The sequence below is a fragment of the Camellia sinensis genome, chromosome 11 (assembly GCF_055761805.1).
Source record: "Camellia sinensis isolate YWXY chromosome 11, ASM5576180v1, whole genome shotgun sequence".
In the NCBI taxonomy this organism is placed as follows: domain Eukaryota; kingdom Viridiplantae; phylum Streptophyta; class Magnoliopsida; order Ericales; family Theaceae; genus Camellia; species Camellia sinensis.
The window spans coordinates 177,480,323-177,600,767 of record NC_138971.1 but is presented as its reverse complement, the minus strand read 5'-3'; the positions used below and the strand labels follow the sequence as shown (position 1 = coordinate 177,600,767).

Below are 120,445 nucleotides of genomic sequence, written 5' to 3'. Positions count from 1 at the left end.
AAGAAATGATCAAATACATGAATTTCAAACAAAATTCATCATGGATTACACACTTTGTGCTCAATTATGGAAATTCATAGTGATTTCCTACATGCATGCATCTATGGATTTTAAATTCAACAAACACAATTCAATCCATAGTCTAACTCACTAATTAATCTTCGATCCCCAAAATTACAAATCAAACTCATGAGTCAAAAGGTTGATTACTCACCTAGAAGCTCAATCTCCCCAATGTATGCTTAATTCTTGAGTTCAACCTTCCAATTTTTCAAACTTGAGCCAAACACATAATTTTCCCCCTTGCTCCTTCTCTAGTCGACCCTCTCACTTTCTTAGAGTTTATAATCAACCAAAATGAAGATAAAAGGGAGAAATTGAGTGTATAGTGCCTTTATTAAAAGCCCCTTTGGTCACATTATTTTAATATCAGATAATGGGGCACTAATTCGCTAATTAAATCAATTTAATCTGATCCGAATCAATTTCTAATTAAATTTCACCGTAGGCTCTAAAAATTACGCTAATCATAATGGCGCAATCAATTTCAGGTTCTGTGGCCGATAAGACCTTCGATTTAATTTCCAAAGCAGATAATCAAACAGATATTCCTACGATAAACAGATAGAAGTTCAAAACCACATATTTTCACATAGTGGCACACAAAATCATATCAAAACACATAATCACATTTGTATTAAGGACCAATTAGCATAATAATGGACAGGGTTATCACACTACATCCACTCCTCAAGCTTCACTTGAGATTTTTCATTATCTTATAGCTTCACAGGGGTGCTAGCAACCTCTTTACAAATGGAGCAATCCTTCACGGATTTTACACAGACTTCACAAGCCCAAACCCTTGCAAATCTTAAGTGATTCACAATCACTCTCAAGATTTCAAGAACACAGTGTTTGTAAAACTTTTACAAGATGAAATGGTATTTTTGCTTTCAAAGAAAGCTTACAATAAATATCTCTAAAAGATAGATATATAAAATGAAATTTTGATTTTTCTGTAAATCTCACACGGGAATGATGGGCTTAAAGCTATAAGGTTCAGTGTATAATTTCTGAGAATAGATGTGAGTGATTATAGATCAAAAAATATTTTCAAGTTTTTTGTAACTTGTTTACATTAGAGACTTTGTTATATATAATGAAAATTATAGCCGTTTATAGCCGTTATATTCATTTGAATTTATAGCCATTTATAGCCGTTGTAGCCATTTGAATTTATAGCCATTTATAGCCGTTGTACTTCCATCATTACCAATTTGAATATCTTTCACTCCATCATTACAAATTTGAATATCTTACACTTCAACCTTTTGAACCTTTTGGCCTTTTGAACCTTTATAGCCATTTATAGCCGTTATACTTTCTTCATTACTAATTTGAATATCTTCCACTTGAACCTTTTGGCCTGTTGTTGTGCTAGGCTGTTTGAACCTTTGTTTTGGGCTGTTTGAACTTCTGATTTAATCAAATATTAAATACTGTAGACACCCCATTTTTGACCGACCTTGAGACTCAGACGTCACCAGTTGAGCGCTCGGTGATATTGCATATAGTGCTCGTTCAGAAGTTTCAGAGTCTCGACTGCGAGCCTTGCCTCCGAACTTCCGAACTCTTTCATGTTTTGCCTCGGTTTGCGAACCAAGCTCTGTTTTCTCTATTTTCTCTTCTCGAAGGGAGGGAGAGGTCTCGTAGATCATCTCTCAGTGGCCGTAGGCTACGTTTCGTGGTCGTAGGCCATTTTGCCCGTTTAGAGTCCGGTTTCCGGTTTTTCGAAGCCGTTGGCCGTGTGCCTCGGTCGGGACCGCTTAATCACCTCCGTTTGCTCCGGTTTTTGGCATGCATCTTATTTGCTCCCTTTTGAGGGACACTGTGGCTCGAGAGACCAACTTCGTGGTTGAACACCACTTCCGGTGCCTAACAGTCAGTTTTCGGGGCCTCGGGCTGCGCGTTCCGGCTCCCGAACCTTCATTTTGCATCGGTTTGGGTTCATTTTTGGCAGGGACCTCTGTTTCATTGTTAGGAAGGTCGTAGAAGGGTGGGAGGCCAGTAATTGTTCTGACAACCAGTTTTATTCCTCCATCACCCTCTGTCGCCCATTTTTCTCACTTGAAAGCCAATGTTGACCACTCTAAGGCCACTTTTTTCAGCCCTAAACCACATATTTGTGTTGTACACACCTGGGAGGCCACCAATATCACATTGCCGGCCAGTAATTGTGTGTGACCCTTTTGAACCCCTCCTAAAAGTGGCCTTTTCTCTCTCCTGGTTTACTTTCTCCAGTTTTTGACCACATGGTTGTGTTGTGCACACATGGGAGGCCACCAATCTGGGGTGACCAGCCACTAATACTTCTTGAGCCTTTTGACCCTTGGCCAGCCGGCAATGGAGAGGGCCGGCCGGCCACCTGCAACTTAGATACTAGGCCGGCCTTGCTCCCCTTCTCTGGTACATTACAAATATGTATTCTGTTTCTCCCCAGATTGCGTATCCGGGGGACTGCACTTTTGGGGGGAAATTTGAAATCCATTTCCCCCCCCTTTTTTCCCACACTTTTGCCTATATATCTAGGCCCCCCAGCTGTGTTTTGGAGGTTACAAAAATTGGATCTAAGCCTCTTGCATTCAATCCCTCTTCCCTTCTATTCCAAACATCAAAACCCTTTTGTTCTTGGACCATTCCTACACCCTTTACTCTACAACCCATAGCACCCCTCCTCCTCACTTCATTCCAGCAACTTGAAGGCCATTTCTAGAGCTTAAGAGTCCCCAAACTTGGTCCAAAGGCTGTCAAAGATTGGTTCTTCAAGGGTAAGTCTTCTTTTCCTCTTTTCTTGCTTTATTTTGATCTATATTCTACCCCCTTGTGCTCGCATATTTGGGCTTCGACCCTAACTGAAAATAGTCTTATTTTAATCTCTATTTCATGTTTTATTAAGGGCTTCTCCCTATTTGAGGCTTCTTTTTTACACTTTGTGTTAAAAACCTCTTTTAGGCCTCTTTCTTGCATAGTATTTTAGGCCTATTTGTAAACTGTTTTGAGCTTTGATATAAACTATGAGTTGCCTTATTTTGAGCCTCTATTCAACTTTGTTGAAGGGCTCTTCACTGTTTGGGACTTCCCTCTATCACTTGCCTCTTTATCCCTCTTTTGGCCCCTTTGTTTGCATGTTTTTTTAGCTCCTTGTGCTTCTATTTTTGGGCTCCGACCCGAACTGAAAAGAGTCATATTTTGACTCCCTCTTCATGTTTGATCAAGGGTCCTTTACTGTTTGAGGTTCCCTTTTTGCTCTTTGTGTTTAAACCTTCTTTTAGGCCTATTTTTGCATAGTGTCTTAAGCTTACTTGTGCACTATTTTGGACTCGGTCATAAACTGTAAAGTGCATTATTTTGATCCTCTATTCAACTTTGTTGAAGGGCTCTTCTTTGTTTGGGGCCATCTTCTGTCCCTTTGTGTTTAATCTCTATTTTAGGCCTTTTCTTGCATGATAGATTAGCCCTATTTGCATTCGTTTTTGGGACTTGTTATAAACTGGAAATATGCATGTTTTGGGACTATCTTGCTTCTGTCTTCATACTTCATGATCAAATAATGCATTTTTTGTATAGCTATAAGCCAATGTATATGCCTAGTTTTGTGTTTCGGGTTCATTCCATGCATCGGGTGCCATGTTTCCATATTTCGGGGCTGTTTTGCATCACATTTCAGCACTGAAATTTGCATGTTTTCATACCATGTTTCATGCCTTGCCATGCCTTGTTAGTGTTGCATGCTATGCCTTGGGTTCGGTCCTCGGTTTGCGTGCATGTGTGCACGCATTTCGAGTGTCTCATTTTTCATCTCATGGCCTCCTATGTGAGTGTGGCTGAGGTCCACTCATGTTGGTGTAAGTCCCTTGTGCATTGTGTATGCCATTTCATTTCATAGCATTGTGTATGCTAGGTTGTATGTTAGCGCATTGCGTATGCCTTGTTACATCGTGCATTGTGTATGCCATCTCATAGCATTGTGCATGCTAGGTTGTATATTAGTTGCATTCATGCATGTCATGCATATTGCATTGTGCTTGGCATAGGAGTTAGCCCGAGCACGGGAAACGAGGGACGTTTCGTACTTCGAGTGACGGAACGTGTCTCAATTCCCAGTCACCGACACTTCGGATTATCCATGATGGAGTTTAGGTTTTGTTGTGTTTATATGTGCATTCATTTCATATTGAGTCGTGCAATTCGACTCCTCGGCCATCATGCATCGATATGCGTGATTGGTGGCACGAGGACCGAGGACTACACTCCCTGAAGAGTAGTCATGCATACATATGTGAAAATACTTTGCCATGCCCCTTTGTTGCTCTCTGTTGCAGCAAATCAGAAATCGACAACCTTCCGGAGCTTGGCACGCATTCCAAGAACAATTACAAACAGAGGCAAACCGGGGCATCGCGAGAGATTCTTCGCACAAGGCAACCCGAGCATGCATCATTCATCCCCCGGAGCAGATTTGAGGCAGTCCCTGGCTTGCATGCCAATTTATTGCTTTCCTAATTTAATTTGTTAATTAATTAGGGTTTTGTACATATTTGGACTGTAATTATTCATTTGGGACTGTATATTATTTATTCGGACCCTCCGCGCGAGGGCAATATTGTAATAAGTGTGCGTGTGTGTGATGTATGTCTTCCAACCCCACGTCTTTCTCCCTTTTATTTACCAGCTTATGATGGTTAGATTAGGGAATGTTTCAATTAGCATACAGTATGATAGCATGTTTGCATTCATTCATCTGTTTTGCATGCACCAGGCTCGGCGCATCATACTAACTGCATTGTATTTTCAATTCCAAGTTGAATACATGTTAGCTGTAGCATTTCATATGCCATGTCTAGAATAGCCGAGCCTACTATAGTTGCACTTTTGCATGTGTTGCATTAGGCATTTCTGTATAATTAAGATCATGCATGGATTTCTAATTAGCATTTGTTTTGGCTTGGAGTACTCAGTAAGTTTTATGCTTTAGCATCCTTGCATGCGTGTGAGTGACTGCCATGATAGCATGCTTACTATGAGGCTAATTGCTTATGTGATATAACTGCCTGAATGCCTGTGGGTGAAGGTTGGGTTATTTGAATTGGAACAATTCATCAACTGTGAGTTTTAAACCCACTAGATAGTGGCAAAATCATGTTTTTCTAAGCCCACCCGAGGGTGGCAAATCCACGTCTTAGCTTACTTGCGGGTAGCACCATCAAACCACTTTAAAAAATAAACATGAAATGTTTTGTTCCAATTCAGACGACCCAGTCTATACTTGTATGCTGTGCGCATCACATAGTAAATCTAGGCTAATAACGGGAATAAGAACACATAATGTTTTCAAAAATAGATATCATGGTTAGTAGAGGCCGATCTTTGATCGGGCGAGCGGGGGTGCTCACGAAGTGACCTTCCCCAATCGTACCCAAGTTCCCGAGCCGAGGCAGCTTTGGTGATGACGGACACGTGGCCTTAGGCAACGAGTTAGGGTTTCCTAAATTTCTCCCAAAATAAAATATTTAGGTGGCGACTCTGTATCTGGCAAAGCAGTCCATGTTTGGCACTTCTTTCAAAATCTGTTTTCTCAAAACGATTTGCCGGATTTGGACTCTTTGATTCAGATTTAGAACCGTGACAATTTGAGAGTCCGAGCTATAGTAACCCCAATACGAACGGAACGTGACTCATCCCTCCCGGGGCGTTCAGGGACGTCTATAGTTTTTGGCGACTCCGCTGGGGATTTAGAGAACTTGACTCGAACTCATGATATCTTGTTTTGATTACACTTATGTGTTTCTTTGCATTGCATTTGTATTGGTGTGCCTAGGACACCGTGTTTGCCATCTGCTATTCCTGAACGGTTTGCCGGAGGCTTGTCTTGTCAAGACATGACCATAAGGCTGACCGATTGTGGGCTCTGCCAGTATGGGAACACAAACCCCGGTTTTACCGGGGCACCCTTTTGACCATTTGACCTAGTGCATATTCGGAATCCATAGTGACCATTCCAAGCTAGGACAGGTTGCTTACCCGATTGTAGGTTGTTTGAAACCGCTGCGTGCGTAGTGAAGCCCTAGCTCCTGACAAAATAGGACAGGAAAACCCTACCCCTCCATAGGGGTGTTTTGGCTCTCAATTATCTGTTATGTGCTTTTAGAGTGCGTCTCTACAGGAATGCATGTATCAGTTTGCAAGTTTGGGCATTAGGCCTGCGGGCACCAGTTCAGTATTTTGGGATTCAGTTTATCTGAGGGTATCAGATTTGAGGCTGAATTTTGAGGGCAGAATTCAGTAGAGGGCACAGTCATCCTGCTACACTCGTATCTGTTTTGGTGAAGTTGAGCTGAGGTGCTGTTTGTTTTCTCTTTTGCTAGGGGTAGTCCTGAAACCATAGCTTCAAAAGGCTCCGATATCCCCCGAGGTTCATCGAACTTGTGCTGATAGACTTTGTCAGGTCAGAGATTCAGTTCAAGGGCAATTAGTGTTCCTTTGCCAGAGGCAGGGTAAAAGGGCCAGTCAGGCACAAATCACCAGTTCAGCAGTTACCAGATCAGTGGCCCTTATCCACCCCACCAGTGAATAACCAGGCTGAGGCCTCAGTTTTTATCAGTTTTTAGTCACCCCACCAGTCAGTTAGTCGGAACAGCAGAACATGGCAGGAATGGAGGAAATGATGCGTCAACTCCAAGAGAGCATGAAAACCATGCAGCAAGAGGCTGCTCGTCAAGCAGAATTTGCCAAACAGCAGGCTGAGATCATGGCTCAACAGGCAGACTTAATTGCCCGGCTGCAACAGCAAAACGGAGCATCTGCTTCGAATCAAGCTCCTCCCCCACCAGGAGTTCCAGCACTCGAGGAGGCACCAAATGTCCAGGGAGATATGAACATTCCGACAGGACCGGCTCCGCCCCCAATCTTACCCCAACTGTCTAAAGCACCGATCAACCTACCGGATTCACCCTTTGAGTTCGAGTTAGACCCTACAGCGCTGAAGGTGAGCAAGCTAGAAAAGATGTTCAAAAAATCCCAGGGGGTAAAGTCCATCCCGGACATTGAAGACGGGTACACTGACGCAGCTGTGACACTGCCGGACAGGTTCAAGATGCCTCACATCGACCGTTTTGACGGGTCAGGAGATCCCATGGTCCATCTGAGTTTGTTTTCAGATGTTCTGCGCCCGATGGGCTTGACAAGATTACAGAAGCTTTCCCTTTTTGGCAGGACCCTGTCGGGTATTGCGGCCATTTGGTACGCCAAATTGGAGGATTCAGTGAAACGAAGCTGGGAGGAGATGGCCGAGGCTTTCGTCGCACAATATTCATACAATACCCAAATCGAGATTACGACCCGTGATCTTGAGACGACGAGGCAGGAGCCTAAGGAGAGCTTCTCAGAATTCGTGGCCCGCTGGAGGGCCAAGGCCTCAATGATGACCATTAGGCCAACGGATAAGGATCAAATACGGATGGTTGTGCGCAACCTCCAGCCCAAACTAATGCAGAAAATGATCGTGCTCCCCTTCCCTACCTTTTCAGATTTGCATGAGATGGGAGTATAGATCGAGGATGCTATGAAGCAGGGCCTCATTGACCAGGAGAAGGAGCAGCCTAGGAGGGCCTTTACCCGCAGTTCGAATGCAACCACCAGAGGTGACGCAGCTGCAAGATCTTCGAGCTATAGAGGATGAGTTGTCTACTTTGTAGAAAACTAGTACTTGGGAGTTGGTTCCTTTGCCTACTGGTAAGAATCTGGTTAGTTAGAAATTGGTCTACAAAGTCAAGACTCATTTCGATAGTTCTCTTGAGGACTACAAGGCTCGTCTGGTTGCCAAGGGTTTTTCACAAGAGCATGGTATTAATTATGAGAAGACCTTTGCCCCTGTTGTCAAGATGACTATTATCCATATTTTGATATCTATCGCAGCTGTTCACCATTGGCCTCTTTATCAAATGGATGTTAAGAATGCTTTTTCTTAATAGTCATCTCGCTGAGGAGGTTTACACGCATCCTCTCCCTAGCCTTCACTGTTCCTCTAGATAGGTTTGTCGTCTTCGGCGTGCTCTGTATTTGTTTGAAGCAATCTCCTCAGGCTTGGTATGACGCTTTCAGACTGCTGTTACTAAACTTGGGTTTCATCCTTCTGCTTCCAACTCTGCTTTGTTTCTAAGACGTACCTTGGCTGGTTTTGTTACTCTCTTACTCTATGTGGATGATATGATTATCACTGGCTCTGACTCTTCTACTATCTTTGAGGTCAAACAGCATCTCTTCCGCAACTTTGAAATGAAAGATCTGGGTCCATTACGGTATTTTTTTGGTATTGTGGTTGCTTCTTCTCCAAATGGCTATTTTCTGTCTCAGGCTAAGTATGCTAATAAAGTCATTCACCGTGCTGGTCTTACTGATACTAAGGTTTCTGATACACCTATTGAGCTTAATGTGAACCTCAACTCTACTGATGGTGTCCCTCTAGATAATCCCACTTTATATTGCGAGCTTGTGGGTTGTTTAGTTCATTTGACAGTTACTCGTCCTGATCTTGCCTATACTGTTCGGTAAACCAGTTTGTTTCTGCTCCTCGCTCCATACATTGGGCTACATTGGTTCGGATTCTCCACTATCTTCGAGGTACTATATTTTACTATTATCCTCTATTTCCTCTCTGGATTTGGTGGCCTATGTTAATTCTGATTGGGCTGGTGATGTTACTGATCGTAAGTCCACATTTGGTTTCTGTACGTTTCTTGGCGATTCCTTGATATCTTTCAAAAGTAAGAAACAAACTGTTGTTGCTCGCTCTACTGCCGAATCTGAGTACCGTGCTACGACTCCTACTACTGTTGAGATTGTTTAGCTTCGTTGTCTTCTATCTGATTTGGGTGTCCCTCAGTCTTCTCCAACCTTTGTCTATTGCGACAACCGCAGTGCTATTCAGATTGCCCATAACACTATCTTCCATGAGCGGATGAAGCATATTGAGATTGATTGTTACTTTGTCTATTAGCATCTATAGTCTAACTCTATTTCACTTCCTTTCGTCTCTTCGGCTCTACAACTTGCTGATTTCTTCACCAAGACTCACACCACTGCTCGGTTTCAATTTCTTCTTGGCAAACTCTCAGTATTTTCTATTAAAACACCCTGAGTTTGAGCGGAGGTATGAGAATATATTAGGAATTTATGTATATATAGTAGTATATATATTTTGTATATTAAAATAAGTCGTATTTCCTTTTTCGTTCTAGGATTAGATTGTTTTATAAACTAATATATTCTTGTGTAACAATTAAAATTGAATAGACAGAAATCTTACAGATCAATCTCCGTCCAAGCAGTACAATCTTGTATAATAATCAAATGGTATTGGTTCACAATTGCCCAAACTCTTTACAAGATTTAGTTTCAACTTGCACAAAAAATTTCTGAGGGCGTTTAGGTATTGTTGGGCTTCAAACCAATCAACTAGCACTAGCACTAGCACTAGCACTAGCAGTGATGATCAAGTACAAATGATAATATGAATTACAACATTGAAAGTGCTTTCTATGAATCTTTTACCAGCTCACAAAGACAATTAAAATATCACTTCACTTAAAAGTGAGATATTTAGCATCCATTAAAGTTGGTCAAGTAATTGATCGAGTTTTAAAAGTCCAAATCAAGAGTGACCAAAATGAAACATCATATTCCACAACAAACCATCTCAAAGCCAACTTGACCAATTATCACTTTGATTAATTCGTTTCATCATTTGCCCTAATCCTACAAATTAATGATTTGTTACCTTTTTTTTCCCTCTCAACGATTGGTTTTCTTTCGTTGAGTTGTGTGGCACCAACCATTTAATACACTAAATTATGTAAAAGAACAAACGTACTGTAATAGATAGGGATATTTGCCCAAGTGGCATACTAAATGCATTCAAAGTGTAACATAATTAAATCATTGAACAACCCTTTAATCTTTTTTTTATTATATTAGGAACCAATTATATTTGTTACACTTGTTTTTGTTTTCCAAAATGACAGAAGATCGCAATGCCCTCTGAAGCTATAATTTGTTCTAAGAAAGAAACAAACATAGGTGTCAAACTTCTCAAAATCACACAACATGCTGAGATGAAAAATTAGATTTGTGTTCAAATTTCATATAGTCCAGAGCCATACTTTTCTAGCATTTCAGAGTCACCTTTTGGTCAAAATCCAAATGTTACTGAAAGTTGCGTAATACATCTTTGCACAGCAGAAAAAATCCTAAAAGCAGTCAAATAGAAAATGGAGTCAAACAATTTTTTTTTTTTTTTTTTTCAAAAAATTCAAAGAATCAATTTTAACAAGTTGAGTAAATATATATATACCTTCCAATGCCACCCTAACCTACTAATGACTCATTATACCAACAGCTATAAATAAAATCATCTGCCTGGCCTTTGATTTCGACTAAAAAAAAAATTTATAAATTTTTCTTATCAATTGATATGTCATATAATAAATAAATTTTAAAATTTAAAACAAAATTCAATTTAATATAGTGATGTCAATTACTAACCTAACCTCCTAGTAATGTGCAAGAGGTCAATCAGACTAATTCCATTAGTTTAACATTACTCCTATTGAAAAGTTAAAACTCAAGGTAGGCTAGTACATGAAATTCTTGACCCCCAAGCTAGAAAATTTTCATATTGAATTGCTATCTCATTTGTATTTATGTATACGTTTGCACGTGTGTACATATATATATATATATTCCATGAACCTTCCTGAAAGGCATCCAAGGTTCCAAAGAAGTAGAATAGGATATGCATTATTTAAACATGTTTCACGAAGTTGATTAGCATGCTCACATCAAATTACTCACCCCACAAGACCAATAAGCAAAAAAGTTAAGGTAATTGATCCCCTTCATGCACTCATTTATAATATATGCTAAATCTTGAGAAATTATTCAATATTCTTGAAACAAGTACATATGGTGCTCCAAATTAATAGTAATTAATCTAAAATCTAAATAATGAAAGCCATCATTTTTGCATTAGTATTTTAGGAAACAAAATGAAATGTATCAATTAGTAAGTGAAATGAAACATTACTCCCTAGTTATTTTTCAAGGTTTCTAGCCCTGGTGACATCAAAACTTCTTTTTCGATTTTTATCTGTGCCTCCACCCAATAATAAATATTGTTTTAAAGTACTAATTATCTAGATCACTACATTAAGATATTTGATCCACAATCAATGGCTCCCATGATCCTTTCCGGAGCACCCAAAAAAATAAAAAAAAAAACACACGCACACACAAAAAAAAAAAAAATAATAAATAAATAAATAATTTGTTACATATAGCAAAATTGATGCATACGCCTCTTTTGTCGAAGTACAAAGTTTAGCGAAATGTGGTTGATATAAAATGAAATTCCAAATCCCAAAAGATTGGCTTAGCGGATACACTTTGGAACTCGAGTGTGTTCCCTTTAAATTTTAGGCTCAACTCTTATTAAATACTATCAACTCCTTGGAACCACACTTGCAAAATTTTGCCTGAGATTTTTTCGATCCATGTGAAAAAAACGCTTTACATGAATCTCGAAATTAGTGAAGGTGCACGTAAATTGGTTCGAACACTCATCCATAAAAAAAATAAAATTCCAAGCACTATAACTCCTTCGGGGCCATGGCTGCAAATTTTGCTGAAAATTTGCCCAATCTACGTGAAGGGGAAGCTTTGCGTGAGTCTCGAAATTAGTCGAGGTACGCATAAAATGACCCGGGCAACCATTCATAAAAAAAAAAAAAAAAAAATGAAATTCCAAGCACCAAAATATGCAGTTTGAAATATCTTGAGGTGATATGTATTTTTTAAAATAAAAAATGACTCGAAATGTATTTATCATATGTATTTATAATTTACATGTACTAAATTCAAAACAAAACTATTCAAATTGACAAATTAAAATCGTAAACATAATTTTAAAATGGGTGGGTCCATTTTGTATCAGCATGAGTGAGCATCAAAGGATACACATGAATCTTGTTTAGGTCTCCTTTGTTAATTATAAATTACGTTTCATTTGTCAATTATATATTACGTCAAAAAGTCATTATAAATTATCACATCATTTTTTTTTATTTTTTTCACATATTTTCAAAAAAAGTTAAAAAGTTATTAAAATAATCTATTTTCAAACGAGTCCTAAGGCACGAAAGATTTTTTTTTTATTTTAAAAATTGTATAAAAATGAGCGAAAAGAAATAGCTCCTATTTATTTTAGATATATAATGGAATGAGACACAAAATAAATTAGAATATATATATATTTTTTATGAGTAATATTATACTAATTATAAATCTTACGAATTTTTTACTCATTAATATTGCATCTATAACATTATTAAAATGCGTTTTGTTTTGGATTCTCAATTTTTTTTATTCCATAACATATTAATTACTGTAGAATATTTAAAATTTTTATTAATTTACATAGTCTTTTCTTTTTTATATATACATTTTTATAATTATTTTTTAGAGCACGCATCATTATTTTACATCTATCTATCTTTCTATTATATGTAATGTGTCAACAATGATGTGGCGGAGACATTTTATATACATTTTTTTTAGAGCACGCATCATTATATATACATTTTTTTTTTTTTTTATAGTTAAGTCCTTCTTAACTTTTTTTTTTTTTTTTTTTTTTTCGTGAAAAAAAAAAATCGTGAGGCCGAGAGGTTGGTTGTATGGATGCGAGTAGCAGTAGTAGGGGTAATTTGTACTTTCCGAATCTCTCTCGATGCATGCCATTTTCCTGTACCTTTAATTTCATGTTGTTAATGAAATTTTTACTTTGCCGATCCAAAAAAAAAAAAAAAAAAAAAAAAATGATGTGGCGGAGACACCTCTAGCCTAACCGAACCAACATCCATTGGTACGTGCTTTAGTAGCATCGTCCCATTCCCATATCACATCCGCAATCACAAAAATAAAACAAAATCCTATGTCAATGAATGTAATAGGCTTGTTGAGTTATTATAATTTATCTAACCTCATAAATCTCATATCACATCCGCGACCACAAAAATAAAATAAAATCTCATGTCAATGAATAGCTTGCTGAGTTATTACAATTTATCTAGCCCCATAAATCATGGTATCAAAAATAAAATGTATTCGGAATAATTCAAAGTTAAAAAGGCATTTGATTGGGACAGTGCAAGAAACAATCAAATTGATCAGTCGCCGTTCACGCACACTGCCAAATAATTTATGTTGGGTTACCAAATAGCTTTGGGAAAGCAGAATTTGTCTCTTGCTCAGCCCCACCCCACACCAATGATTCCAAAAAAAAAAAAAGGTAAAGACATGGCTGTTATGTATATCTATTTCTTTTTTCTTTTCTTGTTTTGATTATTGAATATTTGGGCCACCATATTTTTAGGACCTCGGCTAATCTTGGGATCTCAAACCGATCGACCAGGTAAAAACACAGTGACTCATGAGTAAATGGGTTGAGAGTGGGAATTGAACTCAAGACGTTCAAGATTTACCGCGCGTCCCAAAATTTTTCTTTCCCAACCAACTGAACTATCCTTCTAGGTTATGTATATTTATTTCTTCATTAATATTACAATGATATCTCTTAATAATTATTAGAATAATTATACAAATATCTTCCTTTTAAAAGGTAAAAATTATGTACTTTTGATTGTACAATTTTTAAATTAAAAGAGTAAAATAGTTATAATAAATATATCTATGTGATTAATTAAGTTTTTTTAATCTTCTACGCCAACTCATATGATAAACTTTGCACTTAAATATAAAGCTTATGTGATAATATTATTATTTAATTTATAAAAAAAAAAAATCATAAGAGAAATTATATGACCAAGTTAATAGAAATTTGTTTAGTCTTAATTCAAATAATTTCTTAATTAATTACCTCACTAAAATAACGTCACTACCCTTTCATTTAATATTTGCTCAAAAAGTATCCAAGTGGGTTGCTCCAAACAATGACACGTAACCATCACTATTATGTCCCAAATTGCCACTTGTAAACATCACACCCCACGTTCGCTTCGTCTTCTCCTCCTTTGCACGATGAGTCTGTGACCACACCCATCTCGGTGAGTACGCGACTCACTTTTTGAATCAACGTTATTCATACAATTACCCATCTCGGTGAGTACGCGACTCACTTTTTGAATGAACGTCATTCATACAATTATCAAGTTGTATACAAAACATAAAAATTTAAGTTATAAAATTACGAAGATGTAAGAAAATTTAACAATAATATAATAATTGATTTTTTTTTATATATACTGGTATAAATTTTAATCCCCCTAAAAAAAAAACTTTAATTTGGGTTAAGTATTTTAAATTTATAAGAACACTACACCACCAAAATATTTAATTAAAAACTTTCATTACGTATATAATTTTTCATTTGACATGATAAGTCTCATTATTTTCAAGAGTAAGGTCATGCCAACAAAATTTTCAAAAAGAATTATATGACTTTTTTTTTTTTTTTGTAGGACTTTCATTTTCAACCAAAATATCATCCATTATTTTCATAATTTTAAAAAAGAAAATATTATAAACACATCATTCTAAATTTATTTTTTATAAATTTTATATTGGAAAATTATTTTTATTTTTTAATCGGGATGAATTCTACCGACATAATATTTTATACTAGTATAAAAGTACCTAAAATGTAAAATAAAATGATAAAATAATTCAATAGTAAAAAAAACATTTCTAAATTTCTCTCTCCCCCTTCTCCGTCTATATGTACAAACATACCACGTCATAGTATTACCCAAAAAGGGTAAACAAACAGTACCGTCAAGATATTGTCAGAGCTCAAACCTTTTCCGCCATGGAAACACGTACTACAGAGAGTATGTGGGTTTTGTTCCTCACTTCGAAATCCAAATCTTTATCTCCTGAAAACATAACTTTTATACTAGTTGCTCTATTTTGTTTTTGGCTGATCATGACTTTGCTCTACTGGGCACACCCTGGTGGCCCAGCTTGGGGAAAGCAAGGCTGGAAGAGAGGAACTAAAGCTCATGGCCCAATCATACCAGGGCCTCGGGGAGTACCAGTGCTCGGAAGCATGTCCCTCATGGCTAGCCTTGCTCACCGCCGGCTCGCAGCCACGGCCGAGCTCTTCGGAGCAAAGCGGCTCATGGCTTTCAGCCTGGGCGAGACCCGGGTTATCATCACCTCCAACCCCGACGTAGCTAAAGAGATATTAACTAGCCCGGTCTTCGCCGATCGCCCGGTGAAACAGTCAGCTTATAGCTTAATGTTCAACAGAGCAATTGGGTTTGCTCCTTATGGAGTGTACTGGCGAACCCTAAGAAGAATCGCTTCGACCCATCTCTTCTGCCCTCAGCAAATCAGTAACTCAGAAGCCCAGAGGTTCGAAATCGCGAACCAGATGATTACAGTGATTGCGGGACTCAAAGGAGAATTCAGTGTTCGAGACATACTGAAACGGGCCTCTTTGAACAACATGATGTGCTCTGTGTTTGGACGTGAATACCAACTGGGTAGTGATGAAAGCGATGAGCTAAGCAGGCTTGTGGAAGAAGGGTATGAGCTGTTAGGGAAACTCAACTGGGGTGATTACCTTCCTTGGCTCGCAGGGCTTGACCTGCAAAAAGTAGGGTCTAGATGTTCCAAACTTGTGCCCAAAGTGAACCGGTTTGTGAACCGGATTATCTCTGAACATAGAGATAGAGCCCAAGCTCTCGCGAACCAAGATTTTGTTGACGTTCTACTTTCTCTGCATGGCCCCGACAAGTTATCTGATCCTGATATGGTCGCTGTACTTTGGGTTAGTAATATTCATTTCACCCTAACTTGTTATATATATATATTATTTATTTTTTGATCAGTTGTTATTTGATAGGGAAATTTTTTTTTGATAATTGAATGACTGGACTAACTTAAATACACCTTGATTAATTTTTGAGATCCATAAATAAACGATTAGACAAATCTCTATTGACCTAAGGGTAGTCAACCAAACATTTCTTTTACTTTTTAAGGCTATCAACTTACTATGTTGTTAGAATATTTCATTTAATCTATCATAGTTTTGAACAACACTAATACATATTGGTATTAGTGATAATCATATCTGATAATAATTATTGATATATTGGTAAATAGTAATAATCCTATCAAATATCCCAAATCATGATACCTATCAATAGATACCATACATATCGATATTTACCGCTCTTTTTTTGGGTCATATTAGATTTAATTATTATTTTTAAATATAATTAATCTTACATGTACATATACAACTATCATATAAATATATATATATATATATATATAAAGTGAAATAAATATATAAAAAGATCCGACACCAAATATCATTTTATCTTATTTTTCTTGTCAAAAAAGTTAAAATTATAATATTTCGAAATTGTCAGTATTTATGTATGTTTGTAAAATCATTCACTCAATATATAGTTTTAATAGCATGGTTCTTAATTAGTATTGCTGTTTGCATGCACGTCCAAAAGTTAATTTTAAGAGTGAATCCTTCTATATATCGTGACATTAATTCGTTAAAAAAAAACAAACTTATGTGATTTTTCAAATGATTTAATATGAATATTTTGATAAATATGTCATTACACTTTACATAGTATTTTTGTATATGTACTAAATACACAAAATATATACTTAAATTTTTTTAAAAAAAAAATTGTTGCACCATATAGGTACCTAGTATATCTTCAAATTGTACCTTAGTTGGAATAGTAATTTTTTCTACACAAATGTAAAGTTAGTTTTTTTTTTTCCTTTATTTTTTGTATGCTTTACATGATTTTAAAATTAAACTTTAATTTATAAATTATTTAATATAATGATATTTAATTTTGTTTTATACCGTACTTTTAGCATTAAATATAAAGTGTTGGTTAGATTTTAACTAACTAAATTTTATATTATTTTAAATTAAAAATAATATTTTTTTCAAATGTATATATCCATCTATACTCATACCTTATTTTTTAAATATTTTATCGTATCCACCAAGGTTTTAAAAACTAGACCAGACCGGCCGATTCGATTGATTGAACTATCGACTGGTCGGAGTTTCGGTCTAAATATATCAAAGCCAAAAACCGGCCTATTTAAAGAGAACTAAAAAAACCGACGGTTAAACCGCCGAATCTGTCGATCAGAGGACAATTCGCCGAGTCAATTAAATTGAAAATTTTGAACTTTTTTTTTTGATATTTTCTAGCTTTTTTTTTATTCTTTCTCTTATTTTTCTTTCTTATTATATATATAAGAAAATTTTAATTGAAAACTCTCTTTCAATGGTCTTCTATTGTGAGGAATCTCATTAAGAATTTGAAATTATGGTAAAAGTCTCTATCTATTTATAAGAAAAAAATTCTTCCAAAAAAACTTAAAAAATCCATGTGAGATTCAATCAAATTTATTAGAAGAAGACTTGAAATTTTGACATTCCTCCAAAATTTTGTTCTTTCAATCAAATTATTTGAATTAAAATCATATAAAGAAAATATTAGATGTTTGATTTCCTCTTCTAAAATTAAAATTAATAATATTTTAAAATATATTATCATATTTTTTAGTAAAAAAAAATATTAGGAGAAATATTTAAGATAATTTAATTTTTTTAATTTATAATTTTATTACTTATATTTTTATTTAAATATAATTTTAATATATTTATTACGTCATGATTCGATTCCGATTGAGCCTGACGATTGAACCAATATGCCTTTTCCGATTCGCTCACCGATCCGGTTTGCTTGATTCCATTTTTTCAAAAATACTTTTCAGAAAATTTTACCTTTTTATTTTCCGTGTTTTTTTGTTTTATTGAATTTTTTTAATATTTTAAGCAACTTTTTTACTTTTTAGACACACCTAACATAAATACACTTGAAAAGTAAAAAAATTGTAATTTTTTTTTAAAAATTCACTAAATACCAAAAATACAAAAAAAATACAAGAATTGAGTACATTTTTTATATTTCTATGTATTTATTAAATTTTTAAAATATTTTTTCACAATTTTTTTATTTTTTAGATACATCTAAGTAAGGTGCATCTAAAAAAATAGAAATAAATGTTTAAAATTTTAAAAATATTCACTAAAAACAAAAAAATACAAAAATCAAAAAACTCAATTTTAAAAAAATTTAATTCAAAAAACTCAAACCAAACACATTCAGCTTGCTTGTACTCTCTTTTCAGAAAACACATTTCAAAAAATTCTACTCACTTATTTTTCGTGTTCTTTTTTTTATTGAATTTTTTAAAATATTTTAAGCAATTTTTTTACTTTTTAGACACACTTAACATAAATACACCTAAAAAATAAAAAAATGTAAAAAAATCTTTTAAAAATTTACTAAATACCAAAAATACAAAAAAAATACAAGAATTCAATACATTTTTTGTATTTCTATGTATTTATTAATTTTTTAAAATATTTTTTCATAAATTTTTTACTTTTTAAATATATCTAATTAAGGTGCATCTAAAAAAGTAAAAAAATGTTTAAAATTTAAAAAATATACACTAAAAACAAAAGAATAAGAAAATCAAAAAATTCAATTTTCAAAAAATTTAATCTAAAAAATTCAAACCAAACACACTGATTGGTATCCATGTAGTTATATCATATTTGTAAAAATGATTCATAGGATATGATGATGTTTTCCATTATTTTTGAAATATAATAAATTGAATATATATGAAATTTATTACAGTGATACATTTAAGGAGGAGTAAATGTAAATGATATATTTTCCAGCAATGCTAGGTATCATGAAAAGTCTTTCATGAAAATGATCATGAAAGATTTGTAACCTTTAGATTACACTTATAATAAAGCACCACACACTAATTAAAGTAATCTAAGGGTCATAAATTTTTCATGATCATTTTCATGAAATTTTTTTCATCATCCCTAACATTTCTCTATATTTTTAAGTGAGGAGAAGAATAGTAATTTAAAGCGTAATGATTTGATACAACAGGAAATGATATTTAGAGGAACAGATACAGTGGCGGTTTTGATAGAGTGGATCCTGGCGAGGATGGTACTCCACCCAGATGTCCAATCAAAGGTGCAAGAGGAGGTGGATAGGGTCGTGGGAAAATCAGGAGCGGTAACAGAATCCGATATTCCATCAATGGTTTACTTGCAGGCAGTGGTAAAGGAAGTACTTAGGCTTCACCCACCTGGACCACTTCTATCGTGGGCCCGTTTAGCAATCACAGACACTTGGGTTGATGGATACAACGTGCCTGCGGGGACCACAGCAATGGTTAACATGTGGGCCATCACCAGGGACCCACACCTCTGGTTGGACCCACTCAAGTTCCTCCCAGAGAGGTTCGTGACCAAGCATGATGACGTGGTGGTAGCGGAGAACTTCACGGTGATGGGGTCGGATCTGAGGCTGGCACCATTCGGGTCGGGTCGGAGGTCTTGTCCAGGGAAGTCATTGGGCTTGACCACGGTCAACTTCTGGGTGGCGTCTCTGTTGAAGGAGTACGAGTGGGGTCCATGGGATCACAACAACGACTCCGTGGATTTGTCGGAGGTGCTAAGGCTTTCTTGCGAAATGGCTAACCCTCTTACAGTTCAAGTTCGTCCCCGCCGGATGTACACCTAGCTACCAATCTTTATATTTTATATATATATATATATATAAATGAAAAATGCTTGAGACATTTTTTTTAGATTTTCACAATTTTTTTTGAATCTTAATCATTGATGTAGGTGTAGAACTCACACCATCAATAGTTGAGGTCTAAAAAAAAATTGTGAAGATCCCAAAAAAAAAAAACCTCAATCATTATTTTATATATATATATATATATATATGTCTGTTTGTGAGTGTTTAAAAACACAATAAATCTTTGCATAATAGAACATGGGAGAAATATTCCATCTACATACTACATCAAAAAGAAGTTGGGTTTGATTTTATAATAGTAGACTAATGTGTAAATAAAATAATTAGTCATGGTTTTAGTTTTTTGAATTCAGTATTTTATAAATCAAAATTTTCATTTTTTTGTTGTTAATGAATATTTTTAAAACTTCAAGTAATTTTCTTACTTTTTCGATAAACTTTGCTCAAATGTATCTAAATAGTAAAAAAAAAATTTTAAAAATATATTAAAAAATTAATAAATACAAAAAAATATAAAAAAAATATACTGAATTTTTATTTATTTATTTATTTATTTCGTATTTTTGATATTTAGTGAATTTTTTAAATATTTTTTTCACAAATATTATACTTTTTAAGTATATTTATGTTAAGTGTGTCTAAAATTTTTAAAAAATGCTTAAAATATTTTAAAAATTCAATGAAAACAAAAAAAAAATTACGAAAAACAAAAAAGTAAAATTTTTTGAAAAGTAAATTCTAAAAATTAAAATCAAACAAAGTGACTATAATTATATAAATGTTTGTATATATATATATACACAGTACAAGCCAGGTGGCAACTAGCACCCTTGTATTTTTGGCTTCAGTAAATAGAAAATTGTTTAAGAGCTCTAAAACAATGAGCTCTAATAGCTCTAAATACACTATAGCTCTAATTGATTTGATGTTTTACTTTTTGTTTTTTGTTATTTTTTATTTCTTGCACTGTCAGCTCATTAAAACTGACTTAGTGCTATCTTTTAGTGGTATGTATCACCACTGCTATAAATATTGTCAAGTATAACTTCAAGAGATTTGGTTTAAAAAGTAAGAGAGATAATCAAATGACTTATAATTTAAGCAGTCTGGAGGTCGAATATCAAAAAACTCAAATATTTAAAATTTTAGATTCTCTAAAAATTTGTCTAATCGTTAATTTCAAAACCGTGATATAGTTATTAAAAAAATTTGTCAAGTGATAATAGCAAGCAGCAACAAAAGTTAATTTTACACGTTACAATGTTTCACATTTTGCTAAATTGTTCTTCATAATTTATAACATAAAAAAATAAAAAAACATAAAATTACTCAAAATTTCTAATTTAAAACCGGATGTCACTACTACAAATATAGATAAAGATCACACTTTTTTGGTGTGATGTATGTTTTTTAATCACACCTTTTAAGTTTTATTAAAGTGTGGTCTTTAGGAGTGTGATTAAAAATGGTCATTTTTAATCACACTTTTTAAGTGTCATTAAAAAATGCTTTCATCACACCTTTTAAGTGTGATTAATAATATTTAGATCACACCTTTTAAGTGTGGTTAAAAACATTTAGATCACACCTTTTAAATGTGATTAAAAATATTTAGATCACACCTTTTAAGTGTGGTTAAAAATATTTAGATCACACCTTTTAAGTGTGATTAAAAACTTTAGTTCACACCTTTTAAGTGTGATTAAAAACTTTAGATCACACCTTTTAAGTGTAATTAAAAATATTTTTGATCACACCTTTTAAGTGTGATCTTTGGAAGTGTGATTAAAAAAGATCATTTTTAATCACACTTTTTAAGTGTGATTAATAACATTTAGATCACACCTTTTAAGTGTGATTAAAAATATTTACATCACATCTTTTAAGTGTGATTAATAACATTTAGATCACATCTTTTAAGTGTGATTAATAACTAATAAAATCTGTGATAAAAAAAAGATGCTACATATTTGAAAAATAATTAATATTATTTTTGTATGCACATTTGAATAATGTAATACACACTATATACTATATTTTGAATCATAACCACATATTGAATAGAATAACGTCATATATTTCATAAATGGAAATTAAATATTCAAAACTATATACAAAGGAATTAAATAAAAAAAATTATCTGTGCTTACATATATTAAAAAATGAAAAAACTTAAAAAACTTATAAAACCCCTTTAAATACAATATGACAATACAAAATCATAAAAATAATAATATTCAGTGTGCTCTCCAAATTCTCTGAAAATAACTTCATCCACAGCTCTCTTCAGCTTCATCAAGTCATCAATCATCTTCACCAAAATGATGATTATATAACTGAATCATCCAATTCCATTAACACAACTTCATTAAACTTGAATGGTTGAAAAATCTATCATAGTGCGACCATATATAAAAATTAGTTTGTGTCAATCATTGTACCATTCACGGATGCCTCTGAAAGGATATCAGAATTCAAGCTAGAGAGAGCTGTTAGCACCAATGGGTGAGAAGCAAGTGTAGAAGCAGGGATCCTAAAACAAACAGATATTCAAACCAGTTATGAGAGTTCTATCATGTAAACTAGGGTGGGGAAGTTGTGCAAAATGGATATCATAATCACATAAGAATTTAGAACATCCACATGAACAGCCAAAAATACCCAATCACAAAGCTTTCAGTTTCCCAAGAGTAACACAGGCATATGCATAGAGAGAGAGAGAGAGAGAGAGAGAGAGAGAGAATAAAATAATTTGGAATATAATGATAAAAAAATATATATATAAATTTATGCCTATTCTCATCCTTCAGACTTTGAAAATTAGTGTTGCATTGCATTTTGTTGTAAAAAAATAATTAAATATTCATAATACATAACATATAATAATTGCTTACACTATATATAATATATAATAAATATTCAAATCTATATATTTTTGTGTGTCATCCACGTGTCATGTCCGACATTGTCTGATAATATTCCTGTCGACACATCTGTGTAGTGTTTATGCCGTGCTTCTTAGCCTATGAAGCATGGACACCGCTATGGCGGTCACGATGCCGGACACTTGTTAGACATGAACATGCCCTGAACACATGTCGGATAAGCTAGAGGAATTGGACACATTAGACGTGGGGACACAAAAAAAACATCTTAACATGAAACATCATAGGTATTAAATTTGTTTCAAAGACAGTTTGAAATGCACATATGCATCAGCATTGCCAAACTTCTCATTTACACAATTTCCTAACTTGAAGTTTATTTTGTTCCAAAATGAGTTCTTTAAGCCACAGTCAAATCCCCAAGATAAGTAGTAGCACCCAATAACATATCTACCTAAGGCCCAATGACGCCATCCCTTTTATGATCTCATCGACAGACAAAGCTTGATTTCAAATTAAATATTTCCTCTGAACAGAATTGAGTATACCTCAGGCAAAACTCTTAGTAGCTCGAGGAAGCTTGGTATGCATTCGGGGTGAGAATTCATCTCATCTCTAAGCCAATTTACAATGCCACCATCACCCCAATCTTTAGCAGGAACATGAACAGCCAATGCAGCCACAGCAAGGCTAATCTAAAAGGTGACAAATTTTAGCTAGACATATCTTTGTATTTACATTCCAAGTTGTGTGTGCGCGCACAAGAGTGTAAGTGGTTGTACAGAGAAAACAACAATACCTGGGTTCTAACTTTAGGGGGGGCCTTTGTGAAATGTTTTCAATAAGCTCTGCATTTACAACCATGTGAAAGCTGGTAATCAGTCAAAGAAACTCTTTTGCATCACAAACATGAATCAACATATGCACACAATTGCAAGAAAACAAGTTTACATGCACTAAACAGAAACAGCAGCATATAGACAAAACTTATTTACACTACGAACAGTGGAAAATTAGGGAAAGAAACAGTGAGGGAAAGGGGGCACTAGGTACACCAACGTTGGCGTATTTTTCAGATTGCAGGATCTTGTTCAAGATATTAGGATTCAAAATACAAAGTTACAAACTGCCCATCTGCAATCCTCACACGTCTTTATAGTGTATAAGAAAGAACACTGTTGCAGATTTATCAAGAAAGAAAATGATGGAAGAACAAGCTAAGCTTATAAAGAATCTATGTAAAGCATAACTTTCAGTTCCCACTAACTATGGTATAGCATTTGCCCCTTTCAATTAGCAAACATGTAGATCCCAAGGCTCCCCCAGTAAACAATGAAATTATAGATAGAAATGGCACTACCAACAAATCATATGATAACTCATGCCAAATTCTGAATGAGAACCTCATAAAAGTGTAAAACCTATAAATATTCTTACATTTAATAAATCCCGTAACGGGCGAAAAGCTTCAGAAGGCAGCTCTTCAAAATCTCGTTGTACCTGTCCATCACAAGCAAAATGCACTATGATATGTGAAAAGAAAGGCTGCCTTGATATACCAAAACCTATAATAAATGCAAATCAAAAGACATATTCACAGGTGAATAGCATTATATAGCAGTAACCTTTGGTACAAATCACAAATGCACAGATAATGAATAGCAGGAGAATCAGATTACCTTGCTTCTGAGGGTTTGAGAACAAAAGATTAAAGTTTCTTGATTGCTACTAGCATCATGAAGTAAATTATTGGAGACCTAAACAAGCAATAACATATTAGTAAATCTCAACAATTAAAAAAAATGAGATCCAACCAACACATGATAAGAACAGAATCAAGTACTACAATGAATATGTATCATGTTAGCGCATCCGAGGAATAAATCTCAACAATTGATGTGCTTTTTTTTCCGTCGGCTAGAGAAACCCCAGTGATGGCAGATGCACCACATATTTTACACATCACTAATTATAATAATATTTAATGAAATTTATTCATCAATGTACATGATACACCATGTGTAACGTTGGCATATACGAGCAACAAGTAACGCCCAATTGATACCACCAAGAAACCTTGAAACCTGATTGTGACAGAGAATCACACAGCATATGTAGTCAGAAATGAGACACAGCAGCAAGAACAAAGAAACATTAAGAATGAAAGAGCATCCTCACATTTGAATAAACCCCACGTCGCTTTGCCCAGAGTGTCACACATCTCAGTGTAGTACGAAAGCTCTGACCATGATAAAAATAAACACAATCAGCAACACATACAAAAAGCCAAATTTATGAACAAAAATATTCAATAACAACCTGAATATTTGGGACCAAACGCAAAATTTGATCAGTCACTCTGCATCCATTGAGACTATGAACTGTCTGCTCATCTACATTCTGCAGTATTGAATCTGGTGAAATATTCAAGTCCAGTAACAGACAAACATATTTAGAGATGAACCTTGGGCTAATATATAGCTTTGCCCTTGATACTACACTAATTCAAGGCGGTGTGGCGTGCCCGTGAGGGCAGTGGTGGCTCTGCATTCTAAACCTGGGCTAATATAGCCTTGTACTTTGTTACTAAGTTCATTCATGGGGTGCTTGATCCTGAGAGAGTTGAGAAATTTTTCTAGATGAGGAGAGCATTTGAACCTGGTCTATATATATCCCATGAGGGGACATTGGTGACTACTTTGAAGCCCGACCAGAGCTTCTAGGCACGTTGACACCCAGATTTTGGCATTACCATGCTGCTTTGGCCACAACCTGCTGGCATCGACAACCTGTGGGCAAGGCAAGTCCATTTTCCCAAACCATCACATAGAGAAAGAGTATGGTTTTGAAAATATTTGTCAACTTAAACATGATTATGCGGGTATCATGTACGTTATTCTGTAGTACTATGCTTCCTTGCAAATAAATTAATTAGTAAACAGCTCTAGACATGGACATTTTGCACATACCATGTCAGCATGGCCCATGGCCATACCCATACCCAAGCCATAGCGGTCCATCAGGGGTGGCATACCGTACATCCTGCCTAAAACAAACAAAAATAACAATAAATAAAAACACAACCTCATAAATGCTACACCAAAACAAAAGCCAAATGCAAATCAAAAAAAAAAAAGAAAGAAAAAAAAGAGACCAAATGGGCATCAGCTGAAGATACTGAATAAGTAAGACTGTAGAATGCACCAGCCTTCAAGAATCATAAGCCGATTATCATATCTTTATATGCTCAATAAACCGTAAAAAATTTCTAATACTACAAATCACCTTTTTCTCACGTATGTGGGTGGATGGGTATAGGGGTGCAGGTTTTTCTAAATAAAATAAACTACATTAAAAATCTCTATTTACCAAAAAGCATACATAACTAATCACAGGCCTACACCAATACAGAGCTCTCCTATGAAGCCTATAAAAAGAGATAAAGATTCACAAAAGTTACCTCTAAGGAAAAAAGTAGAGTAGATAAAGGGATGCATAATGACAGAATAGTTAACCAGTAAGGGGAATAAAAAAGGTAATTAGAAACTGATACAACGAAAACAGGCTTTATAGAATTTTTTTTTTTTTTTTTTTAAATCATGCAACCAATAAGAAGCACAAGAGAAACACATACCATTTCCTATCATAGATCCACTAGAATAAGGTGTTGGACAAGCTATATGCAGGGGTCTATACGGGCTGCCTCCAGAAAGGCGGCTGCCGTAGTTGTAAGGATAGGCAGAACCCCCAGAAAATGGAACATCATAAGGAGACATAGATGATCCATTGAAGAGAGAAGATCCATAAGGTGGCACACCCATATACATCGAGGAGGGTGCACCAAAGCCTATATAGGGAGCTGAGGATGAGTAGACATGCATGGGTTGTATGGGTTTTGCAGCAGATTTCTGAAAGATAAGAAGAAAAAAAAAATTGGTTTAAAGAATTCAATAATATAGTAGACAGAAAAAATAAATTAGCTGCAAAACACCACCAAACCATGAAACATGTTGATCAACCATGATAAAGCAAAATGAAGATGGCAAGCAAGGATGATGTGATGAAAGTACATACAGACTAAAGAGCTGATAAAATGAAAACTTCGAGCAGACAGGACATTAATGAGAATTAAAGCAACCAACAAGCCAGATATAACTAAAAGACCTCATAAATACGTTCAGGGTAATGTTCACACATATAATTAAAATGTCTACCATTGTGACTTAAAAGAGAACTTTTAATCTTACAAAGACCACTGTGAAAGCATTAAGTTGCCTATTAAATAACAGATCTGGATAAATATGCAAAATTAAAGTACTTATCAAAAATGACACATGCATATTATAACATGAATCTCTACACAACTCCTATAAGGAACTTTAAGTGAGTTAACTGATTCATGGGTGGTTAATATCACATCGAATTTCAGATCTTACTGAGTTGTAATCTGCTGGCCTCGATTGAGTACGGTTGTGCATATTGCAAGTCGTCCTAAATGAAAATTTGACATTTCCACAGCTAGGGCAGGTCCAGTCATCTTCCTTGCGACTGCCTACAAACATAAAGGAATTAACAAATGGGTCGCAATCATAACTTCTGAAATGAGATATATCAGAGCCAATTATTGATATAAGGAGTAAAAAAAAATTGATAATTATTCCATCTTTCAGGAGTCAATTTCACAAAGCATGATAACAAGCACCACATGGACCTAAGCAAAAAACATGAAAAGATTATGTGCACAAACAAAGCTTTTACTTGCGTTTGGATCAGCATCAAAACATCAATTAGAACACATCAATTGTTTTGTTAATAAAACAATTAAAAGCTACAATTATTCACTAATTTCCAACACCAAATCACATCATGTCTTAATAGATTTAGAAACGTGAGAAATTAAAAATTAGTGAACAAATTCATTACCTCTTGGCATATCTCTGCCCACTATCCAAAATTCTTGAAACAAATTCCCCCAACCCCCCCTCCAAAAAGAGAAATTATATCAACTTAGCAGTACAAAGGGGAGAACACATATATCTATACATCATTTAGCACATATGGATACATATATGCATACAAAGGGGAGAACACATAATTTATTTGTTAATTTTTATAAGGCTGAACCCATAAGTGGTGGTTATAAGAGCAATGTTTTGTGTATTTTCGTACTAAACATGTATTTAATGTCAACATATATAACCTCTTTGTCTCTGCTGAAAGAGCAGCAACAAACTGTCAACTCTGCTTCCAGGCACCTTGATAGGATTTCCACATCAATGCAGCATGCTTCATCTGAAATAAAAAATTAAAAAAAAAATAAATAAATAAACAACTTAAAAAGACAATCAATGGATTCAACTGCATAAAATCAAAGTGGTATTCAGTCTACACATGATTCTGTGTCTACACATGATTCTAACTACATTTTTGAACAAAAAGGGGGAATAATAATAATAGGACCACCCATGTGTAGCAGCTTGAAAAACAAGGAAACTCAGAAAACATACCAAGATGCAAGTTCATCAATTTACATGGGAACTACACCAAAATGATTATTAGAAGAGTTAGAAAGCAAGAAATGCCAAAATGAGATTTCAAAAAAAGGCAAAATAATGGACTAGAGAGAGACAAAGCAGATCTGATATTACCATGTTAGCAGATTGTAGAGAGAGAGAGAGAGAGAGAGAGAGAGAGAACAGATCTGATCGAAGAGAGAGCAGATCTGCATCTCTTCATCGTTGAGCTTCTACTCACTGTTTCCAATGATCCACATGCTAATTCAACATAATGTGGTACTTACACGTATCATACTGACTGCACAAGAAACATGATTCTGCATTTTCACCTGAGTATCACTCAGATGATCTGGTAAAAAGCATCCTGACCATTGCCATCCAGGTTTGTTGAAACGAATTGAAACTAGTAATTCCCTATGACCTGTTAAACCACAAGAAACCAAGTAAGAAAAATAATAGAAAAGAAAACATTATTATAAGAAAAGGCTTCCATATCTCTGTAAATTTTAAAGAAAAAAGAAATTTGCTAAAGATAAACATTTTTCATCTACCTAATTGAGAGCTAAAAGAAGTGACAATATGAACATTTATGATATAGTCAGCCAAGCAGACAAAGTTGAATTTGACCATGAAATTTCATCTTTAGACCTTCCTCACTCACTCTGTTTTACAACCACCACATGCTTATGAAGTGGTTTTTAGGTCTGGAGCTTAAGCATTTTTCCAACAATCCCCACCTATTTATTAATGCAAAGCTTTAAAAAAAGAAAGAATAGAGAACTTGAAAAAAGAGAATGTATCAAGTGGTTACAAATACACAGGCTGACTTCATGGAGAATAACATTAGATAATGAGGAGAAAGGACACTATTAGCTAAGTCCAGGCAAATGGATTTGAGTTTCATTGCTAAACTTTTTAATAGATCAGAGATGTAGAGCAAGTAAATATTGTTAAATGTACATATCTTCCCTTTCAAGAATACTTGTGATATAGGTTTTAGTTTTATCCAAAACAACCGTCCCATTAAGGTATAACCAAAGTGTGTCTGTACCAATTTATTTTTTTAAATGGAGCTACAACAATCAATCAATGGCAATAATCTAAATCCCTAATTGTCCAAGTCCAAATGAAAATAAGAAACATAATAATTTCACAACAAAAATAATAATTTGAGAGATAGAGATTTGTGAAGAAAATTAGTAGCAAATAAATTATGTACTCATAAGCAAGAACTATTGAAGCAGAATTTTCAACTAACATGCATTAACCACTTAAGCTAATTTTTCAACTCGCTGCAAATTAAAATGAACTTAAACCAAAGAAAAAAAAAATTAATTCAAGAAACTAATTTTTATACAATCACATGCTTTCAAAATTAGTTCAAGAACTTGGAATTCCCTTAGGGTTCTCTAATTTTAGATTCAATAATTTTTTTTTTATAAATTTTTTTTATACAATCACAACTAAGTTAAAGTATCCTAATTTTTGTAACAGAACATCAATTGTTTTAGAATAACAAATTTAAAAAAAAATAAAAAAAAATTTGTGTTCAACCCATTAAAGAACCCAATTTCACAATAAGCAATTGACATTGAAGATATTTTTCCCAACTCAGATTCAAGAAGTTTATAAAAAAAGAGAAAAATTCACAATCTAAAACAATATAATCACATGCTTTCAGAATTAATTCAAGAAACAAGAGTTCCTTAAGGTTCACTAATTTTACATAATTTTGGAATTGTTCAATCAAAACCTTGATTTTTTAGTGAAAATCCCCAAATCAAAACCCTAGTTTGAATCTACAAACCTGGTTGAAGGGTGGAAGTGTTCTTTGCGTGCATTCGTCTCTTCCGTCTCCTTTCGGCCATCTTCTCTCTCCGTCGTTACTTCTCTTTCTTTGTTCTTTTCTTCTGGTTCAGAGCTCTGTCTGTGTGTATTTTCTTTGTCCATCTTCTCCTTCTCACTCATTGTTATGCCGGTTGGGGTTTGGGTTTGGGATTTGGGGTCTAAAGAAGAGAGAGTGAGGGCTTTGAAGAGTTTTTGCAAAAGAAAGAGAGGAGGGTTTGGGATTTGGCGTCTGATGCAGAGAGAGGGTAGGGGTTTGAAGAGTTTTTGCAGAGACCTGAGAGAGAGAGAGAGAGAGAGAGAGAGGAGATGGTACGATGGAGAGAAAGTGAAAGGGTTTGGGGAATTATATATTTTATATAAAAATTAAATTGAAATATTTTATACAACCATACTTATTTAGGGAGTGTGATTAAAAAGTAATAGTATATATATATAATCACATTTTAATTAAAATGTGTAATTAAAAAATATATAAATAATCACACTTTAATTAAAATGTGCGATTAAAACATATATATATAATCACACTTATTTAAAAAGTGTAATTAAAAAGTAGTAGTATATATAATCACACTTTAATTACATTATGTGATTAAAAAATATATAAATAATTACACTTTAATTAGAATGTGTGATTAAAAAATATATAAATAATCACACTTAGTTAAAAAGTGTGATTAAAAAGTAATAGTGTATATATAATCACACTTTAATTAGAATGTGTGATTAAAAATATATATAAACAATCACACTTTAATTAGAATGTGTGATTAAAAAAAATATATATAATCACACTTATTTAAAAAGTGTGATTAAAAAGTAGTAGTGTATATATAATCACACTTTAATTAGGAAGTGTGATTAAAAAATATATAAATAATCACACTTTAATTAGAATGTGTGATTAAAAAATATATATATAATCACACTTGTTTAAAAAGTGTGATTAAAAAGTAGTAGTGTATATATAATCACACTTTAATTAGAAGGTGTGATTAAAAATATATATATATAATCACACTTAATTGAAAAGTGACATAAAAAATAAATATTATCACACTCAATCAAATAAAGTGTGATTAAAATATCAATCTAATTTTTTTTATCACACTTCCAATAAAAGTGAGATCTTTTTTTTTTGTTAAAGTGTGATCTTTAACTATTTTTGTAGTAGTGTGTATCAATTATGTAATCTCATAACAAAAAGCTTGAATATGATTAGACTTACGAATTTTTTAGCATTTTCTTTTTGTTATTTTTTCCTAGGTGAATTGAATTTCTATTTGACACATTGATGTAAGGGATCCAATTTCTGTCCAAAGCATAATTTTATGATGAATATAGTTATCAAAGATATTCATTAAAAAAATTATTTTAAAATTAAAAATGATTGAGAAAAGTTTTGAAATTTATAATGACGTGATTATACATAATTACTTTTGAAATTTGAAGATGTGGGACAGATTTAGGATTTGAGTTTTGAGTGAGCAAAAACACATGTAACTTTTCATTAAAAATAATTATTATAAATTTTTAAATTTTGATTTATACCAGCACAAAAAATTAATAATATTACTATTAATCAGACATTCTTTGCCAACATAATTGAGAACAAAAATATAATTGGACATTTTTTTTTTGTCTGCATTAACTTAACAAAATATTAACTATCTCCATCTACTAAAGTTAATTATTTAAAATTGTTGTAATAGTCAATTTTTATAATATATATATAAACATCTATAATAAGCTCGACATCAAAACTTTAATTAATATCTTTCTCTATAAATATGTTCAAGTAATTTGTTACAAAATCATCTTCTATCTTATTATGGAGTTTTGTTTTTAAAAAAAAATTTATAATTGAAAATGTATACTTTTATGAGTATAATGATAATCCGTTTCAATAAGCGATATTATTTTATGAACTTATTTTAATAATGTCATGTTAAAGTAGACAATATTTTTATTTCCAAGCAATATTCCTATTTTAACAAATAAGAATGAATGCAAAATAAGATACATAAATGACATATGAGTAGAAAAGAATATAAAAGCAAATAAAAGAATATAAGTAACTCTAAACCATATATAAATATAAATATAAAAAATAATACAGATAATAAATAGAATAGATCAATATTTTATAAAACTCAATTTATAAACAATTTTTAAAATTTTATAATGTAAATAATCTGGAGGGTGTAAACTACTGAAATTTTGAGAGTGCAAAATAATTCAATTTAAAATTATCTTTTTAATTATTAATATAACATATATAATTTTTTAAAATTTTGAGGGTGCGACGGCTCTTGCCGCATCTCCTTAGATCCATATGAATTTTTTTTTTTTAAAAAAAAAAATTCCGTTGTACTTATGAAATGACAAGAAACATGCCTAATTTGGCACGTGAATCATTTTCAAATTCTTGTTAATGTGTCTTGTATACGTGTACGTAAAGCAATCAATTTTTGTCCTTGAGAGAGTTTAGTCTTATTTGGGAACAAGCATATAAGTTAGGTCCGTTTGTTTTCAGAGATAGAATGGAAGGGATTCATAATAAAGAGATTGATAGTGAAGAATTGTTAAATTATTTTTATATAAAATAATAAAATAAATAAAAAAATATAAAAAATTAAACATTATGTTTAAAAAAAATTCTCAATATATAAAAAATAAAAAATAAAAAAAAAATTTCTAATCCCCTTACTATTTTTTTAATATCATCTTTACCTCCTCCTTACCAATCTCTTTTCCTCCTCCTTACTAATACCAAGGGATTACTAATCCTCTCCCTATCTCTCAAAACAAACACCTCATTCTCAATCCTCTCATCACTACCAAACTCAATCCCCTCCCTATAACCCCAAACAAACGGGGTCTTAGTTTATTGACTTATTAGCTTAAGTCACATTACTTTGATATTTTTTTTGTATATTTTTTTTGGTAATAAATCAAAGAGCCAACTTATAAGCCTATTCCCAAAACAACCGTTGAAATATAAGAAATAATTAAACAGGATTCAATAATATTGCAAAATTTGGTATATATTTTATTTTTTCCCAAGAAATCATCTGATTATTCATAAATAAGACCCGAAACAAAATACTAACAAGAATCTATAGTTAAATTAAAGGCACTTTTGAATGAAGAATTTTTTGAAAGAGTGGAGGTAATTATAGTTTCATGACAAGCAAATAATGTGTAGATAACACAGCATCAATATTGATGGAAGCAAATTTGGGTGAATAGCTGCATACGGCTGGGCTCAGTGCTGGTCCTTATCAAGTTGGTCTCGCCAAGAAGATTACAAAGAACAAAATTTGGAGTTTCTCATAAAAGAATTGCTATCATCTTTTACGCGTATCATTTAAATTTTCAAAATCTGTAGGGATAATTACATTCCAAGAACAACCAAACAGATGGCACGTGAAAGATAGCATGGACTGAAAAAGAAACTAATGATAACTCCCATCTTCGACAATACATACCATTACAAATTATTTTGTCCACTACCCTAAAACAAAAAAGGCACCATACACTTGTGTTTGTGATATCTATTTTAGAGGTATTAATATTATCTACATTCATTTAAGCCAACGTACAATCGAGGGAAATCGTTCAAGAAAAGGAAAAGTCCATCGATGCTTCTTTTTCTCTAAATCATTGTCTGTGGTTTTGCTTTGATATGTTTCACTCAAATGTCTGCATTGCAACAGCCAAGAAACAAAGGAGCCATTAATAATTTGTATATACGTGTATGTAAGGTTAAAGCTAACAAGATCGGATAAGATTTGAGTGAAAAACCTTTTACTAGATCCTTCCAACAAATCGAGATATTCGTGTACATCTGAGTACTCTGTCTCTATCGACACCTATGAAGTATGGGTATTTGACAAACATGTCGTATTCGTACCGGATACTTACCGGCGTATGATACTTCTGCATACGTATCGGATACATGAAACATGTATCCAAATTTTTTCTTCTTAATTTTTAATGAACGTACATAGTATATATCCAAGCCGTACCGTACCCAAGCCGTACCATTTCACTCCTAGGAGTAGAATCCAAGACCTCTCTCTTAAGAGAGACCTGGTGGCCAAAAGATTAGCCAAGTAGGTTAGAATCCATTTTTGCAGTGGAGATGGATGCAAGAAAAGGGAAAGGAAGCTAGATTTCAGTGATCCGTCAGAGGAAAGGTGGTGGAGCACACAATTACGGGAGGACTAGTAATGGGTTGGTTAATGTCTTCGTGGATAGTGTTTCATTTTTAATGGATGCAAAAGCTTTGTACAAACTTTTTATGAAGTTTGGAGTTGTAAAGGATGTGTTCATTCCATTCAAAAGGAGCTCGGGCAACAAATTCAAGGTTTGGATTTGTTAGGTATGATTGTGAAGTTACAGCAAACATAGTAGTCCAGAAAGCCAACAGATTGTGGGTTGATGATAGGAGTTTACAAGTGAATATTGCTGCTTATGATAGAGGCACAAAGAAGGAACTAACGAGGAGGCGACCTCAATTCGATGCATTGTTACCTGAGGTTCAGAGAATTAATGGCCGAGGGGCAGAGCTCGGGCAGAGATTGTTTGCAGAGGTGCTAAAAAGTAATATAAACATGGCAGTGGGGAAGACAAAACTGTCAATAAATGTGAATGCAGATGGACATGGGTGGTTATTTGGAAGTGTGATTATGAGACTGAAGACTGAGTGCTCAGCCCAAAGCATTCAAAAGGTGCTGAACGATAAAAGATTAGATCAGACAATGGTAAGGTGTGGAGGTGGTAGGGATGTTGTGTTAACTTTCCAGTCTCAAGAGACCATGAAGGAAAACTTTGGGCTCATTAAAGAATGGTTTGATGAATGGTGTAAGTCGATTGTTGTCTGGAAACCAAGTTTGTTTATTGAGCAAGAGAGATGTGTTTGGCTTAGGTGCTTTGGTGTTCCTTTGCATTTATGGAATAGATCAACATTTCATCGTGTTGGGGAAATATTGGGAAATGTTCTTGGATTAGAGGATGATATTTGTCAACCTTATTCATTTTGTTAGGGGAAGGTTTGTGTTGCTACAAGATGTATGGAGCAAATTAATACTACAATTAATCTTCAATGCAAAGGTAGTTGTTACCCAATTTTGGTGCGTGAGGAACAAGTAGTTGATAAAGTACTTAACAGCAGCATGAGTCGTTTAGGGTACATGGACGACTTCTGCTCTAAGGAGGTTGTTAGCATGGAGTCAAATGATGGATGCATAGGTAAGGAGGATGGTGTATTAGAGAAGGTAGGGAACAATGTAGAGGATAACGATGGAGATAAGAGTAAGGTGGAAGTAGAGCCAGCAAAGGACAACAGCAAAGTGGAAGAAGATGCTGATCTGGCAGTAGTACAGAACAGGTGTGATGGTGAGTCAGTAGAGTCAAAGAAGGTGGCAAGTATTCAATTAGCAAGTGTTAATAACTTGATTAATAAGGTTGACACAGTTGTTAAGAAGACAAACCATGGCATGGGAAATAGTAATGATAAGGCAACTGGAGTGCAGGAATCAATTATAAAGGGGGCGGCTGAGTTAGTCTCTCCATATTTCAATAATAATGATCTGAAGCAGGTTCTAGATGATGATATAATCACGCCGAGTTTGTTGAATAGTCTTAGTAGATCAGAAGTGAATAGGCCAGGAGTTAATCTGGTGGTGCGTATTGGAGAGGCTCATGTGGGTGGGCCATCAAACAGGCCCATTATTTCTAATTTTGGAGAAATGACTGGTTTGGGTCCTATAGGTGTTGCAGCCCAAAGTCTTATTGGAAATGGATCAGGTCCACTATCTGGTTTAGTGGGTAATATAGATGTTGAGGGGAGTGATATATATCAGAGCAAAAGGAGAAGAATATGTAGAAGAAGAAGAAAGACGGTTGCAGATTCAAGATGGGTTCGAAGGATGGTAAGAGGTACTGGGCTAGTGAGAAAGAATGGATCAATCCCTATGGGAAGTTGGAATAGAGGAGCGGTTTTCAAAGATGCAATTGTAGCGTTGTCATCATCTATGTCGAGTGGTCGTTCTCAGAATAGGGCATGTATAATGCATACGGAGGCAAAAGCGACAATTCAGGTTGACCAAGCACTAGGTACGCCGTGCGAGGGACAAGAAGAGGATTTGTTACTTAAATGTGTGGAATTAGAGAAGAATGATGCAGAAAGGGCTGTTCAGAGGGTGGGGCTCGCTCGGCCCTAGCCAGCTCAAGGTGGAGATTTCGGTGGTCAAATTGGTATGTAATGATTTTGATCACTTGGAATATTCGAGGGCTTTGGAGGGCTGGAAAACAGAGAAAAATAAATGAGGTGCTCAAGGAAAAGAAAGTGGATATGGTGTTTATTCAAGATATGAAGAAAGCAGAAGTTTCGGAGGCGTTAGTGCATTCATTATGGCCAGGGGTGGAAATAGAATTCATGGCAGTGGATTCGGAGGAGTCAGCGGGTGGACTTTTGTGTATATGGAATCCTTCTGTATTTGCATTGTCTAGCTGCTGCTGCAACCGGAACGTCATCTTGTGTGCGCTGATAAATCTATATGCACCACATGAGGTTTCTATGAGGGGATTAGTATGGGAATCCATCATTAGGTTGAAGTCCTTTTTCCAATATCCTTGGTGTCTGGGGAGGGGGATTTTAACGAAATTAGAAATTTTGGGGAATAGAAAGGTTGTTCTAGGAGGGAGAGGGGTATGAAGAACTTCAACGATTTCATTGATCTGATGGAGGTTACAAAGTTAGATATGCTTGGGAGAAAGTACACTTGGTGTAATACGACGGAGAGAGAGAAGTGGAGTAAAATTGATAAGTTTTTGTTGTCCCCTGGGTGGCTGTTAATGTTTAAGTTCAAAGTATGGGGGCTGCCTCAAGTAGTTTCTGATCATTTCGCAGTGGTTTTAATGGAGGATACAAGAGATTGGGGTCCAATACCATTTCAGTTCATTAATGCTTGGGTTTTGCATCCTCAGTTTCTATCTTGTAAAGAAAGCCTGGGAGGAAATAGTGGTGTCAGGTTGGGCTGGTTATAGAATTTTTGCCGAACTGAAAGCAATCAAGGTATCATTGTGAAGCAATGGAATCTGGAAGTATTTGGTAATGTTAATCATAAGCTTAAAGCATCTGGATTTGGTTACTGAAGTTCGAGATCTTGATGATGGTGAGGTGGTAAGAAGAAAAGAGCTTCGATGGGAGGTGCTTAAGTGGAGTAAGAAAAAGGAATGGTTGTGGCTTCAAAAATCAAGATTGTTTTGGACATTGAAAGGTGATAAGAACACCTAGTTCTTTTATTCCATTGCATCTTGTAGTCGTAATAACAACTTGTTAAATTCGTTGACTAAAAATGGAGTTGTGATTGAGGATCTGGTGAAAATTAAGGAAGAAGTTTTTAGGCATTTCAGTTGTTTATTTGTAGAATCTTGGAAGGTCAGGCCTAAGCTTGGTAGAGTCTTTAAAACAATTGGGAGCAATGATACTGAGGTTGAGCTAGAATCTTCTTTTTCTGAAGGTGAAATCTGGGCAGCTGTTAAGGAGTGCAATGGTAATAAAGCACCTGGGCCTGATGGGTTTAACCTGTCTTGTTTTCAAAATGTTGGAAGGTGTTTACGGTGAAGATGGTTCATTTTTTCAATGACTTCCATTGCATTGGTAGATTGACTAAGTTTCTTACTAGTTCTTTTGTAACTTTAATTCCAAAGAAAGATTGTCCATATGGTCTTACTGATTTTAGGCCAATAAGTCTAATTGGGGTAGTTTACAAGATTTTATCTAAAGTTCTTGCTAACAGATTGAAACGTGTAATTCCTATGGTGGTTAGTAAGGTACAATCTGCTTTTTTGCAAGGGAGGAATATTTTTGATGGGGTATTGATTGCGAATGAAATTGTGGATTAGTGGAAGTGTTCTCATAAGAAATGGATGATTCAAAAATTGGATTTTGAAAAAGCGTATGATTCGGTCAATTGGAACTTTTTATTCTCTATGCTTGGGAATTTTGGTTTTGGCTAGATAAAAAAGTGTGTAACTGCAGCACGAGTTTTAATCCTTGTTAATGGGTCTCCATCTTCAGAATTTTGTCCAAAGAAGAGGCTGAGACAAGGTGATCCCCTTTCACCTTTACTATTTAATATTGTTGTTGAAGGACTTAATGTCCTGCTAACTAGAGCGAGTTGGGATTAATTAGAGGGGTGAAGGTTGGGGTCAATGATGATTGTATATCTCATTTGCAATTTGCTAACGACACCATCATCTTCTGTGAGGCAAATTGGGTTGAAATTCTTACCATAAAGAGAATTCTAAGATTCTTTGAGTTGATGTCTGGTCTAAAAATAAATTTCCATAAAAGTTGTGTCTATGGGGTAGGCGTGGAAGAGGAGCTCATTGGTGATTTTGTAGCTCGACTACATTGTCAGTCTAGCAAATTACCTTTCAAGTACTAAGGTTTTCCATTGGGGGCTAGTCCAAGGAGATTGAAGACTTGGAAACTTGTTGTTGAAAAGTTCAAGTCCAGATTAGCAGGGTGGAAAAGGCAGTTGCTATCATTTGGTGGTAGACTGACTCTCACTAAATCAGTGCTATCAAGTCTGCCTGTGTATTACTTGTCTTTGTTTAAAATGTTGGAAGGTGTGGCAAAGATTATTGATAAGGTTCAAGCTGCTTTTCTTTGGGGAGGTTCAGATTTAAAAAGGAAATTACATTTGGTGAAATGGGAAGACGTTACTAAAAGTAAGAACCAAGGCAGGCTGGGCGTAAAGAGGATTAAGGATGTTAATGAATGTATGCTATCTCAGTGGTGGAGGAGGTTTGCAAATGAAGATAAGGCCTTATAGAAAAAGGTAATATGTTCCAAATACCTGATGCCTGGTGGTAAATGGTTCCCGTTTCTAGATAACTCAATCAGAGTATCAAGGGTTTGGGGGGACATTCTTCATGTAGCAGCTTCCAATCCCCAGCTCAAGCAATTTTATTTTTCAAATGTGGAATTTTCTATTGGTGATATGACTAGAATCGGGTTTTGGGTTGATAAGTGGATGGGTAATCAATGTGTCAAAGAGTCTTACCCAAGGTTGTTTCATTTGGTTACAAACAAAGATGTTTCATTGCGAGGGATGTTAGATCAAAGGGGAAACTATGTGGAGTGGAGTTTTTAGCTTAGAGGGCCTTTAAGGGAATGGGAGATGGCTGAGGTGGGTGAACTTATTGCACACTTAAACACAACTCAAATTGTTGTGTTGAATGTTGATGATTGCCTTAAATGGAAAGCACTGCCTTCAGGTCAGTTTAGCGTGGCTTCAGGATACAATCGGCAGAAGATTGGAGCTGTCAATGAACCTTTGTGTATTATTTGGAAAAAAATTTCTCCTCTGAAAGCACAATTTTTTGGATGGCTAGCATGGAAGGGTAGAATTAAATCATCAGATTTTTTTACAAAGAATTGGTGTGATTCGTGAGGATACTAGTACTCTCTGTGTGTTTTGTAACTCTGAAGGAGAGTCTTTGAATCATGTGATGCTATGGTGCCCAACGGTGTGGAGATTATGGTCAAATATTGTAATTTGGTGGGGCTTCCAGTGGGCAATGCCTAGTTCAGTTGAGGGGTTGCTGTGTTGGTGAGCTGGGTTTCGGTTTAAGAAATTTTATTGGATGATGTGGAAATCTATTCCTAATGCCATTATGTGTTTCTTATGGAAAACAAGAAATGAATGTGTATTTGATGGGGTTCAGCCCCATCTAGATGAGCTATATGAGCTACTTAAAGTTAGGTTGGTCTTATGCAGTGGCGGAGTCAGGAAATTGAGTTAGAGGGGGCACTATTAATTATAATTTTTTGTTTTAAAAAAATCATGATGAACATTAAGATAATAATAATTTTATGAGCTAAATTTAAGCCTAAAAAATTACATATTCATTATTATAAATAGAAACAAATTAAAATTCTATAATAGTGTAAAATAGCTCGGTGCGGGAAGGTGATGTAAGTTTGTAATTTTAACACAAAATTATAGATTAAAATTTTTAATTTTAGAAAATAAAAACACATCGTTTATAGCACAAATTATTATAAAATCTATTTAATTTTTATTTGATAGAAAAATATTAAAGATATGACATTGCTTATAAATGATGTGTTTCGAATGAAAATTATTAAACAGTCTTAGAACACCATATAACATTGCCTACGTAATGCTCAAAGTATGAGAAATCACAAATCACACTAAGCAGTTTGTCAGTTGATTGAAAATAATGAGTTCATTATATCAAATCTATAAGATTTTTCGCAATACTATTGGTTTAAACTATTACATAAATAATACCAGATAGTGCTTTCAAAGTATCAAATAATTACTTGTCGTGAACAATACAATAAATCCTTAACCAAAAAACATGTAAAGAAAAATATATATACATTTTATATATGACAACAAGACACATACACCCAAAAATAAAAAAAGTAAATCTCAAAACTAAGGGGGGCACGTGACCCCCCTCGTCCTTCCTTTCCTCGACCCCTGGTCTTATGGTCGAGATCTCACTACTTTAAGCGTGAGTATTCAGTTCTTGACCTTGTTAACAATCTGCAGCAAATCAGGGGTCCTGTTTTCTGCTGAGATGCTGTTGTTGTTTTGTTGGTAAGATGTTGTTGTTCTTGTTACTGAGATGCTGCTGTGATGTTGCTGCTGGTGCTCAGATGCTGCTGTGATATTGCTGATACTGTTGTGATATTGTTGCTGTGTTGCTGTTTGATGGTTACCAGTGTTGTTGCTGTTTGTTAGGGTGCCGAACTTATGTCCATCCTGTAACAAATCAGATATTAATGGGACGTGTCACTAAATGCAAATTTAGGCAGCTGTTGGGGTTTTGGCTGTAAGGGTATGGAGGGGGTATTCTATTGTATTGCTCATCTGATAGAGTGCATAGGGCAGCAGGGGGCAGTTTATCTGGTTTGTTTTTGCAGGTAGTCAACTTGGTCCTGCTGCAATATTGATGATGTATTTGTAGTATGTTTTATGTTCGGATGCATAGCTCCGTTTCTTATAGTTGATGCTACTGCTGATGGTGCAATTTTTGGTGTTGTCTGTTGCTGCCTTGGGTGTTAATCACTTAGTGTATGTTGTTGTTGCTAGGAGTTTGCTGGTGTTTTGTTTATAAGTTACTGGTGGAGTTTGCTAGGGAAGGAGTTGGCAAATTTGGAAGGTTACTGTTGCTGTGTGGCTGGTTGGTTTTTTTTTATTATTATTATTATTCTTTGTTTTGAATTGATTTCTCGCCAATATGTAGGTTTAGTGCTTCCGGATAATTATGTCAACCAAGTTGGGATTGTGGAGTATTAGTTATGATATTTTTTGCACTTCCCTCCTTTATTGTTGTATTTTGTTGCTTGTTCTTGCTCGTTTCAATAAAATTTTCCTTTTTCTTTACTGATAAAAAAAAAAAAGATATAAAATTCCTTTCACTATATTTTTAATTTTTTAATTTTAGGTTTAAGTTTAGTATGATTTTAAAATTAAGTTATGATTTGTAATATTCAATATAATAACATTTAATTTTAGTTTATATCTTTACTTTTGCCATAAAATGTTAATTGTGGGTTAGATCTTGACAAATTAATCTATTTAATCAATTTTTACATTATTGCAAATTAAAAATAAATATTTTTTTACAAACGTACTAAAGCTGTGCTTGTATCTTACTTTTTTTTAATTTTACCGTATCGATATACCCATATCGTATCAGTATCACTACTCGTACTCGTCTCCGTGCTTCATACATCGACACCAAACACGATGTCTATCTAAATTGGTTTTTAATTTCATTGGATAACTAGTATATAAACCGTAAATAATTAAATAATAACATAAAATTTATTTCAAAAATATATAAAACTAATTTAGAATAAATTAAATTTTAATCATTTTGCAATTGTTATGTCATTAATTATATATTCTAAGTTCACAAGAAAAAATGGATATCATAATTTAATTGGTAAAGATGAAAAAAAATAGAATAAATTTGAAAAAAAATTATATTTATGATAAAATAAAAATAAATTTCGTTTTATAATTTTTTTAGTTTTAGTTTTTTTTCTATTAAAGTTTGACATAAAACTTAAACATACCTTTCAAAAATAAAATAATATATATATATATATATTGATAAAATCATTAAAATCAGTCAAAAGACCAACTAACTTACAAAACATTAATTAATTAAAAAATTTTAATTTAATTTAATTTTAAAATTTAAATTGTCTTCAAGTGAAACATGCACAATACTAGAATATTTAATGGAAGCATAGGTTTACTTTATATAAGTAAAACAACTCATTTTTTTTCTTTTTTTCTCGGATGTAAGATTGTGTAAAATAAAAATTAACAATTGTTAAGACTAGTTTATTTCAAATCAAACAATATCAGTCATTTAATATTTAATTAGGTCAATTTTTAGTTTATTTCAAATCAAACAAATCTAACCAATATATTTTGATAAAATTGTTAAGATCACGGTTAAACCAGCGAATCAGTCAAACCAAAAACGTTACTTTAATTTTAAAGATCAAACAACTTATATAAAAATTAATTAATTAAAACTTTTAAATGTTTACTTTAATTTTAAAATTTAAACTATCTTGAACTGAAACAGGCATAACATTACAATATTAAATAAGAGTATAAGGTTCATTTTATATAAGTGAAATAATTCATTTTTTTTTTCTTTCCGCAATGTGAGATATCGAGATAATTTTTTTCAAATATTATAATAATTAAATTATAATTATATATATGAAAAATAAGTATTTATCAAATATAGTCCATATAAAATTGGTTATTATAATTGAAATTGAATTTGTGTAGAACTTCAATGGAAAGGACATGTTGATATGCATTTTTTAGGAAAAAGTAAGCCTTCAAATTTTGCGTGAGAAAAATACTACTTTTAATAATATATATATATATATATATTTTTTGATTCATAAGAAAGAAAAACAGAGAATGAGGCAAAGCTGCCTTTGACAGCAGAAGACCACCCAATGATGTCTGCAACAAGCAGATTTGCAATCTCAGTGGGAAGATCATTAATGTTGTGTTTAGTTGGGAGATTTGGGAAGAGATTTGAAAAAGAAAATGGAAAAGGTAGGTGAAATGTGAATAAAATATGTTTATATTTCATCTAGTTTCACACACCTTTTCCCTTTCCCTCCCCAAATCCCCCAACCAACCATAGCATAAGAAAAACCAAAGAGTCCTGGTGGTTCACGCTCATGTTTGCCAAGCCGTCTGCACTTTTGTTACACTCTCTCAGAATATGGGCTATGGTGCAATTGCATCTTTCCAATAGGAATTTAGTATCTTCAACATATATATAGTAGTTTCAGTTTCCAAAAGTGACTGCAGTACGTTATAAAGCCATTTAATTTAATTTATATATATGTTCATACCTGGCTTTTACTGCATTACCGCTGATATATATCATTTTCCATGATTTAACAAGTTCATAGAGCATTTACCGTTATTATTATCGTAAATTGATTTTATCTTCATGAGTCAAATACATCTCCCCTTGACACTGTTAATGTAGTTATAAACTACATGTCAATCAACCATTTTGAACAAATTTGATGATATTTTTCTGTAATTAAATTACGTGTACCTATAAGAGTTGTTCAACTAATTAAATATATAATCCTAGTAATATGGCAAGCATTGTTACTTCTTCTTTTTTCTTTTTTTCTTTTTTTTTTTTTAATCGAGGCTTGTTTTATGACCATTGTTATGTAATACAATAAGCTAACTGGGCTGGCTTGAACAAGAATATTTCTAAGCCCACACGAAGAAGTTGTTTATTGAAAGGTGGTTCAAACATCAAACCCTTCTTATCCAACAATCCCAAGCACAACAGCTAGCTTAGCATTCTTTTAAATGAAAATAAGAAAAATATATATATAATAAAAATAAAAAAGTCTTAAAAGTATAACAAACCATCTCACCACAAATTATTAAAGAGTAATAAAAAAGACAACCTTCAATTCTTTGGGAACAAGCTTGGATCCTGCATTCTGGAGAGTGCCTTCTCAAACTGGGTCCATCTCTGCTCCAGAGTCCCACTATACCCTATTGACATCCTAATCAGACCGGCCGATATCCCAGCTAGTGCCTGCTCCTCTGCATTCATTTCACTGCTAGTGCTACTACCTGAGCAAGACATGAGTGTCTCATGATACCCCAAACTCACCGCCATGAACCCAAATTGGGTCACGTTCTGCAAGTTGTTCATCAACCTGTTGGCCCGTTCCTCCGTCTCCATGTCCACACACAAAAGCCCACCAAACCCATACTCTTTGTTTGCAATGGACTTGAGGAGAGCGTGGTCCGGGTGCTCCTCCAAGCCCGGGTAGATCACTTTGAGCCCCATTTTCTTCATCCTTGTTGCATAAACCATGGCCCGGTGGCAATGCTCTTTCATTCTCAGGCCCAAGTGAGGGATTCTCTCAGTTAATTCAAAAGCAACCTTGGCATTCATAGTTGGGCCTAGCAGCATCAAAGCCCCTTGATGGAGGTCCATCATGGAGTTCACCAGGCTTGCTGGCCCACAAACAGCACCTGCAACATCATGTACACCACCAAACTCAGACGCCACCCCAAAAAAATTAAAAATTAAAAAAGAACAAGGGACAGAACAATCAACCACACGAAAAAAAGGGAATAACAAAGCATTGAAAAGATAATCCTTGGTAGTATAATCCTATCCTTATCCTGGTTCCTATTAAAAGATACTGAAGAGAAGGGTACCGAAAAAGACAGTTGGATTTTTATATTATATTCTAATATAGCTATTGATCGCCATCAGATAAAAGGCACACAGGAGAAGACAACATGAGCAAACGACCATATCGTATATATGTATGATGAAGCAGTAAGTAGTGGGGAAAAAAAAAGGAGTAACAATAATAATATACTAGTAATTTTCAACTATATATATCATGATGAGGAGGAGGAGGACAGATGCCACGGTTGAGATGAGAGAGGTAGGCCAAGGTTGGGGCATCTGGTATGGTATGGTGTGGTGACAGATACCCCATACGAACTACTCTTTCTCTTTTTTATTTTTAATGTCTGCAGTGCAGCCATGTGATGATCACTTTTCCAAGTTGCATTTGCATTTGTATTCATCATAATGTGTGCACGTTTGTTTCTGCAATGGTTACTTTCACCACAAAAGCTTAACGGTGTGGGTCACTCTCACTCACTACTGAAAAACAATATCATTACTAGCTGCTATCATCCCCCATCTTATCTTATATAAGACACATATAATTTTCTACTATTTTTGTATTATTGGACTTTAACCATTACCTAAATTGTAAATATAATAACCAATTTTACCTTGGGGTAAATTACGTCCATGTTGATTATACCGTTTTAGTGAGATCTCATTTTAATCTTTCTAGTTCTAATTTCATTAATTTTAATATTACAATTTTATTTCTCTTTTAATGTAGTCGTCTCCAAGGACCACATTCTAATACTATTGAAAGTGTAATTTAAATTAATAAAATTAAAACTATGAAACCAAAATAAAACCTCATTTAAACTATTTTCTTTTTTCTTTTTCTTTTTCTTTTTTCTTTTTTTTCACTCCAAGCATCACATCTACATAGTGAAAAGTTAACATAGGAAAATAGTACCAAATAACTACTTAGTGCACAAATGGAAAGAATCTTAAAGTATAACAATTTTGAAAGATACTTGGCTATAGAGATTTTCGTGTCCAAATGAATATTGATTTTTGTTTCTCATTTAATCAATACTCAGATGGCATGACAACATCATTCTTGCTAATTCTTTCTTAAGAGAATAATACTAGGATCATGAAAAATATATCGTGAAATGTTTCATGAAGATTTTTCATCTTTTGATTAATGTGTGATGTTTTCTTGTATGGGTAATCTAACGGTGAAAAATCTTTCATAATATTTTTTTTCATGATTTCTTCATTTTTTCAACTCGATGCACCAATTAATCACAACCATTATTTTAAAGTACGAATGCCCTGTTCATTTTTGAGGCAGAGACACGATGGGAAAAATTGGAAAGATGGCAAGCTACGGTATTATTATATTTAATAAATTAAATTATAGATAATATAACCAAAGCAATAAAAGGAAAACAAATGTAGCTCGTTTTCTTATTAAGTGAAAAAAATTCACACAAAACAGACTAGCCACATCAAATTGTCAACCAAAATTGTTCCACGGCAGTTCATTTGCCATTTGTGCTGGGTACGGAGGGTAGCTTCGTAAGAAACAAACAATGGTGGAGAACTTGACCATAAACACCATTTAATGATGGTATCTTAGGCCTATTTTGGGAGCAAGATTAAAAGCTAATTTATTGGTTTTTTTAAACTTTTTTAAGTCATATTATTTCTTTATTTTTTTGAATGTTTTTTTTAAAAAAATCAAAAAGTGAATATTTAACTTATTTTTCAAAATTAGGAATTATTTGGAATGTTCTAAATAAGTGTATTTTTTGACTTTTTATAAAATATATATATATATATATAAAGAAAGTAATTAGAAAAATAGAGAAGAGATTTTGGTAGATATTAATTGATGTGACTCAAATATATAAGTAAAGAAAGTGATTAGAAAAATAGAGATGAGATTTTGGTACATATTAATTGATGTGACTCAAATAAATATATATATATATATATATAAAATGTATTTTTTTGTTCCTCCCAAACACCTATTGTTCTTTGGTTGGTAGGTCTTTAAAATTAAAGAATAGCAATATTAGTCCAAAAATTAAATTTATTTTTTAAATTTAATAATTTTGCAATCTATTAAAATATTAAAATTAAAATTAAAACATTGAGATAGAATCACACAATTACTCCTTTAAATCGGCACCATTAATGTAAGGATCCGATTAGTTTAATTTTTTGGTACACTTTTATCTTTATGGGACTCTAGTCTTTTCCTAAAACATTTGTTACTATTAATTGCTTCATCGTCGCCATGTTCCAAAGAACATCACAAAAATTGTCACGTATCAAATCAAAACAAACGTACGTGTGGGATTCTCATGCAGTTAACATATCAAGACACGTGTACGGTAACAGAGACGTACCTGCAATAATGTCGGCCCCACCACTGATAAACTTGGATATGCTGTGAAGGACGACGTCAGCACCAAGGCGGGCCGGAGAAAGAACCATAGGAGCGAAGGTGTTGTCCACCACCACCATGACCCCCTTATCGTGCGCTATCCTGCACAGCTCCGGCACGTTAGCCACCGCCAGGGTCGGGTTCGACATGGCCTCGAAATACAACACCTTGGTCCTCCCTTCCACGATGGCCTCCTTCACCATCTCCATATCCCTCAGGTCCACAAACGTCGTCGTTATGTTGCACGCGCGTGGGAAAAAATGCGTGAGTAGCGCGTGCGTTCCTCCGTAGAGCGACCTCGACGCCACAATGTTGTCGCCGCTGCTGCAGAGCTGTAAAAGCACCGACGATATGGCGGACATGCCGCTGGAGGTGCAGTACGCCGCCTCTGTGCCCTCCATCGCCGCCATCTGCCGCCCCAGATTGAGCACCGTAGGATTAAAATGGCGACTGTATATGAAGAAGTCCCGATCGGGGCCTAATTCTCCGGCGAACATCCGCCGCATGGTCTCTGGCTCCATGACGGTGAATGTGGCTGAGGCCTCGATAGACATGTTGACGCCGCCGTGCTCGCCAAACTCGTGGCGAGCATTGGCCAGCGCTGCCGCAGGATCTTCCGACGACGACGGTGGTGGCAGCGTTACCACCAATCCTTTCTTGGCCGCCATCATCATCATCATGTTATCGTCATCTGATCCACCTCGCTTCTTTCCCGAGAAAACTACGTTACGGCTATCCGATTCGGCCATTGTTTTAGGGAGAGAAAGAAGAGATTCCAGAGAGAAAGAGAGATTGGCGTTAGGGGGGGTCGCAGAGAGCTGTTTGTGGCGATGAAGGATTTGGGTCAGAGCTTTGTTTGTTTATATAGGCTAAGGTCATTGGGTGCTACAGAGTCCCGGCCTTATTATTAGTAAAATTTTCGGTTATCTAATTCGAATGTTTTTCATAAGGGTGCAACTCGGGAGGCTTGGAGGGTTTGGAGGTTATGCAAGTCCGTTTAAGTTGTGCTGTGCTGTGATCTATTTAAGTCTGTTTAAGTTTGAATCGTAATTTGAGATTGTCTTTTCAAGTTCAATCCGAATTAAATTTGAATTGTCCGAGTTATAAATGAATTTTAGTTTTTTTTTTACAATTACATTATTAAATTATTAAAATTTAACTCTATTTATAATTTTTTTTATTTATAAAAAATCATTAATACCATCAAAATAAATAGGGCAAATTACATATACACCCCTCGAGGTTTGGCTAAATTACAGATACCCCCCTGAGGTTTCGGAAATTACATCCCGCCCCCTGAGGTTTGTATTTTCATAACAATTTGCCCCCTGAGGTTTATATTTCATAACAAATTACCCCCTAATTTCTTATGCAAATATAGCATTCAGGGGGGAATTCGTAATTTCTCAAACCTCAGGGGGGCATCTGTAATTTAGCCAAACCTCGAGGGGTGTATATGTAATTTGCCCAAATAAATAATTTATATAATGTAAGAGAGATGTCAATATAGTAGTCCTTATAATTTATAAATGAAAATAAAAAGAAAAAAAAATAAGATTTTACGTTATTGGTATATATAATATATATTCAATATAATTTAATAATATAAATTACGTTAACATCATGTAATAGTTAATAATTTATATATATATTTAATATTTTATATATCTATATATATATATAATTCGGGTTTCGGGTTATTCGGGTTGTTTGACGTCTTTGCCCAAATCCGTCCAAATTTAATTCGGGTTTCTGAATTTTTGTCTAAATCCGTACCGAATTTGAAAATATTTTGTCCAAACCCTAAAAAAATTTGGGCTAGATTCAGGTTGCTTGGGTTGAATCCGCCCAAGTTGCACCCCTAATTTTTCATGCTGTTGGTTTTAAATTTTATATTGACTTTTTTTTTTTAATTTTAAAATTAAAATTTAATGATTAATTTTGACAATAGTTGAAATTAGCAGTTTATCGTATAATGCATGTGTTATTTTTTTAATAAATATTTAATGATACAATGTGTATTATAAAATAGTATTTTAATTTTAAATTAAAATAAAATATGATTTTAATTATTTATTTTAATAATATTAGTACTATCATTTTTTAAAATTGTTCCTTAAATACTTATATATATTAATTTTAGTTATATTATTTGTGTATTTTGATCATTTTAATTTTATCGTATTATAAAAGTGTAATTATCATATAATAATAAAAAATGTTTAAAACTTTCTCTTTTTGGGAACCCCACAACTCTTTTTGGATCTCAATCATTTATGTATGGGATCCACTCATATATGTGTGGGGCCCACACCATCAATGATTGAGATTCAAAGAGGTTGTGGGGTCTAAAAAAAGAGGGTCTCAATCATTGTTGTATGATATATATTATTATACAATATATGTGTGGGGCCCACACCATCAATGGTTGAGATTCAAAGAGGTTGTGAGATCTAAAAAAAAGAGGGTCTCAATCATTGTTGTATGATATATATTATTATAAAATATGTGTGGGGTCACACGATCAATCCTTGAGATTCAAAGAGGTTTTGGGGTCCAAAAAAAAGAGGGTCTCAATCATTGTTGTATAATATATATTATTATAAAATATATGTGTGGGGCCCACACCATCAATGATTGAGATTCAAACAGGTTGTGGGGTCCAAAAAAAGAGGGTCTCAATCATTGTTGTATGATATATATTATTATAAAATAGTAAAATAAATACTCATTTTGATATTAAAAATAATAGTTAAATTATAATAAAAATTAGTAACATAAAATTAAAAGTAATTCTAACTATTTAATTTTATTTTATATTCATTTAGAAATTAAAAATATATAAAAATAGAAATTATATAAAATTTATTAAAAAGTTAAATATAAATATGTTGCAGTTGGATTATCATATAATGATTTTATATGATATATATATATATTAAATTATAAGACTGTAAAATAAACACTGTTAATTAAATTAAAATATCAACTATATAAAAAAAATTCAACAACGACTAACCAATAAAGAATCACATAACAATATCTTAACCAAAAAAGAAAATATAATGAAAACATCCGACTGATAAATACATCTCAGTGTGTGAAGTGATTAATCATCTGTAATATAATGTCAAAATATAAAAGAACTTACTGTTTAATAATTGAAAAAATAACTCAAGTAGTAAATCCTAAACTTTAGAGGTTCTTCGAAAGTATCATTGTTGTGTAAATTTTTTCTCTTGTAAGTTGTGATTATATAAAATAATGTAGGAAATGAAATATAATTTCATATATAGAATCACTATAAAATTTAAACGACAAATTGATATTATTGAATAATATAGAATTGATATTGAGTATAGAATAATGCACGGTAAAATAAAAAATAAAAAAAATAAGGCAATTTAGTATTAAAAAACAATTCTAATACCCTTGAAAAAATTAAGAAAAAAATGTGAAACGCAAAATTGGTATTGAGTTTGTCAATTATCTCAATTTATCATGAAAAATAAATATTTGTCAAATAAAATTCATATAAAATGGATAAGTTAGTATAATTTAAATTAGGTTTAGATTTATGTAGAACTCTATATGTAATTAAAAAAATTCATGTCGACATGGTTCTCTTAAAAAAAACAAGCCCTTATAATGTGCCATCCAAGCATAGGAAAAATATTATTTTTAATAATATATATATATATATATATACACATGTATGATATGATATGATGATTAGAAATTGTAGAGCTAAATATATAACAAATCGAAAATTTAAATTGTCCCTTAAATTTTATACTGGCATTATGGTTGTATATGATAATATATTATTAAATAAATAATAATAAATACATAATCTAATTTGGTATTGGATTATCAAATATGAAATTAATTAGGGGCAAAACACTAATAAATCCTAAATTAGTAAATGTTAAACCATTTAGTCCTGAGTTTTTTTTGTAACACTAATAGATCTCATTCCAATGTTAAAGACGTTAAAGCCCATGCTTTGTGGAATACGTGTCCTGAAATAAGGGGTAAATAACGGGCATTGTTTGTTGTTGAATTTACCAAAGAGGCCAACATCGAAACGGTATGTCAATCTACTGTGAGCGAATATGGGAAGTAATTTTTGGAGTGGGATCGTGATTCCGATGTTTCAGCAATTTCGAATCCGTGATTACGGAGACTGTTGTTAAGATTGGTGTTGTTGATGTGATTTCCTAAATTAAAGTTCCATTGCCGAGTAAAACCCTAGTTGAAACCGTCAAACGTGGGAATACGGTGTTGGGAGCGTCAGAGTTGGGTCTGAACATCATGAAGAACAGTAATTGGCGTAGAATAAGACACTAACAGAACGTTGGAGCCGGTAATCGCCGCGAGAAAAAATGGCGGCAGGTATGTAATTTCTAGTCTGATGGTGTGTGCATGTTCACGTTTTGTGTGATCGTATTTGTTGGGGGTAAACATTGTTTTCAAAATTGTCTACTGGATTGGCCTAGCTGTGTGTTTTTTAATGTTTGTGGTGGAGCCCTAATTTTGGGTGTGTTGGTGTTGAAGATGGGAGAAGGTGGGGATTGATTTTGATGTCTATGTCAATGTTAAGTTAGTCAAATTGGTGTTTGGAAAGTCCTTTTTTTTTCTTTTCTTTTTTTTTGGCCGATGGTGAAATGGCAATGTTGTAGATGGGGCATTGTTTTGGGTTGGGTGAACATTGCATGCGTCGATGTACTTATTGTTTACTACTAAGCTGTGGTTAGCAGATTCGGTTGTGCTTGGTAATAAGTCAATGGTCATTGTGGTGTTGTTCACATGTAAATGTTAATTTACTGGAAGGGGTTTGGTGAAATTGGTAATTTGCGTTGTTTGAGGATGCTGAAGTGTCAATGTCAACGATGGACCAGTGTGTTTGGATGGGGAAACATTGTGTTAGTATTTCACTCCCAATATGGTCCCAATATCTTGTGTGTTTACTATGTTGGTGAGGGACCACTGCTTTTGTCAATGTTACTGTAAATTTCCAAGTTCCTTGAATTACATTGGGTTGTAGAATGCAATGGCGTGTGCCGAAGCGGTGTATGTGGGTTGTGGTTACGTGGTAATGTGGGGTTAAATATGAGTTCGTAGGCAGTTGGGTTACGAAATAAGTTACTAACGAATCTTGTATTGTTACTATGTCAAAGGTAATTGAAAATTAATTTTGCAAGTTGGTTGTATTCATTTTTTATTAGTAAGGGTAATGTTGTGTTGTAGTGCAGTTTCAGTTTGTGTTTCTGTGGGTTTGATTCGTGGGGGGATGTTGAAGCGTGATATGTGTTTTATGTCTAGTAAATAATGTATGTGAATGCTGTGTTGTATGGTTATTGGTAGTCAGGTTTTTTTGATGGTGCTAATTTGGTAATGTTAATGCTGTGCAACAAGTGGAAGCCGGCATCGTGCGACACGTAAGGTAGAATGCAGAACTCCACCATCGTGATCTTCTGTTCAAACGTCAACCCGATTAGCTGCGAGGAGACAGTCAAAATTGCCATTCAAGACAAGCAGAACAGGTACACGTCCTATGCGAAGAGCTTTTGTCAACATGAAGAAGCTAATGTACCGGTCTAACATTGCCGGTGTTATGAAAACAGTGTTAGAGTTCGATTTCAGTGCTCGTCATGTCAAGCAATTACAGAAAACCCTGTTTTGGCTCATGATTGACGCGATCCGAGTGCATAAATTGGATCCGGCTGCATATAAAAAGTGTGACGCGATGGTGTGCCGTGTAATTCAGACATACAACTCTATTGATAATAAATTTTACATCGGGGGAATATGACTGCCAATTCGAAATAGTGACATTCGTTTATTATTTGGGTTGCAATGTGGGAGGAAGAAGTTAGATTTGTGTCATGTTGGTAAAAGACCGGCATATTTTATACAAAGAAGATGCCCTAACGTCAGCCGAATTTTATCGAAGGTAATCAAAGATGCGCTTGTAGTGGCAATGCGTGGGAGGATGGAGGAAGACGAAGAAGATGTTGCAAAGCTGATGTGCCTGTACGTATGTGCGAAATTATTTTTCCCAACAACAGGTGAGTCCATTGGTTGGGCGTTTGTGCGGGTTATCGATAAGTTGGAGACTTTACGATTGTATGATTGGACAGCAACAATTCGAAACTCGTTGGTTTCTTCGTTGAATGAGGCGCACAATAGGCCAGAACGTGTCACTGGGTGTGTCGTAGCGTTGCTGGTAAGATTTGATCTAAAACCCAGAAAATCCATTAATCTACCAAAACTTTAAGAGTTTGAATGTGTACGGGTAGTTGACGTTGTGATTGACCGTTTACTATTATTTTTAATTTGTAGTTTCTGCTTTGCGAGCACACAGACATTATACAACCAGATAGGCCCAATGTTTCACCACGGTTTTGTCGATGGAACCTTGGGAAAATAATCGGGAAATTGAGAAGCGTGGAATTATCGGTGGAGGGTTCTTTTGAGGTATGACATTCAACACACTGTTGGCATGTGGTATACGTTTTGGTTGGTTTGTACTTAATATATGGTACCATTTCCCCCCCCCCCCGGCGCACAGGTTAATCCTGATAAACTTTCAGGGACTATTATCGAAAAGTATTTTGTTGAGAAATCGGCGGATGCAGAAGGCATTGTGGAAGAATGAGGAAAAGTGTTAGTAGTGGAGCCGGTGAGTATGTGGAATGGGTTGTCGGCTAATGCTCCTAACGCTGCTGTGAACGTTGCTGAACCGAGTTTGAATTGTTGGCAGCCAGATTCACCCAATGGTGGTGAGGTTAAACGGACGTCCGCCAACAAGAATGAAGAAATTCGCAATACAAACCCATATGGTAGGAGCAAGGAGGATGGTAATATATTGGAAGATGGGAGATCGTTCCCGGTTTTGTTCCCTGATCTATTAGACCTGGCAAGCACACAACCTGGAGGCTCTGTTTGTGAAGACACCAACAACACTATTGACCAGTTAGGAAAGGCTCTGAAGAAAATTAATGAATTGGAGATGGAAGTTTCTGTGAAGTCTGCCCGTTTGCATGATGTAGATGTTAAAGTTGCGGCGATGGAGAGATTGGTGGGTGCACATGCCACCAACCTATTCATCGGCTTCGATAGTGTAATTTTTGCGAACGATACTGAAATTTTAAGGCTGACGACACAAGTTCAAAAGCTAGAGGCAAGGATAACAATTTTGGAAGACCATATGGATGAGTGTGAGGTGCACGAAGTAAGGCAGTCAGTATTTAAAGAGAAAAACAAGCAACAGGCGTCATGGGAACATAATTCGGGGAAAAGTAACAAGTCTGAAAGTGTGTCAGTAACTGGTAGCGCTGAACGTTTGGCAGAGGGTTGTGGAAGAAATGCAAATACCATGTCTGCCGCGACAGATGATGTTACAGGAGTGGACTGCGTTAGTAAATTGGCTGATGAACAGTTTGTCAATATAAACTTGGATATGTCACTGAAAGATAATGACATTGAGAATGCTGTTGTCAGTGAACAAGAGAACAACCTTGTCAATGTTGAAACCATTACGATGGACGAGACTGACAGGTTGGAAGACATCAGACCTAGCCCCGATATGACATCGTTGGTGAGGAGAGTTAAGAGCAAGGCACGACGTGAATTTCGATTAAGTGACTATGATTACCCCAATTTAGGTGGTCGTGGCAAACATAAATGGAAGATGGGTGATAGGGAAACTGTTAGTCTTGAAGTAATATAGGACGTTGAGGATGTTGAAGTTGGAAATAAAACATGGCAAGGATTTGGAATGAGCAGGAAACATGCTGTATGGAATACGCTTGATGAAGATGAAATTATGCTTCTGAAAAGAGTGTACACATTTGACGGCGACGGGTAACCAATATGAATATGAATGCATTTATTTGTAATTTTGTTTGTGAGAGTGTATATTTTGTACATTTGGTAATGATGTGATGTTGTTTGCAGAGCTGTAATATGGGATGGAGGTGAAAGCGATATACAAGTTATGTTCGGTGATATCCGTGACCTAGTGCAGAGATCATCTATTCAAGAGAACGTAAATATAGTGTTAACACACTGGAAACTATGTGCAACAACATAGTCCAAACATGATTTTCTGGTATGAGATGTTTATGTCACAGAAATAACATCGTGGTTGATTGGTGTAGGTCATTGATGCGTATGTAGCCATGTTGATGGAATTGCAGGACAAAGGTATTGAAAGACAAGACGCTGGGGACAGTTCGCATGTTTTTAGCAGCGTATGCTCGGTAAGTGTATGTAATGTAAGCGCGCAATAATTGGACATATACATTCCCACATCACCGAAAGTGTAAAGTTAATTTATTTGTTTCAGAATACCTGATTTTGTTGGTACGACTGGCATAATGAAATAGGATTTTATGCAGAATCTGAATGCACTGTCGCGGGGGAAATATTTGAATGTGCAAATCAAAGCTGCAAAAGGACACAGATTCACGCATTACCCGGTGTATCATGCCAACCACTGGACTGTAATGGTGCATGACACTGTGAGCGAGTCATGGAAACATTATAATTCTTCGAAACCTAGGAGAGGAATACGTGATGAACATTACAATGAATCACTGAAAGTGGTTAGTTTGTGAATGTGAAATTAATTTTTCCCATATGTACTAATTTTTCTTCGTAAGTTAGTGACATGGCAGACCATGTGCATATTTTACAGTGACAAATTCATTATAAAGTGTAGTTAGTTTGCTGTAAATATGTATGCCAAAAAGATGATGTATATTAAATTTGATTTTGTAGAAACAGTTGTTGGAAGAATATTATACAAAATTTGTCTGGCCACAGTTGGCACCCGGTACTGTTAGAAAGCCAGACTTTGACAGACCCCTTGTTTCAGTCATTGATTGTCCACAACAGAGCCCGGAAACGTAAGATGTTATACTGGGTTGTTTTTTTTTTTAATTTTTTTTTCCTGGAAAAAGAAATTAACTTGTTACAGTCACGAGGATATTGATATGGTTGGTTGGTTGTTTGCAGATCAGATTGTGCAATCTTTGTCTGCTACATCATCAGGCAGTACATGCATGGTTGCAACATTGGCGCCACGATGGAAAAAACAACGCCACTAGAGTTGCGCGCGTCAATGGTAAAGATGTTCTTAAATGACACAGGCAGAGGCCTTCGCAGTACAATACGTTGATGGAACTGACAGCTCCATCAGACCAGAAATAGTGGAAATTGCAAATAGATTCTGGTTTTACATTTTGATGGTTCATTATATTTTCGATGAAAGTCGTTGACAGATTAGTTTGTTTTGGTTAAATTATTTTGCAGTAGGATACTTAGATTTTGTTTGTTTGCTTTGTCGCGTACATTATGTTTTGCTGTTTATGCCAAAATGTCGCGACGTTAAATGATTTACCCATTCGCTTGGGCTCAAATGTTTTTTGCACATATTTTGTTGGCTATACTGGATTGTTATTGGAACGTAATGTTGTTCAGATTTTGGGAACGTGCAATTTGTTGGGTCTTGTATGGATTGCTGTGTTAATATTCTTGTGGATGTTGGTTATGTTTGTTATTATGGGTCAAAGTGACATGAGTGTTTCATTGGACGTGTAAATGGCATAATAGACTAATTGTAATAGTATTTACCGATAATAATGTTGGGAGTGGATGTGTTTTCAATTAATACGTATATGGTTTGGTATGGATGTTATCAAATGATGGTAGTCCATAATTTCATGATAGATTTAGCTAGGAAAAATCACGACTTTTTGAGTGTAATTTTGCACGTACATAGAAGATGTAATTGTGAGACGTGTGCAACAGGTACATTGTGAAGGTTGTTTTGGGGTGAAACGTTAGCCTCAACGTAAGTCACTTAATTAAAATGCAATGTGGGTGAAGGCTGCTGCGTGGTTTTACTGTAAGTGACTCTGAAAATTTTCATCATTCAACACATTTTTTTGTTTTGCTAGTACACGGTAGTACATTGGCATGAACTACAAAAAGCACTGATGTTCAACTGTTTGTTGTCACTAAATTTACACATTCTGAACAGCATTTGTTTGGCCAGAAGGACATGTTACGTAAGTTGTTAGAACAAGTAAGTACACTGTTATTACAGTTAGACAAGCGTAAATGTAAAAAATATATAATGTTTCATAAACTTCAATTATTGTAGAGTCATACGGTAAAGTTCTGGGAGAGGTAACATAATTATTTAATAATATGAAACAAATATTTCATCAACGTTCGCATATAAGATAAAGTTGACAACGAGTCTGCTACATCGCTTCCTTGCATGTTTTCCTGTTATGATGGCCCATTTTGCCACAACGACCACACCGAATGTGTTGAACAACCTCGCCTTTTGATGGAATTCTTTTCCGCTTAGGCCTTCCAAGAGGACGTTTGTAAACGGGTGGTGCAATGAGATAGTCTGACTGTGTGAACTTGGGTTTCTCCATGGTGGGAATTGGGTGAATCGACCCTTCATACGCTGCCTTATACTTCACCACGTGATAATACGGTTCAATGTAATCGTACACATTCTTACCAATATTCCAAAACACAACAACCGCGTAGGGACATGGGAAACCATTTAGTTGCCATTGAAAACAAGAACATGAACGATTGCCAATGTTAACTAACACTGACGGGTGGGACCGAACCTCAAAAATATTGTCATCTGATTGACTAACAATCCAATGCTTGCTATCTTTAAACTCATACATCAAACGCTTTTCCATTTTCGGACAAAGTTCACCAACCCAGGTGCTGGATTTTACTTTACGCTCTGACATTTTTTCCATGATCTTTCCCCTTATTGCATCCACCAATTGAGTAATGGGCTGGTGTCGAGCTTCTCAAATCCAATTGCTAAACGACTCTGCGGCGTTAGACCACATCTCACCGTGTCGGTGACCCTTGTGAAAGGGAAACAATTAGTAATGTACATGCACTTGAATAAGTAATACACGGACAAGTGGAAGATACGAATATGAAGGAAAAAAAATACCTAAAGTATGCATTGGCCCAATGTTGCGGATACAGGTCTTGCAAAAAATTACCAACCACTACTGGCTGCATTGTTTTAAAATTTCAATTTTCTGGTTGAATGATGTTACTGTTGGTGCGTAAGCACAATCTCGTAACTTCCGCATTATACCAACTTTCTGATCAGCGTTAACATATTTCATCCGGTCACGAAGATTTATTTGAAGATGTAACAAACAAAATGCATCGTGTGTCGCGGGAAAGACAACGGGCATTGATTGTATTAAGGCCAAGTTTGGGAAGACTAAAAAAGTGCACTTTTTGTCTTTTTGGACTAAAAAATTGAGGTTGAAAATATGGATGTTTGGGTTAACTTTTTGACTTTTTATTGAAAAATGTGTAATAAAAAATTGTAAAAATTGATTTGTAGGGAAAAATTTGAATTGGGAGTTGTGCAGCCGTAATTGTTGACTTTTGGTGAATAGTGTTAACTTTTTAACTTTTTGAGTAACTTTTTGACTTTTTGGCTTTTTTTAAAGTCCCCAAACTTGGCCTAAATCTAAATTACGATCAGACACGAAAGTTAAATTCCTAGCTCCGTCTACAACTTCAGCCAAATGCCGCAAGAACCATTCCCAGTTTGATGAGGTTTCAGAATCGACAATAGCAAATGCGACGGGGAATAAACCTGCATGAATTCATGTCAGTACCATGCTATGTAGTCAAGTGGTTGCTATATAATACAATATCAAATTATACAAATTGCAAACTGTAAGTCACATGGTGTGGTGACAGACAAATGTGTAACATAGTCCTGTATATAGTACAAATAAACACTACAAATTGTCATCCATACCTTGGTTTCCATCCTTGGCGGTGGCTGCGAGCAACGTCCCCTTGAACCTTCCCTTCAAAAACGTACTATCCAAAAATAGAAGTAGACGACAACCATTGAACCCGTCGATGCAAACACGAAAAGCTATGAAATACCTCACAAACCTCCCAATTTGCTGATCGAAATCCAAATTAATGTAGCTATGTGGGTTGTTATCCATAACAGCATTACTATACCACCTAAGCTGATCGAACGACATAGCGTGGTCGCCAAATACTTCGTTTCTTGCTTTTTCCACCCCTAACCATGCAACCCGATAACTAATATCCATGCCATAATTGCCCTTCATGTCAAACACCATATCCGTCGGTCGTGTCAGTGGTTATTCACGCACACGTCCTGCGATCACATCGGACACCAAATATGACCCAGTCCGCGGATTACGGTATGTTCGTACAGCAGCCCCACAGGAATGTACACTAATAAATCTCTTCAAACACATAACACCATTCGAAGGAGACACCCGGGCGTGAACCAACCACCCGCACCCAGTTGACGTTACAAATTTGCATATAGCAGTGACACGTACAGCGTCATTTTTGACATACTTGAACTGAAATCCTTATTCCACTGCATACTTGCACAATACCATTCGAAATTCATGTGCACCACCCATAAAAATTTGGCCAACATGAGTAATACCGAATGCCCAGCTAGCAGACAAGTACGTCTTCGTTCGATGAGAACAATATGTCGCCAACAAATCCGTTCGGTCTACCATATCGGCTGTCTGCATATCCACGATATCGCACTCCCCATCATCATGTGACATTGAAACACCACAATGAGTAGTGGACCCATTACCCCGCACTTGAATTATCACGTCAATATGTTCAAGCCCGAAAGACTTTGCAAGTAACAACATGTTCCGCACATCATCGTCGGAGTCAACCTTAAACTTATTATATCCTGGAATAGTAAACAATAAATAAACCAATTCGTGCTCCATGATATCAAACTTGTCGCAAACGGCATCAATTAATTGTTTGAATGTGAATGCTTGATGAATGCGGAACACTGCGTTGATCTGACCGAACGTACATAACAACAACACTGCGAACTCCATACCTGCCCAAAATTACCTGCAATAACAGATACATTACACCCAGGAAAAATAACCACCCATTGACAATAACACACCACCGCCCATTCACAATAACAGATCACCACCCAAAAAAACTAACTTCTTCACTACAACAACACTTTCAAACTCCTCCATAAACTTAACAAAATGCCAAATTAACATTTCGAAATTGAGAAGCTAAACATCGGTATCATAAAATTGGTAACAAATAAGAAAAATTGCACAACCCGCAAATGTATTCAAACATACAAAATTAAATATATGTGTATGCATATAGACAAGCAGAACAGAAACATCACACAAAAAAAAAATCGAATATACAACCCACAAACCAACATCAAAACACACATCACCAAAACACCAATTCCCCCAAATACACCCACCCGAACTGTTCGTGATGTTGGGAAGTTACAATAACGCATCATACAAAACACCAATTCTCCGCAAATACCCCCAAAAAATTTCAAAACACCCTTACACATAACGCAGAAACGTCAATGCGAGCAACAATAATAATGAAGCATATAAAACAACATAAACCCACAAACAAACATCATACATACAATAGTCCAACAACACACACCCAAACACCATAAGAAAATCCATCGCAAACATAATAACACAAACACTAACATCAAACGAACCTGGAAGAAGGTCAATAAAAAAACTCAAAGAATCAAACCCAAGCACGCAAACACCACACGAAGAAATGAACCACCATAGACCCACAAACAACTTTCTCAGCAATAACACCATAACGGAAACATCCTACACTTCCATACAAGTCCACGCCTTCAACGAAATTCCCTCCTAATAAAAAGGAAAGTTACAGTATATCCTTAATAAACAAACACCAGGAAAACATCAAAACCAAAACAAAATATGGGCAAAAAGGTAAACATGATATATAATAAATTTAAAAACAATATTTTACCAAAAAGAATCAGGACTGAATGGTTTAATAAAAAACATTCAGGACTAATTAGTGTAACATTTACTAAAATAGGATTTATGAGTAATTTTTTCATTAATTAGGGATTATTATTTGGGACAAAATTAACAGAAATATGAAATTATAATACTAGTTAGGCCAAATTAAAGTTAAAGATAGTAAATAAATAAATATAAAAGTAAGAGTAAATAAATAAATAAATAATAATAATAATAATAATAATAATAATAATAATAATAATAATAATAATAATAATAATGGGTGTGATAGTAAAATAAATAATTAATTTTTTATTAGTATACGATAGAGTATAATTTAATTAGGGATTAATTTATTTATATAGTTATATTAGAAAATTAGGTTAAAGTGTAATTATCTTAAATATTTATTAAGATAAGTATAAATCCTGGTGAGTTATGAGCAAATCTTCGAGCTGGCCACGTGTTGGCCCGATGATGCTTAGGAAGGAGTTGATCAACTCTGTGGAAAAGAAAAGGAAAAAAAAAAGAGGAGAAGAGGCACGTAAGTTGTTGGTAGTAGGAACTTATAATAAGAAGGTTGTAATAGTGGAGTAAGGCTAAGGGTTAATATTAAGGTGAATTATGTTATACCTTGAGTCATCATAATATATGTTACGTATATTGTGACTTACCATGTTTATTTTATACAAGTTATATTTTATTAGTTATATTAATACAAGTTATTTTTTTATAAATATTTCAATTACGTGGATTAATTTCTGAACTCTATTTGTTAAAATGAAACCTATAGATATGTTTGTTTATATTTTAAAGAATATTTGGCAACGACCTTATAAATAATTATATTTTGTAAGTACCACCACGAGAGTCTCATGCCTTGAGGGACTTAAATAACTATTGGCCTCTGTTTGAACACTTTGTGGTCCTCTGTTGTCATGGATCTATTGACCTTTATTCTGTGCGGAGCAAAGTGCTATGCGACGATAAGTGCTACACTATTGTGGGAACCACCTCTTGAATCCGTATCTATGTTCTGACTGTCATTCTTGTGACCTCTGTTCTGTTTTGTTCGGTACCGTGGTTATGGTTATTTATTTACATAATTTCAGTTTTGCTACTTAAATGATTATTTGTTCAGACTAAGTTATTTTAAATATTTTAGTTACATAACTATCCATGGTTATTTTGTATCTCTTATACTCTTAGCATAATATTTCTCACTCTGCCATGTGCTTATAGCTGTTTATCAATTTTCAGGAAATAATGCAATTCAGAAATAGTTTTTGGAAAGTCTTAGATACGGGACTACGGAATAGACACATACAACACTTTTATGATATTTTTATATGTAAATATCGGCCTTTTGGTCAATAAATTTTATAATCAAAATAGAAGCTCTGAGGATTATTTTGGTACCCTCACTTAAATATTATTTCTGCTCGCTTTTATTAATTTATTTAAGAATTGGTCGGAAGTAATTTCAGTTACTGACCATCACGATACTTAACCCTTAAATACGGGGATTGGGTCATCAGAAAATACATAAAATTGATAGTTTAAAAATATAATTCAAAAATAATAATATTTTATCAGAAAAAAGTGAAATTAACTGTGTAAAAATTTAAAATTTTGAAGTATTTAAAAGTAAGATATAAAGTTACATTTTTTATTTTACCAAATTCTTTATCTATAAGAGAATTTAATGCTCACAATTAATTTTACTTCTAATTCGGCGAATCTAGTCATGTGTTCCCACTAGGTGGCCGTTGATGGGATGGCTCGCCCAATCCATCCAATTTAATTCAACTCAATATTTTTAAAATTAAAAAAAATATATATTCAATACAAAAAGTTGGGTTACACTAAAATTTTAAATTTATTTAATTTTTGAATTGATTTTGAAATAAAAAGTTTTAACATGCTTAGCCTAATCCATACATTTACAAAATATTTATGTTAATTTTTATATTATTTAGTTTCAAAATAAACTAAAAAAAATAATAAAAGATATATATTAAAAAAAAAGTATATAAACTTGTTTCTATGGCTTAAACTAAAACATTTGTTAAAAGACCATATTTGTTTTAAAATTAAATTTTGTTAATGTTTCAAGTCTAAATAATTATTAAAAGTGAATAAATGATATAATAATCCTTAAAGACAATAATAATAATAATAATAATAATAATAATTCATATCTATTAAGTAAAGTGGTCAAATTTGACATTTAGGTTAGGTTTGACATCTCCTTAAAAAGTCAAAAGTTAAAAAATTACTATCCTATTTAAGTCACATCATCTTATTTAAGTCACAACAATACTCTACCTCATCACTTTAAACTCAACCTATATTTTATAAAAAGTCAAAAAGTACACTTATTAGAACATCCCAAACAACTCTTAAGATGTTTTTTTAAGGTTAGGTTGGGATAGCTAGATTAGGCCCGATATTAGGTTGGGCTTGGAATGACACTATATGCTCTTACTATATAATACAAGTCCGACTCAGTGTTTGTTCGCCCTTAATTTCTACTATTATTTCATAATCTTAACCCTCGTTTGGCATAAGCTAAACGGGGACTTTTTGGCTAAAATAGTTTTTAAAAAAAAGGATAAAATAGGCTTTTTAACTTAATAAGTGCCACACCAAATTATAATTATTTTATTTTTTCTTTCATAAAAGTCAAAAAGTCAAAAAATTTATCCCAAATGAGATTTTTTAACCCCATATTAAAATAACTAAAAATCTAAAAAGTCAACTCACACTCCAAACGAACCCTTATATTTAAAATTTTATTAGAATTTATGGTGTAGGAGTGATATTGTTATAGTTCTTCAAACTAATTTTTAGGTGTACTTTGTTTTAAGAGAGAACACGGTAGGCAAAACGTAAATTTGGAAACTTCAGTTTTGAATTTTGCTACTTTAGGCTTAACTTTTATTTGTAAGTGATTTCATGTATCCGAAGTTCATTGCAAGTAAGGGTGTGCAATGTAGTTTTGACGGTTTGATAATAAAATTATAAATTAAATAATAAATTGACAGATCGATAAATTGTTATTTGAGCGATTTTGGACGGATTAACAGATTGAAAACATTTGCATAATATATAACACTAATTTGCATAATATTTTTCATATATGTAAATATAAATTAATTTTACATAATATTTTTCATATATATATAACTATTAATTTTTAATAAATTTCATATTACAGTAATAAATTTCATCAAATCAAGTCACAATAATAATATTTTACATATTTGTGAATAATTTGATTTGTGTAGTTGTGGTAGTATTCTTAATTTTCTGAAAGTAAAATTAATAATGTAAATCCAACATTTGGGTGCAGAATAAGCCAAAAAAGGGTGGAAACAAACAAAATAAAAACAAAAACAAAAGCCTTCTGCTTCTGGAGAACACAACAAACTTCCATAAGTAGACCAATTACAGACAAAGGCGAAATGGGAGACGCAAAATATAGAGAAAAAAAAAAAGCAGCAATGGAAGTAAAGAGAGCAGCATTCAGGGTGTAACAAGAAGCCTTAATCAACTTATTTTTAATAATATATATAATGTTCAAACATAGGAAAAATATTATTTTTAATAATATTTATTTATATAATAAAACAGAACGGTTTTTGAAAATATGTCAAAATGTATCAGAGATACATTTCATTTCAATGGCTCAGATCAATCTTCAGTTGTAAGAGGGGCTAATTTGAGCCCACTAAATTATTTAGGCCCAATAGCCCAAGATTAGTGGGCCCGAATTTATTGCAAGTCCAAGAATCGGTGGGCCCAGATTTATCGCCATCAAACGGATTGAATCGCTGTAAGCCTCGAAAGGGTTCGGATCCACGAACCTAGAGACTTACTCGGGCCCGGACTCGAAAGGGTATTAAGCAAGCCTAGAGATCCGAGGCACTCGGACTCGAAAGGGTTCGGATCCACGAACCTAGAGGTCCGAAACACTTGGCTTCGAACGGATTCAGACGCAATCTAGAAATCGCTCTGTTAATGAGTCCCAGAACACTTGCGGGCTCGGAGCTTTCCGGGGTCTACGTACCAGAACCATGGGCGTAATGGAGTCCGAACAAAGGACCCGATCCCGAGGACGGTGAGTGGAGATAAATTCACTCTTCGGTTAAACTAGCCTATACCCGGGTCGAGGTGGCACGACCCCGGGGGGTCCATGAGACTCGGCAATATTTTGCGGCAGGACGTCCTCTGGGACTACTCCTGACCCTTTGGGATGATTGGGGATCATTGGTTAGGTGTGGCTAAGAAGAAGGGTTCGCCGAGGGACTGATCTCCTCTTCGGGGTTTTCTCATCCTCGGAGAAGTCACCTCCTCGGAGAGGTCACCTCCTCGGAGAAGTCACTTCCTCGGAGAGGTCACCTCCTCGGAGAAGTCACCTCCTCGGAGAGGTCACCCCCTCGGACAAGGTGGTTAGAGAAAATATCCCCCATGTGCCTTGCACATGGGCTCCATCCTACATCATGAGGTGCCTATAAATAGCACCCACCCATAGCTTTACAAGGGATGGATTTTGGAGATTTTTTAACTCTTGGGAAAGAACTAATTTCCCTTCTCCATTATCAACCTTGAGAGTGAAAATGGGAGATCCATGGGAGAGCCTTGCCATTATTCTATTCTCTAGCCATTTTGCCTTCTTCTTCACCCAATCTCTTATCTCCATCATCTCCTTTGTTGTCGTGTTCCTAAGTTGAGATTATTGAAGAATCTAAGCCTCTCATCATATTCTAGAGAATTCGAAATTGTTCTTCAAGGATCTTCGAAGATCTTCGAATTTTCCAACTCCTTTCTTGAACCCTCTCCTACATTTTGGCGACTCTGCTGGGGAGGCGGATTGGTTAATGGTCTCAACGAGATCTGGAATCCACACAACTCCAACAAGGATGGCGGGAGAAGATGAAGTTCACCAACAAGGATCCTCTAATGGTGGTGATGACAGAACCATGACTCCAGATCAACCACTTTTGCTTGAAGCCATTCAAGGACTTCAGAATACTCAGCAAGAGATTCTTACCATTCTTCAGAATCTCACTCACACCATGTTGGTGATGAGTTCTAACTTTGCACCGGCGCCAAACGGGAATCAAACTGGTGGTGGAGTTATTCTCGCCGGAGCGCAAAATCAAATCCAAGGAGAAGTAGGCCCCAATCAGCCTATGGCTCATGGCAACACGGCCACAGTAACACATGCTCAAACCACAGTAGGCGGCGGCAGTTTGCCCATACCCGGGCTCCATGGCGTGCCAAGCCAAGATCCGATGGTGACTAGGGGAGTTTCTAGTGTAATGAATGGTGCTCCGGCGACTGTTGGTGTCCAGGAAAACATAAGGAGCGTGATGGCGCAAAAGGGAGCTCTGCCCGTACATAATCTTGTCACGCCACCAGTAAATGTTACCCAAGCACCAAGCGGGCCTCCTTTGGTGCCAACAACAAATCTGCAAGCACAACCCGGTATAGCGGCGCCGTACGGTGGACTTTACGGGCCTCAATTCAATATCCCATCACCAACTGGCATGTCTATAGGCGCTGATGGCCAGTATCGTCAAATGTCCTCACCAATGATGAATTCGCAGCACCAGAATGGCCAAGACGCCCCTAGCTCAGTCTTCGGGTACATAAGCCAAGTCCCGGGAATACCACCATCAAACTCTCTCCCTCAACAGTTTCTCACTCTCGCCGATGTGCAGGCCATGTTCGATCTTGAACGGGGCAAGAGGACCTTACCCTCTTTGCCTAATCCAGACGTCAAGCCGCCTTACCCCATTGAGATGCTGAGCTATCCATACCCTGAGGGGTATACAGTGCCGAAGTTCATCAAGTTCGACGGCAAACAAGGAAATGCCCGAGAACATGTTGTGCGATTCATCGAGACTCTAGGTATTCATGGTTCAAACCACGTCCTCCGACTGAGAGAATTCTCTAAGTCCCTCACCGACCGAGCATATAGTTGGTATGTTAATTTGGCCCCAAACTCTGTCCGAAGTTGGGAGGAAATGGTTAACAAATTCCACTCCAAGTTCTTTCAAGTGGCGGAGAAGGTGACCACACTTACATTGTGTAAAGAGAAGCAACAAGAAAGTGAAGACATCCTTGACTACGTCAAAAGGTTTCAGGACAAGGCCGTGGATTGTCATGAAGCAGTTGAGGAGAGTTATCTGGTTCAAATTTGTCTAGAAGGGGCATTGAGCAGGTACAAAATGTTTCTAGTTAACCACAAGCTACCCACCTTCTCGGCATTAATAGAAGCAGCTCGGAACATTAGCATCCCTCAGGCTCAGGAGTCCGGATTTAAAGCCAGTTACAAGACTAGTTTCAAGTCATCTCGTGGACCTACCGTTGCTGCTGCCTCTGCCCCGGATACTCGAAATTCACAAGGAGGAGGTCATAGGGGCCAGAAAAGAAAGCAATATAATGGTGAAAAGGGGAATGTTTCTTATCCATGTGGAATCGAGGAAGTGAAAGCTCTAGTTAAGGAATGGGTGGCTGACGGAGAGCTAAAATTGCCTTATGTTGAAGAAATGCCATCAAAAAAGGACCGTGAGAGCCCTGAATTTTGTGTCTACCATCGTACATTGAAACATCCGACAGAGAAGTGTTGGACTCTCAGGAAAATCTTCAGAGATAAAGTCGAGGCAGACGAATTGAGGTTCAAAAAGCGAGGGACTCAAGACATCCGAGAACAACCATATCCTCAACACCGAGACAAGGGCAAGAATGTTGCTATGATAGCTTATGAAGGCCCAATGATCGAGGCTATCGCTAATCTCGATGACGATGACTGTTATCTGGACGACATCCTCGAGCCAGAGGGTGAGCAAGTTTACTATGGAAGTGCTCTCGATCCAGAGGGCAGAACATTTATGACTCATGGCGAAGATCCCTTTGATCCAGAAGGAGGAGAAGAATACTATGGAAGAGGAGGACACCATGTTTATGTGGCATCTTATTTTGAGGAGACCGAGGAGATGGTTAACTACGAGCCTCCAAGAGTGGAAACAGATCCGGATCACTATGCCAAAACCCTGCAAGACTGTGTAAAGTTCAAGCAGTTCTTTGACCAGCTTGGACTTTCCAGGGAGGCAAGAACGGAAATCACCAAGTCTATCATTAATATAGCCGAGGCACACCATGAGGAATGCATGTCGACTGAGGGGTCTATCCCGAGGAAGGCAAAAGAGCAATCTAGTGCCATTACTTTCTCCGAGGCTGATCAAAAGTATCCTTTTTCTCAAAATCGCCCGCTTTATGTGACTGTTTTTATTAACGGGGTTGAGTTCAAAAGGGCCTTTCTAGATAGTGGAGCCTCTATCAACATTATGACTCGCGCTACTCTAGAAAAAGCCGGAATCTCTGAAGAACGCATTGTGAAGCAGCCGATAGTCATCACTGGCTTCGGTGGAGAAAGGAGAGTTACTATCGGATGCGTAACAGTTGATTTAGCCGTTGGAGAGATTCGCTCGGCCACCAAGTTCCATATTATCGATTCTGAGGCAAATTATCACATCATTCTAGGGAGGACCTGGATGCATAGATATGGGGCTGTACCATCAAGTTATCATCAGTGTGTTAAGGCTAAATGGGGAAAGAAGACGGTGACAATTCAGGCTACAGAAAGGCCGTTCGAGATCCATGAAGCTCATTATTCTGATGCCATCTACTTCACCGAACTGGCTGTCGAAGAAGTTCCCACCACCTCTAAGCCTCGAGGGGTCAAAATTCCTCGTTGGGAGGATATCAAAGATGACAAGGAGCCGATGGCAGAGTCAAGTAAGCGGGCGATGTCTAGACCAGAAAGTCCGCCTATTCCTCGGAAGGTGATGAAAGTTCGAGAAGGAGGCAAGATGGTGTACTATTTATGAAGGTGCGGGGAGTCGGTTTCTTCAGTCACCGACTCCAAGTCAAAAGAAGAGCCTCCTGACAATGATATAGTAATAAAACCTGAAGTGGCTCCAGAATGCATGCAAGATGGGCCGAAGCCTCAGCCTGAACAACTTATTGAAGTAGATTTGAGTGATGGACAAGATGCACCGAGGCCGGTATTCGTAAGTTCGAGCCTTAGCCCAGAGAAGCGGGAACAGTTGTTAAAGTTGATAAGCCGATACTCAGATGTGTTTGCTTGGTCATATAAGGAAATGCCCGGACTAGATCCTGACCTAGTCTCCCACTATCTTGATGTGTTCCCAAACTCCAAGCCAATTAAGCAAGCTGCTCGAAAGTATCATCCAGATCTCGAAGAAAAGATTAAGGAGGAGATTGAAAAACTTCAACAGGCTGGTTTCATCCGGCCAATACAGTACCCCACGTGGTTAGCAAACATCGTGCCAGTAAAGAAGAAGAATGGCCAAATCAGAGTATGTGTAGACTTTCGAGATTTGAACAAATCTTGCCCGAATGATGAATTCCCTCTTCCTCACATCGACACCCTCGTGGATACTACCTCGGGACACCAGATGTTCTCATTCATGGATGGATTCAGTGGATACAATCAGATTAAGATGGCTGAAGAGGACGCAGAAAAGACTGCTTTTAGAACACCTCTCGGAAACTTCTTCTATACAGTCATGCCTTTCGGACTCAAGAATGCCGGTGCAACTTACCAAAGGGCTATGACTGCAATCTTTCATGACATGATCCATCATGAGGTGGAAGATTATGTTGATGATCTAGTGGTGAAATCCAAGAAAGAAGAAGACCATCTCCGAGACCTTGAGAAGGTATTCAAGAGGTGCCAGAAATTCAAAATGAGGATGAATCCTCTCAAATGTGCTTTCGGGGTGACGGCCGGGAAGTTCCTCGGGTTTCTTGTACATAGGCATGGTATCGAGGCAGATGAAGACAAGGTCAAATCTATCAGAGCAATGCCTCCCCCACATTCTCAGAAGGAGTTAAAGAAGTTCCTCGGGAAGGTGTCTTATATTCGGAGGTTTATCCCAGCACTGGCAGAGATCTCTGCGCCTTTCGGTTCATTGTTAAAAGGAGATGCCAAGTTCGAGTGGAACCAGGAGCACCAAAAGGCCTTCGAGAGAATCAAGGCAGCCTTGACCTCGCCTCAGACCATGATAGCCCCGCAGCCCGGGGTGCCTCTAATGTTGTACTTAACTTCAACCCCTAAGTCCATAGGGGCATTATTGGTCCAAGAGGTAGATGGAGCAGAACGCCCGGTGTATTACATCAGCCGGAAGATTCGAGGAGCAGAAGTCCGATATACTCCGGTAGAGAGACATTGTTTAGCTTTGGTATTCACTGCCCAAAAGCTCAGACATTACTTCTTAGCACACCAGATTCAGATTGTTACTAAAAGTGATCCAATCCGATACCTCCTCAGTAAGCCTGCTCTAACCGGGAAGGTGGCAAGATGGTTGTTAGCACTGGGTGAATTCGAGATCACATGTGTAGCCCCCAAGGCGATCAAAAGCCAAGCCTTAGCTGATCTCCTTGCTCAATTTCCAAGTGGTGACTATGAACCAGTGAATGAAGAATTAAGAGGAGAGGTGCATGAAGCTATGGCTTCCGAGGAAAGCTTCTGGACATTGGGCTTTGACGGAGCAGCAGCCGGAGGGAAGGGAGGAACCGGGATAGTCCTTACAAGCAAAAGTGGGGAAAAGTTATATTTGTCTTATAAACTGGATTTCCATTGTTCGAATAACGAAGCCGAGTATGAGGCTCTTATTTTAGGCTTGATAGCAGCTGAGAAGCACAGTATCAAGAAGATTCGGATCCGGGGGGACTCAAAGCTGATAGTGAAGCAAGTTTCAGGACAGTTCGTCTTAAAGGAGCCTGCCTTGGCCACATATCGAACAACAGTCCAAAGGCTTCTTGACAAATTTCAGAAGGTCGAAATAGAGCATGTGCCTCGCTCCGACAACAAGTTTTCAGATGCCCTCGCAACATTAGGGGCAAGAGTTGACATTCCAGAGGAAGAGGCAACAATTGTTATCAAAAAGAGAACAGAACCTTCAATAATACCCGAAGACAAAGGCCTTCCGGAAGACTGGAGAGGAGAAGTCCTCGAACAACTCAGAAGCAAAGTTGAAAAAATGACTATGGCCAAGCTTGCCCAATTCACAATTATTCAAGGTGAACTTTACTTCCGAGGAGGTACCGGATTCCTAGCCCGGTGTGTTGGCCAACAAGAAGCAAGCTTCCGACTACAACAGATCCATGAAAAGTCTTGCGGGGATGGGGATATCAGTCTGTATAGAAGAATCCAAAGACAAGGTTATTATTGGCCCGAGATGGAGAAGGACTCGAATCAATTACAGAAGGAATGCCCCAAGTGTCAGTCATACATCCGGGAGGATGAGAGTTGCTTTGAAATTGATACCCCTGACTGGAGGCAAGTCTACATTGACTATCTCAAAGAGGGAACACTACCTGAGAGCCCGAGGGACATTGCACACCTCAAGAGGAGAGCGAGGCGGTACTTTCTTGATCAGGACAAGCTGTATAGAAGAAGTATTGAGGGCACTCCCCTGAGGTGTCTCTCCAGGGAGGAGTCAGATCTAGTCCTCGGAAGAGCCCACGAGATTGAACATCAAGGAGGGGCTCGGCTGTTCGAGCAACTTATACACCTTGGGTATTACTGGCCGACCATGGAGTCAGATGCATCCCATCACGTGAAGAGGTGCCAGACTTGTCAGAAACACGGAAATTTGATCCATGCTCCAGCTGTAGACTTGCATAGTATCCGAACGCCATGGCCGTTCCATACCTGGGCTTTTGATCTGATAGGGCCCATCTCCACATCTTCTAAGGGTTACAAGTGGATTCTCGCAGCCACAGAATTGAGTACAAAATGGGTCGAAGCAATTCCTCTGAAGAACGCTACGGGGCCTGCAGTCGCGAACTTCATCAAGGAGAATATCATTTGCCGATTTGGAGTACCAAACACCATCCTCTCGGATAACGGCACTCCCTTCATAAACAAATATGTGAAGAGCCTCCTAGAGACTTACCAAGTGAAGCATCACAAATCCACACCCTACTATCCAAAAGGGAACGGGCAGGCGGAAGCCACAAACAAGACACTGATAAGGATTCTGAGCAAGATGATGGATGAGTTTGGGGGGACTTGGTCCGAACAGTTGATAGTAGCCCTATGGGCGTATCGCACTTCGAAGAGAAAGCCAACTCAAGCAACTCCTTACTCCCTTGTGTATGGGTCCGAGGCAGTGTTACCTATAGAGTTGGAAACGCCATCTGCTCGAATGGCTCTCGCCTCGGGGATGGTATTGGAGCCTCGAACCACCAGATTGGAAGCATTAGAGGAAAAGCATGACAGAGCTGCAAAAGTCATGGAAAGGTATCATGAGTCCATCGCCCGAGCCTATAACCAGACTGTGGTACCAAGGAAGTTTGAAGAAGGTGATCTAGTATGGAAGATTGTAGACCCAATCATGCGAGGACAGCCTTTACCCAAGTTTTCTCCAAAATGGGAAGGGCCCTACAAGGTTGTTCAGGCGAGCTCAAGCGGGTACTACAAACTTGTAAGGGTTGAAGACGGCTTCCGAACTGGCCCGCTCAATGCAAAGTTTATCAAGCATTACTACCCATAGTTGGACTCATCTATGTTGAAATTCATTTTCACTTTCTTACTTTGTCTAAAAGTTGTATTTCCCTTACGTTATGAAGAAGCTGGTTTTCTCTATGGTGTATGTTTTATCCCATCACTTACAGTGAATCTATCATACTTTTGTCAAGAAAGTTGAAGAACCAATGAGAATATTTCAGCTTTTATAAACATGTGCATATGATTGTTCTTTCCATTGTATCATTCGAAATAAATATTTTATCAAGTAGAATGAGAAAACAATGCGAAAATATCCAAACAACAAAAATTTTGTCATTTCATTGCATTGTCCTAGATAAAACATTTTTATCGAAAGGGGCAAGAAAGTAATGATAAAAAAAAAAAACTCAATCTTTCCTAAAGACACCCTCGAAGAAGCTGCCCGTCACATCTACATCTGGAGGACAAACAGTAGAGTGTGCCTCTAAAGTCTCCAAGGCCCGAGCATAACCCGACTCAAGTTCACGAAGAGTTACCTTTGTCTCATCTATAGAGGTGCGATAAGAGGCAAGCACAGACATAAGTTCCAGCCGATGACTGTCGTTCGAAGCTATATCCAGGCGCTTCCGAAGCCATGATAAGTCCACTTGGTGACGCTCCATGTCAGAGATCCCCTGATACGCCGTCTCGACTACTTTTCCATTAAGGTCACACAACCGTTGCGTGTCCAAGCTATATAAGATAGTGGCAAAAGACTCGAGAAGAGCAGTCTGAATGAGTGGACACTGGCAAGCAAATGAAGCAAAGGTCTCCGGGTAACTTGAATGCACAAGCTGTAGAACTGAAGCAAACTCAGGAGCTACCCAATAATGGAGAAATGATACTTTGCCAGAAGTCGAAGGAGGAATTGGGGCCGGAAAACTGCTAGTCTCAGGAATCTCCCCAATGTCTATCGGGTTAGATGAACCACCCGGAGGGGTAACTCCCGGCAGAGGTCCCGAGCCTGAGAATGCCGAACGATAAGGGGAAAGACCAAAAGCATCACTATCAATGTGGAAATCACTGAGATTCAAATCCAAAATATTCGAAGGCACTGGCAATGAAGAACCTCTGGCAGTCGTCTCAAAGGCAGGTGTTCCCCCTTGAGAAGGAGAACCGTGAGGAGTTACAAAGAGAATCGGAGTAGAATCCGGGGCAGGTGAAGACGGGACCCCGGTAGCAGCTAACACTGGAGCAGATTCTGAGGCAGGTGAAGGCAGGACCCCGGTAGCAGCTAACACTGAAGAAAAGATAAGGAAGCCTTATTAGAGGTAGGAAACATGAAAGCCATTTGAGTAAAGATTTCTCACAGATAGAAATAAATGACAAACTTCAGAAAGAAAGATTACCAGAGGGAGAATCAATATGCAAAGCCGGAGCAACTGAAGGACTCCTAGCATCAGCAAGGTCGCTTGGCTGTGTAGAGAGCACCTGATCGATCTCAATGTCTGATGAAGCCTGAACAGTAGCAGTCATCCCTGAAGAAGGAAGGAGGGCCGAAGGATGAGAATCATCATAAGTGCCAGAGCGAGTCTCAGAGATTTCTAGCACATCCACCTCCACACCATTCCCAGAGGCGCACCTCGTCTCTACATTGCTTCTAGAAGCATGGCCTACGGCATCAATTTCTGTGGCATTAGTCCCTCCAGTAATCTCAACATCAGAACGGTGAGCCCCAATAACCTCGTCACCAAGATAGCGCTCCTCCTCAGCTACGGTAGGGCGGTGACGATGCATGCGTGGAATAAGGTCACAAAAATGGTCGGAGGACTCTGCCTCATCATCATCATCATCTATAACTGCTATACGAGAGGTGCGCATCTTCACAAGTCTTGCAGACAAAGGGAGGGTGTCGTCCAAGTCTGAGTCCGGCCTGGGGGAGGCAGCATGGCTAGGAGCCACGGTACTGAGAACGTCAACAACCGCAGGATCCTGCACAGCATGGGCAAATAAAAGTTTTCATTTTAGAAGGTATAGTCGCAAGAAGGAAAGTAGCTTCAAATCAAGAATTTCGGGTACCTTATGAAGCCTTTTGAAAAGGCGAGGAGCGGAAGGACTGGCATCAGAAGTCCTCTTGTGAGCCATCTTCTTAAGGCGGGTCGTCCGAGGACCAGAGGCCTTATTCAAAGGGACTGGCTCCGGAGAAGTAATTGCCAAGCTAGAAGCAGATGCCCGAGCAGAAGGGTCAGTTGGAGCAGATGAGGTGAAGAAACTCTCGTACATGTGGTCAGATTTTCGGCTCTCGGGTAGCCGAAGAGAAGAATCCTTCTTATAAATCGGCGGAGGCAAACATACGGTCGGTCTGCTCTGGACAAATGCAATAAACGCATCGATATTCTTCTGCCAATACCGCCTGAAAGAGGGGGTGAAACCCCCTACTCGGCTCAAGCCTGGCATCGTCAAAGAGCCGGATATGGGAAGCACGGTGTGTACAAGCCCGCGACTGAAGCGCCCGTAGCTCGCTGAAAATGATAATAAAGGAGGTGCTGGCCCCGGGGCACATTGATCAAACCCGAATTGACATGCTACGCGGTCAGGCCTATAAACGGCACTATCAACGCCTTCCTCATGCCACACCGGTAATGAACTCGGACGGATCATAATCAGCATATCAACAAAGGGTGCAGGGATGTTCTTCGGCAAAGGAAAGGACACCGAGCGGGAGGAACCATGATAGATAAGCGGTGTGGCCACACCCACAGGTGGGCATACATACGGCTGTGCCACAAAGCGTCGGGGATCATCCACCAGAGTATTCAAGGATAAGGTGGAAATGGTACGTGACCACCGTGTAATCAACGGCTGGCAAGACTTCGCTTTCTCAAATGTCCGAGACCCATCAGTATCGAGCACGGGGATGCCATCTTTATCCACCTTCTCCCGAAGAACTTCCGCCTCAAATACAGTCGGAGCAGGGGCAAATTTTGGGAACCTCTCGAAGAAGAAACATAGCAAGAACTGGCTGTGAATAAAGGAGACAGGCTCATATCGACCCACGAAGCGAACCATATCTCGATGTAGTAAATCCAGCCGATAGTAGAGATTCCCAAGAAATAGTGGAGCCAAAGGGATCCGATCTCCTCTGAAGAGCCTGACTGCCAAGGGGAAGACGAAAGGATTGAGGGAATCCGGAGGTGTGCTCGGAAGAATGAAGAATGAAAGGAAGCAAGCCAGAAATCCCAAGAAATAGAGCCTGGAGCCATACATCGGACCGGCCTCATACTCCCGAGAGTCAGGGTCAGCATCTCTGGCCAAGGGCTGAAGATCTTTGAAGAAGTGGCGGATCCATGCAGTATAGGAGGCACGGTCCGTCCTTACTCGACTAGTCCTCCTCGCTGAACCATCAAAAACGGAACTCCACCGACCACAAGTTTGAAGATTTAGCTTCAGAGATTGGATCAAAGAATCATCTTCGGGGGGTGTCTGCTCAGGGTCGAAGGCATCAGGGCCGGTGACTTCCAGACGCAGCAACATGAACACATCCTCAAGGGTGGGCCCCATCTCGTGCTGGCCAAGTATAAAGGTGTGTGTCTCGGTGCTCCACCGAAGAGCCATGGCTTCCAGGCTAGCATTGTTGCGACGGATGCATAGGGATCGAGATATTTTCACTGGGATCAATAGTCGGGCCTCTTGAAGCCGCTGACAGAAGCTCTTGTCCGAGAGGACATCATCGACCCACTCCCGCCAACCAAAAGGAGGGTTTGAGAAGGCCTTGAACTGAGGATAACAGTATGGAAAGTCCCCCCGCTCAATCCGAAAGCGTAGCACCGAGGAAGGAGAAATGAGGGCCTCATGTCCAGAGTCAGTGTCCTCAGTGAGACATAATGGAGCCGCCTTCGGAGATAGAAGAGAAGTGGTAGAGGTAACCGCCCGCCAGAAGGGATCCTTCCGACCAAAATAAGGAGATTTCCTCCACTCAGATACCAGAGGTACATCCCTCTCCTTCATGAGAGCCGGTTCTGATGACCCCGGAGCTACGGGTTTCTTCTGAGAAGACATATGGCTGAAATAACCAGTATAAATATTAAAGAGTTGACCGTATTAAAATTCAGAATATTGTTACATGCGACATGATGGGTTTATCAACAAATTCAACTTCGGACGTCATCAACAATTCATTTTCTCGGATATTCTTCAAGCTCAACAAATTTTAATACCAATGGGTGCATCATCAACATATAGATTTTCGTCTTCTATCATCAATAAGAGGTGCAATGTCATAGGTCGCTTCATGATAAAGTTCAATCGGGTCAATTTCTTAAAGTCACTATGTTCCATATTAAAGGTTCAATTTATACGGGGCTCAAAATTTGGACAGAGTGAAGTTCAATAGCAAATTTCAGGTTGGGCCAACGGAGGAAGTGCACGGCTGTGTTAGAGTCAATGTGGGAAGCAGAAAATAGGCCACGAATGGGTGGAACCAGTACCGAAGATAGCCGGAGTAAATCAATAATAGCACCGGCAGTGGACAGGACCACACACGTTGCGTTGAGTGGGCGAACGTGCGTGGTCGGCGTTGGACAAGTTGAAGCCGGAAGCAACGCTGGTACCACAGAAGAGTCAGCAACCACACACGTTGCGTTGAGAGGGCGAACGTGTGTGGTGTGCGTTGGAACCGTCGCAGTCAACAGTGGTCGGAGTTGCAGCAAAGAGAGGTTCAACTGGGGGTGCTTAGAAGAACAAAGGGCTGCTCTACTGCAAATAAAAGACTCCATCAACAGCCCAGTAGGATCTGCTTTCTCAAGCTGGTATGATGAACACTGTTGCCAATGGGAAGCTGTCGAGTGCGATCCATCCAATTCCACTGTCATTAAATTGTTCTTCTACTACAGGAGGGATAAAAGCATACCTGAAAATTGGTATCCAAATGCTACCTCGTTTGCTCAGCTCAAGGACTTGCAAGAATTGCACCTGGAAGGGAATCAGATTGGTGGTTTTACTTCACCTTCCGAAGCAGCGGCTATGGCCTTCAAATGGAATGCAAAGCAAGAGAGAGAAGGTGCATGTCACTGATTAAAAAAAAAAAGAAAAGAGAAAGGAAAAGGAAAGTTGTGCTGTCGGTGGTTATAGGCAAAAAGAAAGGAGGGGGTATTGATTAGGGTTGCCAAAAAACGTGTCAGCCTTTCTTTAATTAAAAAAAAAAGAAAAAAAAAAAGAAAAAGAAAGGGAGCATTATCTTTGAATATTCTATTAGTATATTCTAATAATGTATATATAGGTAATTGATCTGCTGTGTGCCAAACAAAAAAAAAATGCTTCTTTATTCTTTGGTTAAAAAATATATACATCTATATTTTCTCGAAAAAAAAAAAAAAAAAAAAAAATTTTGCTTGTCAATTTTTTTCTGTAAATTGAAGTGCGTCATCAACTTTATCCATAGGCTCTGTCGTGACAAAACGTTTTTTTTTTTTTTTGGGAACGTGATGCGAAACAGGGTCGAAGAAATGACAGTATGCATGTCTGAGAAATTTAAAAGTTTCTCATACACGCAAGGGGCAAATGTAAGAGGGGCTAATTTGAGCCCACTAAATTATTTAGGCCCAATAGCCCAAGATTAGTGGGCCCGAATTTATCGCAAGTCCAAGAATCGGTGGGCCCAGATTTATCGCCATCAAACGGATTGAATCGCTGTAAGCCTCGAAAGGGTTCGGATCCACGAACCTAGAGACTTACTCGGGCCCGGACTCGAAAGGGTATTAAGCAAGCCTAGAGATCCGAGGCACTCGGACTCGAAAGGGTTCGGATCCACGAACCTAGAGGTCCGAAACACTTGGCTTCGAACGGATTCAGACGCAATCTAGAAATCGCTCTGTTAATGAGTCCCAGAACACTTGCGGGCTCGGAGCTTTCCGGGGTCTACGTACCAGAACCATGGGCGTAATGGAGTCCGAACAAAGGACCCGATCCCGAGGACGGTGAGTGGAGATAAATTCACTCTTCGGTTAAACTAGCCTATACCCGGGTCGAGGTGGCACGACCCCGGGGGGTCCATGAGACTCGGCAATATTTTGCGGCAGGACGTCCTCTGGGACTACTCCTGACCCTTTGGGATGATTGGGGATCATTGGTTAGGTGTGGCTAAGAAGAAGGGTTCGCCGAGGGACTGATCTCCTCTTCGGGGTTTTCTCATCCTCGGAGAAGTCACCTCCTCGGAGAGGTCACCTCCTCGGAGAAGTCACTTCCTCGGAGAGGTCACCTCCTCGGAGAAGTCACCTCCTCGGAGAGGTCACCCCCTCGGACAAGGTGGTTAGAGAAAATATCCCCCATGTGCCTTGCACATGGGCTCCATCCTACATCATGAGGTGCCTATAAATAGCACCCACCCATAGCTTTACAAGGGATGGATTTTGGAGATTTTTTAACTCTTGGGAAAGAACTAATTTCCCTTCTCCATTATCAACCTTGAGAGTGAAAGTGGGAGATCCATGGGAGAGCCTTGCCATTATTCTATTCTCTAGCCATTTTGCCTTCTTCTTCACCCAATCTCTTATCTCCATCATCTCCTTTGTTGTCGTGTTCCTAAGTTGAGATTATTGAAGAATCTAAGCCTCTCATCATATTCTAGAGAATTCGAAATTGTTCTTCAAGGATCTTCGAAGATCTTCGAATTTTCCAACTCCTTTCTTGAACCCTCTCCTACATCAGTATATATCAACGGCTCTGATATATTTATTTCTCGCCCAAACATTTCTCTTCCTTGACCTTCCCACCTAACCACATCTCCTTCTTATTCCCTCTTTATCTCTCTCTCCCGCTCTGTTCTCACCCACGTCTCTTCCTTTCTTCTTTATTTCTCTCTCGCTCTCTGTTTCTTCTTCAACAAAACCCTCTCGACCACCGCCATCGCAACCACCTCTCTTCTCCCTTGCAAGACCCTCTCTGTTTCTCCTTCTTCAACAGAACCCTCGACCACCGCCATTGCGACAGCCTCTCCCTCATCCCCCTTCATCACTTCAGTCATTTCCTCCTCGCAACAGATCTCGCCGAAACCCTCTTTGCCTCTATGCTACCGACGCTTGGCAAGGTACGATTTTTGTTTGTTTTGATTTCGGTTGTTATTTTTGTTTGTTTTGATTTCGATTTTTCTGAATTTAGAGTTTATTTGGGTTACTAACAAATTGGTATATTGTATCGATTCCTTATTTTCCTCCACCGTTGTTGTTTGTTGAGTTGAGGTCTAGAGTGAAGGACAGACCCATTGCCATTCTGAGAAGAGAGAAAGAGAGAAAGAGTTTGAGACAAAGTTGAGAGAGACCCAGAACAAGTTACATAGATCTACTTTTCTCTTATCCCTACACCACAATTCGCTTTATTCCTCCCTCGGGTAAATTCCCCTCTTTGTGGGTGTGTATGTATCTATGCATGCATTTTCTTTTGCATCCGTGTTGTTAGAATTTGAAAAACCCTAGATACATTTGGATTTGTGTTTTGACGTCGATTAATTGGTGAATTTTGTTTATCGCATTAGATCTGTGTGCCGGTAAATGCCAATGTTTGAAGGATTGATCGATGCTCCATTTTATTTAAAATAAATTCATTATTCGTTTCATGTTCAAGTTTGACAAATCTTATGATTCTTCGAGATTGAATTCTCTTTTGTTCTGATTCTCTTCATTTGTACCATTGGAAGTGGCTACCACCGTTCAATCAACACAACCACCAGGGAGTTTGATTTCTCTTTCTCTTCCTTTCTCTTCATCTCTATTTGTTTTCGGCTCTCCTTTCCTAGATTTCTAAAGCCTAGCTATGTTCACATTTTCTGGAGAGAGAAAGAAAGTAAAAAAAGAAGAGTAATTGAGTAATTGAGTGACGATTTTGGTATGAAGTTCACTGACTTCTTTGTTCAATTTCATTGTTCAATTTCATAACATTTTATTTGTATGTGTATGATTTTCTTTGTTCAATTTCATGATTTTTTTTTTTTATAGAAATGTTTGAAGTGTTGGTGCTGTGAAATGTTCTATTTTTGGGTTGGAATTGGATTGTTTTTCTATGAAGTTTTTGAGTGGGGCTGTTGGCAAAATTGAGGGTTTAGTTGAAGTACTGATAAAGTTGGTTTTTTCGCATCCATTTTCATGCACATCAAGTGTTTGATTAAATGTGTCAATGGGTTTGTTTTGTTTGTGTTGACAATCACTGCAGTGGATAGTAGAAGAAGAATTCTGCAATTTCTAGGATTGGATGATAAAGAAAAGAGCTCTGTTGGGTTCGATGTATGTGTGATTAATTTATTGTTATACAAGTTAAATTTAAGTTGATTGATTTACAATAAATTGATCTTTAGCTTTGTTGGGTTGGGTTTTTTTTTTTCCAAGGTTTGAAGGTGGATCTGATAATCACATAACTTTTTTTATCGGTTAATAAATTTTCTGAATTTGGAGTTTATTTGGATTACTAATAAATTGGTGTATTGTATTCATTTTGAATTTCATGTCTTTATTTAGGAATTTTTTTCCTTCCTGTGAATTCACTCCCTACTCTTTGAAAAGAAAAAATAAAAAGCAAAAAAAAAATTCATTGATTTTAATTCATTTTGGACCATAATGCATCTTGAGATAGTCTGTAGTTTATGGAAAAATTTACTTTTCCATATGATCCAAAGGTTTAGTCATAGAATTCTTAGGGTTTGTTTAGAATTTCATTAGAGGAAGCAGAGCCAATTCAAGATGATACTGTCAACCCCACTTACTGTAGCAAATAACTTATAAAAACATACACTATTTACCATTTTCCTAAGGTAGAGAGACAGAGAGGCTATTTTCGTGGTTGTAATGCGAGTGTTAAAAAGTTTGATAATTTGTTTGGTAGTTGATCTGTTTACTATTAATCTCGATTGTTCATTAAAGTCGAAACCGGATCTGTATTTATAGTTTGATCGCAAAATTTTTAGCAACACATTTAATAAATTACATTTTAATTTAATAATTTTATTTTCATTTATATTTTAATTTCATCATTATTATCTCTCATCACCCATAATCTTTTTGAAATGGTGTTGTAATACAGAGAAAGAGAGATAGTGGGTGTTGTGCTCTCCCAATATCCAGGTCAGTTTTTTTGGGGTTTTTGTTTAATTGATATGTATTTTTCACTCATCTCAGGGTTCATGTATGTATGTATAGATCTATGGTTTTATTTTTGTTGATTAATTGTTTAATTGATAGGAAGCTTCTAACTGACTTTCTTGCCTAAATCTGTGTTCTGATTTTTGTTGATTAATTGTTTAATTGAAAGGTAGCTTCCAGGAAAATTCTTGTTCAACTTTTCACTCATATCAGGGTTCATGCATCCAGATCTGTGTTTAATTGATTGGTTACTTGATCAATGCTTGGTGTTGAGTTGAAAAGTTGAATAAATTTGTTTAAAGATGAATTGGGCCGTTTACTTTACCTCTTGATTTGTCCCCTTTTCCCTGCTCTGTTTTATGGGTGTGTTTTTGGGTTTACCCACATTGGTGTGATGTATGTTGGATTTTGTATTTTATTTTGTATTCAAAATTTGATTTTTTTTTTAGTATTGAAAATGAGTATTCTCTCATTTTCTCGTTCTTTTATTATAACTAAATTTTGGGTGTTTGGATTGTTTTCCTTGCATCCTTCCTTTTTTTTGAGATTTGGGTTTTTAGATCGTACAAAGTCATTAGATTTTTTCTGGATTTTATTTTTTACTTTGCTAATCAAACAGCAAATGGTAAAACTGGTTGATTTGAAAAGGTTTGTGAAGATAAAAGAGTTGGCCTTGATATGAGAAAAGAGTTGGTCTTGGAGATAAAAGAGTTGGTCTTCATAAAGAGTTGAGTTGGTTGATTAGTGGTTAATTATACCCACAAACGGGGCATTCTTGAGGAGTGCCTATTTTTTTTAATTTTTTGGTAACCAATGGATTACTTTGCTAATCAAACAGCCAATGGTAATTTTGAAAAGGTTTGTGAAGAGAAAAGAGTTGGTCTTCATAAACGAGTTGGTTGATTAGTGGTTAATTATATCCACAAACAGGGCATGTATCTTTCCTTGGTGTGATGTCTTCCTTTATATCTCTAGTCATGTTATGTTTCACTAGGATTGTGTTATGCATGGATTTTTGAATGGTGAAGTCTGAGCACATTCTTTCATGTCTTTTATTCCTTTTCCTTGGATATTTATTTTCATTTTTCCTTTTCTTTCCTTGGTGTATGTTTTCATATGACTGTTGTTTTGGACCAATATTTATTTTCATTTGACTTTTGTAAGTTAATTTATCAGTTACAAACATATAAAAAACTTCTATCCTGTTTGGGCTGCTGTCATAAACTTCTGACATGGCAGCAAGCTTTGGAATCAAAAGCATGATATATAAACTTTAGCAAAAAAATTCAATAAATAAACAAAAGGATTGTAGACTAAGGTCAATGATGAAAAAAAATGTGTCCATTCATATTTTTAGTCTGTAATTTTATATATAGATTGTTTTAATTGTTCTGGTCTAATTCTGTGATTATGGACATTCATGTTGAAAAGTTTTGGTTTCCATTAATTTGTATTTCCTTTCTTCTTCACTTATATTAGTTGTTAATTTTGATATCTTTGGGTATTTATTAGTTAGTGCACTTTTTTGGATTACATTAGCTCATTTTTTAAATCGCAGCTCCTAACACTGTGAAACTGAAGATATACATGTTATAGCCAATTCAAAGGTTATCAAAGACACAGTTTTTTTCTTGGTCAATAAATCTTTCTCTTGCTCTTTGTGTCAGTTGATCTTCTACTATGTGATATATCATAGTTTCTTGGGTGGAAGCCACATTGATGAACTTTGATAACTCCTTTTGGCCCTAAATAGAAATTGACATTGTAACTGTGCATTGAAATGTGTATATTGAAATTTCTGATTGTAGGGGCGAAGTTTCAAGATAAAAAAAATGGATCCATGTGTGCTCCCTACCACAAAAAATCTTAACATTATGTTTTAATAATTTTATTTTGATTTATATTTTAATCTCATTATTAATTGCACCGTGCCTCCAGGCACGGGCATGCACTAGTATATATATATATGATATGATATGATGATTAAAAATTGTAGGGCTAAATACATAAAATTGATAGTGTTGGTGATAATTACAAATGTAATTATAAATAAAACACCAGAAAATACAAATAATAAAAATTATAATAACTATTGAAAAGGCTGAGACACGAGAAATTCGTTCTCTTTAAGGAGATTCAAGCTCTCTGCGGTTAGGCAAAGCCTCACACCGGTGCAGCAAAAAAAACCTTGACTTGCCCCCCCAGGATACAACAGCCCGACTAAGTCGTATGGTTCACCAATACTGCACAATTGGTTGAATCCAAAGCTTCATCACATACACCTTTTATTTCTTTTGCCTGAAAATCTCACACAAACATAATAAAACAACAGAAATTTTTTCTTATCTTCCAAGATAAGAGGTTAGCTCAATTTATAGGAGATGAAAGCTTGGTGGACAAGTTTCCTGGAGGATTCTTGGAAGTTGCTGGGAGGATTAGTATAGGAGGGGAAACTTGGTGAGAAATTCCTTGGAGGAGACTTGAAGGCAAATAAAAAGACTTGACTCAGGCAAAGACTTGGAGAGAAAGAAAAGAAAACTTGGAGGGAAAGAAAAAAAATCAAACCTATAACACATTATAATATTAACATATTTTCTAACATTCCCCTACCTATTTTAATATTATAGGTAACAACATCTAAGATTATTAGGCAAAGAAGAATATTATACATCATGGTAAACAACAATATCTACTCCAGAGTCAATAGTATGCTTAGCATTGAACTTTAATTGCTTAAGGGAAATAAATAATTATTGCATACACATAATATTCTAGGTGTTCACATAAGCTTTAAGAGCCAGCACATTACGGCCTTGTGCGATCCCAGGATTCATGAGTATGTTTGAGAATTAGCCCAAATCTCATAGGTAGCGGCCCCACTACCACACTCACATAGGTGAATTCTATCAAGGGTGCTCCTGTAATTGTGACACCCCACTCAATAAGAGCTACATAAATTCATTAAGAGTTTTTTAATAACTCAACATCTACAACGTTACAGGATAAATGCACTTACATCATAAGGATGGGTAAAAAGTAAGTTAGTGCATTTCTCACAGCCATCATATGATCGTTTTTCTCATTGAACCTAGCTACAGGATCTCTGGTCCCTGGGTTGAGTATCCTCATACATGGCTCCTGCTATATTCAATGGACTTCAACCCCATCCCCCTCGATGTATTCCAGACTCTATCTCTTGCTAAGGCCTTAGTTAATGGATCTGCAAGATTATCACCAAATTTAATATAATCCACATTTATGATGCCATTATTCATATAAGATCTCACAGTACTGTGTTTTCTTTTGATAGGTCCGGATTTACCATTATAATAACGGTTATTAACTCGACCAATTGTTGCGGTGCTATCACAATGAATCAATATAGGTGGAATCGATTTTTACCAACAACAGATTTCATTTAACAAATCTCTCAACCAATTTGCTTCTTCACTAGCTGTAACTAAAGTAATAAGCTCAGCCTCCATTGTTGAATTAGCAATAATGGTTTGTTTTTTCGATTTCCAACTTATAGCACCACCTCCCAAGGTAAATAAGTAACCAGTGGTTAATAATGAATCACCTGACAAGGTATTCTAATCGGCATCACTATAACCTTCAAATACTGCAGGATACTTATTATAAGACAAGCCATATTTTATGGTACCAGATAAATATTTCATAATCCGCTCAATAGCTAGCCAGTGATCACTGCTAGGCTTGCTAGTAAACCTGCTAAGTACTCTAACTACATAGGCAATGTCAAGTCTAGTACAGTCAGTCGCATAACGCAAGCTACCAATCATACTAGTATATTCCTTTCGATTAATTACATCCTCATCTTTTTCAACAGGAAATAAACGTACATGAGAATCAAAAGGAGTAAGAACATGCTTGCACTTATAAAAATTATATTTTCTCAAAATTTTCACAACATAATGCGACTGATCAAAAAATATACCATCACAGATTTTGGTAATTTTCATTCCCAAAATATAATTAGCCTCACCAAGATCTTTCATATCAAAATAGCTACTAAGTATATTTTTAGTTTCCATGATGATATGCAAATTAGAGCCAAATATAAGTAAATTATCCACATAAAGGCTAATAATGACATATGAATTTTCTTCAGATTTATAGTAGATGCATTTATCACATTCATTAGTTTTATAGTCATTCTCAATCATGCAATAATCAAATTTTGCATGCCACTGTTTAGGGGTCTGTTTTAAGTCATATAAGGATTTAACTAGCTTGCACACTTTGCTTTCTTGACCAGATTCCACAAAACCCTCAGGTTGATCCATATAAATTTCTTCATCCAGGTCTCCATTTAAAAAGGCTGTTTTAACATCCATTTGATGAATTTTTAGATCGTGAATTACAGCCACTGTAATTAATAATCTAATGGATGTAACTCTAGTAACTGGAGTGAGAGGGTGATTTATGATCAGGAGTTGGGCCGAAGTAACGGCCGAGCAGATTGAGGGCCCAACCATGCATGGGGCCGAGATGATTGGCCATCCGCCAAGAAGTGGGCTGCCAGAACTTGAGCCGGGAAGAACTTGGGCCAAGTGTGAGTCACCCCGGCCCAAGATGGAGCTCGGCTAGATAGCGCCTAGTTGGACCGAGCTGCCTGATCAGGGGAGGGCTGATGCCATACAAGCTGAGTGACCGGCGCCCGAAAAGGCGTGGTCAACCGAGGAGACTGTTTGACCGGCAGAAAGGACGACCAAAGGAGTTACCTGGGCTAGGCACTGCCGGGATGCCGCCTAGCCCGGTCCTCCATGTGTTTATCTGGTTAGGCGCTTGGGTATGAAGCATGGCATGGCCGTGGTAGAGCAGCTCGGCTGCCGAGCTCCAGCTGTGAAGTCAGGCAGTTGAGATTAGGTGATGATCGGCAAGGTTTACGCTGACAGATGGGATAGCAGAGCCACGTGTCAAGAGATGACTGGGAGTGGATATGGGGCTCAGAAGGTATATAAGCATGTCTGCGCCCCCCATACGCGACACACGAACATCTCTGTAAGGAATACTTACACTCAAACACTCTCTCCATTCTCTCTATCCATCCTAAGGTGTGTGCTAACTTGATCGTCGGAGGGTTTTTCCGGCCACACACCGTCGGGTAGCTCACCGTTACTTGCTCGCAGGTGATCGGACATCGACGGAGCTCGGAAGAAAGGAGTACGGGCTTGCCGGAATATTTGCTCCCCGTACAATTGGCGCCGTCTGTGGGAAGCTTGACAGACAAAACCTTGTCTTCCAGGTTCATCTGATCGCCGTCCATGGCGAACAACGACGAGTTTCGTTGTCCGCCATCGACGGAGCCACCCCGGAGTATACCCGAAGGAGAGAGGGACCTCCTGCTGTCCACCCAATGGCTGACTTGGGAACGCCCACTGGCGGACAGTCAGGAGACGCGCGGGACAAGTGCGGACGAAGTCATGGACATTCATGGAGTCCAGACGGTCATCGGCGGAGGAGAGACTCGCACACCAGGCGACTGGAAAGCAAGTTGAGGGATCAAGATGCTGTCATCCGGCGAATGGCGGCGGAGATGGAAGATCTCAAGCGACATGTCAAAGGGAAGGGTGTAGTTGGAGTGAGAGACCACAGTGAGCGCACCCCATCCCGCCGTTCAGGCGGTCAGAGTCAGCGACGTACTCAGTCAATATCCATTACCAGAAGTTACCAGGCTGGTGATTCCGACGTGGGTGCAGGGAAGTCTAGTGCGCAAGACAGCACCTACAAACCCTCACGTCCGGAGACGACGTTGAGGTACTCTTACTCCGCTCAATCAGAGGATTTACGGGCGGTCTTAAAGGAGCGGGCCCGTCGGCGTGAAGCCCAGAGAATACCAGCTTTCCAGCGACTATCTTACGGGGTTCACGCCAACGAGGAGGTCGGAATGCCTCCGCCCCGCCAAGCAGTGCCACTCCTTGAAGATATGGACTTGGCCAGGCTGAGTGCCACTCCTTTTTCCCTGGATATCGAAACAGCACCGCTTCCGGCAGGCTTCCACCAGCCTAAGTTCACACTTTACGACAGGAAAACCGATCCATATATGCATGTGAGCCACTTCCGACAGGTTATGGCCGGACATAGGCGCAATGACGGACTTATGTGCTTAATCTTCCCGTCAAGTTTGGGCGAGCTGGGCTTAAAATGGTTCGAGAGGTTGCCGGAAGGGAGCATATAAAGGTGGCACCAGCTGGCCGAGGCGTTTGTTACACGCTTCAAAACCAACACAAAGACGCCAAAAGAAGTTGATCATCTGCTAAGCGTCAAGATGGAATCAAGCGACACACTGAAGGTATACAACTCAAGGTACTGGGAAACCTTCAACGAGATCTTGGACTGCCCGGTCAACCTTGCAATCACGCAATACAAGCGTGGTCTCCCGGTCGGACATAGATTGCGGGACTCGCTTACCATGCACCAGCCGACCTCCATGGGCCAGCTCATGCAGCGCATCAATGAGCACATCCGAGTAGAGGATGACGCATCAGCTTCTACCGTGAAGGCCACTCCGGTAGCAACAGACAAGAAGACAGCAGGCAAAGTGCACGCAGTTGGGCAAGAGCCCAGCCGCTCAAGTGACCGAGCAGAGGAATCAGACCGTGGTTCGAACCATAAAAACCGGGGCAGAGGACGTCGGAATGACCGGGATGACTACCACCGAGATGACATAGCAAACGCAAACAGAAGGATGAAGGCGAGGACCGGCATCACCACAGTCTTCAAGATTCTGATTTATCGCATACTTAGTGAAATCCGAGACGAGGAGTATGTCCGGTTTCCTGCTAAGTTGGGCGATGGACAGAAGGGCTATAATCCGCGGTATCGCTGCACATTCCACCGGGAGAGGGGCCACCGAACAGAGGATTGTTTTCCATTGCGCCAGCACTTGGAAGAGCTGGTTGCGGCCGGGCATCTAGACCTTTACATTGATGGCGGAGTGAAGCCGAATCAGGCTCCAGTCGATCCCAGGGGACAGGATGACCGAGACGCACCACCACAAGGAGTTGTTAATGTCATCCACGGCATCGTGGAACCAGAGCGAGTTTGCGAGCTCCGGGGCATGATAAAAAAGGCAGAGCATATGAGGGAAGTTTTGTCGGTACAGCCTGCCATCAAAAGGGGGAAGACTGAAGAAAAAGACGTGATTAGTTTTACCTTAAGGGATCTAGAGCGTATCCAGACGCCGCACAACGATGCCCTAGTAGTAACACTACGCGTTAAGGACTTTGATGTTAAGCGGATCTTGATCGATCAGGGAAGCTCGGTCGAGATCATGTACTATGATGCGTTCAAACAACTTAAACTCCGGGAGACCGACTTGGCTCCGGCAACTTCGCCATTAGTTGGATTCAACTCGCAACCAGAGTGGCCTTTGGGAAAGATTATCCTGCCGGTCAAAGAGGGATCCGTTGTCAAACAAGTTGAGTTTTGGGTGCTGCAAGTGCCTTCGACGTACAACCTTATCCTTGGAAGGGGATGGCTACACGCCATGCAAGCTGTGGCCTCAACTTTTCACCAAGTAATGAGATTCCCCTCGGCTATGGGGGCAATCGAGGAGATTTGGGGCGATCAGGTCATGTCCAAGCAGTGCTTCGTGGCGGTCAACGGAAGCCGGGCTGCCAAAGGATTCGTTCAAATGATCGAGGGACCGGAGGACCAGGGTGTCTTGGATGATGTGGGCACCAAGGCCGAGGATAAGGCTGTTGAAGAATTGGTTAAAGTGCGGATTGATACCGAGCAGCCGGACAAGTTCTTCCTGCTCGGTTCAAGTCTCACGGCCATAGAGAGGACCAAGATGATTGAGTTTTTGATGGCGAATATCGAAGTCTTTGCATGGTCGCCTTACGACATGCCTGGCCTCGACTCAAGTTTTATCTGTCATCACCTCAATGTTTTCCCTGGAGCAAAGCCAATCATCCAGCGAACAAGGAGATCGGCGTTGCATCACGCCGAGGTAGTTGCTGAGGAGGTAAAAAACCTGCTTGAGGCACGAGCAATTCAGGAAGTGCACTATCCTCGGTGGATTTCCAACACAGTAGTGGTGCCTAAGAAGAATGGGAAGTGGCGAGTTTGTGTCGACTACAAGACAGTCAACCGAGCTTGTCCCAAAGACAGCTTCCCTTTGCCTCGCATTGACCAGCTAGTGGATTTGACGGCTGGACACAATAGGCTCAGTTTCTTGGATGCGTACCGCGGCTATCACCAGATCGCCATGCATGGGCCTGACCGAGAGATCACCTCTTTCACGACTCCAAGGGGACTCTTCTGCTACCGAGTCATGCCATTTGGTTTGAAAAACGCCGGGGCAACCTTTCAGAGGATGGTGACCAAAATGTTTGCTCCTTTGCTTGGCCGGACAATGGAGGCTTATATCGATGATATGGTGGTAAAAAGCCAGCATGAGGCAAACCATTTGTCCGATTTAGCAGAGATGTTTGCCATTCTAAAGAAGCACAAGCTGCGCTTGAACGCCTCAAAGTGTGCCTTTGGCGTGGGATCCAGAAAATTTTTGGGATTCCTAGTCACGAACCGAGGCATCGAAGCAGACCCTACTCAGATCAGAACCGTGCAAGCGTTGAAGCAGCCCAGCTTGGCTAAGGACGTGCAGCATCTGGCCGGTATGGCCGCCGCGCTTAATCGATTTATAAGCCGGTCATCAGATCGCTGCCGCCCTTTCTTTCAAGCATTGAAGTCAAAGTTCTCATGGGACGACGAATGTGACCGAGCTTTGGCCGAGCTCAAGGAATATCTGTCTTCTCTGCCACTGTTGGTTACACCAGAGCCGGGTGAGGAACTCTACCTTTACCTTGCCGTCTCCCAGCACGCAGTCAGTGCGGTGCTGGTCCGGGCTGAAGGAATCAAGCACCTCCCAATTTTTTATGTCAGCAAAACTTTGATACCGGCAAAGTCGAGATACTTGCCGTTGGAGAAGCTTGTTTTAGCCTTGATGATGGCTTCAAGAAAATTGGCGCACTATTTCCACGCCCATACCATTGTCGTACTGACTGAGTTTCCCCTCAAGGCCTTGTTTGAACGGGCGGACTTTTCAGGCCGAATTCTTAAGTGGGCGGTCGAGTTGGGACAGTTTGATGTCAAGTTCCAGCCGCGCATTGCTATAAAAGCCCAGACCTTGGCAGATTTTGTCGCCGAGTTCTCACCTGGCATTCATCCGGTATGCCCGGTCGACATTACCGAGGCAGATGATGAGATGCACGCAATGCCAACCGAGGTACAACCAGTTGAAGGAGGTAGCGTCGCGGAGTTAGCGCGCACCATCGAAGTTCCCTCAGTTTGCACGGTCATACCACCCGGTGATGCGATGACGGAGTTGTGTATCACCAACCCATCCACTCTGTCCGGTCCCGCATCACCAAGGGGGGAAGAAATTGAACCACACCGCTCAGAACCTGATGATTCGCCTACGGACTTGGGCATTCCGAACCAACTTGCTGAGTCCGGTGCCGAATCATCAAGGGGGGAAGGAATGGTTCCACACAGCTCAGAACCTGCGGCCGGCTTCACACCGCAACCTGATGATTCGCCCACGGACTTGAGCATTACAGAACAACTTGCTGAGTCCGGTGTCGAATCACCGAGGGGCACTGAATTTGAACCGATCAACACCGGACTTGACACCGCACAGCCGAGCAGTTGTGATCCCATTGCCCTCTTCAGTGTCATATTTATTATGCAAAGCTTTCCAAATTTTCTTAGCAATGGTGTAAGTAGTATCATAATAATCATAAAATTGATCCAAAAGATAATTCAAAAGATAATACCGACATTTATACTCATCTGTATTGTATTTCTCGATTTTTTCAAGATGAGCGGCATACTCCTCGTCGGTCATCTCTTCAGTGGAGGCTTTGTTCAGATTTTTCTCGATTAGGACATAGGCCACATTAAGGAGACTTAGATAGAAAAGCACATTGCCTTTCCATCTCTTGAAATGACCTCCTTTGAATTGGAAGGGCTTGTTGAGATCGCCAATATTCTCGTTGGGCTTCTCCAATATTGGCTCCAAGAATTTTACTATTGAATCTCCTTAAAATTGTTGGTGATAATTACAAATAAAACATCAGAAAATACAAATAATAAAAATTATAATAACTATTCAAAGGGCTGAGGCGCGGGAAATTCACTCTCTTTAAGAAGATTTAAACCCTCTGCGGTTAGGCAAAGCTTCACACCGGGGCAGCAGAAAAAACATTAACTTGTCCCCCCAAAGATACAACAATCTGACTAAGTCGTATGGTTCACCAATACTGCACAATTGGTTGAACCCAAAGTTTCATCGCATACACCTTTTATTTCTTTACTTGATAATGTCACACAAACATAATAAAACAATAGAAATTTCTTCTTATCTTCCAAGATAAGAGGTTAGCTCAATTTATAGGAGATGAAAGCTTGGTAGACAAGTTTCTTGGAGGATTCTTGGAAGTTGCGAGGAAGCTTGGTGAGAAAGTTCCTTGGAGAAGACTTGAAGGCAAAGAAAAAGACTTGACTTAGGCAAAGACTTGGAGAGAAAGAAAAGAAAACTTGGAGGGAAAGAAAAAAAAAATCAAACCTATAACACATTATAATATTAAAATATCTTCTAACAGATAGTTTAAGAATATAATTCAAAAATAATAATATTTTATCACATAAAAATGAAATTAACTGTGTAAAAATTCACTACAAGAATTAACACTTTTGGTAACAAAAAAATTGGTCGCTAAAAGTCTATTTTTGGTCGGCAAAAGTTATCCGCGACCAATTTGTTTGGTCGCTACTTTGGTCGCCAATTGAGAGTCGGCAAAAGTAATTCGCGACCAAAATTGTAGTTGGTCGGCAAAAGTTGGATTTTGCCGACTAAATTTTTGGTCGTTAAATATTTAATTACCGCGACTAATTTATTTTGTCGCCAAAACACTTTGGTCGCGAAAAGTGATATTTTCCCGACCAAATTTCTTAGTCGCCAATTGTCACATTTCGCGACCAAAAATTTTGGTCACCAATTATTACATTTTGCGACCAAATTTTTTAGTCGCCAATTATCACATTTCGTGACCAAAAAAATTAGTCGCCATTTGTGTCTTTTCGCGACCAAAACTTTTGGTCGGCAAAAGTGAGATTCCACGACCAAGAGCTGTTTTGGTCAGCAATATATGTATTTTTTGCGACCAAAACTCTTGGTCGGCAATTGTCATTTTTTGCGAAAAAAAATTATTTTGGATGTCGCGACTAATAAATTAGTCGCCAAAGCAAGAAAACAATACACCTGCAATTCCTAATAATTCATTCAATCCATAATAAACCTATAATTTTAAAGCATCATTCAAATTAACTAAATCATTAACATTCGACACAATACATAATTCATTAACATTCGACACAATACAACTATTCTAAGTTTTCATTCACAAGTCACATCATTAACTTCTGATGTGTTCGTATCTCTGTCTTCTGAATCAGGCTGCATTTCAGGAAGACAATCTACTGGATCAGACACATCAGAATTTTCAAGCACGAGTTCTGCATCCTCGATCGTGAAATATTTTCTTTCATCAGCAAGGCTTTCTTCTTGGAGGATGTCTTGGATTGCAACACCTGACTTGTCATCCCTTCCTTTATCCTTCACCTTGCGATTATTTTGTTTTTGCTTGCCCTGAATTGTAGAATAAATCAAAGATGTAGTGCAGCTGAATTCAAATGAAAGAAAGATTTACAAAATCTCTCTCTCCAACAAAATAGAAGTTTCATGCATAAGTAGCATACCAAGGATTAGTTAGTGTTAATTAAAGAGACAAGCCCAACCATACAAACAACAAAAAAATAAAGGCACAAAAAACCACAAAGCAAGAAGACGATAATTTTAAATACCAATAACAAATTGGACTCCTAATGGCCTGCAACTTGACATTTATCAGGAATATCAGCAGCTCTTGAATAAGGTGATATGACTCCCAAAAAACTCCAAAAATATTTCCAAATGCATCATTTTCCTAGCCCCTTTTATCATAATTTTTTTTCTAATTTTAATAAACTAAATAATCAATAATACAGGATCCTGCCCATTTTCTAGGCTAATCAAGACAGGAAAGAAACTTGAGCATCCGAGCCCCGAAACATCAAGGTTGGGAGAACACCCAGGTACCACTTGGCCTATAAGGCCAATGGTGAGAATATTTTTTGTTGTAAATGTGAGGCAAAACCAACCATATATAAATTTCCCATTTCTTCTAAATCTGTTCTTATTTTTGTTATGTAATATTTGACATACATACTTATTCAATGTTACGGAAAAAATTTTATAAAAAAAAAAAAGGACGACACTTACCACCTTATAAATATACCATATGATACCAAACATACATGCACCAAAGACTAGAAAATTGTCAACCATCAACTACGTAGCATCACAAGCCACCATAAACTAGAAATTGTCAACCGTAGACCATATGTTTTTTCTATTCTCTTTTTATTTCATATATTTTTACCATTTTACCATTGGTCCATTAGCTTTCCATCATGGTAATTGTAGGTTTCTCAAACCTTAGGGGTTTTTTGCCTAATTGCCAAACCACAGAGGAGGTAGGTGAAAGTCTCCTCTTTTTCTATCATAACACACTAATCACAATTGCTTCAAACCCAGACAAAAAACATGCAAAGCCAAAGGTCACAATAGGTGTAATCAAAGAAGGTGTAATGAAAGTAAGATTGGACAGGGAGTACATACCTTCACAATAGGTGTAAGGAACTCAACTAAGAAAGAAGGAATTTTTAGCAACGATGGCCAAAATGAATGAATCAAATTAATCAACAACCCTTTAATATGTGATCCATCATGGTCCTGTGAATGCATAAAAATTGAAACTTTTAACCAAGTCATCAGCAAACAAACTAAAATGCATCCACACTTAGTAATGAATCAACATATAGATAAAACCAAAAGAAAAAACAAAACAAGAAGTTAAATGTTTTAAACCTGATCAGTCATGATCATCAAATGACCATATCTCAAAGTCTTCACACTGTCATACTGTTTTCCATGCTGAAGTCCAAGAATCTGCTTGATGCTCTGAATTTCAGCGTTCTCCATGATCTGTTTATGGCTTGCTTCCCTCATATTAAGCAATTTACCTCTCAACGGTAACACACCATAATAATTAAAATTACTTGAACATGTAGTACTTATAAGACCACATTTCAAATTTGCCCTTTACCTAGGTCAAAACCTGTAGTACTTACAAGGAAACTTGATAAAAGTAATGACATTATGATCACCTAACTTCAGAGCTATGAATGGAGCAAATATCAGTAACTACATATGCAGAAAATAAGCATCTCAAATGATTTTGTTTTAATTATTTTATTTTTTATGACTGGTAGATTGAACACCTATTTTCATACCCAATCTTTACAAAAGTGTATGAAAACCTGGTTTTTACTTAAACATCAAAATAAACATCAATTTTTACAATTTTACTTAAACCAGATCAATTTTTACAAAAGTGTCAATTTACTTAAACCACCAGATCTGAAGACCACAAAGAAAGCATTCTAACCTGAAGTGCTAAATCCATAGATGCATCAAACTGGAAGACAAAATTGACATCCTTTCCTCAGACTCTTTTGATTGAAGTGTGCCAGAAGTTCATTCCTAGTTTCTAGAATGGGTACAGTCCACCACCCATTACTATCGAAGACCACAAAGGAAATCACTCCCAAATCTCCCTCTCCATGCACACCACCCAAGGCACATTCCCAATTCATCACACTTTTCTTTCATTTTTTGTGTACAATATCCTTCGGTTTGTAAACTATATTCTCAAATCTCTGTACTTAAGTTCCTGATTTCCTCTAGTCTCCTGATGTTATTTCCCACCTGCTCAAAATCTACTAGCTCTAATTGTGGCGTTAAGAGAATTTCCATAGCTCCCTGAGGCACCATAAAAAACGGCTCAAAATGCATGGCAAAAAAAGGAGAAAAAATCAGAAAAAAAACAATATATAAAATATCAGGTGCATCAACAAAAAAAAAATATCAGGTGCATCAACAATAAACTATAGTGTTTGCCACCCCCATACGATGTAAATTTGCAGTAAGCGACTTGAGTCTTGACTCCTTCATCTCATTTGCATAAATTATACCTAGTAACCATTGCATTAGATAACAGGGAGGAAAGAGACATGGGATTCATATAGATAATAGGGCAAGGAGAAAAAAAAACATCAAGGACTTTGCCCAAAGACAATTTGTTGTTGGCAACTTTTTGAGTGCAAAAAAATGGTTATACATACATCAGCAGAATAAACATTATACACCAACTTGTCTGACATCAGAATAAATGAAGATTTGTATTTAAACTAAATTTTAAGAAAGTAAATGACCGCCATTTCGGTTGAAAATTCCTCCAAGTTGCTCAATAGACAGTGTCACACTTTATTGTGTAGGTGGAAATAGGGTAAGCCCGTATCTCCCCGCATTAACAAGCAAATGGACACAAACTCATGCATATATTCACTTGAGTATGCTCAACCCAACAAGTTGTGAGTAAGCCAAAACAACAATATGAATTAATTGAAAGCGTAAGTGCAATTGAAATAACAGAGTCAAGATGGAAATCACTACACACCACTATTTTTCATAAGAGCAGCAACGTAGGTTGTTTTACCACCAGGACCAGCCCTGCAATAAAGTATAAATTGCAATTAAGAGGGAGAATGCAGATAGAAAGAAGCAGTGAAGATAACACATGAGACGTGGACATGGATACCACATATAATCCTATTCCTTTGATTACATAAATGTCCATGACTAGTGTGTGAGACTGAATACATCAATCAACTCTACCATGTCTCATACAAAGAAGTGAACATGAAAAAGGCAAGATATTAGTGTCCCTAAAGTGAGCTTTCTTTACACTGTTTTGTCTCAAATTGTATCAAAGGTTAAATTATGCTACAAATTCATAATATAAGAATTGTGCAATGGAATCACAAGCTAACTACAACAATTTTCAAGGCTAGACGTATGTAAGGATGCTTTGGTTACTTACCTTACCCGTCAACAAAAACAACATTAACATGAAGAAGAGAAAGAGGAAAAGAAAAGACAACATTTAAAGTATAATAAAACAAAAGAAAAGAAGGAAAGAGAAACTTAGCCATTAAACTTGCTCAAATAAAAATAAGAAACTAAAAACACAGGATAATGCAAAAAAATTCAGATAGATAGCAAGCAGATATTTCTGTGTGAAAGAGTTCAGTTACTTACACCATATCAACAATCCTTTCCTTCACTTGAGGAGCAAGGGCCATCACAGGCAAAAAAGAGCTTGCACTTTGCAACTGTAAGCAAACTTACTATGAGCACTAAGCAAACCACATAAAACCCAAAACAATATATATATATATATATTTTTTTTTTTTCTCGCAGGGGTTGGGGGGGTGGGGTGGGGGTGGAAGTGGAATAAGAGGAAAGGAAGAACAAGAAAACATGCTAGCTAGTGATAACACCATGTAATAACTAGCCATATATTCAGGAGTGGCACCAATCGGAACTTGTGAATCATACACAACAAGTCCAACCTGCAAATTTGAAAGAAGGTTAATTAAAGCTAAACCAATACAAACAACACACAGATTGAAATAGAGAAAAGAGAGATTGAAATTGATCGAACATTTAGACGAAATCGAACTACTTGAAGCTCTGAGACGGCGTAGAGATCAAGCACAGAGAGAGAGAGAGAGAGATAAGAAGCAGGAGAACCGTCGTAGGATTAGGGTTTGATAAGAAGAGAGATCAATCATGGAATAGAAGGAAGGGGTAGTGTATGTACCTGAACGATGAGGTCGTCGTAGATATCGATGATCTTGTTGTAGGATTTGGAAGCCATTGTGTCGCTGTGGATCGTTCACGACGGTCAGATCTCGGCCTAGGACTCAAATCAGATTCAGATCTCGACTTTCTTCTCGAATTCGGTGCAGGCACAGGTGGAGGAGAAGGAGGAGGATCATCGACGATGTAGATGTGGCGATCTGTGGCGATGGGGTGAGGTTTGGCGGTGGAGGAGAATTTGAACAAAATGTTGTGTGTAATTGTAAACAGAGAACAGGGGTGGGCGCGAGATTTCCCTCTAAAAAAATTTCGCCTTTAACGACTAAATTCGTTTGTTGTCGCAAAATCTCAAATATATAACGACTAATTTTTTTAGTCGCCAAATCTCAATCAACGGTGACTAAAATATTAGTCGCTAAAAATATTAATTTGGCGACTAATTTTTTTTGGTTGCTGAAAATAAGTTTTTGGCGACCAAAATTTGGTCGCCAAAAAATATGTGACCTTTCGCGACCAAATTTGTAGTTGGTTGGCAAATGCATACCACTTTCTGCGACCAACTCATTTTTTGGTCGCCAAAATATAACTTTCTGCGACAAATAATATTTGGTCGCCAAAAATAATGATCATTCGCAACTAATTAAAATTTGGTCGCCAAATGTAATTTTTTTGCGACCAAAATTTATTTGATCGGCAAAAGTGGTCGCAAAATGTGTAAATTCTTGTAGTAATTTAAAATTTTGAAGTATTTAAAAGTAAGATATAAAGTTACATTTATGATTTGGTAATTTTACTTGTAATTCGGCGAATCTAGTCTTGTGTTCACGCTAGGGTGGCTGTGGTTTTGATGGCTCGCCCAACTCGTCCAACTTAACTCAACTCAATACTTTTAAAATTAAAAAAAAAATTAACACAAAAAGTTGGGTTGTACTAAAATTTTGAATTCATTTAATTTTTTAATTGAATTGGGGATAAAAAGTTTTAGCCTGCTTAGCCTAATCCATATATTTATAAAATATTTATGTTAATTTTTATATTATTTAGTTACAAAATAAACTAAAAAAATACTAAAAGATATAAAGAATTAAAAAAAAAGTATAAAAACTTCTTTCTATAGCTTAAATTAAAACAATTGTCAAAAGACCATATTTAGTTTTAACTTAAATTTTGTTAATGTTCCAAGTCTAAATAATTATTAAAAGTGTATAATGATTTAATTACCCGTTAAAGACAATAATAATAATAATAATAATAATAATTCATATCTATCAGGTTAAGTGGTCAAATTTGACATTTAGATATTTTTTTAAAGCTAGGTTGGGATGGCTAGATTAGGCCTGATATTAGGTTGGACTTATAATGACACTATATGCTTTTTTTATATAATACAAGTCCGGCTCAGTGTTTGTCCGCCCTTAATTTCTACTATTATTTCATAATCTTATATTTAAAATTCTATTAGCATTTGTGGTGTAGGAGTTATATTGTTATAGTTCTTCAAACTAATTTTCAGGTGTACTTTGTTTTAAAAGAGAACAAGGTAGGCAAAACGTAAATTTGAAAACTTCAGTTTAGAATTTTGCTACTTTAGGCTTAACTTTTATTTGTTATTTGTAAGTAATTTCAAGTATCCGAAGTCCATTGCGGTAGGGGTGTGCACGGTGCAGTTTGGACGGTTTGAAAATAAAATTATTAATCAAATGGCAGATTGACAAATCGATAAATTACGATTTGGATGGCTTTAGACGGATCAGCAGATTGAAAGCATTTGCATAATATATAACACTAATTTGCATAATATTTGTTATATATATAAACACAAACTAATTTTTCATATATATAATTACTAATATGTAATAAATTTGATATTACGGTAATAAATTTCATGAAATCAAGTCACAATAATAATATTTTACATATTTATGAATAATTTGATTTATGTAGTTGTGGTAGTATTCTTAATATTTCTGAAAGTAAAATTAATAATGTAAATCCAACATTTGGGTGGAGAATGAGCCCAAAAAAAGGGTGGAAACAAACAAAACAAAAACAAAAGCCTTCTAGAGAACACAACAAACTTCCATAAGCATTATTCAAAGCAAGAATGTGGAAGTTAAAGTTTTGTCATTCATTGGCAGACTTGTCCAAATAGTTGTGCTTTTCCTCACTAGTCATAAATGCGGTGACTGGAAACGACTTTCCAATCCCCAATGGAGTCTTGAAATAAATTTTCTGAGACGCAGGATCTTCGATGCTCATCTCAACAATGGGTACCCATAGCAAGAGCTGCTTGCTCTTCACACCCGTCATCTTCTTCATTCTGCCCTTTTCCACGTACGAAGTCACCTCCGCGGAGTAGCTCACTAGGGTATTAGTGGCCTCAAAAAAGTGCTCATAAGGAGCCTTCTGTTTCATCCATACAAATCCAGTTTCTCGAACTCTTCCACACTCTACAAGGTCTTTGAGAGGGAGGACACCTTTGGGGAATCCCAGCTCTTGGAGGAGCTCTATGGAGTGTTGGTAGCACTCTTCGGATCCGTGCACAATCTCAGCTCCTACACGGCGTCCATCTTCTTCACCAAACAACTTGTTGCTGTTGCCACGGCCAGCCATTTCCTTTATCAAATGTAAAGTAACTTCAATTGTGGATTGAGCAATGAACAAGTATGGTTTTGGGGGTTCAGTTCCTCTCAAATATATAGATATACAGAGAGGGTGAAAGATGGGATGTGGAGTATTATGAAGAACAAGGTTGTTCACTTACCAATAGTTGAGCTGAAAATGAATTAATTAAAAAAGGTTGTTCACCCAACAGCTCCTACTTGATGGCGTACTTGGTGGTGGCTCACCTATACATTGGTTGACGGTATATATAATTTACTTCTTTATGTTGGATAATCAAATCGGAAAATAAGACTTTTTCATTCACACGTAATTATAATCATATCACAATTGTATTGTTATATCTATACTATATATTAAGTAAAATGGGGTTTTTAACCCCAAGTCTTATGGGAGTTTCAATCTCCCAATCTAAATTTCTTGATTTTTTGATTTAAAAAAAAATAATCTTAGCATTTATTAACATCTCCCAACTCCCAAGTCTTACCCTCATAATAACACTTTAATGCATTAAGAACAAACATAAAAAAAAAATTTTGAAATCCAACACATATGAATTCTTTGAAAAGTCCCAACACATATGATTATTATCTCTCATAATAACACTTTAATGCATTAAGAACAAATATAAAAAAAAATTTCTTGAAAAATCCAACACATGATTATTATCAAAATATTAAACTTTAATATAATATAAAAAAAGAAAAAAAAGAAGACATTTAAAAAAAAACTTTTAAAAATCACAATTCACATATATATATATATATATATATATAATTGTAAACAAAATAAAATAGGAGGGCATTCATGTCTACACATTTTTTTTATAAGATTTCCTCTATTATAATAAGATAGCACTTAATTTCTCTCATCTTATAATATATATATATATATATATTATCTATACTATATATTAAGCAAAAGGGAGTTTTTAACCCCAAGGCCTGTGGGAGCTCCAATGTCATAATCCTAATTTTCTAATTTTTTGATTTAAAAAAAAAAACCTCAGCATTTATTGACTTCTCCCAACCCACAAGCCCTTTTGACTTTTCTCATAATTATTGTAATACCCTTTTCAATTTCTTCCATACACTATGGTTACACACAAATATAAAAAAAAAAGATAAGAATTTAGCTATAGATCTCAAAAAGATATAACATCTAAATTTGAATTATGATTTAATAATATAATTATGTATTTTTTTATGTATATCTATCAAAATTTTAAATCACTTAATGAGACAAATTAATCAATTTTTCAAAATTATTGATTTTTAATTTACGAAATAAATTAAAAAAAAACTATTGACTGATTTATTTATTTAATAACAAAAATATTTCATAATCTCTCCCTCCTAATCTCTCTCACAAATTTTCAAAAAAAAAATATTAAAACTTGCATCATTTTCTCTTCTCAAAAAAATCAGATAATATTTTTTATTAAAGTTGTATATATCTACCTATATTTTATATATTATATTATAACATCTATACTATATATTAAGCAAAAGGGGGTTTTTAACCCCCAAGGCCTGTGGAAGCTTCAATATCTCAATCTAAATTTTCTAAATTTTTTATTAAAACAAAAAATTCAGCATTTATTGATTTGGTCAAAATTTCCTGATTAACATTTATTAACTTTTTTCAATCTACATGTCTTTTCACATGCCTGCATTTATTGATTTGGTCAAAATTCCCTAATCAGCATTTAAAATCTTCTCATACAAATAATTATAGATACAATCTGTGTATAGCTACTGCAGTACCTTTTTCAACTTCTCTCATATACTATGGTTAGTGATAAAAATTGTTAAATTATTTTTATAAAAAATCTTAAAAAGCATAATTTATATATTAAAAAAAATCTAAAACAAATATAAATAACTATAATTATCTCGTGCATAGCACGGGTGACAAGTTAGTTGTTATAATTGCAATACTACCAATCTATAATTAATTATTCAAAAATTACTCAATTATAACCTTGTGGTCCAAATTTATTCTACCTATACACTTTACATTACACAAATTCAATCTCCATCACACAACCACTCATCCAGAAAAATCTCGGTAAATAAATTTGGGATAATTATGAATTATATATAATTATGGATATTTTGACTTTCAATGAATAAAATTGTTGTACCTAAATTTCATACAAAATGGCATCATATTTCATGATTAAATTATTTTTAGTTCAAATACTCATCATTATCATAATTATAAAAATATCCTGTATACAAATTATATTTGTAAATTATATAATTTGTGAATCTTTATATATAAATTTGTTTGTATAATGTTACACTCAGAATTATCTTCTTGTGGTTGAAATTTATTTTACATATGGACCCTGAGAGGGTAATTTTTGGAAAAAATTGGGCCGAGTTGCGAGTTGGGCTTTGAGGCCCAAAATTGAGAAGTGTAGTTACTCCGGCTTAAGAAGGGATAGTTGCTTTGGCCCAAGGAAGAGTAAAGCTACTCCGGTCCGGAGGCGACTTGGAGTTGGGCCGGTCTCAGAGTTAGTTCGGTCGCAGTATGTTCTAGGTAGGCCGGTCTCAGAATTAGTCCGGTGGCAGTTTGAAGTAAGTCCGACCTTGCATTTAGTCCGGTCGTGACATACTATGGTTAGGTCGGTCAGAACTTGCTACTTGGAAGTTTGATCTAAACACACCAAAGTTGAACAGGGGCAGCCGAGGTAAGAAGTTAGAGGAGAAACCGAGCTAAGGACAGTTCGGCCCTTTGTGGCTCGGCATAGCCAATTTTACTTCGGTCACATGGAAGTTCGGCCATGGAGAAAACCATCCCACTTGGTTTAAGCAGTGGGGGAGGGTGTTAAAGGATAAGTATTATCCTTTGGAGTATGAATCCTAGGAGGACTCTGCATGGAGAAATACAAGTCCTACCAGGATTATGCCACGGGAAACTTATAAAAGCCCATAAACATCACCTTGGATGAGGTAATTGAACACAATTCTTTCTGAAAGTATAAAACTTTGTCTATTTGTTAAGCTTACTGACTTAGGCATCGGAGAGGTTTCCGGCACACACCCGCCGGCTAGCTCACGTTTGTGTTTTCAGGTAATAAAGCGACGTCGTACGGAGGAGCGTGGACTTGGTCAACAGGATTATACGAGGAGAATTATTTCCTCCCCGTACAGACCCTATATTACACAAATTTAATCTCCATCACACATTCACTTATCTAGAAAAATCTAGGTGAATAAATTTGGGATAATTTTAAATTATATAATGATGGATATTTTAACTTTCAATGAATCAAATTGTTGTACCTAAATTTCATATAAAATGACATGATATTTTATGGTTAAATCATTTTAAGTTAAAATACTCATCATTATAATAATTATAAAAATATCATGTATACAAATTATATTTGTAAATAATTTTGTGAATCTTTATGTATAAATTTGTTTGTATGATGTTAACCCTTCCCATTTATATTTGAACCATAAATGTTATATGAATGCGAAAAGTATATGACTTTTCTTTTTTTTTTTGGCAAACACAAACAATGGCTTCATTAGATCATCTCTAATGGTTCATCAAATAGATTATCAAATTTAAATTTGATAAAAAAATAACTTTTTCCCTGTTCTAATGATTTCATCAAATGAGTATTAAATTGAGGATATCAAAAATCTTTCACCAAATTGAGGACGCTTGGTCCTTTCATCATTTCACTATCGTTAATACTCATGATGAAAGCACCATGATGAAATGACCAAGCGTCCTCAATTTGGTGATGAAAGGACCATGATTTCATACAGGCCTCAAATAGTGCCATGCCAATACTCGATTGGAAACTATTATTGTAGGCGAACTCCACTAAGGGTAAGTGTCTCTCCCACGACCCCTTAAAGTCAATGACACAGCCTCGAAGCATATCTTCAAGGATCGGAATAGTACACTCAGACTGTCCGTCAGTCTGAAAATGGTAAGCCGTGCTAAATGTCAATCTAGTGCCCAAGGCACTCTGCAAGCTCTGCCATAACCGAGCAGTGAAACACGGGTCTCTATCTGAGATAATCGTCACAAGGACCCCGTGCAATCTCACTATGTCCCAAATATACAAGTCGGCAAGGTAATCTACCGAATCTCTTACGCGCATAGGAATAAAATACGCCGACTTAGTCAGTCGATCAACCACCACCCAAATGGCATCACTACCCTATTGAGTCATCGGAAGACCCACAACAAAATCTATCGTGACATGCTCCCATTTCCACTCAACTATAGGCAAGGGTTGCAACAAACCCGCTGGCCTCTGATGTTCGGCCTTCACTTGCTGACAAGTAAGGCACTTCGATACAAACACTGCCACATCCTTCTTCATACCCCTCCACCAAAACTAGCGACTCAAATCGTGATACATCATTGTGCCTCCCGGATGCTCCGCAAGGCGTGAATGGTGAAACTCTCGGAGTACTTCCTCTCGGCAAGACTCCGGCACAAACAAGCGGTCATGGTATCTCACACTCAGGTCGGGATAGACAGTTAAACCCTTCTCTACCTTCCCACTAGAGATCTTCTCCTGGAGGGATTCTGCCTCAAAGTCACCCCTCTGCGCTTCTAACACTCGATTCACAAGTGTAGGTTGTGCAACCATAGAGAACAAGGCTGCAGACTTAACAGACTCGCCCAGATGCAAGTTAAACTCGCCAAGAGCATCCAACATCTCCCATTCTCGGATAGCAATACAAGCTACACTACTGATGGATTTCCTACTTAAGGCATCGGCCACAATATTGGCCTTCCCCGGATGGTAATGTAACTCAAAATCATAATCCTCTATGAACTCCATCCACCTTCTCTGCTTCAAATTTAAGTCCTTATGTGTAAACAAATACTTCAGACTCTTATGGTCAGAAAACACCTCAAATCTCTCACCATACAGATAGTGCCTCCAAATCTTCAAGGCAAAAATCACAGCTGCTAGCTCTAGATCGCGGGTAGGGCAATTCCTCTTATGGGTTTTCAACTGCCGTGAGCCATAGGCTACTACTTTTCCCTCTTGCATCAACACACAACCCAAAGCTTCTCGTAAGGCATCACAATACACAGAATAGCCAAACCTCTCTCCAAAATAATCAAGACTGGAGCAGTGGTAAGTCTAACTTTAAGTTCTTGGAACGACTTTTCACAAGTCTCACTCCACACAAATTTGACCAATTTCTGCATCAATCTAGTCAAAAGCGAAGCTAGTTTAGAGAAATCTTTCACAAATCGACGGTAATACCCGGTCAATCCCAGAAAACTACGGATCTCAAAGGCATTCTTAGGCTATGCCCAATCTTGCACTGCCTCAATTTTGGATGAATCTACAATCACCCCTTCTCCGGAAACCACATGGCCTAAAAACTTAACTTCTCTTAGCCAGAACTCGCATTTCACAAACTTAACATACAGCTTATGGGCTCTAAGCAACTCAAACACCACTCGCAAGTGTTCCTCGTACTCCTCCTCAGAAGGTGAGTAAATCAAAATGTCATCCACAAAGACGACTACAAAATGGTCTAAGAACTCTCGGAAGATTCGATTCATCAACTCCATAAACACAGCTGGGGCATTAGTTAGCCCAAAAGGCATCACCAGAAGCTCATAATGGCCATACCCCGTACGGAATGCCGTCTTCGGGATATCCTGCTCCCTGACTCTCAACTGATGGTAGCCTGATCTTAAATCTATCTTAGAGAAACAACGGGATACTTTTAACTGGTCAAACAGGTCATCTATACGAGGCATAGGGTACTTGTTCTTAACTGTAACTTGGTTCAATTTTCTATAGTCAATACAATGTCTCATGGCCCCATCTTTCTTCTTAGCAAAGAGGGCCGGTGCTCCCTAAGGCGAAGCACTAGGGCGAATAAAACTCTTATCTAGTAATTCCTGGAGCTGAACCTTCAACTCACTCAACTCAGCTGGGGCAAAACAATATGGTGCCATGGAAATCGGTGCCGTGCCAGGCACTAAATCAATAGAGAACTTGATCTCTCGGTGAAGTGGTAAACTAATAAAATCTTCAGGAAAGACATCCGAGTACTCAATAACCACTCTTGGCAACTCAATTTGAACTTCATCACACTCACTACTCACAAAGCTAGCAAGAAGACAACTAAGCTCGCTCTGCCCACGCGGTTTATATATCGGTGATAAGACTCTATCCACCCGATCCCCCAAGAAATGAAAGCAGTCACCGCTCAAGGTACATACAGTCACCCTCTGACAATAACAATCTATAATAGCCCGGTATGACGATAACCAGTCCATATCCAAAATGACATCAAAACCAGACATGTACATCAATACAAAAGAAAAAGGAAGCCGGCGATCGGCGACCTCTATGTCATAGCCCCGACACCCATGTTTCAAAATCATCTCACCCCCAACAGGTGACATAACACAAATAAGAGATGCTAACTGTGCCAACTCTAACCCCAAAATAGATGCAAATCCAGACGAAATAAATGAATGGGATGCACCCGTATCAATCAATACATTAGCAACCGAGTTACAAAACAAAAAGGTACCTTTCACAACAGATGGAGTCGGTACAAGATTTGGCACTGTAACAGCATACATGCACCTTGTAGGTCTCTGATCTACCTGCTCACCTCTCGGAGCATAAGACTGCTACACCGACTGAACCGAAAAGGCTCCCTGATTGGCCCTTAAGGCCTGTACCGACTGCGCTGGCTGGTGACTCTGTGTCTGCCTCGAACCAGACGCACTAGATGTGCCACCCAATTGTGGGCAAAACCCCATCAGGTGCCCTACCTGCCCACACTGATAACAAGTGAGCGACTTGCCCCTGCCCTGACTCTAGCCCTGAGAACGAGTCGAAGATGAAGCTGCTCACTACCCTCCACTCGTCTGTGGGCAAGCTGGAGACTTGTGGCCCAACTCTCATAATCCCCGAGACTAGGCCCAAATAGAACTTAAATCTATCCACTTACAACCCAAATCCTTGGAAGCAAACAACACTAGGAGCACTATTCCTAACGGTATATATTTTTTTTATTAAATATGAGTAAACGTTTCATTTGATATTATGAAGACCCGACCTAACTTTTCGCCTTTTGTTTGACCTACAACAGAGGTCACATCTCATATTTAATAAGTTCATCTCATATTTAATAACTTTTTGCATCAATGAACGGAGGTCACATCTCATATTTAATAAGTTCATCAATGTCATGTTAATAAATATTATCTATACTTCGCCATCCAGGGCAGACCTATAACAGAACAATAATTGATAATCCTCTTCGAGTGTGTCAAAAATGAAACTCATAAAGATGTATTTTTTTTTTCTTTAGGCGAAACGGATCACACCATCGAACTCAGAATGTCGAAATTAGCCAATAGTGATTAGATGGAATTTTTCTTGAACCAATTTTCGGACAGTCCGGATGTCCGCGCACTGCGTTTTATCCGAGCAGTGCAATTTGTGGTGGTAAAATCAGCCACCATGGCTGCAATTTCTTAGTGAGGTGAAAAATATATCCACCTCACTCCTATTTTTACCACATACTTCACCATTCATTCCTAGCCATTGATCCTACCTACCCCTTTCTTTCTATACATATCCTATATGTGTAGAAACTTCATCTTCTTGCTGAAAATCAATAGATTTAAGAGAGAAAATCAAACACTTTCATCTTTGTTCTTCAAGCTTCAAGTCTAGGTAAATTCCTCTCTATATCTACTTTAATTCCATAAGTTAAAGCCTTCATTTCTTTCCTTTGATTTCATGTTTCAATGAACCATGAATCTAAATCTTAAAATACAGATTTAGACTTTATTTCCTCCCATTGATATCATGTTGTAATGAACCACGAGGCTAAAGCTCAAAACAAGGATTTTACCCAACAAACAGTTTTTTTTTTCCTGAACAGACAGTCTACTTTGAAAATTCGAAAAAAAAAATATTTAGGCCACTTTAACGGTTGATTTTTGGACCAGAGTTAAACTAGAGTGTTATCTTTCCAACACAAGTTGTTGCAACTCGATCCAACGGCTAGATTGTTGTGGAAATGATTTTTTTTAGAAACTACAACAGATCTGGACCAACTTTCTTTTACTGCCATTCATCTTGATTGATAACCCTGTAAAATTTCAAAATATTTTAATGTGTTTTGATTAGGATTTTAGCCTCTGATCTAAAGTGCTGCAAACTAAGAATTTCTGGACCATAAGAGAAGGACCCCTTTTAAATTGTACACTTTGGGATTATGGTTTGAATATTTATTTCATGCTTAGAATTAATTCCTAGAGCTACTATAATGTAGTTTTTCATACGTTGTGTTTAGATCTCGGTTCTGGTTGATTTTACCAAACTTCGTGTACATTTAGGTGAGTTCATGCTTACGCTATTTACATGTATTTGAATATAATGACATGCTTTGATCGATGAATTATTTTGAAGCATGAGATTGTATTGATTTATGAATGACCGAATAAACATATGATTTTGAACTTTAGCAAGTATGCCTATGATTGGAAAAGTACCTTGAATACATTTTGAAAATCATGTTATGTTTTAGAAAACGTGAGCTAACGGGATAAGCCGACTCACACGTATTGCTTATATACATATTGTTTTTATGAAGCCATGGTTAAAACATTGTTATAAAACTCTTGCAAATATAATAACGTACATTCGAACGGAACATCCCGGACGTTGAGGGAAATTAAAGATACCAACAAGTGAGGCGTTATAAGGGTGGTTGTTGGGACGCGGCCATCGTCTCTTGGCATGATCATGACCACTTGATATTAGTATGGGTAGCTCCCTACTTCTCTGGCAACATATCCAGTCGAATGGACATATGTATGTATATTTTGATATATATATATATATATATAAGAGCATTTATTCTGTCTATTCAGCCATTGGGCTTTTGAACATGAACAGTTATGCTTGAAACTTGAAATATTTATGTTTGAACCATGGCAAACTTGTAAATTGTGTAAGTATGTTCTCACAAGCTTTATAGCTCACGGGTGTGTTACTAACCCATTTCAGGTAAAGAGAATGCTTAGTGGATAACCAAAGGCCTATTTTTGTGGTGTCTCGTGGCCTGGGATGGATTCTAGGTCTATAGTTTTATATAAGTCATGTATTACCTCGTTTGTTGACATAGGGCCAAGTTATTGTTGTAACTTAACTTTTCTTTATGACTTGTATGACTTGTAACTTAACTTGGGTTAATTGATTTACCTGAAAAGGAAGGATGGAAATGAATTGAGATATTGGTTATCTATATTAAATGACCTTGAAAAGAATATGTGTTGGTTATCTGATGCTCATATTTTAGTTAATTATCATATATTGTTTAGCATATCTCTACTGGGTTTTGACTCACCCTACTTGGGAAACTATTTTCAGGTACAGGTGACATGCCACCTCTAAGGACATAACTTGGGAGGCTTAGGGGCTGAAGGCTCCACTTTTGTGATTTCATTTTTGTGTTGAATGTTTATTCAAGCCGAAAGCTTTATATGTATTGAGCTAAGACTCTTCTTTTGTTGTAACCAAGCGAAGTCTTTGAAAGATGTAAGCCCGTAGAGCACTTATTCTGTTGTTAACATTTAAGTTACATGTTATAGTTTCAGGATGAACATTTATGAAAGTGTAATGCATGTAATATTTTTTGTAATATTAACTCTGATGAATGAAAATACAACATTTCTATCATGTCTATAAATCTCGTGAATGGTTGACTTATATAATATTTTTGAGGGCGTTGCAACTGAGTAACATGTTTTTTATTATACAAATGATCTTATCACGCCATTTTAGGATAAAATTCTAGTAAAACAATATTAACTAAAAAAAATGGTATACTGAAAAGATAAAAGAGTCTGTTTAAAGAATACAATAGATTAAATATAAATTAACCTCCAAATTGTCTCATAAAAAGAAAGTTGGAAAACAATGAGTTTCATTGTTCCATGAATGTAATATTTATAGGGCGAGGAAGACATGAATGGCTTGAAAAAAATATAATGTATGATGGCTAGGATTTTTGGATAGAATAAAGAATTGGTTAGAGAAAGAGTGCACAAGAATAATTTTTTTCATCTTTCATTCTCTAAATTATAAATCATGGAATCATTATAAAAAATAATAAATTATGAATTTAAAAAAAAATTATATATAGTATAGATATGCTTAAATTTATTTGGGAATAAAATTGTGTTTAATTATGGAATAGAAATAGAATCTAGATATAAGGTTTAATTCTTATTTTATATTAGGTTTAATTTTATGTTAATATAGATCAGACCAGTTGTGAAATATATTAATAGTATACATTTTATGGGAGATGAGAGAGTTTCCTTTTCATTAGATTTATTTTAGGAGAGAGAAGATTGTATGAGATTTATATTCTTCTTAAATAAAAGTTTGATTTATTTTGAGAAGGATTGAGAGGTTGAGAATCATGTGTTTTTTTCTTTCTTTCTTTCTTTTTATCGGCAATATATTTGCATTAAATAATTTTGAATGTTAATATTTATATCATTGGAATAGCCAATAGATGTTTTATTTATTTTTTTACAAAAGTCAAAAATTCAAAAAATTAGATTTAAAGTTTTGAAACACTTAGGGCCTCTAAGATAAAAAGTCACTTTGGTATAATATATAGCATAGATAGGTAGAATATGAGATCTAGGAAAGAGATAAATATTAGGGAAAGATTTTTGGAACTTGTAATTCAATTATTTAAAATATATATATAGTTACTTTGTTAGCCAATAATATTATTTTTAAATATTTTTAAAATTACAAAAATTAGCAATTTTAGTTTTTTTTTTTTAAATCTATAGTTACTTTATTATCCAATAGTACTATTTTTAAATATTTTTAAAATACAAAAATTAACAATTTGTGATTTTATGTTTTTTTTTTTAATCTATAATTTTTTTTTAATGTATAATGTTTTCTTAATGTATAGTTACTTTGTTATGAGATGAGATTTAGGAAAGGGAGAAATACTTGGGGGAGGAGAGATTTTAGGAACTTGTAATTCAAAATTTTAGGTGATTTTTTATTTTTTTTAATCTATAATTGCTTTGTTAGTCAATAGAATTATTTTTAAAATCACAAAAATTAGTAATTATGGAATGAGACTTTGGAGCTCTCACGAGCCATCTCATTAAAAATCTCATTTTTCTTATATAATACTAGCCTATCACCCGTGCTATGCACGGGATAATTATAGATATTTATGTTTGTTTTAATTTTTTTAATATATAAATTATGTTTTTTAAGATTTTTTATAAAAATAATTTAACAATCTTATCACTAACCATAATGTACATAATAAATTAAAAAAGCTACTGCAGTAACTATGCATGAACTGTGTCTATAATTATTTGTATGAGTGGATTTTAGATGGTAATCAGATATTTTGACCAAATCAATAAATACAGGCACGTGGAATGGAAAAATTTAATAAATGCTGATTAGGGGATTTTGATCAAATCAATAAATACTGAGATTTTTTTTTAAATCAAAAATTTAGAAAATTAAGATTGAGAGATTGGAGCTCCCACAAGGCTTGGGGTTTAGAAACCCCTTTTTTCTTAATATATTTACAATCTATACTATATATTAAATAAAATGGGGTTTTTAGCTCCCAAGGCCTGTGGGAGCTTCAATATGCCAATCCTAATTTTCTAATTTTTTGTTTTTTTTATAAAAAAAATTAACCTTAGCATTTATTAACTTCTCTCAACCCACAAGACTTTTTGACTTCTCTCATAATTACTGCAGTACCTTTTCCAAAACAAATAATTTGTATATTAAAAAAAAATAAAACAAATATAAATATCTATATCTATCTCTAACCCACAAGTTTTTATGGGAGTTCCAATATCTGAACCTTAATTTCTTAATTTTTTTGATTTTTTTTGAAAAAAAAAAAACTTAGCACTTATTAAATTTTTCAAAGTCTTTTTAACTTCTCCGATACACACACACTCTTTTTAACTTTTCACATATCTATTGCAAATCAGCATTTAAAATCCCCTCATACAAATAATTATAGATACAATCTGTGTATAGTTAATGCAGTATCCTTTTCAACTTCTCTCATATACTATGGTTAGTAATAAGATTGTTAAATTATTTTTATAAAAAATCTTAAAAAACATAATTTATATATTAAAAAAAATTTAAAACAAATATAAATATCTATAATTATCCCGTGTATAGCACGGGTGATAGGCTAGTTATCTATATATGTGAATTGCGATTTTTAAATGTCTTTTTTTTTTAAATGTCTTTTTTTTCCTTTTTTATATTATATTAAAGTTTAATATTTTGATAATAATCATATGTGTTGGACTTTTCAGGGAATTAAATGTCTTATTTTTTTATTATATTATATTAAAGTTTAATATTTTGATAATAATCATATGTGTTGGACTTTTCAAAAATTATTTTTTATTCTTGTTCTTAATGAATTAAAGTGTTATTATGAGGGATAATAATCATATGTGTTGGGACTTTTCAAGGAATTCATGTGTTGGATTTCAAAGAATTTTTTTTATGCTTATTTTTAATGCATTAAAGTGTTATTATGAGGGTAAGCCTTGGGGGTTGGGAAAAGTTAATAAGTGCTAAGTTTTTTTTTTTTTTTTTTAAATCAGTAAATTTAGATTGGGAGATTGGAGCTCCCACAAGGCTTGGGGTTAAAAACCCCCTTTTGCTTAATATATAGTATAGATTGTCTATATATGTGAATTGCAATTTTTAAATGTCTTTTTTTTTTTTAAATGTCTTTTTTTTATTATATTATATTAAAGTTTAGTATTTTGATAATAATCATATGTGTTGGACTTTTCAAGAAATTTTTTTTATACTTGTTCTTAATGCATTAAAATGTCATTACGAGAGATAATAATCATGTATTGGGACTTTTTAAGGAATTCATATGTGTTGGATTTCAAAGAATTTTTTTTATTCTTGTTCTTAATACATTAAAGTGTTATGATGAGTGTAAGACTTGGGGGTTGGGAGAAGTAAATAAATGCTAAGTTTTTTTTTTTAAATAAAAAAATCAAAAAATTTAGATTGGGAGATTGGAGCTCCCACAAGGCTTGGGGTTAAAAACTCCAATTTGCTTAATATATAGTATAAATATAGATATATTTTTAATTACACTTTTTAAATAAGTGTAATTATATATTTTTAACCACACTCCCTAAATAGGTGTGATTGTATAAAATATTTTAATTTGATTTTTATATAAAATAATACTAGCATATCACTCGTGCTATGCACGGGTTGCGTTTCACCACTTTGTCTTTTTTTTTCTTTTTTATATTATATTAAAGTTTAATATTTTGATAATAATCATATGTGTTGGACTTTTCAAAAAATTCATAAGTTTTGAACTTTTCAAGAAATTTTTTTATACTTATTCTTAATGCATTAAAGTGATATTATGAGGGATAATAATCATGTGTTGAACTTTTCAAGGAATTCATATGTACTTCACAATTATTTATATATATGTGAATTGTGATTTTTAAATATCTTTTTTTCTTATTTAAATGTCTTTATATATATATATATATATATTATATTAAAGTTTAATATTTTGATAATAATTATATGTGTTGAACTTTTCAAGAAATTCATATGTATTGGATTTTTCAAGAAATTTTTTTATGCTTGTTCTTAATATATTAAAGTGTAATTATAAGGGTAAGGTTTGGGGGTTGGAAGAAGTTAATAAATGCTAAGGTTTTTTTTTTCTTTAAAATAAAAAAATCAAGAAATTTAGGTTGGGAGGAATTTTTTTTTATACTTGTTCTTAATGCATTAAAGTGTTATTATAAGGGTAAGGCTTGGGAGCTGGAAGAAGTTAATAAATGTTAAGTTTTTTTTTTTTTTTAAATCAAAAAATCAGAAAATTTAGATTGGGATATTGTAACTTCCACAAGACGTGGGGGGTTAGAAACCCATTTTTCCTTAATATATAGATCACTCGTGCTATGCACGGATTGTGTTTACAATTATCTATATATGTGAATTGTGATTTTTAAATGTTTTTTTTTAAATGTCTTCTTTTTTTTCCTTTTTTATATTATATTAAAGTTTAATATTTTGATAATAATTATATGTGTTGGACTTTTTGTAACGCCCTCGAAATAATAACATTCATTGACATACGAAATATCCACATTCTTCTATTCATCAGAGTTTCATTACAAAAGTATAGCATGTTAACAACAAAAGCAAAATGCCCTACGGGCTTACAGCTTTCCAAGTTAACACTTGGTTACAACAAAAGAGTGCTAACTCATCTACACATTAAGCCCTCGGCTTGAATATACATGTAATACATCAAAAAGGAACTTAAACAACAAAAATATGCCCGCCTCTAGCCTCCCAAGCTATGACCTTGGAGGTGGCATGCTACCTGTACCTGAAAATGATATTCCCATATAGGGTGAGCCACAGCCCAGTAGAAATATACTAAACCAACCATGAACAATGACTAAAAGATTAGCAATTGATAGATGGTCAACACTGATACATCCACATAAATCACAATTTTGTCATACGACTTATGAGTCCAAGTTACTTTTCATTTTCCCTTTTTCAACAGATAAGCATATTAGCTCTATCATCATCTCAACAGATATGTATAAAAACTATATCCCACATTCACAGATAAGCATATAAGCTATATCCACATTCTCAACAGATATATATAACAACTATATCCCACATTCACAAATAAGCATATAAGTTGTATCTACACTTCACAAAGATAAGCATATGAGCTCTATCTTCACTTCTCTAGACAAGCATATGAGCTGTATCTACGGAGTTCATCCCCTATCTTCTCCTAATACTATCCGGTTTAGAGGTACATCCCCCATCTTCCCCTAAACCGCGGAGTACATCCCCCATCTCCTCCTCTACACATAACGTATACAAACACATTGGTTCTATATACAATCACTCAATACATACAGTTAATGTATTCTATCAACCGTCAAATTCCATGACACATTCCATTGATTAGTTTTCATTTGCCTAATCATCATGCATTGTCTACAACAATCACGACTATCCTCCACCTATAGCCCAAAGCAGTTATTTCTAAACAGAAAATAAATGCACAAATGGATATTCAATAAACATTTCAATTCGGTGAGTGATAAATAATTCAACTACACCCTTTAACCCCATGCATTCCCAATCTCAATAATTCCATTTCATTTCCTCATTTCTCACAATTAATTATCTCAATTAATCAAACAATGTAATTAGCTCATTTTCCATAATTAACATTACAACCCTTAGGTCCCATTTTCATCAATGATTCAATATTTATTCCATTTCTCTATGCCAAACATGCATATAGGTTTATTATAAATAAAACCACAACTTTTGTAAAATAACACAAAAGTCCCAAACTTTCACAAAATTACCAAACCAACCCCAACATCTCAAAATACTAAAATTTAAAGACAAAATCCATAGAGAGGAGTAGGATATCCCTACCTCAAATCCGGAGCCCCGAGGGAGAAGATGACAAAACCCAACGTGCTCTAAATCCCGAAATTTTCAGATTAGAATGTAGCCCTCGACGATCAACAACTTTTTTGTAAAGGCCAAAGATGAGCAAATCACTCATACTAGATCAAAACCTAGAGAGAATGTAGAGTTCTAGAGTGAGAGGCTCAACAATGGTGTTTTTTGGGAAAGTAGGAGAGAGAAGAGAAAGTGAAAAAGTGATTTGAAAAGTCAAAACTCGGAACTTAAACCCAGTCGCCCCGCTCGAGCGTCACTCACAGACTCCCGCTCAAGCGTCAACAATCTCGCTCGAGCGGCGGATACACACTCCCAGAACTTTTGCAGACAGGTCTCCCGCTCGAGCTTCCAACTCCCTGCTCGAGCGACACTCACACAATCCCGCTCGAGCGGCTAATCCCACGCTCAAGCATCGAACACTGCACAGGAAATACTGGATGGGTGAAACTCCCGCTCGAGCGCCAAAACCCCCGCTCGAGCGGACAGGTCAAAATCTGGGCAACTAGTTTTGGTTTCTAATCTCAACCAACCTGTAACAAATCTGCCCAACACATCCTATAACTCAAATACAAAGTAAGAAAGGATGTACACCAGGTAATAATCAACTACTATCATTCACGGACACATGTCCGGATCACTGTACAACAAGGGTAAACCCGGGATCGCTATAACCTCCCTCCCTTAAAGAATTTCGTCCCCGAAATTAAGCACAAGTTTTCAAAAACAGGTTTTTCTCCATTTTTAACAATGTTACATTTTAACATTCAAAAACTCGACCCATTACCGGTCATCTCATCTCTTATCAAGAGGCATTTCACAATATGTAAACAATATATGTACTTTCAACATGCATCAACATTACGCATTTCCTTTCCAATTTCAACAATATACTCAACATATATAATGTTACATTCAACTTCCATATGAGGCAAGTTCCAAAACATACTTCCAATAAACCAAAACATTTTCAATGTTTCACAACTTAAGACATATATAAAAGCTCTTAAGTTCAACAATAGTTCAAAAATACAAGATTATACAACAACAAACAAGTCCGGATATTTCTCACGGACTTCCAACTCACGTTCCCAAGTGGCTTCCTCCACTCCGTGATGTTTCCATAAGACTTTCACCAAAGGAATGGTCTTGGCACGTAGGACCTGATCTCGCCTATCCAAGACCCGAACCGGTCTCTCCTCATACGAGGCACTCTCATCTACCTCTAAGTCGGTCCAATCTAATACATGCGATGGATCCGGCTCATACTTCCGAAGCATACTAACATGAAAGACGTCATGCACTCCGGACAACTGCGGCGGCAAGGCCAAACGATAAGCAACCTCGCCAATCCTCTCAAGGATCTCAAAAGGCCCAATAAACCGAGGGGATAACTTTCCACTCTTCCCGAACCTCATCAAACCTCGCCTAGGTGATATTTTCAAGAAAACATGATCACCTACCTCAAACGCCCAAGGCCTCCTCCTACGGTCGGCATAAGATTTCTGATGACTCTGGGCTGTAACAAGCCTCCTACGGATAAGTTCAACTTTTTCCATCGTCTCCCTAACCAACTCCGGACCCAACAAAGGTGCATCACCTACCTCGGCCCAACAAACTGGAGACCTACACGGTCGGCCATATAAGGCCTCAAATGGTGCCATACCGATACTAGACTGAAAGCTGTTGTTGTAGGCAAACTCCACCAATGGTAAGTGCCTCTCCCACGTCCCACTGAAGTCAAGGACACAACCCCAAAGCATATCCTCAAGGATTTGGATAGTACGCTCGGACTGTCCGTCAGTCTGCGGATGATAAGCCGTACTAAAGGTCAACTTAGTGCCCAAGGCACTCTGCAAACTCTGCCATAACCTAGCAGTAAAACGAGGATCTCTATCTGAGACGATCGTCACTAGGACCCCGTGCAATCTCACTATGTCCCGAATATACAAGTCGGCAAGATGATCTACCGAATCTCTCACGCGCATAGGAATGAAATGCGCCGACTTAGTCAACCGGTCTACAACCACCCAAATAGCATCACTACCTCGCTGAGTCCTCGGAAGACCTACAACGAAGTCCATAGTGACATGCTCCCACTTCCACTCGGCAATAGACAAGGGTTGCAACAAACCCACTGGCCTCTGATGCTCGACCTTCACTTGCTGGCAAGTAAGGCACCTCGATACGAAAACAGCCACATCTCTCTTCATACCCTGCCACCAAAACTGGCGACCCAAATCCCGATACATCTTAGTGCCTCCCGGATGCACCGCAAGACGTGAATGGTGAAACTCTCGGAGTACTTCCTCTCGGCAAGACTCCGGCACAAATAAACGGTCTCCGTATCTCACACTCAGGTCGGGATACACCGTCAAACCCTTCTCAACCTTCCCACCTGAGATCTTCTCTCGGAGGGATTCTACCTCAAGGTCACCTCTCCGTGCCTCTAACACTCTAGTCACAAGTGTAGGCTGCGCGACAACGGAAAACAAGGCCGCAGCCTCAACAAATTCGCCCAGTAGCAAATCAAACTCGCCAAGTGCTCCCAACATCTCCCATTCCCGGATGGCAATACAAGCTACATCACTAATGGATTTCCTACTAAGGGCATCGGCCACAACATTGGCCTTCCTCGGATGATAATGCAACTCAAAGTCGTAGTCCTCAATGAACTCCATCCATCTCCTCTGCCTCAAATTCAAGTCTCTCTGTGTAAACAGATACTTCAAACTCTTGTGGTCCGAGAACACCTCGAACTTCTCACCATAAAGGTAGTGCCTCCAAATCTTCAAGGCAAAGATCACTGCTGCTAACTCTAGGTCGTGTGTGGGGTAATTCTTCTCGTGAATTTTCAACTGACGTGAGCCATAAGCTACCACTTTCCCTTCTTGCATCAACACACAACCCAAACCCTCTCGTGAGGCATCACAATAAACTGCATAACCCAACCCTCTCTCCGGAGTAATCAACACCGGAGCGGTGGTCAATCTAACTTTCAGTTCTTGGAACGACTTTTCACAAGTCTCACTCCACACAAACTTGACTCCCTTCCGAGTCAGCCTAGTCAATGGTGACGCTAACCTGGAGAAATCTTTCACAAACCGGCGGTAATACCCAGCTAATCCTAGAAAACTGCGGATCTCAAACACACTCTTAGGCTGTGCCCAATCTTGCACTGCCTCAATCTTGGATGTATCTACAGACACCCCTTCCCCAGAAACCACATGGCCTAAGAATTTCACCTCTCCTAGCCAGAACTCACACTTCCCAAACTTGGCATACAGCCTATGGGCTCTAAGTAACTCAAGCACCACTCTCAAGTGTTCCTCGTGCTCCTCCTCTGAAGGCAAATAGATAAGGATGTCGTCCACGAAAACGACTACGAATCGATCCAAGAATTCCCGGAAAATCCGGTTCATCAAGTCCATAAAGACTGCCGGTGCATTGGTAAGCCCAAATGGCATTACCAGAAACTCATAATGGCCATACCGCGTACGGAATGCCGTCTTAGGAATATCCTCCTCCCTGACCCTCAACTGGTGGTAACCCGATCTCAAGTCTATCTTAGAGAAACAACGGGAACCCTTCAACTGGTCAAACAAATCATCTATACGGGGCATAGGGTACTTATTCTTGACCGTAGCCCGATTCAACTTCCAGTAGTCTATACACAATCTCAAGGCACCATCTTTCTTTTTAGCAAAGAGGGCCGGTGCTCCCCACGGTGAAACACTAGGGCGAACAAAACCGTTATCTAGCAATTCCTGGAGCTGAACTTTCAACTTAATCAACTCTGCTGGAGCAAAACGGTAAGGTGCCATAGAAATCGGCGCCATGCTGGGCACTAGATCAATAGAGAACTCTATCTCTCGGTGAGGTGGCAAACTAACAAGGTCTTCGGGAAAGACATCCGAATATTGACAAACCACCCTCGGCAATACAACCTAGGTTTCATCACCCTCACCACTCTCAAAGCTAGCAAGTAGACCACTAAGCTCACTTCGCCCTCGCGAATCATACCCCGGTGGCAAAACACTACCAACCCGGTCTCCCAAGAAATGAAACCACTCCCCGCTCAAGGTACATAACGTGACCCTCTAGCGGTAGCAATCGATAACAGCCTGGTATGACGATAGCCAGTCCATACCCAAAATAACATCAAAGCCCTTCGTGGGCATGACAACAAACGGAAAAGGAAGCCTATGGTCGGCGACCTCTATATCACAACCTCTAACACCTTGTTTCAAGATCAGTTCACCCCCAAGAGGTGACACTACACAAATAGGAGATGCTAACTGTGCTAACTCCAATTCCAAAACAGATGCAAATGCAGCAGATACAAAAGAATGAGATGCACTCGTGTCAATCAACACACTAGCAACCGAGTTGCAAAACAGAAAAGTACCTCTCACTACCGATGGAGCCGGTACTAAATCCTGCGCGGTAACAGCATGCACGCACCCTGTAGGCCCCTGATCTACCTGCTCACCTCTAGGAGCATACGACTGCTGCACTGACTGGGACGACGAAGCCCCCGGATTGGCCCTCGAGGCCTGCACAGACTGAGCTGGCTGAAATCCCTGCGTCTGTCTAAAACCAGACGCTCCTGAAGT

The 120,445-nt window shown here is 36.9% G+C and overlaps 7 protein-coding genes and 1 long non-coding RNA gene across 27 annotated transcripts; 1 reads left to right on the top strand and 7 right to left on the bottom strand.

Moving 5' to 3' along the window:
- The first annotated feature begins 14,870 nt into the window (after positions 1-14,870).
- Positions 14,871-20,125, top strand: LOC114315004 (cytochrome P450 78A6). Its single transcript, XM_028261582.2, has 2 exons — positions 14,871-15,907; positions 19,116-20,125. Exons 1-2 carry the CDS (start codon positions 14,942-14,944, stop codon positions 19,755-19,757), a joined length of 1,608 nt encoding a protein of 535 aa, XP_028117383.2. The 5' UTR covers positions 14,871-14,941; the 3' UTR covers positions 19,758-20,125.
- A 1,712-nt stretch (positions 20,126-21,837) lies between these two features.
- LOC114317329 (ranBP2-type zinc finger protein At1g67325) lies at positions 21,838-30,346 on the bottom strand. 19 transcript variants are annotated; one of them, XR_014345059.1, is made up of 14 exons: positions 29,990-30,346; positions 28,315-28,603; positions 27,867-27,958; positions 27,103-27,218; positions 26,301-26,574; positions 25,636-25,712; positions 24,986-25,455; positions 24,845-24,907; positions 24,346-24,750; positions 24,104-24,166; positions 23,466-23,514; positions 23,215-23,361; positions 22,223-22,314; positions 21,838-22,117 (listed from the first exon to the last, which is right to left on the bottom strand). XR_014345059.1 is itself a non-coding variant. In XM_082896215.1 (6 exons), the coding sequence occupies exons 4-6, from the start codon at positions 27,142-27,144 to the stop codon at positions 25,594-25,596; spliced, it is 435 nt and encodes a 144-aa protein (XP_082752341.1). In that variant the 5' UTR covers positions 27,145-27,218; positions 27,867-27,958; positions 28,512-28,603; positions 29,990-30,346; the 3' UTR covers positions 25,464-25,593. The 19 variants fall into 19 exon arrangements, 4 of the variants coding, with proteins under 4 accessions (XP_082752344.1, XP_082752341.1, XP_082752343.1 ...); XR_014345058.1 differs by having other exon boundaries at positions 28,467-28,603; XR_014345057.1 differs by having other exon boundaries at positions 28,512-28,603.
- Positions 30,347-43,865: 13,519 nt separating this feature from the next.
- LOC114314970 (methionine gamma-lyase) lies at positions 43,866-48,260 on the bottom strand. The gene is made up of 2 exons (XM_028261539.2): positions 47,184-48,260; positions 43,866-44,651 (listed from the first exon to the last, which is right to left on the bottom strand). The coding sequence occupies exons 1-2, from the start codon at positions 47,968-47,970 to the stop codon at positions 44,074-44,076; spliced, it is 1,365 nt and encodes a 454-aa protein (XP_028117340.1). The 5' UTR covers positions 47,971-48,260; the 3' UTR covers positions 43,866-44,073.
- Positions 48,261-57,498: 9,238 nt separating this feature from the next.
- On the bottom strand, positions 57,499-57,963 carry LOC145802895 (uncharacterized). The gene has a single exon (XM_082895708.1). It carries the CDS (start codon positions 57,961-57,963, stop codon positions 57,499-57,501), a length of 465 nt encoding a protein of 154 aa, XP_082751834.1.
- Positions 57,964-58,037: 74 nt separating this feature from the next.
- On the bottom strand, positions 58,038-59,406 carry LOC145802894 (uncharacterized). The gene is made up of 3 exons (XM_082895707.1): positions 59,067-59,406; positions 58,787-58,898; positions 58,038-58,140 (listed from the first exon to the last, which is right to left on the bottom strand). Exons 1-3 carry the CDS (start codon positions 59,404-59,406, stop codon positions 58,038-58,040), a joined length of 555 nt encoding a protein of 184 aa, XP_082751833.1.
- A 33,701-nt stretch (positions 59,407-93,107) lies between these two features.
- On the bottom strand, positions 93,108-96,475 carry LOC114311579 (DNA topoisomerase 2-like). 2 transcript variants are annotated; one of them, XM_082896213.1, is made up of 4 exons: positions 95,875-96,010; positions 94,772-95,725; positions 94,523-94,636; positions 93,108-93,451 (listed from the first exon to the last, which is right to left on the bottom strand). In XM_082896213.1, exons 2-4 carry the CDS (start codon positions 94,910-94,912, stop codon positions 93,200-93,202), a joined length of 507 nt encoding a protein of 168 aa, XP_082752339.1. In that variant the 5' UTR covers positions 94,913-95,725; positions 95,875-96,010; the 3' UTR covers positions 93,108-93,199. The 2 variants fall into 2 exon arrangements, with proteins under 2 accessions (XP_082752339.1, XP_082752340.1); XM_082896214.1 differs by having other exon boundaries at positions 94,772-96,475.
- A 582-nt stretch (positions 96,476-97,057) lies between these two features.
- Positions 97,058-98,356, bottom strand: LOC114267175 (uncharacterized). Its single transcript, XR_003630878.2, has 4 exons — positions 97,629-98,356; positions 97,470-97,498; positions 97,306-97,377; positions 97,058-97,137 (listed from the first exon to the last, which is right to left on the bottom strand). It is a non-coding gene; the product is annotated as an uncharacterized LOC114267175 (long non-coding RNA).
- A 1,395-nt stretch (positions 98,357-99,751) lies between these two features.
- On the bottom strand, positions 99,752-100,240 carry LOC114304116 (DUF538 family protein (Protein of unknown function, DUF538)). The gene has a single exon (XM_028249284.2). It carries the CDS (start codon positions 100,238-100,240, stop codon positions 99,752-99,754), a length of 489 nt encoding a protein of 162 aa, XP_028105085.1.
- Between the last annotated feature and the right edge of the window lie 20,205 nt (positions 100,241-120,445).

Coding starts and splice junctions, on each gene's coding strand:
- LOC114315004 (XM_028261582.2), top strand. CDS start 14,942: ATGGAAACACGTACTACAGAGAGTATGTGGGTTTTGTTCCTCACTTCG. Junction 15,908..19,115: donor ATATGGTCGCTGTACTTTGG/GTTAGTAATATT, acceptor TTGATACAACAG/GAAATGATATTTAGAGGAAC.
- LOC145802894 (XM_082895707.1), bottom strand. CDS start 59,406: ATGGTGTTTGACATGAAGGGCAATTATGGCATGGATATTAGTTATCGG. Junction 58,899..59,066: donor CGCCAAGGATGGAAACCAAG/GTATGGATGACA, acceptor GAATTCATGCAG/GTTTATTCCCCGTCGCATTT. Junction 58,141..58,786: donor GCTAGGAATTTAACTTTCGT/GTCTGATCGTAA, acceptor CCCTTTCACAAG/GGTCACCGACACGGTGAGAT.
- LOC114317329 (XM_082896215.1), bottom strand. CDS start 27,144: ATGCACAACCGTACTCAATCGAGGCCAGCAGATTACAACTCA. Junction 26,575..27,102: donor GGCCAGCAGATTACAACTCA/GTAAGATCTGAA, acceptor CTTATCTTTCAG/AAATCTGCTGCAAAACCCAT. Junction 25,713..26,300: donor TGGATCTATGATAGGAAATG/GTATGTGTTTCT, acceptor TGTTTGTTTTAG/GCAGGATGTACGGTATGCCA.
- LOC145802895 (XM_082895708.1), bottom strand. CDS start 57,963: ATGGAAAAGCGTTTGATGTATGAGTTTAAAGATAGCAAGCATTGGATT.
- LOC114304116 (XM_028249284.2), bottom strand. CDS start 100,240: ATGGCTGGCCGTGGCAACAGCAACAAGTTGTTTGGTGAAGAAGATGGA.
- LOC114314970 (XM_028261539.2), bottom strand. CDS start 47,970: ATGGCCGAATCGGATAGCCGTAACGTAGTTTTCTCGGGAAAGAAGCGA. Junction 44,652..47,183: donor TGGGGCCGACATTATTGCAG/GTACGTCTCTGT, acceptor ATGATGTTGCAG/GTGCTGTTTGTGGGCCAGCA.
- LOC114311579 (XM_082896214.1), bottom strand. CDS start 94,912: ATGAGGGAAGCAAGCCATAAACAGATCATGGAGAACGCTGAAATTCAG. Junction 94,637..94,771: donor TGATGATCATGACTGATCAG/GTTTAAAACATT, acceptor ATGCATTCACAG/GACCATGATGGATCACATAT. Junction 93,452..94,522: donor TCCTTACACCTATTGTGAAG/GTATGTACTCCC, acceptor TCTACAATTCAG/GGCAAGCAAAAACAAAATAA.